The sequence below is a fragment of the Oryctolagus cuniculus genome, chromosome 4, assembly GCF_051225735.1.
Source record: "Oryctolagus cuniculus isolate XC-2025 breed Fujian yellow rabbit chromosome 4, ASM5122573v1, whole genome shotgun sequence".
NCBI lineage: Eukaryota > Metazoa > Chordata > Mammalia > Lagomorpha > Leporidae > Oryctolagus > Oryctolagus cuniculus.
Genome location: NC_142870.1, coordinates 174,771,226 through 174,886,442, shown reverse-complemented (window position 1 = coordinate 174,886,442; position 115,217 = coordinate 174,771,226). Strand labels below are relative to the sequence as shown.

General features: G+C 53.8%; 1 protein-coding gene across 1 annotated transcript; it reads left to right on the top strand.

Moving 5' to 3' along the window:
* The first annotated feature begins 8,771 nt into the window (after positions 1 to 8,771).
* SCN10A (sodium voltage-gated channel alpha subunit 10) lies at positions 8,772 to 98,993 on the top strand. The gene is made up of 27 exons (XM_089331375.1): positions 8,772 to 9,067; positions 10,310 to 10,428; positions 13,429 to 13,506; positions 27,727 to 27,855; positions 28,783 to 28,874; positions 35,300 to 35,491; positions 36,521 to 36,584; positions 40,731 to 40,872; positions 41,003 to 41,200; positions 43,618 to 43,788; positions 47,120 to 47,392; positions 49,715 to 49,826; positions 56,110 to 56,348; positions 59,865 to 60,038; positions 74,869 to 75,228; positions 76,526 to 76,972; positions 78,183 to 78,305; positions 79,731 to 79,854; positions 80,674 to 80,828; positions 82,825 to 82,998; positions 83,728 to 83,850; positions 84,996 to 85,280; positions 86,488 to 86,541; positions 87,235 to 87,372; positions 89,088 to 89,192; positions 92,422 to 92,692; positions 96,586 to 98,993. Exons 1-27 carry the CDS (start codon positions 8,798 to 8,800, stop codon positions 97,773 to 97,775), a joined length of 5,802 nt encoding a protein of 1,933 aa, XP_089187501.1. The 5' UTR covers positions 8,772 to 8,797; the 3' UTR covers positions 97,776 to 98,993.
* The last annotated feature ends 16,224 nt before the right edge of the window (positions 98,994 to 115,217 follow it).

The window sequence follows — 115,217 nt, the reverse complement described above, 5'->3', positions numbered from 1 at the left end:
CGCTTCCCTCTCTTATTCCCACTCATATTTAACAGTGATCACTTTTCAGTTAAATTTAAATGACTAAGAATAACTGTGTGTTAATTAAAGAGTTCAACCAATAGTGTTAAGTAGAAAAAAAATACTAAAATGGATAAAGTATTACATTGTACATCAACAGTCAGGACAAGAGCTGATCAAGTCATTGTTTCTCATAGTGTCCATTTCACTTCAACAGGTTTCCTTTTTGGTGCTCAATTAGTTGTCACTGATCAGGGAGAACATATGATAGTTGTCCCTTTGGGGCTGGCTTATTTCACTCAGCGTGATGTTTTCCAGATTCCTCCATTTTGTTGCAAATGACCAGATTTCATTGTTGTTTACCACTGTATAGTATTTATAGAGTACATGTCCCATAATTTCTTTATCCAGTCTTCTGTTGATGGGCATTTAGGTTGACTCCAGGTCTTAGCTATTGTGAATTGAGCTGCAATAAACACTGAGGTGCAGACAGCTCTTTTATTTGCCAATTTAATTTCCTTTGGGTAAATTCCGAGGAGTGGGATGGCTGGGTCAGTTTTTTTCTCTTAGTACCTGGGCTATATCTCGCCATTCCCTTCTAGCCTGTAGGGTTTCTGATGAGAAGTCTGCTGTGAGTCTAATTGGAGATCCTCTGAGAGTAATCTGACGTTTCTCTCTTGCACATTTCAGGATCTTTTCTTTATGTTTCACTGTGGAGAGTTTAATTACAACTTGTCGTGGTGAGGATCTCTTTTGGTCATGTTTAGTAGGGGTTCTATGAGCTTCCTGCACTAGGATGTCTCTGTCCTTCTCCAAACCCGATAAGTTCTCTGCTAGTATCTCACTAAAAAGGCCTTCTAATCCTTTCTCTCTCTCCATGCCTTCAGGAACTCCTGGAACCTGAATGTTGGGTTTTTTTTTAATAGTATCCTGTAGATTCTCAACAATATTTTTTAGATTTCTAATTTCCTCTTCTTTGCTTTGACTGTATACTTTCCTGTGCTCTAAGTCTGATATTCTCTCTTCTGTTTCACTGACTCTGTTTTTAAGGCTCTCTAATGTGTTTGTCATTTGATCTATTGAGTTCTTCATTTCATTTTGATTTCTCTTCACTATCACACTTTCCTGTTCTACTAGTTTCTGCGTTTCATTTTGATTCCTCCTTAAGATTTCATTTTCATGAGAGAGATTTTCTATCCTGTCCAGTAAGGATTTCTGTAGTTCAAGAATTTGTTTTTGAAAACTTCTAAATGTTCTTATCATAAATTTTTTTGAAATCCGTATCTTGCATTTCTTCTATCTCATCATCTTCATAATCTTGGCTAGGGGTGTCTTGTTCATTTGGGGGCATCATAATTGCTTCCTTGTTCTTGTTTCCTTGGTTTCTGTGTTTGTTGCTTGGCGTTGTGGAGATATTCTTTGGATTCTTCTCTCGCTGTGGTGTTTTTTCTTGTTATACTATGACTGTATTAAGTGGACTGTCTGCTTTTGATGGAGCATTAGAGGCTTGAGATTGGTGTGGCCAGAGAGCTCTGTTTTGTTCTTCAGGGTTAAGGGTGTGCCAAAGGTGACACTCCCAGGTTAGGCGTGGTAAATCTCTCTCTCTCTCTCTCTCTCTCTCTCCCTCCCTCCCTCCCTCCCTCCCTCCCTCCCTCTCTCTCTCTCTGATTCAGAAGGGAAGTAATTCTGCACAGCTGAGCAGAATTGAAGGTAGTCAGCTTCCAATCTCTGGCTCCTCCTGTTCCAGCACTGGTGTGTAGATTCCGCAGCTGGTGTCCCGAGCCATGGGCACCTGCGCCCTCCATGCAGGACCACCGTGAATCACTAGTTCTGGAAGAGTTTCCTCTGCTGTTTCAGTGTGCTCCCTTCCTATTCCGCCAGCTTGCCAGACTCAGAATATAGGTTGACTTTGAAGAGTTTCCTAAGAGTTCCAAGAGCCAACCATGGAAGGCATTACAGGAGAGGAATGGAAGCAGAGAAGGGAGGACTCCTCCCCAGACTACAGTCCAGTCGGGTGTCAGCCAGGAAGGTGTCACTCACATGGGCACTGGGTGTAATAGCTACCGAACAGGTGGCAGTTAACAGGGCCTCCTTTACAGGGGGATTACACTCGAGTGCTGCCTCTGGCACCACATGCTTGACTCTGTGATGTGCTGGCTTTAGAAAGTCACTGGGCTCGATATTCCCTTTGGTTTCCTTTGTTTCTTTGATTGGATTTGACTTTTTGCTGCACTTCTCTGAACAAAATGTCTTTAGATTTTTAGTTTCTGAGCAGTGCAGTTCCACCACTCATTCTATAAATGTAAATATCCATCGGATATCTACCCAATGCCTGGCACTATTACAAGCTATGGGGAATCAATGCTGAAAGCAATGTACATGTTTCTGGCCTTCACTGAACTGATGATTTAGTAGAAGAACTAGGAAATTAAACAAATTACAAATCAGAGGTTTATAAACCACAGCAAGTTATGGAAATATCAAATGGGAATCCTAACATACACTTCATACAGGTTTGGAAAGGAAGAAATCTGGTTCAAAGTCAATAGTTAAAGAATCAAAGAGGATTAACCTGCAAGGCAAACTGGGAGGATAATTTCAGGCACAAGAAACAAAACATGGAAAGGTCTTGAGATGGAAAGGAACAGCTCAAACTGAAGTATTAAAGTAGTATGGCTGGTGACTCACTGGAGAAGCAAGTGTACGGTTTGGGTTAGAAGGGTTTCAATAGGACATAACATAACCAGACTTGCATTTTAGAATGATAATCTGGGGGCCAGTGTCGTGGCTTGGTTAATCCTCCCCCTGTGGCTCTGGCATCCCATAGGGTGCCGGGTTCTAGTCCTGGTTGCTCCTCTTCCAGTCCAGCTCTCTGCTGTGGCCTGGGAGGGCAGTGGAGGATGGCCCAGGTGCTTGGTTCCTGCACCTGCATGGGAGACCAAGAGGAAGCACCTGGCTCCTGGCTCATTAGGGGAGTGAACCAATGGGAGGAAGACTTTTCTCTCTGTCTCTCTCTTTCTCTGTCTATAACTCTGTCAAATAAAAAAATTAAAATTAAAAAAAATTTTTTAACTTTTATTTAATGAATATAAATTTCCAAAGTACAGAATATGGATTACAATGGCTTCCCCCCCATAACGTCCCTCCAACCCGCAACCCTCCCCTTATCCACTCCCTCTCCCCTTCCATTCACATCAAGATTCATTTTCGATTCTCTTTATATACAGAAGATCAGTTTAGCATACATTAAGTAAAGATTTCAACAGTTTGCTCCCACACAGAAACATAAAGTTAAAAATACTGTTTGAGTACTAGTTATAGCATTAAATCTCAATGTACAGCACACTAAGGACAAAGATCCTACATGAGGAGTAAGTGCACAGTGACTCCTGTTGTTGACTTAACAAATTGACACTCTTGTTTATGGCATCAATAATCACCCTAGGCTCTTGTCATGAGCTGCCAAGGCTATGGAAGCCCCCTGAGTTCACTGACTCTGATCATATTTAGACAAGGCCATGGTCAAAGTGGAAGTTCTCTCCTCCCTTCAGAGAAAAGTACCTCCTTCTTTGATGACCCATTCTTCCCACTGGGATCTCACTCACAGAGATCTTTCATTTTTTTCCCCCAGAGTGTCTTGGCTTTCCATGCCTGAAATACTCTCATGGGCATTTCAGTCGGATCCGCATGCCTTAAGGGCTGATTCTGAGGCCAGAGTGCTGTTTAGGACATCTGCCATTCTATGGGTCTGCTGTGTATCTCACTTCCCATGTTGGATCATTCTCTCCCTTTTTTATTCTATCAGCTAGTATTTGCAGACACTATTCTTGTTTATGTGATCCCTTTGGTTCTTAGTCCTATCATTATGATCAATTGTGAACAGAAATTGATCACTGGGACTAGTGAGATGGCATTGGTACATGCAACCTCGATGGGATTGAATTGGAATTCCCTGGTATGTTTCTAACTGTACCGTTTGAGGTAAGTCAGCTTGAGCATGTCCCGAATTGCACATCTCTTCCCTCTCTTATTCCCACTCTTATATTTAACAGTGATCACTTTTCAGTTAAGTTTCAGCACTTAAGAAGAATTGTGCATTGATTACAGTATTCAACCAAAAGTATTAAGTAGAACAAACAAAAAAAAATACTAAGAGGGATAACATATCAAGTTGCTCATCAACAGTCAGGGTGAGGGCTGATCAAGTCACCGTTTCTCATAATGTTCATTTCACTTTAACAGGTTTCCTTTTTGGTGCTCAGTTAGTTGTCACCGATCAGGGAGAACAAGTGGTATTTGTCCCTTTGGGATTGGCTTATTTCACTCAACATAATGTTTTCCAAATTCCTAACAGGGATCACTTTTCAGTTAAAATTTAAACACCTAAGAATAATTGTGTGTTAATTACAGAGTTCAACCAATGGTACTAGAACAAAAAAAAATACTAAAATGGATAAAGTATTACATTGTACATCAACTGTGAGGACAAGAGCTGATCAGGTCACTGTTTCTCATGGTGTCCATTTCACTTCAACAAGTTTCCCCTTTGGTGCTCAGTTAGTTGTCGCCGATCAGGGAGAACATATGACATTTGTCCCTTTGGGACTGGCTTAATTCACTCAGCATGATGTTTTCCAAATTCCTCCATCTTGTTGCAAATGACCGGGTTTCGTTGTTTTTGACTGCTGTATAGTATTTATAGAGTACATGTCCCATAATTTCTTTATTCAGTCTACTGTTGATGGGCATTTGGGTTGGTTCCAGGTCTTAGCTATTGTGAATCGAGCTGCAATAAACATTAATGTGCAGACAGCTTTTTTGTTTGCCAATTTAATTTCCTTTGGGTAAATTCCGAGGAGTGGGATGGCTGGGTTGAATGGTAGGGTTATCTTCAGGTTTCTGAGGAATCTCCAGACTGACTTCCATAGTGGCTTAACCAGTTTGCATTCCCACCCACAGTGGGTTAGTGTCCCTTTTCCCCCACATCCTCTCCAGCATCTATTGTTGGTAGATTTCTGAATGTGAGCCATTCTAACTGGGGTTAGGTGGAACCTCATTGTGGTTTTGATTTGCATTTCCCTGATTGCTAGTGATCTTGAACATTTTTTCATGTGTCTGTTGGCCATTTGGATTTCCTCTTTTGTAAAATGTCTATTGAGGTCCTTGGCCCATCTCTTAAGTGGGTTGTTTGTTTTGATCCTGTGGAGTTTCTTGATTTCTTTGTAGATTCTGGTTATCAACCCTTTATCAGTTGCATAGTTTGCAAATATATTTTCCCATTCTGTCAGTTGTCTCTTCACTTTCCTGACTGTTTCTTTTGCAGTACAGAAACTTCTCAATTTGATGCAATCCCAAATGTTAATTTTGGCTTTGACTGCCTGTGCTTCTGGGGTGTTTTCCAAGAAGTCATTGCCGGTACCTATATCTTGCAGGGTTTTTCCAATGCTCTCTAATAATTTGATGGTGTCAGGTTTCAGATTTAAGTCTTTAATCCATGTTGAGTGGATTTTTGTGTAAGGTCAAAAGTAGGGGTCTTGCTTCATGATTCTGCACGTGGAAATCCAATTTTCCCAGCACCATTTATTGAATAGACTGTCCTTACTCCAGGGATTGGTTTTGGATCCTTGATCAAATATGAGTTGGCTGTAGATGTTTGGATTGATTTCTGATGTTTCAATTCTGTTCCATTGGTCTATCCATCTGTTTCTGTACCAGTACCATGATGTTTTGATTACAAATGTCCTGTAGTATGTCCTGAAATTTTAAAAAAGAATGATAATCTGGTTGCAGTTGGAGAATGGGTTAGAAAGGACAACAAGGCCGGTGCCGCAGCTCACTAGGCTAATCCTCCACCTAGCGGCGCCGGCACACCGGGTTCTAGTCCCGGTCGGGGCGCCGGATTCTGTCCCGGTTGCCCCTCTTCCAGGCCAGCTCTCTGCTGTGGCCAGGGAGTGCAGTGGAGGATGGCCCAGGTGCTTGGGCCCTGCACCCCATGGGAGACCAGGAAAAGCACCTGGCTCCTGGCTCCTGCCACCGGATCAGCGCGGTGTGCTGGCCGCGGCGGCCATTGGAGGGTGAACCAACAGCAAAGGAAGACCTTTCTCTCTGTCTCTCTCTCTCACTGTCCACTCTGCCTGTCAAAAAAGAAAAGAAAAGAAAAAGAAAGGACAACAAGGGAAGCAACAAGATACACAGGACACCATGGGGATGAGTTGGCTGGACCAGTGTTACGGTGGACAGGTTAGAGACACGAGAGCATCAGATGTCTGCTTGTATTTAGGAGTGAAACTGAGAGGACACAAAGATGATGCCCTGCTTTGGGGAAGGCATGGAAACAGGCCGTTCAGAGAGGCAGGAAGTCGGAGAGGAGAGGCGGGAACTAGAAGGAAATGCAGAGAGGATAATGAGTGCAGTCTACACGTGGAGATGGAGATGCTCAGGAGACAGGGCAGGGGCCAGAGGACACACAAGACTCAGGAGTCGTCAGCACAGAAATGACAACTGCAGACAAGGAGGTGACGAGACGCTCCCAGGAGACTGTCAGACGGACTTGGGCCCAAGTACCTGCTCCACCTCTCATTAGGGTGGGACTTCAGAAAGCTTCACTCTGCTGCTCTGTGCTCATTTACATAGTGGAGATACGACCTCATAAGGTACAGGATAGCCGATGTGATAGTGCTTGCAAATTGCTTAACCCAGAGACTGGAACGTAATGGAGTCTCAGTGAATGCCAGCCATGACCAATGCTGTTGAACTTCCTACTATCATTACTATTGAAAAACGACAGGCTGGCGCCGCAGCTCAATAGGCTAATCCTCCGCCTGCAGCACCGGCACCCTGGGTTCTAGTCCCGGTTGGGGTGACGGATTCTGTCCCAGTCGCTCCTCTTCCAGTCCAGCTCTCTGCTGTGGCCCGGGAGGGCAGTGGAGGATGGCCCGAGTGCTTGGGCCCTGCACCCGCATGGGAGACCAGGAGAAACACCTGGCTCCTGGCTTCAGATCGGCGTGGTGCACCAGCCACAGTGCGCCACTGGAGCGGCCATTGAGGGGTGAAGCAGCAGAAAAAGAAATACCTTCCTCTCTGTCTCTCTCTCTCACTGTCCACTCTGCCTGTCAAAAAAAAAAAAAAAAAAAAAAAAAAAGAAGAAGAAGAAGAAGAAAGAAAAAGAAAAAGAAAAAGAAAAATGATGGAGCCCCATGATTCACAATCATGAGTGAGAGAGGAGATTGAGAGGAACAGGCATAACGGCAGGAAAACAAGAGAATATCACCATAGTCCGGGAGAAAGAGGGAGTATTTCCAGGAGACAGTGATCAGAAACAGCCACCAAGACCCTAAGATAAGAATTGAGGGGGGCCAGCACTGTGGCACAGTAGGTTAATCCTCTGCCTATGGTCCCAGCATCCCATATGAGTGCCAGTTCTAGTCCTGGCTGCTCCACTTCTGATCCATCTCTCTGCTGATGGCCTGGAAAAACAGTAGAAGATGGCCTGAGTGCTTGGGCCCCTGCACCCACAGTGGGAGACCCAGAAGAGGCTCCTGGCTTCGGATCGGCGCAGCTCTGGCCATTGTGGCCATTTGGGGAGTGAACCAGCAGATGGAAGACCTCTCTCTCTGTCTCTCCTTCTCACTATATGTAACGCTACCTGTCAAATAAATAAAATCTTTAAAAAAATTGAGGGGTCCCTGAAAGTAGCCGTAAGATTGCTGGGGTCCAGGCAGGGCCTTATATTACTGGGCCTGGGGGTTGAAGCTGCACTCCAAGGGCTGGAGACTGTGAGTAAGAACGAGTTCTTTGTGACTGGGAGGACGAAAGAGGAAAGGCCTGGATGGGCTATGAGTCCAGTGAAAGGTCCCTAAAGTCGCAGGATGGTTCAGAATCTCCACTGCTGATAGGGAGAGCTGGGGGATCAGGACAGGGAGAAAAATGAAGTAGCCAGGAAATAGTGTCCAAGCAGAGGGAGAGGGTTAGTGCAAGCCGGAATCCCCCACTGGGAGGGGAGGGGAGGGGAGGGAAGGGAAGGGGCAGGAGGGGTTTGAAGGCAGGTTATAGTTGGAGGCTTGCTGGGCTGAAGCTGAGGGAGTTCCATCTCCCTCCATGAACGGGGAAGCATGGTAACGGGCTCGCTGCCAGAGGAGACAGGGAGTTTGACATCTCAGACTAGAAGAAGCTGATGCTATGGAAACCGTGTGGCTCCCAGGCGGCACTGGTGCCAGTGGTCCAGGTACAGAGGAACCTGCATCAGGCCGCTCCAGGCTACCTAGACTTGAGGTTCATGGCTGGGATAAGGGAGTGACTGAGCGGACCATGGGTGTGATCTGCTTAGCGAGAGAAGTGCTCAGCCACTGGGCAACAGAAAGTGACCAGGAGGCCCAGGAGAAGTTCAAACAGAGGGGGAAACATTGGACATGCCGGTCAGAAAGTAGGCTGACCCCAGATGAAGTGGACAGTGAGCCGAGGTCTCTGAGGAGAGTGGGAGAGTGCCGGAGCGGTTCCAGAGTGAGGAGAGAGGTCGGGCGGGCAGCACCTGGCTGTGGAGGTGGCCTTCACCAAGCAGGGCAGGTCCTATGACTTGGAAGGGCAGCAGGAGCAGAGTCAAGACCCTGAGCTCCCCAGCATAGCAAGGGGTGAACAGCGCCCCCTGCCAGCACCGCCAGGGGTGGAATCCTGGGAAGGACTGGAGATGAGGGTGGTGGATTCCAGTGCTGAGGGTGGGCTGGACAGGGCAAGCTGTCACCTCCTTGTGGTCTGTTCACTCACACAAGAGTAGACACTCTCCCTGGAGAAGAATGAGAAGATGGAGTTCTCCTTTGGGTCCCCGGGAACTACCTACTTCCGTCGGTTCACTCCAGAGTCGCTGGCACAGATTGAGAAGCGGATTGCCGCCGAGAAGGCAGCCAAGAAAGTCCAGGAGAAGCACAGAGGCAAGAAGGACCAGGAAGGGAAGAGTCGGCCTCAGCTCAACCTGAAAGCCTGCAACCAGCTGCCCAGGTTCTACGGCGAGCTCCCTGCCGAGCTGATCGGGGAGCCCCTGGAGGATCTTGACCCCTTCTACAGCACACACCGGGTAAGAGGGAGGAGCAGGCGCCCCAGTCCTACCCAATCCCACCGGCCCCAGGCCAGGAGCCCTGGCGGATGTAGCCGTCTGCCAAAGACTCAGTTCACCAGAAGCAAGTCTCATCACCCTCACCCTTTGCTGTTCTTTTGGAATCCTGATATTTATGAGAGAGCTAATCAAATCCAAACTCTCAAAAGCAGACGCCTGCTGCAGAGCTGCAGGGAACACTGACTGTGCCCTCACACGAGCTCTAGCTGGGGTCCCCAGAGTGCTAGCTGCCTTGGCAGGTAGAGACCACCGATCTGGGGCTGGGGGCGTGTGGGGAAGAGGGACCAGGGCAGAATCACTGAAGCTGGTGATCTTGGAGCTCCCGGAGTTCCCAAAACTCTTGTAGGGGGTCATGAGGTCAAAACGATCTCACATGACATGCTGATGCCATCTGTGTTTCATTCCCACTCTCCTGAGAACATCCAAAAAGGGTACACAGAACCCCTCTAATAGGGTGGTGACCTGAAGATTCCTGCCTTCTCCAGTGTCCCCAGTCTTAATTTCCAATATCACACACACACACACACACTGAGCCAAAACAGACACAAATAAAAGCCCTGTGAGGTTCCCAATAATTTTTGAGAGGAATACTTTTTTTTTTTTTGAAACCCAAAGTTTGAGAACCACTTGTCTAAATAAGAGCTGTCTGTGACAATTACCCAGACTGCCTTAGACAGCCTACTGAGCTGCAAAAGCGGTAGATTCGACTCTGGGAGTTGGGGGAGGGGGGCAGCCATCGGCCATCTTAAATAGCCTTGTAGAGAAAATACAAAGACAGTATTTTCTCTGTCTCCCCCCTGTTGAGAGCCTGTACCCCCTTCAGTGCTCAGAGGAAACCACAGGAGGGTGAGAGGCAGAGACCCAGGAGGCGGAGAAGGGGCGGACACAGCAGCAGGAGAGCCTCCACTCAGAAGGGAGACTTGGGGTCACCAGGACCCCTCCCTGAGCAGGACGCATCTTTTCAGGCGGGAGTCAGCCTCCTGCCTGTGCAGCACTGCCCGGGGGACCTGCCGCGGTACACAGTTCGTCACAGACTTGGACACAGCTGGGGCAGTGTGGGCGTGGCCCAGAGTCCCCTCACAACTCTCCCAAAGCCGTTCTCACTCTTGAGCCCAAGATGACATCGCTCACGCTGAAAACCGGTGGAGGACGCATTCCTGTTCCTCACTGGAGGTTCACTTTCTGTCTCTGGTTTCATTTCAGACATTCATGGTGCTGAACAAAGGAAGGACCATCTCCCGATTCAGCGCCACTCGTGCCCTGTGGCTGTTCAGCCCCTTCAACCTCATCAGAAGGATGGCCATCAAAATGTCTGTCCACATGTATCCTTTGCACGGTTGCTTTTCCCACATGGTGGAGTCAGCAGTGCCCACTGCAGCCAGCCACAGAGCCTTTCTCCAACCGAGTCCCAGCCCACGCAATCAAGGAAATGCAAAGGCTGTCTATGAGCTGGACGTGTCCAACACCCCAAGCAGTCCCAGACGCAGAGAAAGGGTTGGAGTAGCTCACCGGTGACTGGCTTTACCTTAGACTAACCTGGCCACTCAACTTGCAAAAGGTCCTTTATTTAAGCAGAGTTCTGCTGATGCCTCCAGGCTCTTTCTCCAGTGAGAGAGGCCCAGGACTGTCTCGGGCAGATGAGACAAGCAGGAGTTACCTACTCTCTGCCGGAGACGGTGGACAGTGGCTGCTCACTGGGCCAAAGACCAGGGCTCGCACAGAGAAACAAGAGCAGGCTGTGACAGGCAGAGCAGAGACCACTCCAGTGGATCTCACAGGCCAGCATCTCAACTTACTGCAAAGCTACCTGCAGGTTACAAGTGCCGGGAGGGTGCCTGCTAAGGGGCATGGAATGACTGCAGACACCTAAGTCTGCGTTGGATTCATTGCTTTTTTTTTTTTCCAATGCAAGCTGAAGTCTTAGGGAAAGAAAAAGACTTTGGCTTGGCCTTGGAAGTTCCTAATGACAGATTCAGCCCTAGCTTCCAGGAGGTCGATGTGCAAGATCAATCTTGTCCTGTTGTCAGCCTCTCCTTACAAGACTCCAGCCAACAGGAGCCTTCCCCACCCCTGCCGTCCTGGGCTGCCTGCTGGGGCGCTGCACAGTTCCGACTGAGCCAGCCACCCTGACGGTCACCTCACACCCAGCAGAAATTGTACTGTTTCCTAAAGGTACACTACGGTTTCTCTGCATGGGTTCTGTCTTCATGGCTAACCAGTGGGAGTGACATCTCCAGACTCGATCCTTGGATTTCCAGACTCTATGGAAGGATATCTAATGACAATTCCAGCAGCCCCCCCCCCAATTTGTGAAATATTTCCCGAGTGTGCTGTTACAGGTGCACACGCCTCTGATGTAGGGATAGCATCCCATTTCACAGACAACAAAACCAACACTCAGCGCTTCAGGAAATGCTCCAAGGCCACACAGCTAGTGAAGAGGTCCAGGCTGCATCCTGTTGAAAGCAGTGTCAGTGCAGAGGAAAGAGGCAATTAATGGAAATGAATTAGGGTAATTATTCTCTCAGTGTGCCACCTCTCCTGGAGTAGTTACTGCTTTAAATACACACACACACACACACAATTACCCAGAAATTAACAATAGAGAAATGGCAAACCTACAGACTGTTCCCCATGGATCCTCCTTGAATTGCACTTAGAGAAGTAAGAAACAGCCAACCAGGAGTAAAACCCCTCTAAAGGAACCAAGTGACCAGCGCAACTCTTTATTTATTTATTTATTTATTTTTTGACAGGCAGAGTGGACAGTGAGAGAGAGAGACAGAGAGAAAGGTCTTCCTTTGCCATTGGTTCACCCTCCAATGGCTGCCGCGGCCGGCACACCGCGCTGATCCGATGGCAGGAGCCAGGAGCCAGGTGCTTTTCCTGGTCTCCCATGGGATGCAGGGCCCAAGCACCTGGGCCATCCTCCACTGCACTCCCTGGCCACAGCAGAGAGCTGGCCTGGAAGAGGGGCAACCGGGACAGAATCCGGCGCCCCGACCGGGACTAGAACCCGGTGTGCCGGTGCCGCAAGGCGGAGGATTAGCCTAGTAAGCCGCGACGCCGGCCTTGGAACTCTTCATCTTGAGAGTCGATGGGTTAGTGATTGCTTGGTGGCACTGAGCTGGGCAACAGGTCTGTTGAGGGGTCTCACCCTCACAGAACTCTACAGCTGTGTGTTCAAATCTCACGGACTGGAGAATTCCAAAAGATACCTCTTTGAAGTGTGGAATTCCCAGAGGCCTAGTATTAATATTTCCCCAAAGCTATACTTGCAATCCCCTCTGCTGTGTTTCCGTAAGTAACATTCCACATAGGATGTCATAAGAATCTTAAGGTTTGTCGACGCGGAGGTACGCTTTTAATTGACTCCTTGGGTAGACACTTCCTGCTGTGTGAGCCTCTCTCTTAATTCAACTGTAGTCGGCAGGGAAATGTGGCTTCATTAATGGCCTGTCCCTTTTCAAAACGGCTGTGTTCCCAAGCGACCGTGTACTGCGGGCATTTACAGGGAACTAAAAGAAAGATGCGAATCCTGCCGCTCAAATTGAGCTCACGGAGGGTAAGCGGTGCACCCTCTGGGTCAGGCACATCTCAAGCCGTGCCTCTCCTTAGGAAGCACTGCTGGGAGCCTGACTCCTCTTGAGGAAAGCGTCCACCCATGCTTCTTCCAATCCCTGTGACTCCCTCCTACTTGCCTTCCCCTCTGGTCATCCCTTTGCCTGTCCTCTGCTCCTCCCACCTCTCTGGCTCTTCGGAATTCCCCATGACAGCCTAATCTCAGGTGGAATTTTCTTCCCCAGCCCCGTTTCAGGCACTGCCCTGTGCCTGACTCCACCACCGGTCCTGCCCACAAGCCCGTCCGCTCGGCATCACTGACCTCAAGCTGTTAGGAAGACAATGTGACTAGACGTTGTCGGCCCCCCATGCGTCTCTAACCCCCTGGCTTCCCATTGTCTGTTAGAATGAGAGATGTTTGCCAGACAAGCCACAGGCCACCTTCCACTCCTCCCTCCTCCTCCGGGGTCTGGTAGCAAAATGACCTGACTTCTCCCCCCAGCACTGGGGCTGACCGGCTACAGGATCTTGGGAAAACCCCCCAGCTTTAGCAGGCTGTTTCCCCAGCTCCCCCGTGTAGACCCCTCACATCCACGTCAAAGCAGCGTACGCAAAGGACTCGGCCCAGGTGGGCGCTCAGAGTGCTGGTGACCATGAGACAGGGCCGCAAGCTGAGATGAGGGCATCACTCAGCACCGAGATGATCCTGGTGACGCCAGGAGGATGTGGGGCTCTGAGCGCTTCCTTAACCAGCCTCGCAGGTGCTTCACTTTATGCATCACAATCACCATTATCACCAACTGTGTGTACATGACCCAGACCGAATCTTCAGAGATCGAGTGAGTAGATCTGCTGCCACTGCACCTCTCTCTTCCCTCTGCTGCTGGCCTTTGTCTTTTATCCCGCCCGATCTCATCTGAACAATGCTGACTCCTCTAACCATTAGGGTGTGGTTCATAAACACACAGAAGGTTTTTAACTGCAAGGAGGTACACCTTAGTGTTCTCAACTTTGGCCAAACATTGGAATTCCATGCGAAGATTTTTAAACGCTGGTGTCTGGGTTCAGCCCTAGAGAGTTTGATTTCACTGGTCTGGGGTGTGCAGGACTAAGTATTCTCCTCACCCCCACAACTCACTCACTCTCTATCTCCCACTCACACATTCATCAGGTGTACGCATGAATGAAGTTTGAGGAAGGCCTACTCTGAAAGAACAACTGGAGCAAAACAGAGGCTGTATAATCAGCACATAGCCCAGGAACAGAGCTCACGTTATCGCGGCTCGCACACTGCAGGGCTCCTGAAGTTGCCCGCGTCCCTGGGCTGGAGGAGAGAGCTCTCTAGTTGTCCTGAGGTTGCCCGCGTCCCTGGGCTGGAGGAGAGAGCTCTCTAGTTGTCTTGAGGTTGCCCGCGTCCCTGGGCTGGAGGAGAGAGCGCTCTAGTTGTCCTGAGGTTGCCCACATCCCTGGGCTGGAGGAGAGAGAGCTCTAGTTGTCCTGAGGTTACCCACATCCCTGGGCTGGAGGAGAGGAGTAGAGATCTCTGTAGTTGCAGAATGTGGAGATTTTTCAGAACGCTCATATAGCCCTTCCAGTGCGATAACGAAAACTCTGTCTTTTCCCAATTTTTTTTTTTTTTTTTTTTGGCTACCTATAACAAATTGCATGCCACAATAGAAAAGGTGTTCTCTTTCTATTAGTGGGTTAAGAAGGGGGAAATCATGTGGTCACCTTAGATCAGTGCTGAAAATTATTTGATAAAGTTCAATTTCCATTTTTTGATTTAAAACTCCTTAAAAACTAGACTAGAAGAGAAACGCCTTCTGACACAGGTATTCACTCTTCAAGAAGCAGCAAAATCACGCTCAGCTGTGAGCATGGACACCCTGCCCTTTGAGAACAAAGGGGAACAGGCAGGGATAGCTGCTCTCAGGCCTTCAACTTCGTAAAGGGTCCCAGAAGCACCACAGGTGTTCCAATTTAGAGCTGGTAATATTAAGTACACAAAACATCCTACGGACTCTAGAGATAAATTATTAGAATCAATAAGATAAGACAGCACGATAGGTAGGTATAGGTTAATAGATATAAATCAATTATATATCTAGCAGCAGCAAACAAGAAATATGTTTTCTTTCCAAAAAATACCACTGCCAGCAATTAAAATATTTTGCTGGCACGTAAAGATATCAAGTATCCAGGAATAAGATTATCAAAGTATGATTAAGATTTCTGTAAGCATAATTATAAAAGGCATAGAGTAAAATTTAAAAAAACTAATAAACAGGGAGAAATTTTTATGTTTTAAATCAAAGTCTCAATATTGTAAAAACTCTACCAGGTGACTGGTAAATTTAAGGTAATTTCCAATCCATATCCCAACAGGCTTTCATTGTATTACTTGACAAACTGGTTCTAAAATGTAAATGAAAATGTGAAGAGCAGATTAGAGCCCAGACATCCGTAGGGAGCAAGAAGGACAGAGCCGCACTCTGGCTGCTGTGACCTGCGGGGAAGCCCTCGGAACGGAAAGCGTGCGCCGTTGCAGCAGCAGACGAGCAGCTCACAGACAGACCAATGCAGACCAGGCTTCGCGGGCCGCAGCGGCCCCAGAGAGCCTGCAGCACGTGGTGCTGAACAAGCGGGAACCCCAGAGGGAAGACTGCAGCCGCGTCCCATTGCCACCACTCTCAGGAATCCATTCCACGTAGACAAACGGCTGGCTCTCTTCCGAAGGATGTAAGCAAAGGAAAGCATTTCGGTAACTTCGGGTTAGGAAAAGCTTTGTTACACGTGACACAAGCACTAGCCCCGGGGGAACGACTGACGCAGAATTAGGAACTTGTGCTCACCCAAGGACTTGGACAAAGTGAAGAGAAGCCTGCTGCGAAGACGCCTGTACCACACGGGCATCCAGGGTGCTACGGCCAAGCCCCCAGCTGCAGAGCGGGAGAGGGAATTCAATCAGCACTTCCAAGGGGCTGATGAGCGTCAAAGCTTCCTTAACTTTCTTTCATCAAGAAGATGCAAATTAAAATCACACCGAGAGAGTATCGCAGGCTCTCCACACGAGGAACCAGGGAGGCAGGTGTGGCAGTGGACGGACAGGAAAGACCCAGAGCAGGGGAACCCCACGTGGCTGGTGAGGGGGTGTCGCCGAGACTTGTTTGGAAAGCAGTGGGTCCTATCCAGCAAGGGTGCCAACACACACTGTGTCCCTCTAGTTCCACGCTCGACAGCAATATGTACTGGTGGCCCCAGACGACGCACGCAAGGGAGTTTATGAGCGTGTGCTGAGAGCCAGATCCTGGAATCAACCCGAATAGCACTCAGTCTCGGAGCACGTGAACTGGTCCTGTTATATTCTACACTGGAATAGCGTATGGCAATGAGAATAATAGACTGTGGCTCCGCACCAGACAAAGCCTGAGTCTTACCAACGTGATACAGAATTGGAAAAGTTTCGTAAATATGACTCTATACAAAATGCAGAAGCAAGAAGACCATTTTGGTTCAGATTTGTCTTAATCCACTCACTGTTGCCATGACAAAATCCCTGTGGCTGGGCAATTTATAAAGGAAGGGGTGTATTTGGCTTGTGGCTCTGAAGGCTAGGAAGCCCAGGAGCATGGGTGCAGCGCAGCCCGGCCTCTGGGGAGCTCTCCTCACTGCGTCACACGTGAGACACAGCAGGTGTCTGCTCGGGTCTCCCACCTTCTTCTGGTGAAGCCACCAGTGCCATCACGGGGCCCCAACCTCGTCACCTCGTGGAATTCCAATCGCCCCCCGCCCAGGCCCATCCTCCACGCCCATTAACACAGGGATCCAGATTGTTTCCAACACATGGATTTTTGAGGACACATTCAGACCACCCCAGAGAAGCAAGTGGGAGATAAAACGATACATGAAGACAAGAAAATGGAAGAAACTTAAGAAAACTGTAACCTCCAGGGTGCAGGAGGGAGGATGTAGTTGCAAGGGCTCGTACGTGCTCACGGCGCCCATTTCGTGGTCAGCAGGTTGCCACACATGCTGCTGTGGACCGAACTGCGTCTCCAGAAAATGCATGCACTGAGACTCTAGCCGTCCACAGGAAACTGAGGGCAGCGGCTGAGGCGGAATGAGGTCACAAGAGAGGAGCCGTGGCGCCCTGTGGAGGGGACAGCCACGAGGAGACGCGGCCTTTGCAGACTGACTCGGTGTGCATGACTGTGAGATCAGTGTCTGTCCTTCGAGTCTCCAGGCCAGGTCTCTCGTGATGACAGTCGGATGACCAACCCTCAGCACCGTTTACAGCACCAATCTATGTTTTCATTCTGCATTTAGGTGCGTTTTTATTCTGCATGGTAGATTCATAAGAAAAGGATTTCAAAAAACCAAAATCACTTTTAAAATAAATGACTATCGCATAAAATGCAAAATACTGAAAAATATAAATCAGAATGTAGCTACTAGGTAGAGAAAGCCCGAGATCACGCAGGCCGAGATCACGCAGCACCTAAGAGTTCCGCCCCTCTGGGCTCATTTAATGCAAACTGTTTTTCCTCAACGTGAGTTATCTGGGGATTCTGGTTAAATATGAGGATGGCAAGCGTATGTCCTGCCTCACCCTTTCGAAATGCCAGTAAAACGACCGCGTGGGAATAAGAACAGAATTATTCTAACAATGTATACGGGCAAGGAAAAGGGAAAAGGAAAACTCGGAGGACCAATGCTGCCATGACAATCTTGGAAGACCGGAAGTGGGAGGAAGAGAGGTAAATCACTGCGCAAGCAGGCCTCATTAAACCAAGGGCTTGCAGGGGACGGCGAAAGTGAGGACCCAGCTTTGCACCTCCCACAAACCCCACAGGCCCCGGCAGCCGACAGGACTCAAGAGCATGAACGGGGAGCTGAGGGCGGGAAGAACACCGGGCAGCCGACACGACTCAAGAGCGTGAACGGGGAGCTGAGGGCGGGAAGAACACCGGGCAGCTCTGCCCCCGGATCCCAGCTCCAGTAACGGCAGGAGTTAGAGAGTGTTCTTTAAAGTTCCTAAATCAACGCATGGCACAGTCATTGCGTCCAGCAGTCCAGAGGGGAGCACAAAGAACACTGACAACAGGGAGATGATGGCTAAAACAGAGCGGAAAAGAAAGAGAATTACCAAACAGGAATACCAAGAACAACATACTAAAGTGTTAGTTATATAGATTTATAATAACCTTATACTTATTAAGAGCATCTCTAAAACAAAAATACAAACTATTTTAAATAACAGAATTGGACACCAAAAATCAAGCAAAGAAAACAGCAGATAATGAAATGTATTTAAAGCTATTAAATGTAAAGCATAAGGTAATATATGCAAACTACGACTAAGCAAAATCGTCATGTTAATAAATGTAAATGGATTTAACTCACACATATTTTTAAAAATTCATATTGTATTCAAAGTGATATCCAACGTTATGTTGAATAAAAAATATACTCCACAAAGTGATACTGAAAAGCTGAAATTAAAGAATGTGCAACAAGACAAGACAAGACAAACAGAAAAGAAGCAGGAGTCACAGTCCTAATCTCAGGAAAAAGGGAAATTAGGCCAGGAAGTATTAAGCAGTACAAAAATGACACTCTGCAATGCTAAATAACCCATAATAATGATGTTTGCAACAAATATTGTGGCAAGAACAGTTATAAATCAGAAACTAAGTTTAAGGGTAAACAGACAAAAAACACTGTAGGGACAGGAGAGTTAAATGTCTTTCAGGCAACAGCTGATCAAGTGCACCAGAAAGTACAGGAAGTTACAGACGCCCTCACTAATAATTATGAATAGCATGCAGCAAATTCTAGTCCATGAGAATGGAGAATACACTTCCTTTTCAATCACCATGCAAATGACCTGCTATGAAGCTATGACAAAAACAACAAGATCCAAAAGGTGGACAAGAAAATTATCCCAGATCACACTGCAATAAAATAAGAAAATAATAACAAAAGCAGACAAAAGCAATAAGTGGATTTTCTACTTGGTAAGTTTGGAAACTTCCCTCGAAGAATTCTTGAATGAGGACAAACTGCAGACTAAAAGCAGTTTCATCAGCGCCCGTTGGGTGCAGGTACAAATGAGCCCCCAGAACAATTCATAGCACTGAAGTACAGGGTATTAATATCAGTAAAAAGTGAAAATCATTTAAGTACTTAACATAAAACTAGAAAAAGAACAATAAAACAAATGAAAGGAAAACAAAAAGAAGAAAGTATAAAAGAAAAAATTAGTTAGAACATAGAGAAACAGATCTAATAAATCCAAAAGCCACTATAAAAATATGTACAAGACCTTATACTGAAAATGACTAAATATTTTTAAGAAAAAGCTTAAAGGGCCTAAATAAATTCAAGGACATCTCATGTGAATGGATTAGAAGACTCAGTAATGTTAAAACATCAGTGCTGCCCCAAAAATCAACGGGCTCCCAATAAAAACCCCACACGTAGCTGTTTTGTAGAAATTGGCTGAATGGACATTACTTGCTTGGAGTAAGCAAAACTTAACTGTGAATCGCCTGACAGACATCGCGTTGTTGCTAGTCAGCACATCCTCTTATTTGCTGGCCCAGCTAATTTTTTGGTGAGCTCACTTATGTCCATCTCTGTACACACCATGTGGGTAAATCTGAGGGGTGAATTTCCAGAAGTGGAACTGCCCGGACAAAAGGACATGTGAATTTCATTTTTGAGATATTCCCAAGTTATCTTTCAAAGCTATATCAATCTTCATTTCCATTAACATTAAATCCATTCCCTGTGAAGGATTTGTATTAACTGAATTATTGACACAATTTCCTTTGTAAGCACACCAAAAATATATAAAATATCAAAACCTACCTATCTGGTCCTAGACATGGAGACTTGTGGGACAGGTGCCTGAGAGCGCTGTGCCTATGGAAATTATTGGCCTAGATTCTGTTTTTGCAGTGCAGGCTGGTAACAGCCACCAGCTGTTTCTGGGGCCCAGAAGACAGTAAACACCCTTGGGGGTAAACTGAGGTTCCAAATATCACATCGTGATGCTTGAGGGAGAATTAAGTCGCACGCAGTGAGGACTCAGGAGCCCATCTGTTGCCATGTTCTCATACCAAGTGGCCCCACTCCTTATCTTCCCTCCCTGTCGTTATCCTGCTCAGAAAGATTAGCTTCACACCACATCAGCTGATAAGTGTAGCTCCCTCTCTCTCTGCTTGTGGGGAGATGGAGATACATAGTCCATGTTTCAATAGCTTCTTTTTTTAAGATTTATCTATTTATTTGAAAGTCAGAATTACAGAGAGAGACAGAGAGGGAGAGAGAGAGAGAGAGAAAATCTCCTATCCACTGGTTCACTCCCAAATGGCTGCAATGGCCAGGGCTGGGCCAGGCTGAAGCCAGGAACCAGGAGGGTGCAGGGGCCCAAGCACTTGGGCCATTTTCCACTGCTTTCCTAAGAACATTAGCAGGGAGCTGAATTGGAAGTGGAGCAGCCAGGACTTGAACCGGTGCTCAAACGAGATGCCAGCCCTGCAGACGGCAGCTTAACTTGCTATGCCGCAGTGCCAGCCCCTCAATGCTTTCTTGTGCTCAGAAAGAAGCTAGAGATCCAGAGAGGCCACAGAGGGGAAGGACATTCTAGATTGGGCACTAGGATGAGATGAAGGAGGCAGGGGAGGCAGAAGTGGTGAGTAAGTGTGACCAGAGCAGAACGCCCCTCCCTCCATGCCCTGGGCCCCCAGAGCAGCACAGAAGGGCTCCTGGTCAGCCCTGCACGCCCATCTCCAGCCACGCTCAGACTCTGGGCAGATACGGGACTGATGGCAGCCACGTGGGTGCAGGGAACACCACAGTGGAAAGGAAAGAATCTGTGCAATGGAGCTGGAGCTGTGGCAGCCGGGAGCACAGGCCTGGCACAGCGAGCAAAAAGCAGTAACTTCCTGTCTTTTCAAACGTGCAAAATGCTATCAGACAGTATGTGTGCTTTATCCGGCTCTTTTTAAAAGATCGATGTTCTTATCTGATGCTTTTTTCAAAAAATCAATTTTGTTTCTGAGATTTGTCTAAATGGATACATATAGATATGTCTTTTTTTTTACTTCTATATTGTATCCCATGAATGTATTGTGTATTTCTGGCTAAAAGTCATAGTTTTCCTCTCTGTATTTAGGTGTTTCATCCTCCTAGAATTTATGTTTGTGTGTGCATAGCATGAGGTAGTATTTCCTCTCTGTATTTTCCCAGCCTCATCTTCTTAAAAAAGGATTTATTTTGTTTGAAAGGCACAGTTACAGAGAAAGATAGAAAAAGAGATATTCTATTTGCTGGAGCACTTCCCAGGTAGCCACAACAGCCGGGGCTGGACCAGGCTAAAGCCAGGAGCCTCAAACTCCATCGGGGTCTCTCATGTGGGTGGCAGGGGCCCAAGCATCTGCGCCATCTTCTGCTGCATTCCTAGGCACATTAGCAGGGAGCTGGATCAGAAGGGGAGCGGCTGGGACTCAGAACCGGTGCCCACATGGGATACTGGCACTGCAAACAATGGTTTAACCCACTGCGCCACAACACCAGCCCCAAGGGTCATATTTTTACGCTCTTTCTTACAACACTGTTGCAGCTTTGATTGGAAATGCACTTTATTACCACGGGAAGGGTCACATACAGAATGTGAAACCTCACACATCAACATGGACTATCTGTTAATACATAGAGACATCCTTTAATTTTCCTTAACAGTGTTCTATAAAGACTTGTCACTGGGTACACTGCACTTGTGATTGATCTTTAAACATTTATTTTTATTTCTAAAATGTCAGTGTGCTTAATTTCTGTATATTGACTTTTCACCCAGCCACCTCGCTGAGCTCCATAGTAAGTGATATTTCTCCGTCAGTCCTCTTGGGTTTTTCTATTTAGATAATTCTATCATCCAAACGTGCTGCTTCTTTCCGATTCTCATGTCACTCATTTTTCCTGTCTTATTGGGTAGTACAGGACCGTTAGCATCATGCTTCACCAAAGCCTTAGCAGTGCGTTTTTCTCGACTTCAAAGGTCGTGCGTTTAATGTTTCACTGTCATCATGGCGTCTGTGGTATTCTCACCACTGCTCTTTCTCAAGCTGTGGAAATTCGATTGTTAGTCTAAGATTTTCATTATGAGTGGATGTTGGCTTTTTATCAATACTTCTGTATTTATTAAGGTTGTCCTATAGTGTTTCATCTATTAATACAGTAGGGTACAGTAATGGATTTGCTAATCTATTTTTAATGGTTCCAGCTTGCCCATTGTGCTGGATTCAGTTTGCCAGGATGAATTTCATTTGATGTATCTGGGAATGGAACTGGCTTATAATCTTCTATAAACTGTCCCGTGTGGGGCTCCAACTGTGCCTCGCTGCTTCTTTCTTACTGTCCTCGGGAGCTCCACATTCTTCTCGCTTACTTTCAGAGCCACTCAGCTCTCTCCATCCCATACAACATGTCTCAAAGAGTGATCGAAGAATCTCTGTGGTCACCAGAAGTCTCTTAGTAGCCATTTAATCGTTTGAAAGACTCAGAAGAAAAATAATGCAATTATTTTATGCACAGATAATTTAAAAATCCGAAATGCAGGATTAGTCGTGATTTTCATAGAATTTCTCACTTTTTTGTTCATAAAAGCAGTTGTGTTCATCAAAGACTACAGTGCGTGGTGGTTAATATGAAGTGAATGGCAGGCACAGTGACGATTTGCTCCCCAAATGGTCGCAACAGCCAGGCCTGGGCCAAGCCAAGGCTGGGAGCCGGAGTTCCATCATCTGCACAGCAGAGGCCCCAGCACTGGAGCCACGAGCCACTGCTTTCCCAGGAGCATCAACAGGAAGCTAGACTGGAAGCAGAGCATCCGGATCCAAACCCACAGCCCAGTATAGATGCTGGCGCACAAGCGGTGGCCTGACCCACGACACCACAGCACCAGCTCCAGGAAGCGTTTCCTAACAATGTATTCCTTGTCATTTGCAGTTGTTTACATTTGTGAAACTTGCATTTGCCAGCATTACTTTTGCATTGCATAATATCCCAATTCACAAAAATGAATCAGCACTTCAAAAGTGGTCTGCTAAAATGTAATAATGAGAAAAATTTAAATATATATCCTACAACATGAAATAAGGTCACAAATATAAGTAATAAATAGACTCCATCACAAAAATAAAAATGTAAACCTGGCTTGAGACAGGTAGGAAATAATCTCACAAAAGCAGATAAAAATATAGAAGAAAACAGAAGCCACGGCAGTGAATAAGTTACTGAATTTTGTGAGACCAGTGATCCCTTTGCCTTCATACCTACTTTATGATCTAACATTTGGGTCAGAACTTCCAATAAAGCTCATCAACCTCACTCTTCAACCAACTGGCCGTGTCTTGTAGAAGCACAAAATGAGTCTTCTCGGGACAAAATTATCAAAATCTGATGAAAAGGTGAGAAGACACCGACACTACAGAGCTAGCATTCATCCTCCTATCAAAATCAGGCGCAGTCGCACTCTTGCTGCTAAGACAGGAACTCAGCTCCAAAATTACCCACAAAGCTGCGGTTGGAGGGGAGCAAGAGCGACTGGTGGAGTCCCTTCCTTCGAATCACCGCACTCCTTGCAACGTCACTGGCTGTGACTCACGGGAGCAGACAGACACCTGAGTGGACAAGCTATGAAGGGCACAGCAGTCAGCAAAGGCTCACACAAACGTGAGGGGCGGGCTCAGTGACTGTCCTATTGTCAGGAAGCTGATTTTCAGAGCTGAGACCTCTCGTCTGGTTAAAGGTTCGTTTTAAACTATGCAACCGTCTTTAAAAATGTGTTGGCTTTGCACATTATTCACGGCTGTCAAAAGGTGCAACTATCCCAAACTTCCATCAACAGGTGGGGGATAAGCAAGTTGTAGTCAATCGATAAACAGAGGCTGCTGTTCGTCCCTAAACACGAATGAGATTCGGACACAGCACGCAACTTGCGAAGCAAGCCTGAAACAAAGGACAAATCCTGTGTGCCTGCACCAACAAGAGGCGTCCGGACTCCCGGGGACAGCAGGCGGAACAGCGCTGTCCGAGTGGAGGATGGGAGGGACTGTTCACGGCTCCCCTGCCGTTCGAGGTGACAGGAAAGATCCGGAGAGGTGCATGCTTACTGCATTAACTTCACACTTAAAACGATTCCAGTGATCAATCTGTCCTGCATACTCTACCAAAGCTGTATGGAAAAGCGGACACAAGGCCAGTGCTGCGGCAGTGTAGGTTAAGCCTCTGCCTGTGGCACTGGTATATGGGCACCAGTTTGAGTCCTGCTGCTCTGCTTCCAATCCAACTCCCTGCTGGGCCTGGGAAAGCAGTGGATCACGGCCCAAGTCCCCGGGCCCCTGCACCCTCCTGGGAGACCCGGAAGAAGCTCCTGGCTCCTGGCGTCAGCCTGGCCCAGCCCTGGCTGTTGTGGTCACCTGGGGAGTGAACCAGCAGATGCAAGACTCTCTCTCTTTCTGATTCTCAAATAAACAAATATACAAATAAGTCTTTTTAAAATATTTATTTACTTGAAAGATAGAGTTACTGAGAGAGAGAAGGAGACGCAAAGAGAGAGAGAGAGAGGTCTTCCATCCGCTGGTTCACTCCCCAAGTGGCCACAACGGCCGGAGCTGGGCCGATCCGGAGCCAGGAGCCAGGAGCCTCCTCCGGGTGCAGGGGCCCAAGGACCTGGGCCATCCTCCACTGCTTTCTCAGGCCACAGCAGAGAGCCGGATCGGAAGTGGAGCAGCCGGGTCTCGAACCGGATTCCATCTGGGATGTCGACATTGCAGGCCGCGGCTTTCTTTACCCACTATGCCACAGCGCCACAATGCCACTATGCCACAAATAAATCTCTAAAAAAACCAAAAACCAGGCATGTGGAACTGACACTGAAGCAGGACGTGCCACAGGACGCTGCTTCCCGCCACTCCGCCGGGCCGGCACAGCCCGGAAACCAGCGGGCCATACACGCCTCAGGACCGCTGTGTGCGTGGGAGGAGGGCTCACGGCCACGTGGGGGGAGGGCTCACGGCCACGTGGGGGGAGGGCTCACGGCCACGTGTGGGGAGGGCTCACGGCCATGTGGAGGGCTCACGGCCACGTGGGGGGAGGGCTCACGGCCACGTGGGGGGAGGGCTCACGGCCACGTGGGGGGAGGGCACACGGCCACGTGGGGGGGGGCTCACGGCCACGTGGGGGGAGGGCTCACGGCCACGTGGGGGGAGGGCTCACGGCCACGTGGAGGAGGGCTCACGGCCACGTGGGGGGAGGGCTCACGGCCACGTGGGGGGAGGGCTCACGGCCACGTGGGGGGAGGGCTCACGGCCACGTGGGGGAGGGCTCACGGCCACGCGACCGCGTCCGCTCTGCCTGCAGGGCCGGGGGCGCGCCGAGCGACCCGGAAGCCCGGACACGCCTCCGCGGTGTCCGGGTTTACACAAGCACTGCCCCGGGACCTGCCAGCATCGGGGAGACGCCCAGTGCACAGCGCATCTGCAATGGCTGAACGTCGGGATTTCTCCAAACTGGAGCGCGGGGAGGGTGAGGCGGTTCCCCGCGGGCGCCCGGGACTTTCCCACTCACCAGGGAGCACGCCGCCGCCTGCGCTGAGCCGGCCCTTCAATTCCAGCTCGCCGCAGTCGAGAACGGTCTCCGGACGGCCCTGCACGGAACCTCTAGTCTGTGTTGGCTCTGAGAAGCCGGAAACACCTGCCACAGGCCCCCGCAGCCTCCAGCTCGGAGTCGGGGACTTCTAAGTTAGGAAAGCTGCAGAGCGGGGGCGGCAGACAGCAAGCTGTGGAAGCTGACAGGCCCCGGGGCACACAGCCCAGCTGACGTGGGCCGGCTCAGAGAGACGGCTCCAACTCCACGGCTGGACTCCTTCTTCGCTCTGTGGCGCCATGTTCATCCACCTGTCAATCAGGCGACCCCTGACCAGGAAGTACCGCCTCTCACCGCGACGTGGGGCGGAGCCACGTAAACACGTCCGGTTTTCCCGCCTATAAAAGGCTAGGGAGACCGGAAGTGCACGGTCTCGCCTCTACTGGACTGAGGGCGGACACGGCAGGGTGTGGTCATTCCCTTCCTCTGGCCCCGTTCTCCCTGAATGGAGCCCTAATGAGCCTGTGTGTTTACCTCACTTTGTAAATGAAGTTGGTCACACTGCACGCCGCGTCTGGGCCTGGATTTGGAAATCTCTAAGACAAGGGCCTGGAAGAGTGATTTAGGCCCAGACCCGGCCCAGACACAGCCAGAGGCCGCTCCACGGCTGGCCTCAAACCCGAGCTCTCCTCTCACGGGTCCGGAGGCGACCCGGTTAGTAACGTCGAGGTTCCGCTTGCTTTCCGGGGAAGTGCCTATGCAGGCTTGAAGGTCGCGTGGTCCCAGCCTCCCGGCGGCTACCACTCGGCTGCCGCGGGGTTCCGCTCACCCTTCCCCGTCTCCGGCCATCCCAGGCCAGGTGGCTTGCGACGGGCTCCCAACTCTGGGACCTGCTTGGTTTCGCCTCTCCTGGGGTGGCAGGGGAAGCGCCGCTTGCTGTTCGTTGTTCAGTCGCCGCGTCTGTATCAGCCTGGATTGTGCAGACGTGGCGTGCAGAGTGGCGTGTGCATGGAATGACCAGACACGTTTTCCGCTCCCTGAGCTGCAGCGAGCAGCGCTTAGCACTCGGCCAGCGAAGGTCGGGGCTGTGTCTGGGCGGAGCGCAATCCTGCCTGCGCGCAGCGCGTGGCGCCAGCTGGTCCTGCCCGCCCCTTGCCAGTCGCTCTGGCCCCGCAGCTCCGGCCTGTCCGCGCCCTGGGCACCGCCGGGGCTCCCCGCTTCCCCTTAGCTTGGCTCTGCCAGCCACCGCCCGCGTCAGTGACTGGTCGGTGAGCCTGCGCGCACGCTTCGTAGCCGGTCGTCCACACTCTGGTCTCCGAACGCTGTGTTGCCTGCGTCCTCCCTGCCCTGCGCCTGTTTCTGAAAGCTGCTCTACCAGTCGTTTCAGACGGCTGGCAGGGCGGGGGGAGGCAAGGGCTGTGTCTGGCCCCAAGTCTCCCTGCGTACGTCTGCAGTCACGGAGCTGAGTTTCTGTGATGCGCCCGCAGTTCATGGGTGCAGCTGAGTCCCTGGGGTGCGTGGGTCTCGAGGGAGGCTCCCCGCGGCCAGCTTGCTAGGAATTCAAATTCTTTTGGAGAATACTTGTTTAGCTCTTTTGCCCATCTCTTCACTGGACTGCTTGGCACTGGTTCTTGTTTCGGTTCCACATAGATTCTGGATGTCGATTCTTTGTCAGATGAATACTTTGCAAATATTTCTCCCGTTCAGTTGGTTATCTTCACTCTGTGCACGGTTTCCTTTGCTATGCAAAAGGTTCTTTAAAAAGAAAAAAAGACCTTTAGTGGTGCCTGCTATAAAAACAAAACAGAAGTAGAGACATGTAAAAAGGCGGCAGCTGGAAAAGCCACGGCCTGCAGTGCCAGCCTCCCACATAGGAGCCAGTTCAAGTCCCGGCTGCTCCACTTCTGATCCAGCTCCCTGCTAGTGCGCCTGGGAAAGCAGCAGAGGATGGTCCAGGTGCCTGGGCCCCTGCACCTGCGAGGGAGACCCAGAGGAGCCTCCTGGCTCCTGGCTTCAGGTCAGCTCAGCTCCGGCCGTTACGGCCATTTGGGGACTGAATTGGTGGATGGAAGATCTCTCTCTGTTTCTACCTCTCTCTGCAACTCTGTGTTTCAAATAAATAGAATGAATCTTTAAGGGGGGGGAGGGGTTGCACGGAGCTGGTCCCCTGCCCCGTGCGCCGCCGTCAGTCACACGAAGCCCTCCCAACCCGTGTCTTTCTGTGCCTCCCTGGCCCTCCTCGTCTGCGTCTCGTGTCCTTGCCTTGCCCTGTTTCTCTTCGCCACCTCAGTGATGCTCCTTGCGCATTTTCCCGGGAACAGTCCCAGCAGCCATGTCTCCCCCCTGAAGGCGGAGGAGACCCCGAGCTCTGTCCCTCGTTAACTCCTCTCCGCCCTCCTCCCCAGGTATGTCTTCACCGTCATTTACACCTTCGAAGCGCTGCTGAAGATACTGGCCAGGGGGTTCTGTCTGAATGAGTTCACTTACCTACGAGACCCTTGGAACTGGCTGGACTTCAGTGTCATCACCCTGGCGTGAGTATGTGTGTGTGTGTGTGTGTGTCCGAGTGTCCGTGTGTGTGTCTGTGTCCGTGTGTGTGTGTGTGTGTGTCTGTGTCCATGTGTGTGTCTATGTCCGTGTGTGTGTCTGTGTCCGTGTGTATGTCTGTGTCCGTGTGTCCATGTGTGTGTGTCTGTGTCCGTGTGTCTATGTCCACATGTGTGTGTCCGTGTGTGTGTGTCGGTGTGTCTGTGTGTCCAAGTGTCCATGTGTGTGTGTTCGAGTGTCACTGTGTGTGTCCGTGTGTCTGTGTGTCCGAGTGTCTGTGTGTGTGTCTGTCCGTGTGTGTGTCTGTGTCCATTTGTGTGTCTGTGTCCGTGTGTTTGTGTGTGTCTGTGTCCGTGTGTGTGTGTGTCCATGTGTCTGTGTCCATATGTGTGTCTGTATCTGTGTGTGTGTCCGTGTGTGTATGTGTCCGTGTGTGTCCGTGTGGCGTTGGCAGCTGTGTTCAGGCCCCTACACTACGGACATTTCCTCATCTCAGCCGAGCTCCCTCCTTTGGCCCCACAGGGCCTGGGATTTTCTCCCAGGAGTGCTACTTTGGGGTCACGTTGCAGGGTTAGTCCCGTGGGCACAGGAAGTCAAGGATGTCAGATCTGGACCGTCGGAGGGCTTGGTGTTGCACCTGCCGACAAGGCCTCCTGCTGAGGTGTCAGTGACTGGCTGGCTGAGCCTGTGTGCACGCTTGCGTAGCGTCCGTCCACACAGCATCACAGCCTCCTTGTCACTGCGCGTCTTTTCAGATGGTCCATTCCGAAAGACGCTGTGATGGCTAACTTGGCGTTGGCATCAGACTGTAGATGGCGGTGCCTGTAGATTCCCAGCATCCTCTCCGGGTGCTTCCTAGGCTCGTGTGACCCAAAGGTGTCCTCACGTGGTGCTGCTGCCTTCTGGTCCTGCAGATACGTGGCCATCGCCAAAGACCTCCGAGGGATCTCCGGCCTGCGGACATTCAGGGTTCTCCGAGCACTGAAAACCTTTTCGGTGATTCCAGGTGAGCCGGTGCACCCGCAGAGCGTGGGCTCGTCGGCACAGGATCCCCGTGAGGTCCCAGGGAAGGGATGTCGTCTCCGCTGGACAGGCAGGGTCAGCTGGAGGCCAGAGCTGTGCCCACACTCCAGTGGCCGCACCGGCAGTAGACGACAAGGCGTGTCCTCACCTTCGGTCCTCCCTGTCGGGTTCCATTGTCATCTATGCCTTACACCAAGGATTTAAACTTGGCGATGGTATCTTCACTGTTTCTGTAGCTCTAAGAGGTTGAGCCCCAGCCTTGTCTTTGGACCTGCAGAGGAGAAAAGACTCAGATAGTTCTTGGTTACAGAGAACTCAGACTCAAAAGTAGCACCCCACGACTCATGGCCTGGGCCTCCTACATCTGAGTTGCTGCCAGCAGCTGGGCCACTGCTTCTCGCCTCCCACCAGGTAGATGGTGGGGACGGTGAGGCCAGAGGCCAGGCACAGGACCCCACACTCATCCATGGCCTGATGCTCCCTGCCCTGCCCCTCCCAGAACCCTCCTCCGCCCCTGTGAAATGGAAACCCTGCTCCTGGAGTGGGCATCCCTCTGCCTTCTGCGTCTGGCTCTGCAGGGATCCACTGGAAAGCCTTTTCCAGTCTCTGTGGACAAACTCCACAAGGACCCACAGGTCTGCCCTTGCTCTCTCCATCACCTACGTTCAACCAGGAAGACCTGAGTGTTATTCAGACCCCTGGCCTGGCCCTCTCCACATTGGCCCACCTTGCTTCATGTTCCAGAACGCACCTGTGGGTCCACAAATACTCCTACTCACTCAACCTGCTCACCCCCCGCCCACCTGGGGCTGCGCTGCTTCGTGCAGAAGTGTGTCCCCGTCTGTGTACCCAGTGCTGCTTTGTGCAGAAGTGTGTCCCCGTCTGTGTACCCAGTGCTGCTTCATGCAGAAGTGTGTCCCCGTCTGTGTACCCAGTGCTGCTTCGTGCAGAAGTGTGTCCCCGTCTGTGTACCCAGTGCTGCTTCGTGCAGAAGTGTGTCCCCGTCTGTGTACCCAGTGCTGCTTCGTGCAGAAGTGTGTCCCCGTCTGTGTACCCAGCGCTGCTTTGTGCAGAAGTGTGTCCTCATCTGTGTACCCAGTGCTGCTTCGTGCAGAAGTGTGTCCCCACTGTGTACCCAGTGCTGCTTCGTGCAGAAGTGTGTCCCCACTGTGTACCCAGTGTTGCTTTGTGCAGAAGTGTGTCCCCGTCTGTGTACCCAGTGCTGCTTCGTGCAGAAGCGCGTCCCTGTCTGTGTACCCAGTGCTGCTTTGTGCAGAAGTGTGTCCCCACTGTGTACCCAGTGCTGCTTTGTGCAGAAGTGTGTCCCCATCTGTGTATCCAGTGCTGCTTTGTGCAGAAGTGTGTCCCCACTGTGTACCCAGTGCTGCTTTGTGCAGAAGTGTGTCCCCATCTGTGTACCCAGCGCTGCTTCATGCAGAAGTGTGTCCCCGTCTGTGTACCCAGTGCTGCTTCGTGCAGAAGTGTGTCCCCGTCTGTGTACCCAGTGCTGCTTCGTGCAGAAGTGTGTCCCCGTCTGTGTACCCAGTGCTGCTTCGTGCAGAAGTGTGTCCCCGTCTGTGTACCCAGCGCTGCTTTGTGCAGAAGTGTGTCCCCATCTGTGTACCCAGTGCTGCTTCGTGCAGAAGTGTGTCCCCACTGTGTACCCAGTGCTGCTTCGTGCAGAAGTGTGTCCCCACTGTGTACCCAGTGTTGCTTCGTGCAGAAGTGTGTCCCCGTCTGTGTACCCAGTGCTGCTTTGTGCAGAAGTGTGTCCCCGTCTGTGTACCCAGTGCTGCTTCATGCAGAAGTGTGTCCCCGTCTGTGTACCCAGTGCTGCTTTGTGCAGAAGTGCGTCCCCGTCTGTGTACCCAGTGCTGCTTCGTGCAGAAGCGCGTCCCTGTCTGTGTACCCAGTGCTGCTTCGTGCAGACGGGCGTCCCCATCTGTGTACCCAGTGCTGCTTTGTGCAGAAGTGTGTCCCCACTGTGTACCCAGCACTGCTTCGTGCAGAAGTGTGTCCCCGTCTGTGTACCCAGTGCTGCTTTGTGCAGAAGTGTGTCCCCACTGTGTACCCAGCACTGCTTCGTGCAGAAGTGTGTCCCCGTCTGTGTACCCAGTGCTGCTTCGTGCAGAAGTGTGTCCCCGTCTGTGTACCCAGTGCTGCTTCGTGCAGAAGTGTGTCCCCACTGTGTACCCAGTGCTGCTTCGTGCAGAAGTGTGTCCCCGTCTGTGTACCCAGTGCTGCTTCGTGCAGAAGTGTGTCCCCGTCTGTGTACCCAGTGCTGCTTTGTGCAGAAGTGTGTCCCCACTGTGTACCCAGTGCTGCTTTGTGCAGAAGTGTGTCCCCGTCTGTGTACCCAGTGCTGCTTCGTGCAGAAGTGTGTCCCCGTCTGTGTACCCAGTGCTGCTTCGTGCAGAAGTGTGTCCCCGTCTGTGTACCCAGTGCTGCTTCGTGCAGAAGTGTGTCCCCGTCTGTGTACCCAGTGCTGCTTCGTGCAGAAGTGTGTCCCCGTCTGTGTACCCAGTGCTGCTTCGTGCAGAAGTGTGTCCCCGTCTGTGTACCCAGTGCTGCTTCGTGCAGAAGTGTGTCCCCACTGTGTACCCAGTGCTGCTTCGTGCAGAAGTGTGTCCCCACTGTGTACCCAGTGCTGCTTCGTGCAGAAGTGTGTCCCCACTGTGTACCCAGTGCTTCTTTGTGCAGAAGTGTGTCCCCGTCTGTGTACCCAGCGCTGCTTCGTGCAGAAGTGTGTCCCCGTCTGTGTACCCAGTGCTGCTTCGTGCAGAAGTGCGTCCCCATCTGTGTACCCAGCGCTGCTTTGTGCAGAAGTGTGTCCCCACTGTGTACCCAGTGCTGCTTCGTGCAGAAGTGTGTCCCCGTTGTGTACCCAGCGCTGCTTCGTGCAGAAGTGTGTCCCCGTCTGTGTACCCAGTGCTGCTTCGTGCAGAAGTGTGTCCCCGTCTGTGTACCCAGTGCTGCTTTGTGCAGAAGTGTGTCCCCGTTGTGTATCCAGCGCTGCTTCGTGCAGAAGTGTGTCCCCACTGTGTACCCAGCGCTGCTTCGTGCAGAAGTGTGTCCCCGTCTGTGTACCCAGCGCTGCTTCGTGCAGAAGTGTGTCCCCGTCTGTGTACCCAGTGCTGCTTCATGCAGAAGTGTGTCCCCGTCTGTGTACCCAGTGCTGCTTTGTGCAGAAGTGTGTCCCCGTCTGTGTACCCAGCGCTGCTTCGTGCAGAAGTGTGTCCCCACTGTGTACCCAGTGCTGCTTTGTGCAGAAGTGTGTCCCCACTGTGTACCCAGTGCTGCTTTGTGCAGAAGTGTGTCCCCATCTGTGTACCCAGCGCTGCTTCATGCAGAAGTGTGTCCCCGTCTGTGTACCCAGTGCTGCTTCGTGCAGAAGTGTGTCCCCGTCTGTGTACCCAGTGCTGCTTCGTGCAGAAGTGTGTCCCCGTCTGTGTACCCAGTGCTGCTTCGTGCAGAAGTGTGTCCCCGTCTGTGTACCCAGCGCTGCTTTGTGCAGAAGTGTGTCCCCATCTGTGTACCCAGTGCTGCTTCGTGCAGAAGTGTGTCCCCACTGTGTACCCAGTGCTGCTTCGTGCAGAAGTGTGTCCCCACTGTGTACCCAGTGTTGCTTCGTGCAGAAGTGTGTCCCCGTCTGTGTACCCAGTGCTGCTTTGTGCAGAAGTGTGTCCCCGTCTGTGTACCCAGTGCTGCTTCATGCAGAAGTGTGTCCCCGTCTGTGTACCCAGTGCTGCTTTGTGCAGAAGTGCGTCCCCGTCTGTGTACCCAGTGCTGCTTCGTGCAGAAGCGCGTCCCTGTCTGTGTACCCAGTGCTGCTTCGTGCAGACGGGCGTCCCCATCTGTGTACCCAGTGCTGCTTTGTGCAGAAGTGTGTCCCCACTGTGTACCCAGCACTGCTTCGTGCAGAAGTGTGTCCCCGTCTGTGTACCCAGTGCTGCTTTGTGCAGAAGTGTGTCCCCACTGTGTACCCAGCACTGCTTCGTGCAGAAGTGTGTCCCCGTCTGTGTACCCAGTGCTGCTTCGTGCAGAAGTGTGTCCCCGTCTGTGTACCCAGTGCTGCTTCGTGCAGAAGTGTGTCCCCACTGTGTACCCAGTGCTGCTTCGTGCAGAAGTGTGTCCCCGTCTGTGTACCCAGTGCTGCTTCGTGCAGAAGTGTGTCCCCGTCTGTGTACCCAGTGCTGCTTTGTGCAGAAGTGTGTCCCCACTGTGTACCCAGTGCTGCTTCGTGCAGAAGTGTGTCCCCGTCTGTGTACCCAGTGCTGCTTCGTGCAGAAGTGTGTCCCCGTCTGTGTACCCAGTGCTGCTTCGTGCAGAAGTGTGTCCCCGTCTGTGTACCCAGTGCTGCTTCGTGCAGAAGTGTGTCCCCGTCTGTGTACCCAGTGCTGCTTCGTGCAGAAGTGTGTCCCCGTCTGTGTACCCAGTGCTGCTTCGTGCAGAAGTGTGTCCCCGTCTGTGTACCCAGTGCTGCTTCGTGCAGAAGTGTGTCCCCACTGTGTACCCAGTGCTGCTTCGTGCAGAAGTGTGTCCCCACTGTGTACCCAGTGCTGCTTCGTGCAGAAGTGTGTCCCCACTGTGTACCCAGTGCTTCTTTGTGCAGAAGTGTGTCCCCGTCTGTGTACCCAGCGCTGCTTCGTGCAGAAGTGTGTCCCCGTCTGTGTACCCAGTGCTGCTTCGTGCAGAAGTGCGTCCCCATCTGTGTACCCAGCGCTGCTTTGTGCAGAAGTGTGTCCCCACTGTGTACCCAGTGCTGCTTCGTGCAGAAGTGTGTCCCCGTTGTGTACCCAGCGCTGCTTCGTGCAGAAGTGTGTCCCCGTCTGTGTACCCAGTGCTGCTTCGTGCAGAAGTGTGTCCCCGTCTGTGTACCCAGTGCTGCTTTGTGCAGAAGTGTGTCCCCGTTGTGTATCCAGCGCTGCTTCGTGCAGAAGTGTGTCCCCACTGTGTACCCAGCGCTGCTTCGTGCAGAAGTGTGTCCCCGTCTGTGTACCCAGCGCTGCTTCGTGCAGAAGTGTGTCCCCGTCTGTGTACCCAGTGCTGCTTCATGCAGAAGTGTGTCCCCGTCTGTGTACCCAGTGCTGCTTTGTGCAGAAGTGTGTCCCCGTCTGTGTACCCAGCGCTGCTTCGTGCAGAAGTGTGTCCCCACTGTGTACCCAGTGCTGCTTTGTGCAGAAGTGTGTCCCCACTGTGTACCCAGTGCTGCTTTGTGCAGAAGTGTGTCCCCGTCTGTGTACCCAGTGCTGCTTCGTGCAGAAGTGCGTCCCCGTCTGTGTACCCAGCGCTGCTTCGTGCAGAAGTGTGTCCCCGTCTGTGTACCCAGTGCTGCTTCGTGCAGAAGTGTGTCCCCGTCTGTGTACCCAGTGCTGCTTCGTGCAGAAGTGTGTCCCCGTCTGTGTACCCAGTGCTGCTTCATGCAGAAGTGTGTCCCCGTCTGTGTACCCAGTGCTGCTTTGTGCAGAAGTGTGTCCCCGTCTGTTTTCCTGACTCACACTCACTCCTCAGGGCTGTCCCGAGGATCCACCTCCTCCACGACACTCCCTGTGCTTTTCTGCCTCCCCACACCCCGCCCCACTCCCTCGCTGGGCTTCAGGTAAGGGCTGCTCCGTTGTGTGTCCTGGGGCTTCCCTTCAGTGGCTGGACAACCCCACTGTATGCTGCGGCTGTAGCCATCGCTCAGGGGCTGACACGCATGGCAGCCGGTGGATTCTTTGTCTGCCAAAACGACGGGCCAAGGAAGGATCTGAGAGGCTGCCTTAGGCACAGCTCTCCCTGCTGCCCGTGAAGCTGCTCTCCCAGAGAAGTTACTCTCCTTGCCCACAGCCGTGACCAAACAGGGCCCCATCTGTGCTGCCAGCCGTGGTCAGCCTCAGCTCTTCTCTGTGTCCCTCTGTTTCTCCCTGTGTTTCTCAGGGTCTCACTCCTTTGCCAGGGTCATCTGTCTATGTCTTTGTCTCCATCATTGCCTCGCTCCATCCCCCGGTGTCTATGTCTCCCTTGCCTGCCCCTTCTGCCACACAAGCACACACAGGAAGGCTCCTGCGCTCCCAAGCCTCAGGGAGCCTCCCAGGGCTTAGGTAGGTACGGGAAAACAGATGCCAAAGAGCTGGAGGAAAATCCGTAGCCTGGCACGGCCCTCAGCCGCTGGTCTTTACGTGAACTGCTGGTATCAGGAATGCCTCAGCCTCAGGACCACGAGTGCCTTGCAGGGGTCTCCGTTGCCTTATCTTCCAGTGAGGACCGCAGTCCCTGGTGGCTGGCCTGCCTCTCAGCAGTCACCAGGTGCAGGGGAGACGCTGGGGCTGGCCCTCCCCTGCACTTGGCAAATACCTCCCGCTCATGTGGGGAGAGGGGCAGAGGCGTGCGTGGCCCTCGTCCAGTGTCAGCGACACCTGCCCGCAGGACTGAAGGTCATCGTGGGGGCGCTGGTGCACTCGGTGCGGAAGCTGGTGGACGTGACCATCCTCACCATCTTCTGCCTGAGTGTCTTTGCCCTGGTGGGCCTGCAGCTCTTCAAAGGCAACCTCAAGAACAAGTGCATCAGGAATGACTCTGCTCTCTACGACGGGGCCAACTACTCACTCGACATTGAAAGTGAGTGGAGTCCACTGAGGACCTGGGGACCCTACAGACCCCGGGGTGGGGTAAGGGCCCCCTGCACACCTGCACAGACAAGGGGGACCCTACAGACACCGGGGCGGGGGTGAGGGCCCCACACACCTGCACAGACAAGGGGCACCCTACAGACCCCGGGGTGGGGTGAGGGCCCCCTGCACACCTGCACAGACAAGGGGCACCCTGCAGACCCCAGGATGGGGGTGAGGGCCCCACACACCTGCACAGACAAGGGGGACCCTACAGACACCGGGGCGGGGGTGAGGGCCCCACACACCTGCACAGACAAGGGGGACCTTGCAGACCCCAGGGCGAAGGTGAGGGCCCCCACAAACCTGCACAGACAAGGGGACCCTGCAGGCTCCGGGATAGGGGCGAGGGCCCCTGCACACCTACACAGACAAGGGGCACCCTACAGGCCCTGGTGTCGGGGTGAGGGTCCCACACACTTGCACAAAGGGGACCCTACAGACACCGGGACAGGGGTGTGTGGGGGATGAGGGCCCCTGCACACCTGCACAGACAAGGGGGACCCGGCAGACCCCGGGATGGGGGTGAGGGCCCTGCACAGACAAGGGGCACCCTGCAGACCCCGGGATGGGGGTGAGGGCCCTGCACAGACAACGGGCACCCTACAGATCCTGGGATAGGGGTGAGGGCCCCACACACCTGCACAGACAAGGGGCACCCTGCAGACCCCGGATGGGGGAAAGCACCCTGCACAGACAAGGACAGTGTTTGGACTCCTCCTGCCTGCTGACATGCCTCCTCTGAGGTGTGTGTCACTTGGAGCTCCCCAGGATCCCTGTGCTGGGGAAATGAGCTGCAGGTGCAGGCACCGAGGCCCTGCCGGCTCAGCCCCTCCTCTGCAGTGGGACTGAGCACGCACAGCCGGGGAGCCCACCTGCCTCAGGAAGAGGACCGGGGAGGCGTGGCCTTGGCTGCACCCAGCTGGTGTGGGGGCCAGGGCCCTCGGGTGGGGGCCTCACCTCTCCCTTTCTTCGGCAGGCTCCTACGTCAACAAGCCAGGCACGTCTGAGCCTCTGCTGTGCGGCAACGGATCTGACGCAGGGTGAGTAGTTGACCGCAACAGCACCGACGCCGGCAGCCCCTTCTCCAGCTTCTCCCAGCATCTCTGGGCAGAGACTGGCGGTCCGGTGGCACGGGAGGTGTGGCAGTGAACACGTGCTGGCCCGTGCCCTGACTCGCAGCCACGGGGAGGGGTGTGTGAAGAAGCACTTGCCGTGTAGCAAACAACTCCAAGAATCGTGACTGCCTACTGGGCTCCGGGTCCTGTGTGTCAGTCCAGAGCGAGGGCGGGATCATCAGGGCATGGCTGGCATGGACTGGACTCAGGCGTGGGTGTCCAGAGGGTGGACAGGGCAGCTGAGAGCTGGCTGGTTTAGGGTGCGCTGTCTCTGCTCGATGTGGTCCCTCATCCCCCGGCACACTAGCCTGGGCCTGTTCTCACAAGACTGGAAGTGGGCAAGGCCTCCCGAGGCCCAAGCTTACCACTGGCCCGACGGCACACTTTCTGCTTCTGCTGACCAAAGTCCGAGGGCTGGGAAAATACACTTCACCCCTCCAAGGAAGGCATTGCAAGGGCATAGTGCCCAGGGGGTGAGTGAGGAGGGGCAGACTGCAGTCATTTTTGCAAAAGATGGACTCCAGGAGGAAGGCACTGTGCATGCAATGCCTTCGTGTCGTGAGTCATCACGGCTCACTCTGCCGTATGGGTTCCATTAGCCCCACACAGCAGAGGAGGAGACACATGCCTCAGACTGCATTTCAAGTTCTGAGAGGCCAGACTCACGGCGAATGAGTGGGAGGGCCAGGTGGGAACCATGGCAACCGAGAGTTCACGTCCCATCTGAAGGGTCAGCCATTGCTCTGCCGGGCTCTGGGTTGCCGTGGAAATGTGGGTGCACTACTTACAGCTCTTCCAACACTTGAGAGAGAGACAAAAAAAAATCTAAATTTTTGTGTGAAATCTCCCAGCTATGAATTTGACTACAAATGCCTATTTTGGGGCCAAAGTATTTCTGTAGGCCAAATCCAGCCTACAGGCTTCCAGTTGGAGATCTCTCACATACATGTACAGGTGCTGCCTTGTGGGCTCCATGGGCTCGGTGATGATGCAGGGCAATAGCAAGGTCAAGGAGGACCTCCTGGAGGCCGGGTCGAGGTGAGCGTTCAAGGACAGAGGGGTGAGGACCCCTCAGCTCGGCCTGTTCTGTCCATCACTGGAGCGGGGCAGGAGCAGAACATGTTCAGGCAACATTCCAGAAAAGCCCGTCCTCCCCCACTGCAGGACTGGGGGCAGATCAGAGCTGCATCCCCGCCCCTGAGAGGCCTCCAGCCCCACCCTGCCCAGGTGGAGCCGCGTGGAGCCTCTGGAGGCTGCACCTTCATCAGCGCCCCTGGAGAACGCCCTGGGATCGAGCTGCGAGGTGGGAGTGGACGGGGTGTTTGGCCCCAGCAGGCTCCGTGGTGTCTGTCCTTCAGCTGACGTCAGAGTTCTCAGTTTATGGAGTGCAGCTTGAGAATCCAGTGCACGGATCCAGTGTCACTAGCGTTTCCATCTCTGCCGGAGCTTTCGTCACTCAGGCGCTTGGCATTGGCTTTTGGCTTGGGGAGGGTTTTCCGACAACAGCATTCCTTTGCTTTAACGTGAATTGAAACTGAGCGCCTCCCGCACGTCCTTTTGCCGCCTACACAATGGCATTTCTCAAGGCAGTGACTCCAGGGCAGCTCAAGCACCCCCAGGGGACCCTTGTGAGGTTCATCTGTCAGACCCCCTCAACCCAGCCAGGGAGGTCCCAGCAGGCAGTGGGGAGTGGCCCCCGCTGGGATGGCAGGGGGAGGCCAGCCCAGGACCAGGGCAGAGGGAGCCCTGAAACCCAGCTGGGCACAGAAGAGCTGGGCCAGAGCGCAGGCCCATTCTGACCAGCTGCACTGTGGGAGAACAGGCGGGGAACAGCTGCTAAAGGAGCATCTGATGATCTTCAGCATTCTCACACAGATTATTCCAGGCCGTCCTCTGATCACGCCTGAGATGACAACAGCCAGACTTAACTTGCATTTTATGTAGAATGAGTACTACGCTAAGGACGCCACACGGGAGATTTGCACGGTGGTCTCACTTAACTCTCAGAGCAGTGAGCTGCTGATACGCACTGGCCACAGTGGGGTTCTGCAGAGGCCATAAAAGTCAGGCTGCACTCTCAGGGCTGCCTTTAGGAAGCCCACAGGAAAGGGGCAGGCTTGCTCCTTGGAACAGCCAGCAGGAGATTGCCCGTGAGCGTGGGTCTGCAGGGTCAGGAAGCTCAAAGCCCTCCAGTCACAGTGCAGGTAGGAGTGGAACTGATTACCCTTGTCTGGAGGGAGTGCTGACCCACGGTATGGGTCCTGGAGCTGTGTGTTCCCATGGGTGTCTGCAGTCGGAGAGCCCCAGCTCAATGCTGGTGAAGGAACCTGGGGGTAAAAGAATCCCGAACATTAAACAAGGCATTACCCTTTCCTCGCCAGGCCCTCCCCATTGCCCTGAGCTGAGATTTCTATTTAAAAAAAAAAAAACAGATTCATTTATTCTGTTGGAGAGGCAGACTTACAAAGAGAGGGAGAGAGAGGGAGAGGTCTTCCATCTGCTGCTTCACTCCCCAGATGGCCACAATGGCTGCAGCTGGGCCAATCCGAAGCCAGGAGCCAGGAGCTTCTTGCAGGTCTCCCAGGTGGGTGCAGGGGCCCAGGGACTTGAGCCATCTTCCACTGCTTTCCCAGTGGCAGAGAGAGAGAGAGAGGGAGAGAGAAAGTCTTCCATCTGCTGGTTCACTCCCCAACTGGCTGCAATGGCTGGAGCTGCACCAGTCTGAAGCCAGGAGCCAGGAGCCAGGAGCCAGGAGCTTCCTCCAGGTCTCCCAGGTGGGTGCAGGGGCCCAGGGACTTGGGCCATCTTCTACTGCTTTCCCAGGTGCATTAGCAGGGAGCCAGATGGGAAGTGGAGCAGCTGGGAACTCAAACTGGCACGCGGAGGGGACGCCAGTGCTGCAGGCAGAGGCTTAACCGACTACACCACAGCACCAGCCCTGAGAGAGTTTTTGACATCAACTCACCTACTAAGAGATAGGAATCCAACACTCCCCCCCCCCCCAGCACTCACTGAGCAGTCATCTCTGGTGTGGCCTTACTCATGGACCAGTCTTCAGGAGCAGGCTGGACTGACTCAAGTCCTGGGGTACTTTGCTGTTGTACTTCTCTCTTAAAGCGCCTGTGTAGTTGTAAGCAACTGGCTTCTCTTTATAGAAAGGCTTACAATTTGGTGCTGGTGCTGTGGCATAGTGGGTAAAGCTGCCACCTGCGTGCCAGCATCCCATACAGGTGCTGGTTCAAGTCCCAGCTGCTCCACTTCTGAGCCAGCTCTCTGCTGTGGCCTGGTAAAGCAGTAGAAGATGGCCCAAGTCCTTGGGCCCCTGCACCCGCATGGGAGACCTGGAGGAAGCTCCTGGCTCCTGGCTTCAGACTGGCGCAGCTCCAGCCATTGCAGCCAATTGGGGAGTGAACCAGCAGATGAAAGACTTCTCTCTCTCTCTCTCTCTCTCTCTCTCTCTGCCTCTCCTCTCTGCATGTAACTCTGACTTTCAAATAAAATAAATAAATCTGAAAAAAAAAAAAGAAAGGCTTACAGTTTCCTGTTTGTCAAGTAGAATTGTTGAGATGACTCAGGCATATTGTTTGTAGAGCACCTAGAGCAAAGAGAGGCACAGGGGACGTGCTCAGTGAGCGGGAAGGGTCCTCCCCACGTTAGATACAGTCCGTCGGGGAGCTTGGCTAACGCGAGTGCTCCTTCAACAGGCAGCTCGCAATGGTACCCGCAGGCTGGGTTTCAGCTCTGTATTACTGCTACTAATTCTGTTTCCTGGTGTGGACTGCCAAAGAGTTTGATGTCTTGTGGAATCACATCTGAGCCATCAGCTGGCCTCCCCCGGCCACTGCCTGACCAAGACACTCTAAGGAGAAAGGAACTGGTGTCCCCCACTTCATGAATGAGTGAAACTGAGCTAGAGAGACTAAGTGGCCAAAGTCATCTGGGTAATTAGAGAAAGGCCAGGCCTTGGACTCTGATCTCTGCCTTCAAACTCTTGTCCTGCACCTCCAAGCTGCCCGGCCCCCATCAAGCAAGGGCCCACACGATTGGTGACCTTCTCTGTTCTTGTCACAGCCACTGCCCTGCTGGTTCTGTCTGCCGTAAAACTTCTCAGAACCCGGATTTTAACTACACCAGCTTTGACTCCTTTGCTTGGGCTTTGCTGTCTCTGTTCCGCCTCATGACACAGGACTCCTGGGAGCGCCTCTACCAGCAGGTACGGATCTGCGTGCCCCCACATGGGCTTGGTGGGAGGCTGGGTAGGTCAGCCATGTGGAAGATCTTGCCTTGATCTCAGGGGCCCACGTGCTATGGGTACATGTCTCTTTTCTCTCCCTTGACTGCAGACGCTGAGGGCTTCTGGCAAGATGTACATGGTCTTCTTCGTGCTTGTCATCTTCCTGGGGTCTTTCTACCTGGTCAATTTGATCTTGGCTGTGGTCACCATGGCGTATGAGGAGCAGAACCAGGCGACCATGGCTGAGATTGAAGCAAAGGAGAAGCAGTTCGAGGAGACCCTCGAGCTGCTCAGGAAGGAGCAGGAGGTCTGTGAGGGTCAGAAGACCGTGGATCCAGTTGCAGGCTGCGTTCTCGGACTGAGGCGGGACCAGCACTGGGAACCTGTAGGAGGACTCTTCTTACCCCAGAGCCCTCGTAGGTCAGGCTTTCCCGAAGGAGAGCCCAAGTGAGGATACCCGGTGATTTACTGGAGAGAAGGGAAGTGGAGGCAGCAGGATGGGTGGAGGCTGTGTACTAGTCAGCCCTTTGTAGCCAACACACGACACCCGAGGCAGGCTACCTGTGAAGAAAGGAGCTTATTAGCTCACAGCTCTGGAGAGGGAAGGCATGGTGCCTGCCTTGGCTTGGCTCTGGGGAGGCCTCTTAGCTGCACACATCCCTGTGAGTGGCAGTTGTGGGACCACAGACGGGAGTCGGCAATCACACCTTGAAACAGGAAACCCAAGAATTGGCTGCAGACAGGTCAAGGCTCTTATAGCAAACCTCTCTTTAGAACTAACAAGCGAGGCTGGCGCCGCGGCTCACTAGGCTAATCCTCTGCCTGCGGTGCCGGCACACCGGGTTCTAGTCCCGGACGGGGTGCCGGATTCTGTCCCGGTTGCCCATCTTCCAGGCCAGCTCTCTGCTGTGGCCAGGGAGTGCAGTGGAGGATGGCCCAGGTGCTTGGGCCCTGCACCCCATGGGAGACCAGGATAAGTACCTGGCTCCTGGCTTCGGATCAGCACGGTGCGCCAGCCGCAGTGCACCGGCCGCGACGGCCATTGGAGGGTGAACCAACGGCAAAGGAAGACCTTTCTCTCTGTCTCTCTCACTGTCCACTCTGCCTGTCAAAAAAAAAAAAAAAAAAAAACAAACAAACAAACAAAAAAAAACTAACAAGCGAGTCCATGAGAATTACCTCAGTCCCTTTTGAGTGTATTCCTCCGATGACCCAAGGCTCTCCCAATAGGTCCCACCACTTAAAGGTTCCATCAACTCCCGTGTCACTGCGCTGGAGGGATTGGGATCCCAACACATGGGCCCTTGAGGGACAAACCACAGCCAAACCATGGCAGGCGGACACTAGGTGGAGTGCTCTCAGCTGGAGCTCCGGAGCAGGACGAGTCGATTCCTGCTCACACCCAGCCCAGGGCAAGAGGCATGTGCAGAGGGCTGCAGGTGTGAGCCGTCCCCTGCCGTCCCTGGAGACCCCAGCAGTCCACTGTGAGATCTGGTGAGGGAGGTGACCAGGGACGGCTGCCTCGCCATGGCTGCATCCACCACCCAAGTCCTAAGTCTTGGCCGCCTCTGGCTCAAATCCCTCACGTCTGGGGTACGCATGTATGCCCCTGATGTCTGGGGTGTGTGTGTATGCCCCTCACGTCTGTGGTAAGTGTGTATGCCCCTGATGTCTGGGGTGTGTGTGTATGCCCCTCACGTCTGGGGTACGCATGTATGCCCCTGATGTCTGGGGTACGTGTGTATGCCCCTCACGTCTGGGGTACGCATGTATGCCCCTAATGTCTGGGGTATGTGTGTATGCCCCTCACGTCTGTGGTAAGTGGGTATGCCCCTGATGTCTGGGGCACGCGTGTATGTCCATCACGTCTGGGGCACACGTGTATGCCCCTGACGTCTGGGGCACACGTGTATGCCCCTCACGTCTGGGGCACGTGTGTATGCCCCTCACATCTGGGGCACGCGTGTATACCCCTCATGTCTGGGGTACATGTGTATGCCCCTCACGTCTGTGGTAAGTGTGTATGCCCCTGATGTCTGGGGCATGCGTGTACGCCCCTCACGTCTGGGGCAATCGTGTATGTCCCTCACGTCTGGGGTGTGTGTGTATGCCCCTCACGTCTGGGGTACACGTGTGTGCCCCTCGTATCTGGGGCACACGTGTATGCCCCTCACGTCTGGGGCACCTATGTATGCCCATCATGTCTGGGGTACGCGTGTATGCCCCTCACATCTGGGGCATGCGTGTACTCCCCTCGTGTCTGGGGCACACATGTACGCCCCTGACGTTTGGGGTATACGTGTTTGCCCCTCACATCTGGGGCACGCGTGTATGCCCCTCACGTCTGGGGCACACATGTATGTCCGTCACGTCTGGGGCACACGTGTATGCCCCTGACGTCTGTGGTAAGTGGGTATGCCCCTGATGTCTGGGGCACGTGTGTATGCCCGTCACGTCTGGGACACACATGTATGCCCGTCATGTCTGGGGCACACGTGTATGCCCCTCACGTCTGGGGCACGCGTGTATGCCCATCACATCTGGGTCACGCGTGTACGCCCCTGACGTCTGGGGTATGTGTGTTTGCTCCTCATGTCTGGGGCACGCGTGTATGCCCCTCACGTCTGGGACACGCGTGTATGCCCGTCACGTCTGGGGCATGCGTGTGTGCTGGGCTCCACCAGATACGGCCGAGCTGCTGCAGCTGCTCTTCTCTCTCCACAGGTTCTGACAGCGCTGGGGGTTGACACAGCCTCCCTGCACTCCCACAGTGGGTCACCCTTAGCCTCCAAAAATGCCAGTGACAGAAGGCACAGAACGAAGCCGAGGGTGTCAGAGGGCTCCACAGACGACAACAAGTCACCACAGTCCGAGCATTACAACCAGCGCAGGATGGTAAGGGGCCCTGGTTTGTCTGCAGAGACCGCCCGCCTCTCCAGCTGCCCTGGACGGTGGGAGAAGCTGGGGGCATGCGATCAGGAGTACGTTTCAGCAACCCAGGCACCACTTCCAAATGCAGCCTCAACTAAAACGGACGTTATGGCTAAGGAAAGGGATGAGTTATAAGAACTTTGTGGAGGAAGGGTGATGAGCAGGACTGGACGCTGGGATGTAGAAAGAGGAGAGAGGAGTCCAAAATGACTCCCGAATTTCAGAACTGGGCAGTGGAATCGCTGACTGGCAGGCCGGGGGTGGGGAAGGGTTTCCTGTCCATGGTGCTGAAATCATCCACAAGCTAGTCTGACACCAGGCTTCAGGCCCAATGGCTCAAGCTGTCATGTTTTGTTGGAATCCATCGCTGTGACACACTCCAGCCCAGATACGGCTTCAGAACCTCACCTCAGACCCTGCATCAACTCTCCCCCGTAATGTCCCCCATAATGTTCTGCCTCCCATTTCAAGGCTTGCACTAAAAATCCCTCTCCACGTTTCTTCCACCTGCCCCCTGCCTCCTGAAAGTCATGTGTGCCCTAAACATGCCCTCTCCATGGGCTTGAGCGTCAATCCCCTCCCCATGGGAGGGCAACTCCAGCACTGCTAGCACAGAAAGGGGGCCCACGTGCTGTTGTCCAGGCCTCTTGCCCCTCTCTTCCCTCCCAGTCCCCTTTCCTGTGCTCGCCTGCAGGATGCTTGCTTGCTTGCTTTATCTGGCAGCCTCACCTCTCCAAGCCTAGATTTGTGCGTGTGCTTCATGCACAGATAAACTCATGCACTCGAGCCTCAGTGCCACCCCACACAAGGCACTGGGCTGCGCCCTGTGCCCTTCTCTTCCCTGCTCTGCCTCTTTTGAGAAGCACCTGGCGTGCACACCCTGGAGTCTTTGTGGTTTTCCAAAGGAGGCTTGGCTGGGACTGCAGCACTCACAGGCCAGGATGAGTCACAGCTCCCAGGGAGGTGTCAGTCCTGAATCAGACATTCCTGTTCCCCAGGGAGTCAGCCCCTCAGAGATTAGCACCTGGATGTCCAACAATTGTGTGGCTTGTGTGCTTACCTCTCCAGTTAGGCTACCTTCAGGGGCAGGAAAAGAGAAATTTTCGCTCAACAATACTAGGTGCTTGATATATAGGACTAAAAATGGTCTCTTTCCTGAAGATTTCCATTCGGGGTGAGGAGGCAAATACAAAAACAGCTATGTGTCAAATGCTGTATTAAAGACATATACATGGGGTCAAAAAGTTTGAGGAAGTGAAGTTGAATTCAAAGATAAGTTTGTTCTGTGGCAAAAAAAAATTTTGAAGTCCATGCATTGTTGTTTTTATAATATGCATTTCCATGAACTTTTTGAAAACCCCATACAGGAGGGAGCATCCACTCCTACAGGGAGAGGAAGAGGAACAATGGAGATGAGTAGTAACTGAAGACTTGGGAGGGTTTGAGGAGCAGATTGGGAAAAAGAACTTGTGCATACAAAGACTGAGATGCCAACTGGGTACCCCTTGTTTATTAACTTTCTTATTTGAAAGGCAGAGAGAGAGATCATCTATCCACTGGGTTACTTCCCAAATACCTGAACCACTGGGACTGAGCCAAAGCCAGGAGCCAGGAACTCAACCCAGGTCTCCCATGTAGGTGGTAAGGACCCGGTCACTCCAGCCATCACTGCTGCCTCCCAGGGTGTGACATTAGCAGGAAGCTGGGGTCAGGAACAGAGCCAGGAATCAATCGCAGGCACTCTGTTTGGGATGCAGGTCTCAATTGTTGCACCAAATGCCTACCCCTGGGTATTTCTTTAAGGTAATAGATTAATTGGAGCTCATTCAAGAAGGCATCCACTTCCTCTTTTTCTCCGTAAGTTCTGGTAAATAGGCTGAGGCAGTTTTTATTGAAAACCATGTTTTGACCAAGAGCAATGACATGGTGGCTGGAGGTAAGACATTCAAGAGACACAATGCACTTGAGACCAGCTGGCCTTCTTGTATGATGCAACTTTAAGGCCATTGTAGTTCGTAGGCTTGGGGATCATTGCCTGTCACTTGTCAAAAAGGTTAATTCTGAAACAACTGATGGCCAGATAGGCACTGGGTGTCAAAGGCAGGACCCAGGCTTTCTTCTCCACCTCTTCGTTGGTTTGCTTGGTGCTGAAGCACTCCATCTTTTGATCTTCTACATGGATTTGTCAGTTCTGCTCCTTTGCTTCCAAAGGATTTGTATGCGTGATGTAGTGCTTAGGCGTGTATTCTAGGCAGAGAGTGCTTCGTTTTATACTGGACTTCCAGTGATGGCTCCTGAACAGGACCAAGCTCCAGATAGTCAGGCACAGACACTCAGTCCCCTGGGATATGGGGAGAAAGAAGGAAAACCCTACTTGTCAAGATTCCTGCCTTAGTAATTTTGTAAACAAAAGAAATTCAGGAAGGGGGAATCAAGCAGTGTGGTAAAAATTTAGTAACAAGTTGATGTTTGTAGTTTAGAAATAGTTAATATGACTTGAGGCCAGAATTCGGTGACTTCTTTGGTCAGGCTCCCTCTGTGGTCATGGGAACTGGCCAACCCTGCACACTAACCCTCTGGGGGCCCTGAGTCTGTGAATCAGCTCTCTTCCCCTGGCAGTGGTGAGCCACACAGGTCTCTCAGTGGGAGGTTTTGATGGGAATTGTTTATTGATTTGGAGGGAGGGAATTGTTCTTCCAGGAAACTAGTCTGCAACTCTCCTTTCTATCTCTCCATTGCTGATGGTTCAAAGCCGCCTCAAGGGATCCTAGAAGCTCATTATGTAATAAAACTCTAGTCTCCTCCTTTGCAACATTCTTACAGCCTGGATCTAATGAATTGTACAAACTAATTTTCAGACAATAGAGTGCACACATTCATTCAACAATCACTTACCAAGCATATTCCAGGACCAGTGTGCATATTAAAATCTCCTCAGGTCACAACTTTGAATGAGGAAAAGGGAGCTTAAAACAGACTTTTCTATCCCTGTGGCGAAGGGCCAGCAAACAGCTGACCCATCCAGTGGATGAAGCTGTCATGATGACCTATAAGCAAACGTCTTGCGATCTTTTCTCTCTCCTGGCCATCCCCTGTTCTGTCCAGAATCTCCTTATCCCCTGTTCCCTCCTGTGTCTACCCAAAGCAACCATTGGATTTTGGCTTTATTGAACAAAGGAAGCCGTGAGACTGAGGCTGGAGAAAATGGAGTGGGTGGAGAAAATTGTGCACTGGGTTTGTTGGAGAACCAGCTTCCCTCCAGCCTTCTTTTCTACTCCTTTGGGGCAATGCCCAGTCTTTCCTAGGCCTGAACTCTGGGAGGCGCCGGGCTAGCCACGGCAGTGTCTTTCACTTCCGAGCCTCTGACCGAGATGCCTCATTCCATGATGGGGTCACAGATGATGGAGTCTTTCATGGAGATCAGGAAAGCCATCAGGGCCCTGGACAACAAGGCCCTCTCCCTAGGAGCCCACTCACTCAACGCCCCAACCCTGGCTCAGGGCATGGAGAAGATGGACACCTCACGTTGCCCACCAGTGAGCCTGCCCCTGGAGCGGCTGAAGTCTTGGTGAGTTTGTGAGTGCTCTCGACTCTAAAGGTGCCTTCCATCTGGAGATCTGGGGCCAGGAAGCCACGTGTATCACCAACGGCAGTGTTTAGCTGTCATTCCAGCAACTCCCCTGTTACAGCCAGGGCAAGTGAAACCGAGAGAGAGTGGGTTTACCTGAGCTCAGACAGGCTTCTGGTCCACCCTGCAGTGCAGTGAGGCAGCTTATGTTCCATGCAGCCCCATATTTCATCTTGCTTTTCCCTCCATCCCTGTTCACTTCCACTGCTTTAGAGATGGACTTTCTTGCTCCCAAGGTGAGTGTCTCTTCCTACTTGTGGTTCTGTGCCGAGAATCCAGGGTTGGGAAGAGGGAAGCAGAGAAATTTGTGGAGATGCTCGGAGCAGATCTTAGCAGCAGCAAAGTAATCCCTGCTTACTCACAGGAAAAATGGCCCAAATGCACACATCGGGCAGCAGGGAGCACCCGACCACACTCAGAACAATCACAGAGCATAGTGGCAAACCCGGGACTCCTCACTAGGCTGGGGCTGGAAGCTAACTGGTGCTCCCCCTCTGTTCCAGTAATGATGCTCCTAGTGTTTTTCAGCTGTCCTCTCTGGCTAACCAGGGAGACAGAGCAATTTGTAAACAGACTTGCAAAGAGGCCCTGTATGATTCTGCTAACTCAGATGCATTGCACAGAGTTGCCCTGGCTCAGCCTGATGAAGTGTCACGTGATTCAGGGTCCCAGCAAGAAACAGAGACCACTCCAAGTGGAGAGAGCTTCAGGAAACCCTTACAGAGGTGTGAGCTGGGATGAGGAGGCACCTGGATGCTCGCAACAGTGGGGACCTATTGCACACCTAGAGCGGAAGTCAGAACCGACGGGGCCGCCTGAGACAACCTGTGATCTTAGATAGATGATCACAGCTGCTCCTCAGCCTCTGCTCCCGGAGGAGCCAGGAGACACGTCACTGACTTGCCTCTCCTTCCCCATCATCCTCTGATGCCTGTCTGCGCCTCCCGTTGACCAGACCTGACCAGAACCAGAAAGTGAGTGTGGTGCCTTCTGCCAGGTCACCCTCCCCAGGCAGTGGCGGGGTGAGAAGGTGGAGAGCAGGTCTGCTGGGCAGACCGAACGAGCAGAGAGCCCCGAAGGCGAAGGCAGCTGGCGGGCCTCTGGGAAGGAGTCCATCCGCAGTCAGGCGTCTCGTGCTGTCTCCTGAGGGCCCTCACCTTCCTCTGTCTGCTCCCGAGAGTCTGACCATCCAGCAGGCTCTGACTTTGATTCGTTCTCGTTCAGTTGTTCGGCTAGCCCGAGACTAACGCTTCGAGCCCTTCCTCGTTGCATTGATAGGGATGTCAGACCTCACTCACAAGTCACATCTCACTTAAACTTCCCGAGCCTCCTGTCTCTCCTCGTAAAATGCTCTCTAATTAGCTGGAGGGTTCATCAGAACAACAAAGTGTCCATCGAAGAACAGAGGAGCTCCTAGGAGTCCTAGCAACATTTTGTGCAGTTCAGGATCCTGTAGCAGAACATCATAGACTGGGTGACTGTAAACAATGCAAGTCCCTTTCTGGAGGCGGGGCTGTCAAGGTCAGGTGCCTGCAGATTTGCTGTCTGGGGAGGGTCCACCGCCTGGTGTGCAGAGGCTGCCTATTGCTGTGTCCTCACAGGATGGACAGTGCAAGGGAGTTCCCTGGGGTCTCCTATCCAAGCTACGAGGGCTCCACCTGCATGACCAAATCACCTCCCAAATCCACCTTCAAATACCGTTACCTCCAAACCCACAGCATTAGGATTTCAACATACACATTGGAGTAGGTCCCAGACCTTCAGTCTACTGTAGACAACCTGTGTCTGAACAGTCAAGTCGCACAGACAGTCTATGCAGAGAGACCATGTATGTTGGGAAGGAGGTGGTCTGTGAGAAGGGAGGTCAGGACAGTCCGCCACAGAGCAGGAATCCTCTGTAAGCTTCCCACGCACTGCCTGGTCCCAGCTCCTGCCCCGTAGTAGAAACCCTGAAGGAGCTTGAGGCAGCCCCGTCCGCACCCTGCTGCCCAGGTCCTGTTCTAGCGTAGACAGTCACAGAGCTGCCGGTACCCCCGCCACCCTGTCAGCTTCCACCCGGGGCTCTGGCTCCGTCTCAGCCCTACGTCCTTGTGCTGATGGCTGAGCGCTTAGCCCAGGTTCAAGTACCAGCCAGGGTTCTCCAAGTCTGACTGTGGAGGGCAGCTTCACTGGCAGCTCCGTCCTAGGAGGCTGGCCAACATCTGTGGTTACCAGGGAAGGCTGAGGGTGGCCTGAGCACCCTCCTCTGTCGTGTCACTGCAGGCCTCTGATGCAGGAAAGGCAAAGGCGTTCTTGTCAGCAGAGTACTTGGATGAGCCCCTCAGGACCCAAAGGGCGATGAGCGTCGTCAGCATCATGACCTCCGTGATCGAGGGTAAGTGCCGCTCGTGGAACGTCTGTTCACTGCACTGTGCTGAGTAGCCGTGTGAGCAGCAGGAGAAGGCCCCGACTCGGCCCGGTGGACGCTCCTCTGTGTCCTGAGATCCGAAACACCCCTCCTGCACGTGCCGAGGCAGAGCCCTCACCCTTTCTCAGTGCGGTTTTCACATCTGTAGTTTTTCAAAATCACAAGACTCCAGTGAATGGAGCGCTGTGGGCCACCTGTTGCTCAAATGCACATCTGCTACGAAGCAGGTGCCCTCTGCACTCACGGAAGTGGGTTCTTAAGAAGTAACTGTCAGAGACCAGAGGAATCCAGGCCGGCTCTCCAGCTCCTAGAAATGTAACAGTCTTACATTTTCTAAGGTGACAAAATTATCCCGTGTTTCGTGGCTGTAACTTTCACAGCTGTGAATTAATTTCTGCCACAAACCCCATGCTTCTAATGCTAGACATTGAAAGGTAAACAAATCAATCCATCAGCTTCACTAAATTTTTGTGGATTTTGGGTTCTGACATTCGAGTGGGAATCCACCCGGGCTCCCCAGGGCTGTGTCTAAGTACCAACCAAAGGGTGGAGGAAGGGAGTGGCACCAGGCTCCGGCCACCTGCCAACCAAGAGCCCATAGTGGGTGATTTCATCCCTCACCTGAGCACACGGTTCTGCTGACGGAGCCTTTATTCTGCCTTGGGCTGTGTGGTGTGCGGGGTTGGCCGTACCCAGTTACGAACCTCCCCCGGGCAAATCGGAGTGTCCTGGGAGTCTGAGTGTTGAGGAGCGTGGGCGCTCTCCTCCCAGCCCTGGATAAAGCCTGACGTGGGCAGAGGGTGTGATGCAGTGGGAACTCCCAGAACGGTTGAGGGACTTGAAAGCAGGGCCTGTAGGTGCCTTGTCCTAGGCGAATCCAGAGCTGGAAAACATTAGAGAGATCCACAAGCTAAGCATGGCACAGGCCAGCAACGTGCCTGGGTAGGGACCGCCCCAGGCACCTTCAGAGAGTGCTCTGTGGATGCAGAGTGGCAGGAGAGTCCCTGGGTAAGGACCCCCCACTTGTCACTTTCCCAGTGATAAGGACTGGGAGAGCAAAAGAGGAGGGAAGGGAGGCGCAGATAGGGCGGCTTTGGATCGCGTGTTTCCGGAAGGCCCTTCTCCATGCGCAGAGCAGGAATCGAGTGAAGGCGGGGAGTCAGTCATAGGAGAATCCAGGGAGGAGCGCTCCGTCCACGTGACCAGTGAGCAAAACCTGCAAGACGGGGACAGCAGTGAACCCAACATCCCAGTGTAAGAAAGATGCAAGGAGGCCTTGGGGTGGAGGGGAGGCGACGGAGGACACTCGTCAGTAAGGACACAGCCTGGAGCCCAAGCGCCTGGTGGCGGCCTGTGTCTGCCGTGGTGGGAGGCCTTGCACCCTTGGGCTCCATGAACTTCGCGGTGCCTCAGTTTTCTCACCAGTAAAAACTGAACATGTACCTACCTGGCAGGGTTTTGTGAGGCTTCCGATCCAAGAAGATCCTCTGAACCAGACCTGGCGCATGGTAGATGCTCTCCAGATGGTGACTGTCCTGTTCACCAGGTTGCAAACTCCGTGCGAGCAGAGATGCTCCTGCTTTGCTCACAGCTAGGAGAGCAGTGCGCGGCGCAGAGCGCTCGCCGGCAGATGGTAGATGAATCAGTGGTGAATGACTGGGCCTCACGGGGCGGCACTGGGGCGAGTGGTGCTACTTTGCAATGATCTGAACTGACTAAACGAAGAAGAAAATAAGGAGCAGTCAGATACTTGGGAAAGGACACGGTGCTTCCCATAAAGATGCTGTGAGAGGAGACAGAGAACGGCAAGGGAAATGACACTTTCCACAAAGCCTCGTAAGGGAAACCTTGGTGAGGTCTGAAGTGTCAGTTTTCTGAGCCCAGTGCGTGCAGCCTTCCCTGGCCACGTGTTAGGGCCTCGGTGCCCACAGGCTACACGAAGCGTACTCATGCTGTCAGAGTCGTGATAAAGGGCTTCAGAGGCCTACGAGGACTTGGCAGTTCACTGAGTTCAAGGCACATGAGCCATCTACGCTTGCCGCGCACGCTGAGATCTGACAGTTGTCCAAAGCAGACGAACAGATGAGGACCAGAGCAGTGAGGACAGCTGCCTCACGCTTAGCAGGAAAGAACGTGGAGCAAGTCACTAGTCTGGTGCTGAGTGTCTGGAGGAAGTGCAGGGTGCTAGGGAAATTGGTACGTTTAGTCTGGGGTCACAGAAGCATTCGAGGCTGCAAGGATCCTGAGGAAGAGTGAAAACCCCTGATGTAGCTGGGACAGAGAGAGCAACAAGGAGGGGCTGGGAGCAGATCCGAGAACTCCCCCGACGACATTGGGGAAGTGGACTTCACCCTGAGAGCAGTGAGCGGCCACTGAAGCAGTGCAGGCCGGGAGCTGTTTTGTAAAGGTCGCTTGAATACTCAGAGAGGAGTCAGGAGGGGAAGTGTGTCGGCAGGGAACCTGGGTAAGAGACGGCAGTGCCTAGGCTCTGGGGTAGGGCGGGCGGGGGGGTGGGTGTGAAGGGAAGAGGAAGGGTCTGAGAGCTCCCCCCAGGACACAGGATCCAGGACTTGATGCACCTTTTTCTGGTGTGGGCAAGCAAAGGGCTACTCTGGACGTGACCACTTCAGGGAGAGCAGGGGGCTTCGCTGGACAACGATGAGAGGAGGACTCAAGTCTGGGACTCGGGTTCCGGGTTCCCTGGGAAACATCCAGCTAGGGATGTCCAGTCTCAAGCTGATGCTACAGCAGGAGTCAGCAGGCAGCCTGGGCATGCGTATTGGAAAGCGTGTGTGAACATAGATGGGGACTCCGACAAGAGGCAAGTGGGTAAGGTGGCGTCGTGGAGATCAAGCCCAAAGACAAGATGGTCTGGGGCAGAGGTGGAGCAAACTGCAATGATCAGCCGTGGGGGAGAGGGGACAGAGGCAGCGGGCGTGCCTGCAGACAGGACAAGGCCCGGAGGCGCGCAGTGCAGAGCCAGGAGGGAACCCTTCAGCAGACCAGAGAGCAGCAGAGGCTGTGCTGCGGAAGGGTCGGGCCGGACGCCGCCTTCGGAGTGTCCGTGGCTATCTGTGGTGACCCGAGTGGAAGGGGACAAACAGCATACAGGAGTTGGCAGACACAACGTCGGTGGCTTGAAGAGGAGGCATCGCACAGACAGGAGGTTTGCCGTGAGGGTGGAAAGGAGGCCCTGGGTAGGAGGATTTTAGTTTTTTGTGTTTTGGAGGCATTGGTGTGTGTGTTTGGAGTGTATATGCTATGAGGAGGACCTGTGAGAACGGGGCAGACTGAAGATCAAGGAGAGAGGAGGCACACCTAGACACTGATCGTGACGGCGGCAGAGCCCCTCTGCACCAGAGCAGGAGGGGAGGGAAAAGCCTCACTCGTCTAGAGAATTCTCTGGGGAGGGGCGACAGTCATGCTGCAAACTGGCACGTGTGTGGCTCTCAGCCCCCAGTCGCCCAGCAGTGCTGACGCTGCTTACAAAGCACAGCCCCTCTTCCCAGCACGCCTCACAGACAGGCGGCTCCATGGCTGCCGGGCTGCTCCTCGGCACCGGGGAAGCTCCTGCGTTCTGCCCCTGGGGTGGTTGGTTTTGCTCCCGGATGTGCCGACTTCTTTACGGAAATGTGCTTTGACTTCTGGTGTCTGAAAAATCCACAGCCAGTAGTTAAAGCAAGCCAGTGGTGAAGGTAGGCAGCTTATCTATGAAAGAGAAATGGACACAAATATATGAAATATATAGACAAGTATAGAGATAACTAATGACAAAATCCTCGGGGAAGTGAAAGATTGTAAATAGTATTGGTATTAATAAGAAGAGATTGGAAAAAGTGAGCCAGATCAATATCTTATTCCTTACCCAAAATAAGCCCAAGTGTACCAAAGTTCTCCACGCAAAAAGTCAAACAAAAGGAAGGAGAAGGCACGGACAGAAAAGCCTCACAGGTACGGCGTGAATGCAAGAAAACAGGGAAGCAATGACAATCTGAGTATGAATGTTTTTAATTCTCTCCTTTCTATAAGGTGAACAGATGTCGTGTATTCCAGATATACAGGTTTGAGAGCGCAGTGATACTTCAGGCCCTGCCCCCCTCCCCCCTTGCTCCCCCCTCCCCCCTTCCTTTCTACTTTTGTTTCAGTTTTTACAATGACACCTTCAGCTTGTTTCATAAGCACAGCTCCACTAAGTAAAGACTCCAGCAAGTAGTGAAGTAGAAAAACCACTGTTCCTCCGAGGATAGACAGGGCTGTAAGGAGTCACATCTCGGCCGGTCAGTCTCTCTCTCTTAGGTTACATTTCTTTTGTTTTCTCTCTGTCAGTTACCACAAATATGGGAAAGCACGTGACATGAATGTTTAGGGAAGCAGTGGGGGATGAGCTGGTAGCAGACGGGGTATGTGGTGCCTGGTACTTCCGGTACCTTCATTTGCTTTCAGAAAATGCCCGGAGTAGTAGCATTCAAGCCTTGCAGTGTGCCTGCAGTGCAAGTTAGACCCTCCCGCCAAGGACCCTCCCCATAGCCCACAGCCCACACCCCCACCCCGTGACCTGGTCTCCCAGCAAATGTGCCTGCAGTGCAAGTTACACCCTCCTGCCGAGGACCCCCACCCACCCCACCCCACCCCACCCCACCCCACCCCACACCCCGTTGCCTGGTCTCCCAGCACACCCCTTCCCAGTCGCTGTTGTATCCTGTAAGCCACTTCCTATCCAGATACGAGCACACACACCCCTCACCCATAGAAAGGTTTTCTCCATCACCCTCTCCCTTCTCATAATGTTCTTCACTGTGTTGTTATTGTAAAGAGCGGGCACCGTCTGTCTTGGCCTATGTGGGCTGGTGTCTATACAGGACGCGTGTCTGGTAGTGGAACTGCTGTACTTACAGCCATGAAATTCCTGGTTACACACCCAAGTGGAGATTCAATGGAGGCAGCGAGAGACAGGAGCCCAGTGCTGAAGGAAGAGACCAGACACTGGACACACTGCTGCTCAGTCTTTTGGCTAGGATCAAGTGCAGAAACCGTGCCTACGCAGACATTTCAAAAAGTTAGTGGAAAACAGGATGAAGAGGCAGTTTATTTTGATGCAAAAAAAGAAAAAGAAGGAAATCCCTGCATATGTACGGTCTTCAAAAGTCTGTGGGAAATGCACATCGTGAAACAACTATGTATGGATTTCAAGATATTTTGCACCAAGACAAACTTTTAATTCCATTTTTCCATGAACTTTAAAAATACTCTCGTATAAACGGCAAACAGATGGTTCAGTGAGATTTTCTAGACAGAGGAAAAAGGGAGACTAGGAGAGAATGCTTCGGTTCTCCAGCACTTGGCTGGCGTGGCTAAGACTCAGCTTGGAACGTGCTGTCCCACAGTGACGTGCGTGAATCGGAATCCTCCTTCCGCTGCCTTCCCAGGTGCGCTAGCAGGGAGCTGGTTCAGCAGCAGAGCAGCCAGGACTCGAACTGGTTCCCACATCGCACGGGGCAGCTTAACCTGCACACGACACTGCCAGTGTACATGCTGGTGCGGGTGGCTCAAAGGGGGCAAGGGGGATGGCAGGGGCTTGAGAGGGTGGGAGAGGAAAGGCCCCTCGTGAGTAGGAGGGAAGAGTGACTCACACACTGCGGGGCGTGGGGGGAGGAGAGGCAGTCCTTGGAGGGCAGTTGTGCATCCTGAGTGAAACAGAAGAGAGTGAGGAGTGGAGGGGAAGAGGCCGGGCTGGTGGCCGGAGGAGGCTGGACAGGTGAAGGGGCAGCCTGTGGTGCAGAAGCAGGACTCCTGCGAGGCACACGCTGGGGCTCCCGCATCGCTGCTGGGCCCAGGTAGCGCGGCTGTGTGTTCTTCCCCGGCCAGGTTCAGCTCCTGGGTGCAAGTGCACAGGAGTCTGCAAACCGGGTGCATTCAAGTTGGGTTTCCCAGGGACATGCGATGGAGGAGGAAGGTAAAGGAACTGAGGGTCTGTTAAAGGGACAGGCGTGACAGCTGAGCCGGGGAGGTGGAGAACATGACAGAAGTAACAGGCAGTAAACTGTGCGTGCCCGAAGGTTTGAGGACGGGATGGGGACAGGGATTGGGTGAAGCTGCGAGACTAAAGGAGCCAGGGAGCAGGGAGGATTCCTGGGGAGAAGGGGGGCTGAGGTCGTGACCAGCTCTAGCAAGGCCTGTGAGATGGCCATAGGACGGGCGTCCCAGGAGACGCGGGCGCTGACAGCTGTTCCTGACCACCCCTGTGATGCAGAACTGGAGGAGTCGGAACAGAGGTGCCCGCCGTGCCTGACCGGCCTGGCTCAGAAGTACCTCATCTGGGAGTGCTGCCCCACGTGGGTGCGGCTCAAGAGCAGGCTCTTCGAGCTGGTGACCGACCCCTTCACCGAGCTCACCGTCACCCTGTGCATCGTGGTGAACACCATCTTCATGGCCATGGAGCACCACGGCATGAGCAGCACGTTCGACACCATGCTGCAGACAGGCAACATCGTAAGTGGCGGGCGGGGGCGGGGTGGCAGCCCTGGCGGGGGGGACACGGGGCACAGGGGGGAGACTCTGGAGGACCCGGCTTGAGCTGGCGGAAATCACTTTGGGATGAACAAGCGCAGGCCAGTGGTTGGAGAGAGCCCTGAGTGGGAGGCGGTATTCTGGAACCCCTTAACAGAGCCTGGGACGGCCACTCGACTCGGGCTCTTGGCTGCTTCTCCTGGAATGAAGTCGGAGAACGCTTCCCCGGCTAGTGGCAATCCAAGCACACAGAAGGTTCCTTCCAGCTCCGTTACGGCCCAGCCTGCAACCACAGCAGCCCTGGTTTTCAGTGCTGCCGTTGACACACAGGAAGAGTAGAGGAGGCAGGGAGGGGGGACGTGGGGACCCCTGTGCTGGGTGAGTGGAGGAGGCAGGAGGAGGCAGGGAGGGGGGACGTGGGGACCCCTGTGCTGGGTGAGTGGAGGAGGCAGGAGGAGGCAGGGAGGGAGGACGTGGGGACCCCTGTGCTGGGTGAGTGGAGGAGGCAGTGAGGGGGGATGTGGGGACCCCTGTGCTGGGTGAGTGGAGGAGGCAGGAGGAGGCAGGGAGGGGGGACGTGGGGACCCCTGTGCTGGGTGAGTGGAGGAGGCAGTGAGGGGGGATGTGGGGACCCCTGTGCTGGGTGAGTGGAGGAGGCAGGAGGAGGCAGGGAGGGGGGACGTGGGGACCCCTGTGCTGGGTGAGTGGAGGAGGCAGTGAGGGGGGACGTGGGGACCCCTGTGCTGGGTGAGTGGAGGAGGCAGGGAGGGGGGACGTGGGGACCCCTGTGCTGGGTGTCTGTTTTTCCTGTCACATCCAGTTTAGGCACGATGCTACTTTAAACCTTCCTCCAGCATTTTTTAGTATTATTTGCTTTTAACAAGTTAAAAAAAAAAAAACAATCCACGCTGAGTTTCAGTGGAGGCTGAATTAAAGTGACTCAGAGGGACAGCAGCAGCCCAGCCTGGTCTTTGCTGCAATAATTGTTACAGCATCCACTCAAGCCCAGACGTACTCTCCCAAGCTCCTTGTGGATTAGCTGTGGTGTTTTTTTAAAAGAAAGGTTTTATTTATTTATTTGTTTGTTTGTTTGTTTATTTATTTGAGAGGTAGAGCCACAGACAGAGAGAAGGAGAGGCAGAGTGAAAGGTCTTCCATCTGCTGGTTCACTCCCAAATGGCTGCAATGGCCAGACCTGGGCCAATCAGGAGCCAGGAGCTTCTTCCTGGTCTCCCATCTGGGTGCAGGGGCCCAAGGACTTGGGCCGTCTCCTGCTGCTTTCCCAGGTCATAGCAGAGAGCTGGATCAGAAGAGCAGCCGGGACTAGAACCAGTGCCCAGTGGGATGCCAACATCACCAATGGAGGCTTTAGCCCACTGTGCCACAGTGCCGGCCCTGGATTACCTCGTTTTATCTGCACCACGACCCTATATGGCAGGTGCTATTATTGCTCCCTTTCACAGATAGAAAACTGAGACGCACAAGGTTAAGAAACTTACCCTGGGATCTGAACCCAAGCCGACTGGCTCAGAGCCCATTCTTCTTAACCCTGGGGCTGCACCGCCTCAGGGACCTGCTGTGTGTGTGTGTGTGTGTGTGTGCATGCACGTGTATACACACACACTTAGTAAGCAGAAATTGGCAGGGCTCCGGGTCCCCCAGAGGTGGTCGCCCAGGTGCACTGGGACTCCCAGCTCTTCCAGCTCCCCAGAGACTGCAGCCGTGGGTGCAGGGGTCCCAGAGAAAACTCTTCCCCAGAAGTCTCCTCCCCCTCCCCCTCATCCCACAGCAGGCTCCAGAACAGTGTACAGTCAGCGTGCACCTAAGCTGGGCTGTCGTGTTCTGCCCAAAGCTGTGTGAGACGAGATACTGTGCCCCATCAGTATGTGCAGTTACATCGCAAAGGCAGGTAAGGAGAGCTGTGCTGTATTTCAGAGAATCACAGGGCTGGACACTTGGCCTGGCGGCTAGGGTGCTAGATGCCCACGTCCCATATCGGAGTATCCAGGTTTGAGTGTCGGATCTGAATCCTGACTTCAACTTCCTGCTGGTGCTGCAGGCAGCAGGGATGGCTCACGTGGTCGGGTCTCTGCCACCCACATGGGAGACCTGGACTGAGTTCCCTGCTCCCAGCCCCAGCCTGGCCCAGCCCCATCGACTGTGGGCACTTGAGGAGTCTGCCTGTGATGCTGGCATCCCATATGAGCACCAGTTCAAGCCCTGGCTGTTCCAGTTCCCGTCCAGCTCCCTGCTAATACCCCTGGGAAGGCAGCAGAAGACGGTGCCAGAGCTCGGGAGACTCAGATGGAGCTCCTGACTCCTGCCTTCAGTCTGGTCCAGCCCTGGCTGTCGTGGCTATTTGGGGGGTGAGCCAGTGGATGGAAGATATTCTCTCTCTCCCCCCTCCCCTCAACTCTGCCTTTCAGATAAATAAATAAATCTTTTAAAACTCGAATGCAAAAAACAGACTGTTGAGCCCCACCCACTGTCATTCTGTAGCTGGAGACGCTGAGGAGTCACAGCGCAGAGCCAGTTGAGGAAGGAAGGACGGGCGTGTGCTTGGTGCTCGGGGAATGTGACCTCAGCAGCGTACCCGTGCTGCGTGGTCGTCGCCAGCATCGCATCCCAGGAGAGCACTAACACTCAGAAGTTGCAACCTGCCCAGGGTTGCAAGGCTGATAGGATGGAGCCAGAGCTGACTCCGTCTCTCTAAGATGCAGGACCTCACACACGCACACACATCTGTGTACACACGCGTGCATATGCACACACACACACAGGCACACACACATGCACCATCCTAGCTGCCTGCAGAGGCTACACAGCAGATGCTGTGTGTCCCACAGCTGTGGTCTATGGCACTGGCTGCGTGGTCAGCTCACCTGTTCCCTTGCCAGCACAGGGATGCCACTGCCTGCCTCCCAGCCTGCCAGCGGGCTCTGATGGAATGGATGGGAATGAGGGGAGCCCCCGGCCCTGGCCTCTGCTGTCCTCCTTGCCTCTTCCAATGCCAGAATTCTGTCCTGTTTAAGACAACTAGAGACACTCAGAGCGGAAAGGAATCTCACAATGTCCTTTGTTCCCACTAATCACGAATGTTTATTAATGCTTTATACCTGCCAGCCCGTTGCTTGAGAGCTGCGCATGCATTAATTGCACCCATGAGGAGATTAAGGTTAAGAAGGGCTGTGTCACCAGTGAAGCTCACACAAGCCGGCGGACGGCTGAGTTGGGATTCTTCTTGGGTGGTTGCACTCAACCCATGCTGTTAACCACCGGAGCAGACTGGCCCCTCAGCTACCTCAGTGGCATCAACAGCCTTCCTGGAGACGATCCACTTACCTCACCCCACTACCGTCCACGTGGCTCTAACGCACACCCCCTGAGCACTGGAGATTAAAAATGGGACAGAAGCCAGACCGGAGGCCGGGCTCTCCTTGTAGCCATCGTCCCCCAACCCCACAGACCCCACTGTGATGAACCTGCTTCCACCCACAGGTGTTTACCATATTTTTTACTGCGGAAATGGTCTTCAAAATCATCGCCTTCGACCCCTACTATTACTTCCAGAAAAGGTGGAACATCTTCGACTGCATCATCGTGACCGTGAGCCTGCTGGAGCTGGGCATGTCCAAGAAGGGCAGCTTGTCCGTGCTGCGCACCTTCCGCTTGGTAACGCTGCCCCCGGAAATCCCACCCACCTCCAGGCGCTCGGCCTGGGGGACGCACTCTGTCCCCGAGCGCTCGAGCACTCCACAGCTGGCTCCCCTTCCTGCCTGTCCCCAGGGAGGCGGGCACGGCTCCAGGGAGCCTGCAGATGTGGTTTTCCCGGGCTGACTTCACTGACCCTGGGCGGGTCGCCGCCTCTGCACCAGCAGCAGGCTTTTGTTCTCTTCCCAAATAATAATAGCAACGACACTCATGCCAGCTTATGACGTGTCGGGCACCGGGCCGGCCTCTTGACATGACATCTCATTTTAGAGAAGAGCCTATTTCTCTAAGTAGCCAGAACACGAAAGCAAGGGGCGGGCCCTAAGGCAGGGCCAGTGGAAGACATCCAGACGTGGTCCCCAAAGAAGCCACTGTGAGTCCTCTGATAAAACGTTTTTGGTACCCTCGGGGAAACAGCTTGCTGATTTAAGGTGCATGGTGCGACCCACAACGTCCAAAGCCCCCAACAACCAAACAGGTTGACTCCACAACGGAAGTGGGGTCTGCGGCACTTCCCTCCTGCCCTGGCTCAGATTCATGGCCCACAGTATCACCATGGCCTTGCAGTATCACCAAGGCCTTGCCTTCTGCCCTTGCAGCTCTGTGTGCATGGCAAACCCATAGCCTGGAGTCAAAGCCAACAATTTCCCTTGACGTCTGCATCCAAGGCGTGGGCATTGCTGGCGAAAAACAATATGGCTCAGTGGGCCAGTCTCATAGCTTTAATTTACAGACTTTATTTTTCAGAACAATTTTAGATTCTCAGAAAAGTGGACAGGTATTACAGAAGGCTCCCATATACTGCATACGAACACACGCACACTGGGTTTCCCCTACTGTCAACAGCACATGCGTTACACATAACTCCCCAGTGGCTTCCCACTGCTGCGAGAACAGAGTGCAGGGTCTGGCTGGCAGTGTGCAAAGCTCCCCTGACCGCCTACTCACTCGCCAAGCACTGTCCTCTTGGCCTCTTGCTGCAGCCTGAGGCCTCTCCCTTCCCGACACATAGCAGGACTTCTCCCAGCACGTGTGTTCCCCTGCCTGGAAGGCTTTCCCTGTGGCCTCCGCTGGGTTCAGCTACTCTCCACCTTGGGCACCTGGCCCACAAGTCACCTCCTCCAAGAGGACCTTCCCCCTGCATGAAGCCAGAGTCCGGTGATGGTTCAATATATGTGGACACTGTGTGATGCTCAGATCAGATCAGGGTGCACAAAACCGTCTTCTCAAGCACCCACCCTTTAATTGTGCTAAAAGCATCCCCAGCCTTTTCTTGTAGCTCTTCTGAAATATACAGTCAGTCATCGCTGTCTGTGGTCACCCTGCAGTGGAGCAGAACCCCAGAACCCAGCACTGACTCAGTGCCTGTGGTCCAGCCTTCCAGCCCTCTCCTCTACTCTCCTCGGCTGCTGGGACCCCTACTCTACTCTCAACTTCTGGGAGATCAACTTTTCAGGTTCAGAGAGAGAGCCCTGCCATTGCCGGTTCACTCCCCAGACAGCCACAACATACCCTTTTCTAACTATTTTGGCTAACATTGTAATATTTAATTTATCATCCAGGAATATCTCAGTAATTCCAATGAGTTGTCTAGTATAATCCTTTGGATTTCTAACACAATGAGGTCATGTAGGAACAGCAAGTTCTCTCCTTCTTTTCTACTCTGGTTCCTCCCTCTCTGTTAGGGCTGTGAAGAGCAGCAGTAAGAACAGGCATCCTCGCCCTTTTCCTGACCCCAGAGAGAACGCTTCCAGTATTTTACCAAGTCTGACATCTGTGGCAAGACTTCTTAAAAACAAAGAACTTTATCAATTTAGGAAGCTCTTTTTTGTTCAAAATATTTATCACAGATGGATGTTTAATTTTATCAAGTAATTGTTCTGTGTGTATCATGATAATCACATGAATCTTTTTTTTTTTTTTTGATAGGCACAGTTAGACAGTGAGAGAGAGAGGAGAAAGGTCTTCCTTCTGTTGGTTCACCCCCAAAATGGCCACCATGGCCAGTGCGCTGCACTGATCCAAAGCCAGGAGCCAGGTGCTTCCTCCTGGTCTCCCATGCGGGTGCAGGGCCCAAGTACTTGAGCCATCCTCCACTGCACTCCCGGGCCACAGCAGAGAGCTGGACTGGAAGAGGAGCAACCAGGACAGAATCCAGGGTGCTGGCACCGCAGGCAGAGGATTAGCCTAGTGAGCCACGGCGCCGGCCATGAAACTTTCTTTTAATTTGTTAAAGTGATAAATTATATGAATTTATTTTCTAAGACTGAATCAACTTCACATTCCTGGAATAAACCCAGCTGGATCATGATGTATTTTTTAAAAGATTTATTTATTTATTTGAGAGGTAGAGTTATAGGCAGAGAGAGGGAGAGGCAGAAAGAAAGGTCCTCCATCCGCTGGTTCACTCCCCAAATGGCTGAAACAGCCAGAGCTAGGCCGATCTGAATTGGGAGCCTCTTCCAGGTCTCCCATGTGGGCGCAGGGGCCCAAGCACTCTGGACCATTTTCTACTGCTGTCCCAGGCCATGGCAGAGAGCTGACTAGGAAAAGGAGCAGCTGGGACATGAACCTGCTAGCGACACAAGCAGAGGCTTAGCCCACTACGCCACAGTGCTGCCCCCATAATGTATTTTGAATACATTAGAACATTCATTTTGCTGATAATTTGCTGTAGATTGTTGCGTCCATATTAACGAGTAGTATTTGACCCATAACTTTCCTCACCTGCGTCATCCTTGCCAAGTGTGGTGGTAAGGTATCGAGGTTATGCCAGTCTCCTTTAAAAGAGCTGAGCGTTCTCCCTCTCTTCTATACTCAGTCTTTGAGTAGGAGTGGAATTGCCTGCTCCTTGTCGATTTGGTAGGACTCAGAGTGAAGTCATCTGGAGGTCAAGATTTGTCGTTGCTGATTGAATTAGGTTTTCTGTTTCTCTGACCGGTCGTTCCATTTTTCCCTCTTATCTAAATCTCAAGTTTGTTGGCGTGGAGCTGTGCATGCTATGCTATCATTTGTGTGTAGCCTGTGTGGCTCTGTCTGAGGCGAGGTCCCAGAGAGGCAAGGCTGAGAGGCGGTGGGGCTCTAAGGACTGGGACCCAGTGAGAGCTCGCTAGGTCGTGGCCGGTGCGCCCTCAGAGGGACGGATGCAGCCCTCATGGGGCCCCAGCTGCTCTCACCCCAAGTTCTGTTGTGCGACCCTGTGCTCCTGTCACGGTTGAGGCCGTGTGTCTGAGGTCTTCCCCCGGGGCTGAGCGAGTGCCAGGGCCATGCCCTTGCACCTGCAGAACGGTGGCTTAAATTGCTCTCTTCCTGATAAATACCCAGCCTCGGGTATTTTGTTATAGGAACGATGAACCAGTGCACTATGCCTCTTTCTCTTAAAGTCGGTATCACCTACGCTTGTGTCACTGTTTTCTTAATAATAGTGATTTGTGCTTTCTCTCATCATTTTTCATTAATCTTGCCAAAGATCATCAATGTAATTAATTTTTTCAAAGAACCAACTTCTGGCTTTTAATCCTGTGTGCGTCACTGGTGTTTTTCTATTTCATATAATCCTGTGTCTTATCTTAATTACATCCTCCATTTACATATTTTGTTCTTTTCTAACTTCTTAAGATGCAATTTTCAGTCTAGTTTCTTTTCCAATAGAGTCACTTAAGACTTCAATTTCCTTCTAAGAACTGATTTAATATGTAAAATTTTCCTTATTGCTTAGTTCTAACTATTCCCTAATTTCAACTTTGATTCATCTTTGGACTCAAAGGTTAATTAGAAGTTCAGTTCTTAATTTCAAAACATATGTGGCATTCCTAGTCATCTTTATGCCATTGAATTCTAACTTAATTGTATTGTAGTCAGAAAACATATGCTGTATGATTTCAATGCTTTGAAGTTTATAGATAATTTGGTTTTGGCTCAATATATTGAAAATGTTCTTTATGTACTTGTAAAGAATTTATCTTCTGCCATTGTGGGGTGCAATAGTCTACATATACCCTTTCGGTAGAGAAAGTTCATCGTGTGATATCAGTATTCCATATCCCTGTTTATTGTCGCCTGCTGTTTGTTCTAGCGGTTACTGGGGGATGATGTATAAAAATATCTCCCAGCTCTGATTATGGGTCTGTCTGGAGGCCGCATTACCAAGTGCATACATATTTTTAAGTTGCTGTGTCTTCCTAATAAAGTGAAACTTCTGTAAGATTGACCTTCTTTATCTCTAGAAATGTTTTTTGCCTTAAAAAAAAATCTCTTTTGCCTGACGTTGATTAAATACCTTTGCATCCTTTTGGCTTAGAATTTGCCAGCTATGTTTTTATCTGCTGTTGTACTGACAGTCTTTGTGATCCTTAGGGCTTTTATGTGTCTCTGGCAAATAGCACACGCTCAAGTTTTGGGCTGGTATTTGGTTCTGACAATCCAGGCTTTGTCTTCTAGCCAGAACATTAAGTGCACTTATTTTACTGTGAAGCCTGATGTATTTGGACAGGTGTGAAGCCGGGTCTCTCTCGCTCCTTGATTTTAACGTGGTGATTTCTCTTTGTTCTGTTTCCCGACTTTGCTGCTTTGAAAACTGAAAACTCTGCTTTGGGTCTTCTAGTAGTTGCCTTGGAAGTGACAGCATAAGTGCAACTTAATCAAAGTCAACAGCTGGATAAAATCTTCACCCCCCCCAACACCTTTTCATTCCAGTTACCCCTCCCCTTGACTTATTATCATGCTAAGTATTTTAACTTTATCTTGATTTTAACCTTTTTTTTTTTTCACTAACTAGTGGTAAATATTGCTGTTATATCAACAGTCCCAAAAACTCAGTAGTTTAACCCAATAAAGTTTTATCCCTCACTCACCTGATGGAAGCCAGGCAGCTCTCATGGGACATCTTCAAGGAGTGACTGACCCATACCTGAAGAAAGCCTTCAGCCCTCAGAGTTTCTTCTTGTTTGTGCAAAATCATGAGTCCAGGGGTTTTTGGTTTTTTTTTTTTCTATCTTAAAGTGTGGAAATGTTCTTAATCAGGGCTCCTGGTTTATTTCGCGGTACAGATCCTTGCAGTGGCTCCAGACTGCTCCTGTGCTACACATTCAACGTATTTTTGTTGACAGAGTCCTCAGTTCCACGTTATTTCTCTGCTTGCTCTCTGTCCCTGTGCCTTTCTCTCTCAAGACAAATGGTGGCTCTCCCATTAACACATGATCTTTGCCGGAGTTGCTCATCCATTGGAAAAGCGAATCAGTCTTCAGCAGTTAGAGGTCTGACCCCATTGCTTGCTCCCTGGGATCAGGAGGCACTAGACTTCCCCAAATTTTTAAGGCACTTTATCTGTGTTCTAGGTTCTTTTATTTCTAACAAACCAGCAAAATCTTTCCTGGAGTTGTGTCTTTTTGTAGTATTGAGACAAATAGTCTGAATTACAACTGACACACAATACCAAGGTTTTACAAACCCTTCCACCTGGGCAGTTGGCTCAGAGGATTATGATCTGCCTCCAGAATTTTTGCAAGCTAGACTTTTGCCATGAAAATTAACACAGAGCAAGCCTTGTCCAGCCTGCCTTCTCGGCTTTCTTGTCCAACACATGACCACTAAGCCAGTGCCGCACATTGGACGTTTTCCAAATGACGGTGCCTTTTCGTTGTATTCGTTTCCACATTAATCAGGAGACGTACAGCTAACTGCAGCAATCTCTCAATCCCCAACCCAAATCTGTGACTTAAAGTAGTAGAGGTTCAACAGGCAGCTGTCCTGGGAGCGTCTGCTCTGTGATGACGCCGAGAGGCAGGATGACCTCATCTTGTGAGGACACGAGCCTCAGTGGATGCCTCTGTGGTGTCCGCGGAAGGAAAGGAGAAACGCCAGGGGCTTGTGGCTGCACCTGAAGATAATGTACACCCCTAATGCCTCTATCTCCATCCCAGGGCCAAAATCCGATACTGCGTTCCCACCACTTGCAAGCTGTAACGCAGTCTGCCTGCGCATCTGGGAGTCTCCACCACACCCCGTGAGACATCACTGTGGTGTTCATTTCATGTCCGTTGGGTTTCATTCTCACACTTAGCACTTGCTTGCTCTTCATACCTTGTGTATCACACCTTCCTTCTGGGATGGTTCTCCATCTGGCTAATGTGCCTTCTTTAGAATCTCTGAGTAAGTGCAGTAAGCTCTCTGTTTTGTTTATCTGAGATCTGCCTTGGCTTTCCTCTTGTCTTTGAGAGATATTCCTATGGGTATGAGCTCTTGAGTGATGGTTTCATCTCCACTGTTGCTGATGAGCCATCAGCTTTTCATTTTGCTGTTGTTGCCTTTCTCTGGGTTCTTTTAAACCTTGTCTTTGTCTCCAGTGTTCTGCAATTGCACTATAAAGTGTCTCGGTATAAATTTATTTTTATTTCTAATGTGTAGAATACATTGGTTTTCTGAATCTATAGATTTTCTTGAGTTCTAGAAAGTTCCCAGACATTATCTGTAGCCTCCACTCCATTCTTTCTTTCCTTCTGGACTCTGACTCTGTCACTCATCCCTCCACATCTCTTAGGTCATTTTTGTTGTTGTTGTTGTTTATTTTTTCCTTCAAGCTCTTTTAATCTTTTTTTCCTTATACCCCACACACCATTTCCCTTATTATTTTTTCCCAAAGAAATCTTTTATTTATTGAGTTCAAGTTTCATAAGTACAACTTTAAGAATATAGTGATTCTTCCCACCATACCCACCCCCTTCCCCTACTCCCACCCCACCTCCTCCTCCCTCTCTCATTCCCAGTCCCATTTCTCCATTAAGATTCATTTTCAGTTAACTTTATACACAGAAGACCAACTGTATACTAAGTAAAGATCTCAACATTTTGTGCGCACACACACAAAAAAAACTTTTTGAGAACAAGCTTTATAGTTAACTCTCATAATAACAAATTGAGGACAGAGGTCCTGCATGGGAAGTTAGTGCGCAGTGACTCCTGTTATTAATTTGACAATTAACACTCCTATGTGTGATGTCAGTGATCACCTGAGGCTCTTGACATGAGCTGCCTAGGCTGTGGAAGCCTTTTGAGTCAACAAACTCTGTCAGGGTTTAGACAAGGCCAGAAGCAAAGTGGAAGTTCTCTCCTCCCTTTAGAGAAAAGTGCATCCTTCTTTGATGGCCACGTCTTTCCGCTGGGGTCTCACTCACAGAGATCCTTCATGTAGAACATTTTTTTGCCACAGTGTCTTGGCTTTCCATGCCTGAAATGCTATCACGGGCTTTTCAGCCAGACCAGGAAGTTTTAAGGGCTGATTCTGAGGTCAGAGTGTTATTTAAAGCGATTATCATTCTGTGAGTCTGATGTGTCGGCTGCTTCCCATGTTGGAACATTTTCTTTTTGATTCTATCTATATTATTACCAGGCACTTGATCTTATTTATATGATCATGTTAACACTTAATCCTATCTATATGTTCAGTTTAACACTTAATATGATCACTTTAACAATTAAGATGGCATTTCTACCACCCAGCTTAATGGGATTTGGGGTCCCATGACAAGTTTTTAAACTATACCCTCTGAAGTAAGTCCATAGGACTGTATGCAGAACTATACAGCTTTACAGTTACAAACTTCCTCCTCCCTCTTATTCCCACTCTTATTTTTTACTGAGATCTGACTTTATATTCATGATTAACTCTATGTTAAGTGAAGAGTTCAACAAATAGTATGAAGAAAAAAAAGACGAAACTATCCCTCCGCAGTTAAGACAAGGGCTGTTCAAGTCATTGCTTCTCAAAGTGTCAATTTCACTTCAATAAATTTCATTTCAGGTGCACACAGATAAGGGAGAGCACATGGTATTTCTCCCTTTGGGACTGGCTTATTTCACTAATTGTGATGTTTTCCAGATTCATTCATTTTGTTGCAAGTGACCAGATTTTTTTTTTAACCACTATGGAGCATTCCATAGTGTACATATCCCATGATATCTTTATCCAGTCTTCAGTTGATGGGCATTTAGGTTGATTCCATGTCTTAGCTATTGTAAATTGAGCTGAAATAAACATGGAGGTGCAGATAACTCTTGCTTACTGATACTGATTTCATTTCTCTTGAGTAAATTCCCAGGAGTGGGATGGCTGGGTCATTTGGTAGGTCTATATCCAGATTTCTAGGGTATCTCCGTACTGTCTTCCATGTTGGTTTTACCAGTTTGCATTCCCACCAGCAGTGGACTAGGGTACCTTTTTCCCCTAGTCTATAAGGTTTCTGATGAGAAGTCCACTGTGAGTCTAATTGGAGATCCTCTGAGAGTAATCTGGTGTTTCTCTCTTGCACATTTTAGAATCTGTTCTTTGTTTCACTGTGGTGAGTTTGATTACAATGCATTGTGGTGAAGATCTTTTCTGGTAATGTTTATTATGAGTTCTGTGTGCTTCCTGTACTTGGATGTCCCTTTCTTTCTCCAGATTAGGAAAGTTTTCTGTTATTATTTCACTAAAAAGGCCTTCTAATCCTTCCCCTCTTTCCACGCCTTCAGGAACTCCTGTAACCCATATGCTGGGGCATTTAATAGTATCCTGTAGATTCCCAACAGTGTTTTTTAGTTTTCTAATTTCTTCTTGTGTTTAATCTGACTGTGTATTTTCCTGTGCTTTGTCTTCTAAGTTGGATATTCTTTGTTCTGCTTCACTGATTCTGTTAAGGCTTTCCACTGCATTTTTATTTGTTCTATTGAAATCTTCACTTCAAAGATTTAATTTTATTTCTCTTTAAGATCTCAATTTCATGGGAGAAATTTTCTTTCGTGTCATGTATAGATTTCATTAGTTCATGCATTCACTTCTGAATACTTCTCAGTAATTCTATGATCAATTCTTAAAATCTGATTTCTGACATTTCTTCAATATCATCATCTTCACAATCTAGTATTGAAGTGTTGTGTTCTTTGGGGGCTCATATTGTCTTCCTTATTCTTGTTTCTTGAATTGGTGTGTTTGTTATTCCGCATTTATGGAGATACTCGTTGGTATCTTCTTTGTTTTTTTCACTGGGGCAGCTTTTGTTTTTGGACTGTGTCTGTGTGGATTAGTAGTGTCTGCTTTCAGGGAATGCCTAAGAGGCATGTGGCGTGTGAGGCCAAGGAGCTGTGTTCAGTGCTCCAGGGTGAAGGGCCTGTCTGAGGTGACACTCCCAGGTTTGGCGTGGTAAATCAATCTCTCTCTCTCTTATCAGATGGAGGCTTGTTCTTGTCTGTTGGGGTAGACTCAGCTGAGTCCCCTTGAAGGAGACCAGTCCTGGATGCTAGCCCTTGTGAGTGTATTATTTGTCTGCTGTGCCACAAGGACCACACAAAGGATCTGTGCAGTCCTTGGTCTAAGCTCAGATTCCCCAGCAGTGTCCCTCACCAGGTAAGCAGGGAGCCCTGATTGTGTGGAGCCTCCCACAGTGACTCCTAAGGTCCCAGCCACACGAGGACTCCTCCCAGGCAGCATCAGTGTTTCACAGCCCTGCCGCACAAGCCTCCCACAGTCACGGGCACCCAGCCTCTGTCTGTTCTCCCCACCAGACTCAGGAGTCTCCACTTGGCTGGTTGCTGGGTGCAGACACAGCTGGCCCTCTTACATCATTTTGAACTTTTCCATCTCACATTTACGTGGGCTGCATTATAGATCATTTCTTTCGATTTATCTTCAGTTCATCAAACTTCCCTGTGTCAAATGTGCTATAAAACTCCTCCAAGAGGCCGGCGCCGCGACTCACTAGGCTAATCCTCCACCTTGCAGCGCTGGCACACCAGGTCCTAGTCCCGGTCGGGGCACCGGATTCTGTACCGGTTGCCCCTCTTCCAGGCCAGCTCTCTGCTGTGGCCAGGAAGGCAGTGGAGGATGGCCCAAGTGCTTGGGCCCCGCACCCCATGGGAGACCAGGAGAAGCACCTGGCTCCTGCCATCGGATCAGCGTGGTTCGCCGGCTGCAGCGCGCTGGCCGTGGCGGCCATTGGAGAGTGAACCAACGGCAAAGGAAGACCTTTCTCTCTGTCTCTCTCTCACTGTCCACTCTGCCTGTCAAAAAATAAAAATAAAAAAAAAATCTTGAAAAAAAAAAAACTCCTACAAGAGATTTTTTTCTTTTTTTTTTATTTAATGAATATAAATTTCCAAAGTACGGCTTATGGATTACAATGGCCATTTCCAAAGTACGGCTTATGGATTACAATGGCTTATTTCACTCAGCATGATGTGTTCCAGATTCCTCCATTTTGTTGCAAATGACTGGATTTCATTGTTTCTTACTGTGGTATAGTGTTCTAAAGAGTACATATCCCATAATTTCTTTATCCAGTCTACCGTTGATGGGCATTTAGGTTGGTTCCAGGTCTTGGCTATTGTGAATTGAGCTACAATAAACATTAGGGTGCAGACCGCTTTTTTGTTTGCCAATTTAAATTCCTTTGGGTAAATTCCAAGGAGTGGGATGGCTGGGTCGAACGGTAGGGTTATATTCAGGTTTCTGAGGAATCTCCAGACTGACTTCCATAGTGGCTTGACCAGTTTGCATTCCCACCAACAGTGGGTTAGTGTCCCTTTTTCCCCACATCCTCTCCAGCATCTGTTGTTGGTAGATTTCTGTATGTGAGCCATTCTAACCGGGGTGAGGTGAAACCTCATTGTGGTTTTGATTTGCATTTCCCTGATTGCTAATGACCTTGAACATTTTTTCATGTGTCTGTTGGCCATTTGGATTTCCTCTTTTGAAAAATGTCTATTGATGGCCGGCGCCGCGGCTCACTGAGCTAATCCTCCGCCTAGCGGCGCCGGCACACCGGGTTCTAGTCCCGGTCGGGGCGCCGGATTCTGTCCCGGTTGCCCCTCTTCCAGGCCAGCTCTCTGCTGTGGCCAGGGAGTGCAGTGGAGGATGGCCCAAGTGCTTGGGCCCTGCACCCCATGGGAGACCAGGAAAAGCACCTGGCTCCTGGCTCCTGCCATCGGATCAGCGCGGTGCGCGGCGGCCATTGGAGGGTGAACCAACGGCAAAGGAAGACCTTTCTCTCTGTCTCTCTCTCTCACTGTCCACTCTGCCTGTCAAAAAATAATAAAAAAATAAAAAAAAGAAAAAAAAAAAGAAAAATGTCTATTGAGGTCCTTGGCCCATCTCTTAAGTGGGTTGCTTGTTTTGTTTTTGTGGAGTTTCTTGATCTCTTTGTAGATTCTGGTTATTAACCCTTTATCTGTTGCATAGTTTGCAAATATTTTTTCCCATTCTGTCGGTTGTCAAGAGATTTTTAATCTTAAGTATTATGTTTTTCATTTGTCAAGGCTCTTTTATTTATTTTTCAAATTTTCTTATGGTTTCTTGTTCTCTGCACATAGCCTCAGGTTTAATTTTATTTCTTAAAACCTATTATCCCTAATTATATTGCAGTCTTGGGGTAACCACCTTGCTGTGTGAATGACTGCTGCCAGGTTTCTCCTGGATCCCTCTCACCCCTGGTGCCTGTGTGTGTGTGTGTGTGTGTGTGCACGCATGCTCATTTGGTTGGCAGGGTAGTTTTTACAAAAACTCTCAGACACCTTTAGAGGGAATCCTTTAAAACCTGGAATGAAGACAGGTTCTTCCAGAGAGTATTTCGTTTATATCCGCAGGGCACTTTGTAAGATTCCTCTAAGTTAAATGCTCACTTGAAATACCTTAGCAGTGTGAAGCCCAGCTAAAAGCCTGTGTGAGAAGCGCTTTGCAGTTCCAAACTCTCAGTGTCTGTTCGCCCCTTCTGCCTGGTGGCCAGCACTGGAGTGCAGCTCCCCTGCTCCCCTGCGTCCTGCTGGGCAGTGTCTGGCTCGTCCTGGGAGGCACCAGCTCTTTGGAACCAGTCTGTGAGGGGCTCCAGTGTTGGTGAGACCAGTACCTTTCACACACATGCATTGTGTTCCTGCTCCCGTGCTTCAGAGACCCCTGCTGCCTCCATGTAGGCCCACGCCATCGCGTAAAGGTCTCCAGAGAGAAGCTGATTTTAGCAAACAGCTCGGCTCTCTGGGTTTCTCTGGGTTCCTGTAATTTCATTTCTGCCTGCAGAATTCCTTACTTTATTGACAGGTCATCGAAACACTGAAGATTTTGTTTTCCAGCCTTTTAGGTGTTATTTGGCAAAAATGAGACTGAAGGGATCCAGCCTAGTCTTCCATATTACCTGCAGATAACCATCCCTGGTACCAGGGACAAATCCCACTTGGTTCAGGTGAATGATCTTCCTGATGTTGGATTTGATTAGCTAATATTTTGTTGAGGGTTTTGCATCTATGTTCATCAGGGATATTGGTCCACAGTTCTCTTTCTCTGTTGTTCCTTTTTCTGGTTTAGGAATTAGGAGTTTGGGAGGATTCCCGCCTTTTCAATTGTTTTGAATAACTTGAGAAGAATTAGAATTAGCTCTTCCTTATTTGTCTGGTGGAATTTAGCAATTAAGCCATCCAATCCTGGGCTTTTCTGTTTTGGGAGGGTCTTTATTACCAATTCAGTCTCCGTCTTGGTTGTTGGGCTGCTTAGGTGTTCTGTGTCTTCATGATTCAACTTTCAATTTTGGAAGGTTGTGTGTGTCCAGGAATCTATCCACTTGATCTTCTTTTTCCATTTCTTCTAGATTTTCTGATTTGTTGATATATAGCTCTTTGTTGTAATTTCTGATGATTCTTCTTATTTCTGTGGTATCTGTTGTTAAATTCCTTTTTCTTCTCTGATTCTATTGATTTGGGTCTTCTCCCTCCTTTTTTGATTTGTTGGGCCAATGGTGTATCAATTTTGTTTATTTTGTCAAAAATAGCTTTTCATTCCATGGATCTTTTGTGTTTTTGGGGGGGTTTCAATTTTATTTATTTCTTCTCTGTTTTTTTAAATATTTATTTGTTTATTTTAAAGTCAGAGTTACACAGAGAGAGAAGGGGAGAGAGAGAGGTCTTCCATCTGCTGGTACACTCCCCAATTGGCTGCAACAGCCAGAGCTGCACCAATCCAAAGCCAGGATCCAGGAGCTTCTTGCAGGTCTCCCTCGCAGGTGCAGGGGCCCAAGGACAACTTCCACTGCTTTCCCAGGCCATAGCAGAGAGCTGGTTGGAACTGTAGCAGCCAGGTCTTGAACTGGGGCCCATATGTGATGCCGGCACGGCAGGCAGCAGCTTTACTTGCCACACCACAGCACTAGCCCCTTTTGTTTATCTTTTAACAGTTTTTTATGTTAAAGTCTATTTTGTCTGATATTAGGATGGCTACACCTGCTCGTTTCTACTTCTGTCAGCATGGAATATCTTTTTCTATCCTCTCTTTCAGCCTGCAGGTATCTTTGTAGAATTCTGTAGAATTTCCACTGTGACTTTCTCTCTAGCTCTCCCCTGAGAATGTACATCCTACACTTTTTTTTTTTTTTTTAATTTTTTACCCCTAGCCTAGAGCGGTACAGCCTTCCCTATTCCGCCATCTTGGAATTCCTTACAGTTTACTAACAGTTTAGCATGAGCTTAATTCTGCACAACAAAATGCCATCTAAGGGGATTCTAATGCTAATTGCTAACACTCTCCCACAACTAACTAAGGCACTGGTAGAAACCTTAGCCAGCGGTGATTAAGGCAGGGGCCACTGCCTGGTGTTTTTGCTCAGGTGCTAAAGAGCACGTCCTTGTATCCCTCCCTGTCCCCATCGTGCCTGCAAGTCTTTATGGTGTGGTGGGCAGCTGTTATCAGTGTCAGAGACTGTTCTGGCCTCTGCTTTTGCACTTGTCCAGAATATGCAGTGAGAATGGCGACTTTCATCACTGTATTATTAACTACATTCCCCCAATACCCTCCAAGAAAGTGGCCAATGCCCAGTTTCCACTGGTCTCCATCAGCTACCTCTGCATCCAGTCTAAGAGCACCTTCCAGATCACCTCTAAGGTGAACACAGACCCCTCCCCATCACACAGAGGAGTGGATGTGGTACTTCCTGCGTCAGAGGGCTCCACCTGCCTATTGGACAACACACTGGTTGCTGCTCACTTCTGTTCAGCTCCACACCCTAGCGCCCAAGCCGGAGTCTGGCTCATAGTGGACGCTCCACAAGTATACCTTGACTGGTGACAGACGAGAGCTCAGATACTCTCTCTAATAACGGACCATACATGTTCTTTTTAAACATTCATTTATCTTTATTCACAGTGCTTTCTCTCTTATGGGACTCAGCATATTTGACTCCCTGAGTCTTCCTCTTGTCTCAGTAACTAGGACAGGAACCCACAGCCACATACATCACAGGCCAGCACACGTGTTTCTGGTGTTTGTTAAAGTGGGGAGGTTCACTGCGTTGGTCGGCTAGAACTCCTGAATCTTGTATCCATGAAACTATGTACACTTGCAGTTTCAGAGCTGGGAGGGGCAGCAGACGGTGTTCACTGCCCCAAAGTGAGCAGTGCCCAGTTGGTTGCAGTGGGCCATGCCTTGGTGGAATTGGCCAGCCTCTCTTCCAGTCAAAAGCAAGCCTGCTCTCACTTGTGAGCCCACTCTAACCCCACCATACCCCTACAGGGAGGGACCACCCACTTCAGGACGGATCAGGCTTGTGGCTATTTAACAGTAAATGTGGAAGACCACTACCCCGGCCTGAGACCCCAGCCAGTGAGGCACACTGAGGCTGGTCCGATTGTTGAGTAACTTGTGACCTGGGAAGAAAGGTTGCTGGAAGCAGCGTCCAGGGAGCCCTCTGTCTCCATGGAATGAGTTGTCCTATGCTTTTCCCAGCCCTCTGGTTTCCGATGACCACAGCTGCCACGGCCTAACCCCGCCTCTGGTTCCCTGCAGCTGCGGGTCTTCAAGCTGGCCAAGTCCTGGCCCACCCTGAACACGCTCATCAAGATCATCGGGAACTCAGTGGGGGCCCTGGGGAACCTCACCATCATCCTGGCCATCATCGTCTTCATCTTCGCCCTGGTTGGCAAGCAGCTCCTGGGCGAAAGCTACTTCCAAAACAGGGAGAAAATCTCTGAATCCAACGGGCAGCTGCCCCGCTGGCACATGCACGACTTCTTCCACTCCTTCCTCATCGTCTTCCGGATCCTCTGCGGAGAGTGGATCGAGAACATGTGGAGCTGCATGCAGGTCGGCCAGGCAGCCATGTGCCTCGTCCTCTTCTTGACGGTGATGGTGCTGGGGAACCTGGTGGTGAGTTGGGGCCGGCGGAGGGGGCGTCCGGGTTGACTTGCGCGCCGTTACCCCATACCGCACCCGCCGCCTGCAGAGTCTTCAGACTCAGACTGCCCGCCCCGCCCATTATGAGAACTGTGTCTTGGAAGGCAGCTGGACTCACAGGACACGGGCACAGCTGGCAGAGACAGACTGGTGTGGAGTCCCCCATCCCACTGCTTGCCAGCTGGGTGACCCATGGCAAGAGACTTAACCTCCTCGTGCTCTAACTTCCTTTAAAAACTGAGCAAACAGCGTTCACTCCCGGGCTTGCTGCAAATCGCCTGCCGCGGCGTCTGGGCCGCAGCAGGAACTGGCAGCTGTTGGAGGAGAGCTTCCCTTGCTCGCTCTGGGGCCGTGGAGGGAGGGACCCAACAGAGGAGTAAGAGCTGCTGCTCAGCACCCAGGAGGGCATGGGGATAGGCCCGTGGACAAGACGAAGGCCAGGGGCGGGGCCATGGACACTGGTAGCAGTATCCACTCCCGGGTCTGGGGCGGTCCCCTCTGGAGACCATCCTGCCAATCTGTTGTAACATCTCTTCCCCAGCCCCCACTTGCCCCCACCTGCTCTAGGGCCCCAGTCCTGCCTGGCCCTGCATGCCTGTGTGAGAGGAGCCCTGGGAGGTGGCCAACTTGGGTTCTTCTAGAAGGATCTGACAGGAGAATGCTAAGCCAAGACAGGATGTGAAACAAATTCAGACACTTTGAAGTCTTTCCCTCCTGGTCCCTGATCCAGAGATGCCTCCAGCCTGCATCCCCAAGCGTGGGGCTGAGCTCGCCTGTGGAGCCACAGGGGCCCCGACCCTCAGCCAGGAAGCGCGCCTCCCTCCACGCGTTCACATCCCTGCATCACTCAGTCTTCACAGGCACTCTGGGGGGTGGAAAGTCCCCAGCCCTGCTCACGTGTGAGGAGGGGGAGCATGTGAAGCCGGAAGCAGCAGGAGACGTGCCCAGGACCCCAGAGGCAGGAGTAGACGCGAGTGCATTAGCAGATGGGGTGACCCCAGTGCTGGCCCACACGGGCTCTTCCCTGCTGTCCCAGGGTGCCACCCTTGGCTCAGCAGGGAGATCTTCCTCCACGGGGGACAGCGTGCCCCCAGCCTTGTCCACAGGGCACAGGTCACCTGGGACATCCCCAGGGCTCTCCGGGAAGAGCATCGCGGGTGGGCAGGGAGAGGCCAGGACTGTGACCGTCCCGCCGTCCAGCCGCAGACATGGCTGCGGTGGGGCCCCGCTGGCTGATGGCTCCGTCTCCCCTCCCACCCCTTCCCCTCAGGTGCTCAACCTGTTCATCGCCCTGCTGCTCAACTCCTTCAGTGCCGACAACCTCACCGCCCCGGAGGAAGATGGGGAGGTGAACAACCTGCAGGTGGCCCTGGCGCGGATCCAGGTGTTCGGCCGGCGCGCCTGGCAGTCCCTCCGCAGCTTCTTCAGCAGGCACTGCCGGCTCCCCCCACCCAAGGCACAGCCCCCGCTGCCGGTGAAGCTGCCGCTGTCCAGCTCCAAAGCCGAGAACTGCATTGCTGCCGATGCGGCCGCGGGCAGCCCTGGAGGGCTCCCAGCTCCCCAGGGCCCCAAGGGTGGACCCGGCGATTTAATCAGCAGCTCCACCGTGTGGGTGTCTGTGCCCATTGCTGAGGGTGAATCCGACCTGGACGACTTGGAAGAGGACGGTGAACAGGAGCCCCAGAGCGCCGGGCAGGATGGGGTCCCCAGAGGACAGGTGAGGGCTCTGCCCTGGGACAGCCCCGGCCAAGGGGGAGGGACGGGGCAGAAGGGAGTCACAACTGAGGCCTTCCCACAGCCGGGCCGGCGTGGCCAGGCCGCAGGACACCTGGATATACGGGGGCGTAAACCGGCCCAAGGGCTCCAGAGCAGGTGGCCTTTGAACAGAACCTGAAAGAAAGGGGGCAGGCGGCTGGCGAGCCCCAGGCCACCTGGTGTGACACGTGGGGCTCATTCTCACCCAGCCGCCCCATTGGCTGGGCCCAGCCCAAGCCCTGTGCATGACATGCTGATGAGATTGCTCCGAGAACACGATGTTGTTCGGGAGCAGGGTTCCTGATGACTGCGTGACTCACGCAGCCAGCTTTGCCCAACAGGTGTCGCCGTGGGAAATGGCACACATTGCTTCCGGAGCCAAAGAATTCAAGGCACACATAAGCCCTTGGGGCCATCCACATTTTTCAATGCTTTTCACTATTCCTTACTATCTTAAGTTGGTATACGAGCCCTCACCACCCTCTTCTAAGTGACACACAGCGTGCACTTCTGCACGCTGCCGGAGGCCAGGGATCCCTGGGTGGCCCCTCGGGACATAGGGGCTGCCGGCCAGGCCGAGTGGCCTCAGGCCGCTGCTCTTCTGTGACCTCTCCCTACGCAGCTGTCGCTTCCCTGTGTGCCAGCAACCACCTCTCACAGGCCTTTGTCTGGGTGACAGCCGAGGGCAGGGCACTCCCACCCCACCCCAGAGGGAAGGACAGGAACTCTGTGGGCATTTTCAGTCACTTTGGGAGTTGGGGTGCTCCGGGTGACCAGGTCCACACCCAGTCTCACTCCTGGACAAGGAATACCCGGCACAGGCAGCACCAGCTGAGCCTAGTGCCGTGGCAGAGTGGTGTTTCATAAACGTGGGCGCGTTTCGTCAGAACCGCGGAGCGCTGGATCCTGCCATCTCAGGGTTGCAGGTGGGAGATGAGCAGGGAGGACGCATGGTTCTCCCGAGCTCGCACGGCTTCTGACGGAGCCAGGAGCCAGACACAGAGCCAGACACAGCACGCAGCACGCAGCACGCAGCACGCAGCACGCAGGCTGTGCCTGTCTGTGTGGTGGCTGCACACATGAAGCCCACGGGTGCCGGGAGCGAGCTCGTCCACTGGGGAAGTGGTCACCAAGGGTGGCCCAAGCACCCAGCTGGAACCCCCTCTCCCCAGCAGAAACAGCTGCAGCAAGTCGGGGCACCCGGGAGCCCTGGCTCTGGGACATCTTCCGAGGACCTGGCCCCGTACCTGCGGGAGAAGCGGGCCGACGAGGACGCGCTTCAGGTGCCCGCAGAGGTAGGTATGTGAGCGCCCCGAGGAGGTGGGCGCAGGCCGGGCCCCGAGCAGGGCCCCAAAGCGGGGGCGGCGCGGAGCGCTGCAGACTGCACCCAACCCTGTGCCTCACTTCTGGTCCTGGGGACCTTCTAAGTCCCCCCAGCCTCTGGCTCGGCAGCAGGGCCTCAGCATCCCCGCCCTGCCCAGGCCGGCGTGGGGACAGGAAGGCAGAGGGGGCCGTGCGGCAGCTGGGGGGCGCTCTGAACCTCGGTCTCTTCATCTGAGAAGCAGGCCGGCAGTGCCTGCTGCGTAGGTGACTTGGAAGCTCAGATGAGAGGGCGCGTGTCAGAGGTGTAGCTCAGAGCAGGTGCCCAGAGAGTGACAGCCAAGGAAGCAGAAACAAAAGACGACTCCCAAGGAAAGGCAGCCATCTCTCGGAGCCAGCCGATAAAAGCCGGAGGCGCCCACGGAGAAGCCTCCCCGACACCTCCCACCTCCCGGCAGTCTTTTGTCCCCATCCCGTCAGGGCTGAGGGATGCCTTACAAGAGGTAAAAATAAGCCGTGCCACTTGCGAGTCTCTGAAGACAGCCAGCTGTCAGGCACCCCGCGTCCATGAAGGGCTGGCAGCTCTAATACCCCAGGTATTAGAATCAAGAATCTGGTCAGCTGGCCACCGAGAACTGCCTGCAGGACAGGCCCAGGCTAGGCCAAGGTGAGGAAGCCATCATCCACCCCAGAGCCCCCCGAGCCCATCAGCCACGGGCTGTGTGCCTCAGGTGAGGCTGACCACAGCAGGACAGGGCCAAAGAGTGGCTGCGGTGGGAGCTGGAGGCGGTTTGGTCCCCACTGGGCGGGGCCGGCCCATCCCGCACACGCGTGGCCTGGGCCCTTCCACGTAATCCAAGCACTCCGCTATCAGCACACGCCTCGGTGCTGGCTTTGTTCCTGTGTTCCTGTCCATGACCCTGGCCAGGCAGGGAGGGGCCTGGCTGCGACAGACGGGGACCGACCCCAGCATTTGGATCCATTAGCCAGGCTATCGGGTGTACTAATGGGAGAACAGCTCCGACTCCTAATTGAATTGGTCAGCAGACATTACAGGCTGGCGCTGCCAGGAGGGCAGCAGAGGCCCTGCAGCATTGCTCCCTGATTAAATATTCAAGTCCAGCGAGAGCCAGGAGTCTTCATGGGCGTAATTACGGTGTCTCGGGCCGTCGCCAGCTCCATCAGGGCCCAGAGGTCTCCGCTGTGCACAGCTGAGCCTGAGCTCCACACCAGGGTCAGTGCCCGGGGCCTCCACTGTGGGGCACCCAACACACAAGGGGTGCCCGGCAGGTGCAGCTGCGGGAACCCACGCCCTCGGTGCTCCTGCCAGCCCCTGGCTGAGCCTGCAGTGACCGGCCCCCCCCAGAGCTGAGTTCACTGCCTTGGGCCTCTGCCCACAGGGCGTGGAGGACACCAGCTCCTCGGAGGGCAGCACGGTGGACTGCCTGGATCCTGAGGAGATCCTGCGCAAGATCCCGGAGCTGGCGGATGACCTGGAAGAGCCAGAGGACTGCTTCACAGACGGTAAAGCGGCAGCCTGGGCCAGCACCCGGCGCTGTCGGCTCCACGGGAGGCAAACAGGCTCAGGGCACCAGCACCAGACACGAGTGCCACGAGGCGCGGCAGCTGGCAGAGCTGCCTGCCTCTCACGCCACATCGGACACAGCACACGTCTTCCCCGGTGCACTTAGAAAGCCCTCCCCGAGTGACAAACCAGCCACCCTGGGCACCGGGGAGAGGGAGCCGCCGCCATAAATGCTTATGCGGGCGTGAGGGACCCGCGCGAGGCTCCCTCCATGCTTCTGTCACTCAAGGCAGAGCCTGTCTCCGACGCACCCTTTCTCAGCATGTGTTCGTACCATGAACACCTAAGCAGACAGTTCACGCAACAGTCATTGCAGCCTCGATTTTACAAAATACAAATGGGAAGAAAAACGAACGCACTTCTAGTTCCAGTTGACGCAGGCCTCATCCCGGCCACATGGTGACCCCTCGGTTAGGCATGGGTTCAAGGCACAGCCCCTCAGACGGCTCCAGCCCACAGCCGCTGGCTTGCCAGGTTCCCAGGGACCTGGGGTGGGGGCTAAGGACACAGACCACTGGTGTGTCCGTGAGGAGGAGGCTGGGCAGGACGACAGAGTGGCCAAGACCAGAGGAACGCCTGAGGCGCTGGGCTGTAGGACGGCCTGGGAGGAAACGCTTTGCTCCCATATTCCGAGAGAGGCTTCTCACCCAAAGGGCTGTGAGTGAGTTTCCCAGGACAGGGGTCTTTCTGTGGGGCTACAGCAGAAGTGGTCGTCTTTGCCTAATGGGACACCCACCATCGGCCACCTGTCCCCACAGGCTGCCTTCGCCGCTGTCCTTGTTGCAAAGTGAACACTGCCAAGTTCCCGTGGGCCGTGGGCTGGCAGGTGCGCAAGACCTGCTACCGCATCGTGGAGCACAGCTGGTTCGAGAGCTTCATCATCTTCATGATCCTGCTCAGCAGTGGGGCGCTGGTAAGGGAGGGGGCGTCTGCCCCAGAGCCCTCCAGGTGGGGTCTTCCAACCCAGAGGCCCTGGAGCTGCATCCAAGGGCTCCCCCGGCCTGTGCCTGCGAGGAGAGCCACAGGCCAGCATGAGGGCCCAGAGCATGGCAGGTGCCCGTGTTAGGGCCTGCTAACCCTGGCTACAAGCATGCCAGGCCCTGAATGTGTGCTTTCCACGTTAGAGCTGGAGAAACCAAGACAAAAGGGTCAAGGGGCTTGCTCAAGGTCACCCAGCTTATCAGCCGCAAAATCTAACTTTGCCTTTATTTGATCCCAAAGTCCCTGGCCTCCCAGCCTCTGACCTCCCAAAGCTGCTGGCCTCTGACAAACAGGACCGTCCTTCCTTGCCTTGTCCATCCACCTGCAACTGCTCTTTGGCCTTGCAAGCTCACGGAACATCGCTGCAGTGGCACCTCCCCAGGTGTGACCCCTTCTGGGGTGCCGAGGAGACAGACGTTTGGCCACTTCACAGAGCCTGGGTTCAGGTCCCAGCCTCACGCCCAATCCCAGCCTCCTGGCAGTGCACACCATGGGAGGCAGCAGTGTCGGCCCAGGTAGCTGGGTCCCTGCCACCCAAGTGGGGGTCCCTGGTTGAGTTCCTGGTTCCTGGCCTCAGCCTGGCTCAGCCTCAGCCGCTGTAGTCCTTTGGAGAGCGAGCCGTCAGATGGTAGGGCTTACCTGCGCTCCCTCTCCCTCTCCTTCCCTCACCTGGGGAGCTGATGAAGAGGCAGATTCTGAGTAGGACGAGCTGTAGCATGGCCTAGACTGCACATCCCCAGCAAGTTACCAGTGGTGCCTGCACTGCCAGCCATGAGCCACACGGGGCAGCAGGGGGCAGGGCAGGGCCAGGGCCCTGTCTCCAGGGCGACGGAGCAGGCTGCAGGGCCGGGAGCTGCACGTTGGCCTGCACAGGGCAGGGGTGGGATGGCCCTCCTGGCCTGGAGCACAGTGCTCTCCTGCGCTCCCCCCCTCCTCTCAGCCAGCCACCGCCTCCTGCCCCTCCCTTCCCAAGAGGGCCTCAGATCTCGCAGCAGCCACCCCAGCACCCCCATCTCCATCCCCAAGGGACCACACAGCCCCACACCAAACTTCGTCTTCCTTATGCATTCACCTTTTAAAAGTGGCAGGAGTCTTCGTCTGACGACGTGAAGCGCAAAGGAAAAGAACTTGGAAATGACAGCAAAGGGCAGTGGGAAAACTCGCCCATTTCCTGTCACTCACAGACTTGCACTCAGGAAGCTCTTGGCACGGCTCCTCCCCACGCTTCCCTGCACAGAATCCGGCGCCCTTTGAACAGAAGACCCCCTGTGCATTTGGTCCTGTCTCAGCAGGGTCTCGCAGCAAGAGCTTCCAGACCCCTGCGTGCGAGGGCTGCAACCAGCTCCTTCCTGGCTGTGCTCCCCAGGGTGTGCAACCAGCCCCCACCCCAGCGCAGGCCAGAGCGGGTTCCTTGTGCCCCCATCTTGGTGAAGCCCCCCAGAGGAGCAGAGGAGCGGGGAAGAGCCCGCCTGCGGGTGATGCCCAGCCCCCGCGGGCTGACTGCCGTCAGCCTGCACAGCGTCCAGGTGGGCCCGGCCCTTGTGCCATGCCCTCAGCTCTGTGGGATACCTGCACTGGGGCTTTAACCCACCGTCCACGGCGCGGCCCCAAGGCATCCCCCCCCCGGCGGGTTCGGTGCCAGCTTTCACTCATTTCTGAGAGCTGTCCGGGACTATCCCCAGACGCCTTTCCTTCTAATCCAACCCCAGGCTCCCTTTAGTTCACTTCCAAAACGCCAGCGAACAGCTTTCCCTCCCCACCTGCTTTCGCAGCCCTGCAAGGCATCGACAGGGCTGCCTGCATCCCCGCTGGCTCGCAGCGCCGCAGCTGGTCTCTGCCCGAGCCTCCAGCACCGCCCCACGGCACACAGGGCCACGCCGGCCCCCACGTGGGGCCCAGCCGGCAGCCTGTCCTGCCCCTCCCCCCAGGCCTTTGAAGACTGCTACCTGGACAAGAAGCCCACGGTGCAGGCCCTGCTGGAGTACACGGACCGGGTGTTCACCTTCGTCTTCGTGCTGGAGATGGTGCTCAAGTGGGTGGCCTACGGCTTCAAGAAGTACTTCACCAACGCCTGGTGCTGGCTGGACTTCCTCATCGTGGCCGTGAGTGCCGGGGGGGGGGGGGGGGGCGCGGCTGGGGCTGGGGCCTGCCCTCTGACTCCTGGCTGTGGCGAGTGCCAAGGCGACTCCAAATAGCCAGGAGCACTGAGCAAGGAGTCTGAGAGGAACCTTGCATACCCGTGCAGGTAAGGGCCAGGCAGCACGGAGTCCTGACACCATGGCGCCCTCAGTGCCCGGGCACCGTGAAGTCCTGACACCATGGTGCCCCCAGTGCCCGGGCACCGTGAAGTCCTGACACCATGGCGCCCTCAGTGCCCAGGCAGCACGGAGTCCTGACACCATGGCGCCCTCAGTGCCCGGGCACCGTGAAGTCCTGACACCATGGCGCCCTCAGTGCCCGGGCAGCTCAATTCTTGGGCCTCCATCCAGAAAGCCCACTGCTCCTCTGCACTTTTATAGCCAAGTCAAGCTGACACGTGAGGCCCTCAAGGGTCTTGACCTTGTACCTGTTGACAAGGCCAGACGCAGGGAAGCCCGGAGCTGCTGACAGTCAAGGTCCTGGAAGGGAAAGACAGACTTGACTCAGCAGCTAGGAGCTGGGGCACAGACCTGGCCAGGGTGGCCGTGTGGTGGCTGAGCGTCCCTTGCCCGGGGCTCAGATCTGTGATAAAGGAGGACCATGGCACAGAGGGAGCCAAGGGCGGGGGGACGCGGGATGAGACACCCGCCTCCTCCCCCGAGGCCGATGCTCCCTCTCTCTGCCCCTCGCAGATCTCCCTGACAAGCCTCATCGCCAAGATCCTGAAGTACTCGGATGTGGAGTCCATCAAAGCCCTGCGGACCCTCCGCGCCCTGCGCCCGCTGCGCGCCCTGTCTCGATTTGAAGGCATGCGGGTAAGACCACCGCGGAGCAGCTGGGAGCCCAGGCCCCCCGACACCCCCACAGCACCCACCCTAAGCTCCGGGCCCGACCACGAAGGCCGAAGGTCGGAGGTCGGCACTGCGGCTCCGCTTCCTGCCCTGGCGGGCGTGGTGCTGCACAGCCTGCCTCCCTCGTTCTCCCTTCTCACCCAGACACATCCCATCTGCCGGGACTCAGGCCCCACCCCCTCCTGCTCTTAGGCGGTGATGCCCACGCGTGGCCCCACAGGCATCCCAGCTCCGCTCTTGTTCTCGCTGTCATTGTCCTCAGAACCCGCCAGGTTCTCTGTGTTTCCATCACACGGTCGCTGCTCTCCCACTCATCAGCTCAGCACCAGCCATCGGCACCCACCTGGCCCTGTGGCCTTCCCCCCCTCCTCCATCCCCTTCCTGACCCACATCCTCAGCCCCCACCTTGCTCTCCCCCCCCACCCAGGCTGGCCCTCAGAGGGGGCAGAGAGTGAGGTTTCACGCTGTGTCTACACCCTTGGCTCAGACAGCAGGGGCTTTTGAAACTGACTTGTGCCTTTACAAGCGCGTGAAGCTAGAGATTGAAGTGGCTTGAAATGCATTTCGTTTTGCATCCAGGTTCTTGTTTGCTGACTCACAAATGAGCAGGCTTATGAACACGGATTCAGATGTGCACTGACTCTTGACCACAGCGTGCTTGACACTGCATTGTGTGTGTGGTATTGAAAGGGAACAACGCGAGGTCCCAGAAGACTGTGCAAGTGCAGTGAAACACACACACACGCACACACACATGCACGCACACGTGCGCACACACACCTGTGCACACACAAACACGCACATGCGCACACACACACACATGCACACAGGTGCACATGCGCACACACACATGCACACACATCCCCAAACGAGTGAGTGTGTGCTTGCCAGCCCCTCTTTCTCCTCGGTGCTGAGGGAGACACGGAGACCTGCCCAGATCAGGTTTAGGGAAGGAAGTCCGAGCCTGAGCTTGCTGGTGCGCTAGTTAGCGCATTTCTCTGGCTGCCTTCAGAGCCTGCCGGCTCGGGCAGCACAGGAGTCAATGGGGCCCCGCAGGAGGGAGTTCCGGCTGCATTTGAGTGTTCTAGGCCCTGTCCTGTTTTTACCAGGTGGTGGTGGATGCCCTGGTGGGCGCCATCCCGTCCATCATGAACGTCCTCCTCGTCTGCCTCATCTTCTGGCTCATCTTCAGCATCATGGGCGTGAACCTGTTCGCTGGCAAGTTTTGGAAGTGCATCAACACCACCGAGGAAGTGTTTTCCACGGTGCCGTTCTCCATTGTGGACAACAAGTCTGACTGTATGGCTCACAATGACTCTCGCAAGCTCTTCTGGGTCAACGTCAAAGTCAACTTTGATAACGTTGCCATGGGCTACCTCGCGCTGCTCCAGGTGGTGAGTCAGCTGGCAGCCAGCTGCACCTCTCCCTTCAGCTGCTCGGGGCCTGGCAGGAGATGCCCGTGGGGTTTTGCCAGGGTGGGGAGGGAGAGCCAAGGGCCTTCTCTGTCCTGCAAGCTGCAGCATGGCCTCACAGTGGTGCAGTGGGGGAGGAGCGTGAAGGGCTGGGGCTGCCAGGAATCGCACGTGTGACCGCTCAGACAACACCACCTGTGCAGAGCGGACAGGTGCAGCCAGGTCTCTGTCTTCCGACCCACATGGTCCCTGAGCAGTCGTGACTTCCGAGTCGGCGTATTGTACGACGCCTCACGCTGACGCCAGCCTCCGATGCAGCCGTGCCACCTCCCACTCGTTCATCCAGTTACCCAGGAGCCCTGCCTGCTGCCGTTTGTTCCCACGTCCACTGAGCAGCTCTGCTGTGCCGCGTGCTGTGCTTTCCCCTCGGGGACACAGTGCAGCCCGGGCTCCAGGGGCCGATGTTTTATGAGAAAAACCCAAGTAAATGAACAGAAACAGCCCAGCAAGTGCTCCAGGAGGCTCAGGGTGCAAGAGGGCACGCCCACGTGCAGGAACTCACAAACACTAAACTGGAGACGGTAGTGTGGGTGGCTTCCGTTCCAGGCGGGGAGACAGCCCGTGCTGATGGCCTGTGCAGCAAGTGCGAACGTGGCTGAGCAAATCTGAGTCCCAAGACAGGGAGACTCGACCAGGGTCACGAAGCAGCCTGGGAGCAGCTGACTGGAGAGCCAGACATGTAGTCCATGCCCCATTGTGCATGTCTCCATGTCTGCTTTTTATAAGAATTACTTATCTGAAAGGCGAGAGAGAGCGAGCGAGCGAGCTGCAGGTTCACTCCCCAAATGCCTGCAGGTAGCCAGAGCCAGGAGCTCCACCCAGGCCTCCGGTGTGGTAGCCAGGACTCAAGCACTCGGGCCTAGGCTAGGCACATTAGCAGGAATCTGGATGAGAAGGGGAGCAGTGGGATGCACGTCGGCACTCTGATAGGGAATACCGGCATCGCAAGGGCAGAAGCCCACCGTGCCACCGCTGGCCCCAGCGTCAGTTTATTGTCCCGAAAGCCACATGAGCTGCCGAGCCCCTTGCTCCTCAAGACTCCTTAGCTGGGTGCCTTCCCCCACTCACCAGGGAGGGTCTGGGCAGGCAGAGGGACAGACACTGACAGGCCTCTGCTCCGCATTTCCAGGCAACCTTCAAGGGCTGGATGGAAATCATGTACGCGGCTGTTGATTCCCGAGACGTGAGTCCAAGCCCGCTGTGCCCCCAGCCTTCCTCTGCCCGTGTCCCACCCATGCCGGTCTGTCCTTGACAAGAGCGGAAGGTGGCCTTGGTGCCGGAGCAGCCTCACGCCATCCCTGTGTGCGCAGTGTGCAGTGGTCCCTCTGTCGGTGTCCAAGCCCACCCCGTCCCCTCCCATACACACGCCTCTGCTCCTCCCAGAGGGAAGCAAGCACCAGGTAACGGAACAGGCAGTGTGTGTGCAGGAGTTCCCTGGGCGGGAGCCAGGTGGGGAGGTACTGCCGGGGGCGGAGCCTCTCAGGCCGTGGCAGCCGCCGGACGTGCCTGCCCCCACGGCCTGGCCCACCTGGGCTCCTGGCAGGCTGCTCTTCCGGTGCCTGCGGAGTGTTCTGGGCTGGCTCAGCACCCCCAGAAAGAGGGAGATTCGAGGTCCGCGTGGGCGGCCCTCATGCACAAGTCTGGTGAGACTACAGAAAATTCCCGAATGCTCTGGGGTGCGTGGCTGAGCCGCGTCCTCCACAGCTGCCCGCCGTGGCCGCCCGTGCAGCCACACCCCTCCCGCTAGCCTTTCTGGGCTCCTGCTGCTTCCCCCCGCGCCCATTCCTGCCTCCCCAGCTCCGCTCCCAGGTGAATGGCCTGTCTCAGGTGGGCGTTCGGGCCAGCCCCTCCCCTTACCCACCTCGTCTGCTCACAGGTCAACAGCCAGCCCAAGTGGGAGGAAAACCTGTACATGTACCTGTACTTTGTCATCTTCATCATTTTCGGAGGCTTCTTCACCCTGAATCTCTTTGTTGGGGTCATAATTGACAACTTCAATCAACAGAAGAAAAAGATAAGTGGGGCCTGGGTGCTTCTGCCCACAGGGACTCAGCCTTGGCCTGGAGACCACTCGCAGCCCTTGGCGCCTGACCCGGCTCTGGCCTTCAGCACCAACACCACCTGCCCTGGCCAAGCCCTCGCCCCTGTCCACTGCTGGGACATTTGCGTTCCTCCCGTGGCCACGCCACCCCTCCCCTCCCCCGCCCTGGGTCCCCAGTCCTCCCACTGGCACAGGTGGGACCCCGTGGGCAGCATCGGGAGAGAAGGGGCTGCGGCCCCAGCTTTGTTTGAGGCTCTGGCCCCTCCAAGGGCTGGGTTGGGATGGCACAGGCAGAGCCGGGGCCCCGGGCCCAGCAGAGTCCCTGTCTTACCTCCATTCACTGTCTGACTCGCCCGGGGAGGGCCTGATCCCACTGGCTGGTCAGCACCCAATCCCAGCCAACCTCTCGTATTTGATATTCCAGCCGTGAGACCAGTGCAGGCGAGCCCAGGCCCCCGTGCCACCCTCCCTGCCCCTCAGGCTGGTGGGGCGCCACTTTAGATCGGAGCGTGAGGGGTGACACCTCCGGCTCCGCGGGCGCCCGGGCTGGCCTTCCTGACTCAGTCCCCTGCCGGCCACATCGCACATCTCCCCAAGTCTCAGGTAAACAGAGCCCAGTTCAGGAGTGGACACTCAGAGCCAGGGGTCACTAGGACACATCCAGCAAGGCAGGCGTCCTGCCGACCAGGTCCGGGGCATCCGAAGTGGGCAGGACAGGTCTGTGGCTGCCCTACGGGGGCTCAGCACGACAGTGCCCGCTCATCAGAACCTAGGCTTTGAACTCACGGCAGCGGCCCCTCTCCCCTTCAAGGTGAGGGGACAGAAGCAGGGACACAGCTGGCCTCGTTAGTGGCAGAGCCAGGGGTCCACGGTGTCCCCCCGAGTCCTCTCCAGGAGGCCTTTGCTGCAGAAGCGGTCTCAGGAGTAGAGTTTTCCAGCACAGATCTCAGTGCTGCCCCGCGCTTGTGTCCAGAAGTTGCCCAACATCCCTTCCCGGCCCCACGGAACTCGGCACTCCTCCAGCACGTGCAGTGACCCATCTGTGCCAACATCCTTCTGAAATGGGTGGTTTCAAATCCTGTTGGAAGGTGCAAGGAGAGGGGTGGGGTGCAGCACGCCCGCGGGATCCGTAAAGAAAACTCGCACGATGAGATTTCTACCACTGCAGCAGCCCAGGGAGTGCAGTCGGCAGGGCCTCGGGAGAACGGGCCACGGTGCCTCTGAGGCCGAGACCCGGGGAGAAGGCCACGGATGTCCCCAGCTCCTCGCCAGAGGGGCTGAGCCCCACAGGGCTTGCTCCAGAGGCCCTGCGGGAAGCTCTGGCCCCTTGGCAAGAAGCCCAGTGAGTTTCACTGCAAGAGGGTTGGGCCCAAGGCTCAGATGGGAACAAGCAAGTCCCTCCCCTGGAGTCCAGCTCCCAGGCCCTCCCTCTCGTGTATCCAGGCAGCCCCTCTGGGTCCCCGGAGAACAGAAACCAGCTCTGCTTCAGAGACCCGCACGGGAAAGCCCGGTTGGCCCCAGCCCCACAGCTCTGCCATTGCTTGAGGCACCCAAGCAAGACGCCCCCGGTCCTGGGCTCGGCGTGTCTCTCCGCAGAGGAGGGGAGACGCCGGCATGGACCTCCCCCTCCAGCATGCTCCCCGGGGGTTCCTGTTGTGTTAGTAACAGAGTGTGGCCCTCTCGTGCACCTAGGGGGCCAGGACATCTTCATGACGGAGGAGCAGAAGAAGTACTACAACGCCATGAAGAAGCTGGGCTCCAAGAAGCCCCAGAAGCCCATCCCGCGGCCCCTGGTGAGGCCCAGCGTCGTGTCTGTGGCCCCAGCCCGACCGCCTCTCCCGGCCAGCGCAGTCTGCACAGGAGAACAGGGTGGAGTTTGGAGATGGGGCGATGAGGACTCCCAGGCCCCAGGCCTGAGGAGTTTGTAAACAGCTCTGGTCTGGGATGGATGTGGCCCCTACAGGGGCTCCAGACAGACCTGCGGAAGGCAGAGCCCCCTCAACAGATGGGGGACGACCCCCTCCAGCCCCGGGAGAGCTGTGAGGCGGCAGCTGTGCATGGGCCCACGTCCTTTTGAGTCTGACAGCTCGCTATAAGCCAGCAGGGGCAGCCCTCCCACCACGACGCAGAGGCCAAGTGAGCCTCGCCGCAGGCTCCCTGCTCTGACAGCCCCTGACGGCTCCCTGGTCTCCCTCACAGACACCCGCGCACAGCCCTGCACCTAGCATGTATGCAACAGGTACCCGTGTGCAGCGGGAAGGGTAATCCAACCTGGTAGGGCGGCTGGTGCATCGTACTGAGGTGTAGACCACTCAGAGCGGCCCACTCTGTCTTCCGCGCATTCGCCAGGCACTGTGGGGACCCAGGGTTAGCGCAGTGAACAAGGGGAACCAAGTGCCTGCACTCAGAGAATACACCCCGGGGCCGGCACCACGGCTCACTAGGCTAATCCTCCGCCTTGCAGCACCGGCACACCGGGTTCTAGTCCCGGTCGGGGCGCCAGATTCTGTCCCAGTTGCCCCTCTTCCAGGCCAGCTCTCTGCTGTGGCCCCGGAGGGCAGTGGAGGATGGTCCAAGTGCTTGGGCCCTGCACCCCGTGAGAGACCAGGAGAAGCACCTGGCTCCTGCCATCAGATCAGCGCGGTGCACCGGCCGCAGCATGCCAGCTGCGGTGGCCATTGGAGGGTGAACCAACGGCAAAGGAAGACCTTTCTCTCTGTCTCTCTCTCACTGTCCACTCTGCCTGTCAAAAAAAAAAAAATAGAATACACCCCGGGGACAGGGACAAATCTAGCAGAAACCACACATGTGCTAATTCCCGGGCCGGAGGAGTGCCGGGCTGGAGGGAGAAAGAACAGAGGGAAGGGCAAAGATGCCCGCAGTGGAGCCTCGGGGACTGCAGTGTCCGAAAGTGGGGCGGAGGAGACTTGAAAAGGCAGCCTGGGGGCCAGCGTTGTGCTGGAGTGGGTCACGCCACTGCCTACACCGCAGGCATCCCATGTGGGCACCAGTCTGTGTCCAGGCTGCTCCACTTTCAATCCAGCTCCCTGCTAATGGCCTGGGACAGCAGTAGAAGATGGCCCAAGTGCTTGGGGCCCTACATCCACCTGGAGACCACTGCTGGCTCCTGGCTTTGGATCAGCCCAGCTCCAGCTGTTGCGGCCATTCGGGGAGTGAACCAGTGGATGGAAGACCTCTCTCTGGCTCTCATTCTCTCTTTCTCTCTCTCTCTCTCTCTCTCGCTGTGCCCTATAAATAAATCCTTTTTAAAAAGCAGCCTGAAGGGCAAGCAAAAATCAGAGTCAGATGTGAAGGAAAACATGGCAGGGAGCTTCAAGGTCAAAGAGATGTGAAGCAGCGTCCAGCAAGGCCCCCTTGGATTGCACAGGAGTCGTCAGAGGTCTTAGCGAGAACCGCGTCAGTGGCAGGATGGGGGCCAGAACAGTGTTGGGCAACGAATAGGAGGCAAGGGGTTTGCACAGCTCTTTCAGCAAACCTAGCTGTGAACGTGGGGAGAGACCACAGCTGTAGTTGGAGCCTCAGGAAGAGTTTAATTAACGTGAAGAGTGGCTAAGTCACTGCAGGTTTACCTAAGGAGCCAAGGACTGAGCGACATCCACATAAATGTCAGAAGAGTGGCGACAGCCAAGAGAAGACAAGTGTGACCAAAAGCCTGACCCATCAGCAGCAAAGCAAAGGGACCAGGAGGCCGGTAGGGGGTGGTGGTGAGCAGGTGACCAGCTCCAGGGGAGGAAGGGTTTTATGTGACACGGGACAAACACAGGGCTTGGGGACAGTGGGGAACAAGGAGGAAGCCGGGCCTGACCCTTACCCTGTGGTGTTGGGGCAGAGACAGTGGTGGCCTTTGAGTAGGAAGACGTGTTTTCAGCCCAGGGCAGCACCACACGGAGGAGGTCTAGAAAATGACGTAGGGACTAAGGGCTCGCACAGCAGTAGGATGTTAACAGTACAGGAAAGCATAGAGGGCCACATTAAAAATAACCAGATGCAAATGACCCCGGTTACCCAGGCCCCTGTGCCTCTCCCGAGAGAGGGCAGAGAATCAGGACCTGACCGGATGCCCTGCTTGCATCGGCTCGGACGTCTGTGCACCCCAGGAATAGAGAGATTTCTCAGGGGTAAGTCGCGTCATTGCACACCTTACCCTCAGCAGGTGCCCTCCCCTCAGCAATTCTGCAAGCGCTTCCTGAGCCCTCGCTCCACGGGGGGCCCTGAACTCAAAGGGCTCGTTGTCTAGTAGAGGTGAGAAGCGTCCACGGGGGTCAGAACTCGGGGTCAGCGTGGAGGCTGAGGGAGCCAAAGAAGGGCCAGCGCAGTGTGCCCGGCGCGACGAAATGGAAGAGTGGCCCCTCAGGACTACTGGAACGTAATCCCCAAGAGAGCAGACTGGACTGGCACTGCAAGGGGAGGGAAGACCACAGAGCAGGTCGCAGGGAGCGCCCGAAGGCCTCCGAGGGCTGGGAGAGGTGGCGAGGGCTGGAACTGGGGTAATGAAGTAGAATCTACTTGAAGAAGGATTTTGGAATGGACAAGATGTGGCTTCTGTCTGGATGTAGAGTGAGAGAAGAGAGACAGACACTTGAAAAGATGCACTTATTCATTTGAAAGGCAGAATGACAGGAAGAGGGGAGAGACACAGGGAGGGAAAGAATCCTGCGTCTACTGTGTCACTCCCCAAAGGCCACAGCAGCTGGCGCTGGCCGGGTCACAGCCAGCAGCCGGGGGAGTCTCCCACGTGGGTGCATGAACCCGGTCCCTGGCTCACCTTCTGCTGCCCCGGGTGCATTAGCAGGAAGATGGGCTGGAGGTGTGGGCCAGCAGGGACCAGCGCTGGTGCTTGATATGGGATGTGGGCATTCCAGACTGCAGCTTACCCACCGTACCACAGTGCCCACCCCAGGCAGGCTTTTAACACGCATCTGTGGGGGACCCAGCCCCTCCGGAGGCCTGTTCCTTGTGCCAGCACAAAGGCCCTGATGCCGCCACCCCTTGTCTTCCCAGAACAAGTGCCAGGGCTTCGTCTTTGACATCGTGACCACACAAGCTTTTGACATCGCCATCATGGCCCTCATCTGCCTCAACATGATCACCATGATGGTGGAGACTGATGACCAGAGCGAGGAGAAGGCCCAGGTCCTCAGCAGGATCAACCAGTTCTTCGTGGCTGTCTTCACGGCCGAGTGTGTGCTGAAGATATTCGCCTTAAGGCATTACTACTTCACCAGCGGCTGGAATGTGTTTGACTTCATCGTCATGGTCCTCTCCATTGGGAGTAAGTGGGCAGCTTGGGGGGGTGCGGGGAGATCTGGCCTCTGGGGTCGTCTGGGCTGCTTTCTGAAAACCAAGATGATTCTTCAAAATGCATGGTAGACGTTGAGAACCATAGATTGGAAGTGTCCCCGGGCTGCTCTCTCCACGCCGTCGAGTCTGTTGGGGCACCTGCCGGGTGCACAGCCCAGCTCCAGAGACCCAGCGGCTGTCGGGGGAACACCGGCTCCTGAGCCTCAGGCTGGAAGGTGAGGGCGTCTCCAGGGGCCGCCTTCAGCATCTCCGGAGTAGGTGGTGGGTGCTGTGATGTGTGGTGAGTTCTAAAGTCCAGCCTGGCAGGGAAGAGGTGGGCTCCCAGCAGAACAAGGAAGGGCCAGGAGGGCTCTGCTAAGTGCACCACTAAGCCGAGGCCCTGGAGTCCAGTGGCTGTCCACGGAGGGCCCTGAGCAGTAGGAAAGTCGAGAGCTCCCGGCTCTCAGGGTAGCACTGGGTGTTGAACCCGGGGCTGCGGGGGCACCGCTGCTCAGGGAAAGTGGTAGAGTCTGAAGCTGGCTTGGGGGATGGAACCACGACTGAGCCCTCGCGGAGTTCCCGGCACTGGGCAGGGCAGCCCTTGGAGGGTGGTGCCCTCACTGAGTATACGTCAAATCAGACCCCAGAGACTCAGCAGTCACACGAGGGCACAGCGTTCACGGAGGGCAGAGCTGGATTCAGACCAGGCTGCTCTCAGGAACTAAGGGCCTCCTTCCACAGCCGGCAGGCTGCCCCTGCACTGCTCGGGGCTCAGCTGAACGGTGACCCTGAGAAGCCAAATCCCAGCTCACGAGCTTCACTGTGCATCGGAAGTAAACCCGTAAACCCTTGTGGGGAAATCCTTCTCCTTGTCCTGCCAGGGCGGAGCTGTACATTAAATTCCCATCGATTTCCTATCAGGAGCTGGTAGCGTCTCAGCAGGACTTGGCAGCATTTGCGCGGTCTCACCTAGCCTTGGTGAGGAGTTGTTTTTCTTTCTGTCTGTCTCGTTGTTGCTGCTGTAGTTTTTTAACCACTTTATCGGGGTAAGACTGACATACAGCAGTCTGCGTCTATCCAGTGTATGTAATTTGTGCTTGGAGATGAGGAGGTACCATGAAACCATCACGCCATCACCTCCAAAATGTCCTCCTGCCTGATTTACTCATTAATTTCCTTGTATTATGTGCTAAGAACACTTAAAATATAGTTGCTGTCTTAGAAATTTTTAAGTATACGATACAGTATTGTTAACGTTAAGCACTATGGAACCAATGGCTGGAAGTGCACGCACCCCAACGCTGCCTTTCAAATAAATAAGCAAACAAACATTAAAAACCGGCACTGTGCTGCGGAGCACAGCTGTGGAGCCTTCCCACCTGCGTGCTGCGTGCTGAAGCTTCGCGCCCTCTGCCTCCGCCTTCCACTTCCCCTTCTCCCCCCACGGAAACCACCTACTCTGGCTCCCTCAAGACTGGCTAGTGCCAATTTCTCGTGTGGATGGGCCCTTCTCACGTTTGCCATCTGCACCTGCCTAATTCACATAGCATACTGGGGCGGGGGGGGAGCAACAGGTTGGTTTTTATCAGTTTTTGTTTTGCTTTGCTTTGCTTCACTTTCCAAAGGAGAGCTGTAAACCCTTCTTAGTTTATATTAAAGGAATGAGCTTCCTTATGTAACTTCACATATCATCAGGCTAGAGATAAAATGCACCCCAAGTAGTCAGGTCTGTGATGAGGACACATAGCTACCAGTGAGCAGGAACCGCTCGCGGAGGCAGCTGGAGTGCACACGGAGGCACCCGCCTGTCTGTCTGCCCTCTCCCTCCCTTCCTTCTCTGCTCGGAGACAGTCACCGAGTGTCTGATGTTAAAGTGTGAGGATTCATCTACCCTGAGTAAGGGCCTGACGTAACTGAAAGCAGAGACCAGGCCCAGGCAGCAGGCCTGGAGTTAGGACAACGATGTCGACGCCCATGCCCCACAGCAGGGCGCCTGGATTCAGTATTTGTCCAGCGAGGGTCCTCGCTAGCCACAGTGATGGTTCAAGCACTTGGGTTTCTGCCCTCCACACGCGAGACCCAACTTCGGGCAGACCATTCTCAGCTACTGGAAGCATTTGGGAGTGAACCAGCAGATGGCAGCTCGCTCGCTTGCTCTGTGTGTGTATCAAATACAGAAGTAATATTTTTAAAAGCTGAAGGCCAGCGGTTTAGCAGAAAACTGTAGACTGTATGGACACACGATGTTCCCGTACTATAGGAAGATGTCCCTGTCAAACTGGACTTTAAGAGAAAGATATTCCCAAAGATTGCAGAATCCAGGATCACAATGATTTCCCAAGGCCTTTCCCACTCCCTCTCTCCTCCCAGCGCAGCACTGAGACCAGCCCTGCGGCATGACAAAGGGCAGGCCAGGAATCAGCGCCCCTGAGAAGGCTCCTTCACCACCTGTCCTGAGGAGTGCGGCCCCCCAGCCCCAGCCCTGGCCTCATCACTGGGACGACTTTGGTTCCAATGGAGCCTCCGTGGGTCCCAGTAGGCTCCTACAGGTCCCCAAGACCAAGCTTCAAAAACCCCCAACTAGACATCAAATAAGGGAACATATACCTTCTTCATCCTTCAGCCTTATTCATAACTGAGTCTGTTAGGGTCTAAAAAAAAGCCCACCGCCCGAGGAACGACTCCAAGAGACTTTTTCTCTCATGCAACCAGCAAAGGGTTAAATTTATTGATCCAACATGTTGGGGCCCTCTGACAAGGACAGAGGAGCAGTGAGGAACTACAGCATAGGGTTTATAAAGGCAAAAACCGCAAAATCGGGAGGGGGGAGAGAATACACGGTTGCTAAGCTGTTGCTAAAATCTTACAATCAGCAATTATGATTTTAAGACATAGACAAATCACATCTTCATTATTAGCCCAGGTAACCCAGGTGCAACCTTTCTACTTTTAAGCTTGAGCAATCATGCTAGGGGGGGTTTTGTGTGTTGCCAAGGGTGGTGTAGTGCACTGCTATTGTCCGACTATTTGAGATCATAGTTTCAGACCAGAGTCTCATGGTGGGGGGGGTGCTTTCCCAGAATGCAGTCTCAAGGGCTCCAAAATGGAGTCCCTACTGTCAAGGTGCTACTTTACTCTGTCTTATTTTCACAGCTGCACCAGGAAGGTTTAAACCTGTAAGCTTAAGCTTAACTTTTGACACCCGTACATATACAATTTTAACTCTTCAAGTCTGGGGGCAGTAACTGACCCTAAAAAAGCCCATCTCCGGGCCCAAACTGAGTTCAAGCACAGTGGGAAACGAAAGGAGCAAATTAGCACCATCATACAGACATCTGGCCATCCAAAACCAGTCCGCTTCAGCTGTCGGCAAGCTGCTGACTCCTTGGGATCCTTATAATTAACCTGGGCTCTGTGCAATCATCCACGGGACCCTGCGCCAGGGACTGATTCTGCACAGTAGGAGACAGGGAGACAAGTCCGCGGGGGCCTGGGCGTCCCAGGGCCAGGGCCTGCGTTGAGAACAAGGTGCAGCGTCGGGCAAGAGCAGACAGCGTGAGAGCCGTGGACACGTGGGTGCGGTGCAGTCACTTCCAGCCGCAACGGGCTGCAGGAGACAGGGCTCTGACCACAGAGGTCGACTTAAGAAGACAGCTGTGGGTGGAGGGAAAGGCAAGGACATAGTGGGAAAAGCAAGGCTTCCGGGAGGGGTAGCAGATTCGCGCAATGAGCATTTCCTGAGCCCGCTCCCTGCCGACCTCTGTGCTAGGCGTGGAGGACCCGGAGTCCTTGAGGACGAGTGTTCAGATGTGGCCAGCTGGGCTGGTGGTCGGTGGTGCTAAGTAAATCAGCCCCACTCTTTTTTTCTTTTCTTTCTTTTTTAAGGCCTGCTGTTTTCCGCCCTTCTTAAGTCGGTTGAAAGTCTCATCTCCCCGACGCTCCTCCGCGTCGTCCGCCTGGCCCGAATCGGCCGCATCCTCCGGCTCATCCGGGCGGCCAAGGGCATTCGCACGCTGCTGTTCGCCCTCTTGATGTCCCTGCCCGCCCTCTTCAACATCGGGCTGCTGCTCTTCCTGGTCATGTTCATCTACTCCATCTTCGGCATGGCCAGCTTTCCCCATGTGAACCACGAGGCCGGCATCGACGACATGTTCAACTTCCAGACCTTCGCCAACAGCATGCTGTGCCTCTTCCAGATCACCACGTCGGCCGGCTGGGACGGCCTGCTCAGCCCCATCCTCAACACGGGGCCGCCCTACTGCGACCCCAGCCTGCCCACCGGCAGCGGCTCCCGGGGCAACTGCGGCAGCCCCGCCGTGGGCATCCTCTTCTTCACCACCTACATCATCATCTCCTTCCTCATCGTGGTCAACATGTACATCGCCATCATCCTGGAGAACTTCAGCGTGGCCACGGAGGAGAGCACGGAGCCGCTGAGCGAGGACGACTTCGACATGTTCTACGAGATCTGGAAGAAGTTTGACCCCGAGGCCACGCAGTTCATTGCCTTTTCTGCCCTCTCAAATTTTGCAGACAATCTCTCCGGCCCCCTGCGAATCCCAAAACCCAACCAGCACATCTTAATGCAGATGGACCTGCCCTTGGTCCCTGGGGATAAGATCCACTGCTTGGACATCCTGTTTGCCTTCACCAAGCATGTGCTGGGAGACTCCGGCGACTTGGATTCTCTGAAGGCAAATATGGAAGAGAAGTTTATGGCTACTAATCTTTCCAAAGCGTCCTACGAGCCAATAGCAACCACCCTCCGGTGGAAGCAGGAAGACATTTCAGCCACTGTCATTCAAAAGGCCTATCGGAGCTACGTGCTGCACCGCTCCTCGGCCCTCGCCAACCCCCTGGGGGTGCCCAGGGCAGAGGGGGAGGCCGGGCCACCCCCAGGAGATGAAGATTGTGCGCTTCCGGACAGATCTGAGAGTGCGTCTGCCACGTCTTTCCCGCCATCCTATGACAGCGTGACCAGGGGCCTCAACAATGCCGTGCGCGCGAGCGCCTCCAGTTCACTGCAAGATGCAGACGAAGCCACCAGTAACGAGGTGACGGCCCCCGGGCCCTAGCGAGGCTACCCCGCTGGGACATGTCCGGTTCGGATGGGTTTCTCTGCTCTGTGCTCGCTCTTGCCCGCTCTGGAGGTCACCCAGCCCTATCCTCACCACTGCACGCCCCTGGTCACCAAGTCAGAACTGGGCAAGGCTGCAGCTGGGCGAGCCTTCCTCCCGACGGGTGTCAGAAGCCACGAGGGTCTCCATGGTGACGTCCCTTCCGAATTTCACCATCAGAGCATGGGGTCTCTTCCTTTCCGGAACACGTCCTGGTCCTTTAACTTCGACTATGACCAGAGGCCATGTTTACCAAGACAGACTTCTCTGGACAGAACCCGCAGGCATGTGGCCGCGTGGAAGCTGCCGTGTTACTTAGGGCCCTGCATGACTGCATGCTGAGAGCTGGCGGACAGCTGCCCTGGCCTGGTAACACCTGTGCTCTGCACAAAAGGCCTGGGGGGTTTCATTCAGAGTTCCTATTTCTAAAGGGACAGCAAGGCCAGCGCCGCACCTCAAGACGTCATCTTGTTTCTTCTTGCGTGTGTGGTGCTGACCGTTGGGAGTCACCTCCCGTTCAGGACTCCTGATGCCCTGCAGCTTGATCGGGAGGCTGGGTGGGGCAGGGGGATCCCTCCCTGGGAGCTGCAGAGGCCGGCCACCCCTCCCACAGATTGCTGGCAGACCAGGGCCAAGGTCTCCGCCCTCTGCACCTTGGTCTCTCCCAGAGTGAATGCGTTCGGCACCCCTCCATCTCAGGGTGGAACTCAGTGGTCACTGTCCCCACTGGTGATGGGAAAGCACTCTGCTGAGGCTGCGTGGGGAGACCTCTCTGCCAAGTTGCCACGGAGGCTATGGACGCATCCCAGAGCCCAGCTCAAAGTCAGACTTTCAGGAGCAGAGTCTGCACGTCCCCTAGGGCCAGAACTCCATGGTTAGTCCAATCAAAGAAAGACCGGGGGCGGCGCTGTGGCCGCGTAGGTTAACCTCCACCTGTGGCGCCGGCATTCCTTGCGGGCGCCGGTTCAAGTCTTGGCTGCTCCACTTCCAGTCCAGCTCCTTGCTCATGCACCTGGGAAGGCAGTGGAAGGCGGCCCAGTGCTTGGGCCCTGCCCCCCGTGTGGGCGGCCCAGAGGAAGCCCAGGCTCCCGTCTTCAGATCGGTCCAGCTCCAGCCATTGCAGCCTTTTGGGGAGTGAACCAGCAGATGGAAGACCTCTTTCTCTCTGTCTCTCCCTCTCTCTGTAACTCTGCCTCTCAAATAAATAAGTAAATCTTTAAAAAGTACTTTTGGAAAGATTTGGTAGACAAAAGATACCGCCAGTAGTTTCCTTCATTCACCCTACAGATGTGATTAAGCACCACTGTATCATGGGCATTGCTCCAGGAGGAGATAAGAGAGGAGTCGGGTCCCAGAAGGTGAATTTGTTTAGCAGTGAATGTAAGGGCTGCTGGAGGAGTGCGTTCAGGCCAAAGGCACATGGAGGTGTGGGAGACCGGTCTGCCATGTGGCCACGAAGAGGTGGAGGACCCTCTGTGGAGTGGAGTCCAGTGAGCGGTCTGCAGGGGGCACTGTCCTGGAAGGGATTAACAAAGTTCCCATGGGACCCCCGAGTGGGTTCTCAAGGGAGCCTGAGCCAGACCCCCGAATCACTGTCTGGTTTCCGTCTGGAGACCTGATCTCTTCCTGCCACGTGCGCTTTTACACGCACCACCCACCGTGAGGGCCTAACCAGAGCCGAGCTCATGAACCCTTGACCCTGAGTTCTACCTGCAGCTACCCGGCCGTTGCGGCAATGGCTTCCACTGGTAAGGGTCTTCCATTGTGGTGCTGAGAGCGGCCTCACCACGGGGCCTGTGAGTGTGCTGTACTTGGAAACCAGGTCTTAACAGGCATAATCAAATTAGGATTAGGTCACGCTGGGGTCCAGTGGTTCCTAAGCCAACGACTGGTGCTGTTTTGGGAGAAATGGAGATAAACCTACGGCAGGATATCTTGTGAACTCACACACACGACAGCGGTGTGAAGACAGGTGTAAGTTGAAGTGACACAGCTGCAAGTCGGGGAGAGCCAGGACTGCTGGCAGGGGTGGGTGTGGTGCAGTGGGCTAAGCTGCCGCTTGAATGCTCGTGTGCAGCCCTACAGAGAGCCGGGGTCAAGTCTCGCCTCTGCTTCCCAGCGGCCTCCTGGGAGGAAGCAGACGCAAGCCCAAGTACTTGGCGCCCTGCTGTGGGAGACCCAGATGGACTTCCTGGCTCCTGGTTCCGCCTGACCCAACCTCAGCTGCTGTAGGCATTTGGGCAGTGAAGCAGCAAAGACGAGCTCTCCTCCTCCCCCTCCCCTCCCCCACCCCCTCCCCCACCCCACCCCCGTCCCTGTCACTCTGACTTTAAAACAACTAACTAAATACATGTTTATAAAAAGACTCCTGGTAATCACCAGGCGTGAGGAGGCGGCAAAGGAGGTGAGGCTCTTCCCCCGAGGCTTGAGAGAGCCCGGCCCAGCCAGGACCTTGGTTCCAGACTTCCGGCCTCAGACAGTGGGAGAGTAAGTTTCTGCGAGCGCAAGCCCCCAGGTTGGGGTGACTTGTCACAGAGGCCTAGGAAGCTGATGCACCCGGGTCTTTGCACACGATGTCCTCTCTCAGATCACAGCGGGAGCCATCGAAACCCCGTGCACACGCTCGCAGGCGTCTCGCGCTGCAGGCCTCAGAAATACGCCGACGCGGATGCAGAAGTATCTCTGGAAACCAGGGATTCAGTGCCAAGTTCAGCTGGGACAATTACAGGCCGGAACTGCTTGTCTAGGGGACAAACCGGAGGGGTGCAGGGCAGAGGGACAGCCAGCCTTCTCCTCACCCTCTCCCACAGGAGACAGGAAGTGAGGGTACCCCGCGCTGGCGGGGAATAAGGCAGAGCAGTGGTGCGGCCCCGTGAGGAACTGCAAACACTCGGCTGGTGGCGAAGGACACGCGGGAGCTTCCGTCAGCCCAGAGGGTCAGGTGTGGGCGGAGCCCTGGGCGTCAGCATTGGCCTTAAAGCAAAAGACAAATCATTTTCCTGAATTCTGGCAAAAATAGGACTGCAGCTCACTGATGCTCGGTCTGCAGCTGATTAATGTTAAAAAAAAAATTAAAAGCTGAGGCCGGCAGGACGGCACAGCAGGCTAAGCGGCCGCCTGCAGTGCCGGCCTCCCATGTGGGCTGGGTGCATGTCTCAGCTCTCCACAGCTGGCCTCAAATGACTTTTTTTTTAAATCTTGAAGATGGGCCGGCGCCGCGGCTCAATAGGCTAATCATCCGCCTGCGGCGCCGGCACCCTGGGTTCTAGTCCCGGTTGGGGCACCGGATTCTGCCCCAGTTGCCCCTCTTCCAGGCCAGCTCTCTGCTGCGGTCTGGGAGGGCAGTGGAGGATGGCCCAAGTGCTTGGGCCCTGCACCCCATGGGAGACCAGGAGAAGCACCTGGCTCCTGGCTTCGGATCAGCACAGCGCCGGCCGTGGCGGCCATTTGGGGGGTGAACCAATGGAAGGAAGACTTTTCTCTCTGTCTCTCTCATTATCTAACTCTGCCTGTCAAAAACAAATTCTTGAAGATGGAGCACAAGTCCAAACATGAAATTCACTTGTGTTTCAGATACACTTGTACACACAGCCCGATTATAATTTCATACAGGATTTTCAATGCGTCTACATTTTGACTACAACGCACCACCCAAGGTCACGTGGAATTTTCCACTTGTATTACGTCAGTTCTCAAAAAGTTTCAGATTTTAGAGCATTTAGGGTTTGGGGTTTTCAGGTTAGGGATGATCACTTGTATGTTTTCAATCATAATACAAGTTAGCTGAGAATCAGTAACAAAGGGAAATAATTCCAAGCATATTTGGGCACTTAATACATGGCAAAGGTGGCAGTAGCAGGGAGGAAAAGGTGGGCTTCCTGTGAACAGTGCTGGGCTTATTGTGCTTCCAATAAAAATAAATAAATAAAAGTAGACCCCTACCTACAACCATACTGAAAATCAATTCCAGGTGTGCCTAAATGGGAAGGAAAATCTAAAAATCTTTTATAAGATAAAAGAGGAAAACATCTGCATAACCATAAAATGAAGGAAATTTGAATAAATTTGAATTTATTAAAATATACCATTTAGAATACAAAGCAAGTGATAGGGTAGCAGAATTAAAACCCTTCTAGCCAACAAAAGTCTAGTACTCAGAGCATATGTTTACTAACTTCCACAATAGGAAATAGAGACCCCAGTAGGAATAAGTGGCAAGAGACTTCACACAAGAGGAAATATGAATAACCAGTGTACAAAAGTGTGCGCAAACTAGCAGTCAGGGAAATGCAAATTAAAGCCACAGCAAAATCCACCACCCACCCATCCGTGGACACAGATGTGAGAGCCCAGCAGTACCGAGTGCTGACACAGAGCAGGAGCCACCGGGGCTGCGAGGGGCTTCTGGAGCATGGAAATTGGCCCAGCTGTTCAGGAAAACCGTGTAAGTTTGCCTGCAGGAGTCAGGTTCTCTGTTCCCAGGTCTGGACCCTAAAGGCATCCAGTCGCACCTGTTCTAGGAGACACACAGATGGCGCCCACCGGCCCTGGTGTCGCTCACATCAGACCCGATGGCCATCCGCAGGAGAACGACCTAACAAATCGTGGCATATTTTCAACACAACTTTATGCAGGAATGAAAACAAATGAGATGCAGCCTCATACAAGTCTAGAAATGAATCTCGCAGGTGCAATATTCAACAAAAGAAGCCAGACACAGAACTTAACTGATGACATGAGGCTGGAACTCAGGCAAGGTTAGACCGCACTGCCAGGGACTCACGAGGACGGGTCGCCACCAGGGGCAGGGGGAGGGTTACTGCCGGGGAAAGGGGCATTCGTGGCTGGGGGTCCAGGACGCTCTAAGAACGCACCGGGGGTTCCCTGGGAGAGCCCCGTCTGTATATCAGGGGAACATGCTTGTCTAATGCACTTTCTGAATCTGCTGTGGCTCAGTTTCAAAAAGGAGGGACTTCAGGCAGCGGAGCCCACCTCCCTCCCCCTCACGGAAGCCGTTCCCAGGCTGCTCGGTTGGGGCATTTCTGTCTCGGGTCACCTGAGCTCCGGGGTACCAGGAGGAGCAGGAGAAGGGGAAGTCTGGGAGAAGGCAGGCATCTCAAGACACAGGGGCCCTGCGAGTGTGTGAGGGGTGGGGGCGCGTCGGGGCAGGGGCGGGCGTGCTCACAACGGGGCAGAGCTCCCCATCCCTCCCCATGACTCTGGGTGGTATCATGAGTGAGGCAAAATGCTTCAGGATCCGCCTGGCCCAGGGCACCAGCCAGTGTGCAAGGACTGACCACATTACCCAAGCAGGATCGATCGGGAGAGCCCTAGCTGTGCCGGGCAGGAAGCCTTGCTTGTTGGACTTTGGGGGAGCCCAGAGGGACACCCCAAAGGGGAGCCAGGACACGTGGGGCAGAGAGACAGGAGCTGCTGAAAGGCCTGAGGGGGCTCCTGCTTTGCAGACCAGTACAGAAAGAACCACATTCGACCCGAGCCGGGGCAGACATTAGCTCTGTTTGCAAGCGACAGAGATCCAACCCCCCCCCCAAAAAAAAAAAGAGCTCACCCACTAGGAGGGAACTCAGGCAGCAGCCCGGGGAGCCCGGGGGCCCCTGGGGAGAGCGTCTCCCCCTCTGGACTCTGCTCCCTTCTCTGTCGGCTCCAGCCTCAGGCAGACTGTGTCCGCGTGGTGGCAATAACGACCCTGTAAGTTGTCACACCCGCCTGTGACCTCAGAAAGGGACCTCCCTCTTCCCCAGTAATTCCAGCAAGAGCGCAGGGAGTCACGCCATTGGCCCCTGTTCCCACGCACACACTGTGTCCGGAGCACGCCGCACACGGCCATCGCTGCATCGCGGGTCTCCTACGCGGGTGGCCGGGAGCTGAGCTGACAGCTCTTCCCAGACAGGTGATTCTAGGAGGGGGGACGGTGGTGGACAGCTTTGCTCGCTGCACTGCACCCCTCACTTTCCCAGTGTCAACACAGTGTCAATACCTGCCCGCGCCGATGCTGTGGCTCAGAGCGGTAAAGCCGCCGTCTACAGCACCGGCATCCCATGTGGGTGCCAGTTCCAGCCCCGGCTGCTCCACGTCCCACCCAGCTCCCTGCTCCCTGCTGATGTGTCTGGGAAAGCAGTGGGAGATGGCCCACGTGCTTGGGCCCCTGCACCCGTGTGGGAGACCAGGAAGAAGCCCCTGGCTCCTGGCTTCAGCCTGGCCCAGTGCTGGCCATTGCGGCCATTTGGGGAGTGAACCAGCAATGAAAGACCTCTCTCTGTGTCTCTCCGTCTCTGTAACTCTGCCCTTCAAATAAATGAATAAATCTTAAAAAAAAAAAAACTTTCCTCACCTAGTGTGGTCATCTCATATAAAACCAGTCTTCCTCTCTTCCCGAAAGAAGGCAATCCAAGGTCTCGTCTGATTACTGCTCCCGGCTTCTGGTCAGGAAGGTTCCAGAACCCAGCCAGGGCCTCACAACTTCTTATCACTTCAACTACTGCCAACCTCACCCGTGTACTCCTTGTCTCTCACAAGTGCTATCCCAGCAGCCTTCCTATCCATACCCTACGTCTTTTTTAAATTAATTTATTTATTTGAAAGGCAGAGTTACAGAGAGGCAGAGAGATCCTCCATCTGCTGGTTCACTCCCCAAATGGCCGCAACAGCCGGAGCTGGGCCAGTCTGAAACCAGGAGCCAGGAGCTTCTCCCAGGTCTCCCATGCAGGTGCAGGGGCCCAAGCATTTGGGCCATCTTCTACTGCTTTCCCAGGCCACTAGCAGGGAGCTGGACCACAGCATGCTCCTACCTCAAGGGCCAATGCCTTTGGAAGCTGCTTCTCCCTCAGCCTCTAGCCACACAGCTCATTCCGGAACTTTCCTCAACTCCTCCCTGACCAGCGGATCGAATGACGGCCACACGCGCAGTCCCTTGCCACCCTCCCGCGTGTCACACCTGCACTTGCTTTCTGTCCCTCGATGAGGGCGGGACTCACCTGTGCTCTCCTTGGCTGACCCCACAACAAGAGGCGGGGTCAGCGCAAGCCCCAGGCGTGTGCTGAGTGAGTGCAGCGCCCGCTTCCCAGTCAGCCCAGAGCAGCACCCGCGGGCCAACTGCACCCTCTGGTGTGGACGAACGCAGGCTTACCCAGGAAAGGGAGAGCCGCGTGCGGACCGCCAGTCCACAGTGACCGTAAGGCGTGCCCTCTGTGCGCCCGCGGCGGGGCGATCTTGGCCCGCACAGCTCCTGCCCTGCTCCCTCGCGAGACAGGAGCGCTGGGAGCAGACTCCTCCTCGGGAGTGGAGGGCTCATCAGCCTTCCTGCTGGGCCCTGGACGCTGCCTTCACGTTGGCGCAGCCACCAGGCAGCAGCCAAGGGCTGGGCAGGCTTCCGGGCAGCCTTGCCCCGCGAGTTCCCGGTCAGGAGTCAGACCACAAGGAGAGCACCCACTGGCCCGGCCCCAGTCAGGGAGGGAGCACACGCAGACCAAGAGCACCCGCAGGAGCACGGGCAGCTCCCAGGGCACTGTCACAGCCAGAGGATGGAGGCTGGGAGGCAGGAATTCCCAGGGTGCTCCAAGGGACAGGCTGCGTGCACGCTGCTTCAGATGTCCCCCGGCCAGAGACAGGTTGCAGGTTGATACTGTGCGTGTGTGCGTGTGTGTGTGTATTTATTACACTGAGCTTGGGGCCTGGCACTGCGGTGTGTGTGTGTGTATTACACTGAGCTTGGGGCCTGGCACTGCGGTGTGTGTGTGTGTGTGTATTTATTACACTGAGCTTGGGGCCTGGCACTGCGGTGTGTGCGTGTGTATTACACTGAGCTTGGGGCCTGGCACTGCGGTGTGTGTGTGTGTATTACACTGAGCTTGGGGCCTGGCACTGCGGTGTGTGTGTGTGTATTTATTACACTGAGCTTGGGGCCTGGCACTGCGGTGTGTGTGTGTGTATTTATTACACTGAGCTTGGGGCCCGGCACTGCGGTGTGCGTGTGTGTGTGTATTTATTACACTGAGCTTGGGGCCTGGCACTGCGGGGTGTGTGTGTGTGTGTGTATTTATTACACTGAGCTTGGGGCCTGGCACTGCGGTGTGTGTGTGTGTATTTATTACACTGAGCTTGGGGCCTGGCACTGCGGTGTGTGTGTGTGTGTGTGTATTACACTGAGCTTGGGGCCTGGCACTGCGGGGTGTGTGTGTGTATTTATTACACTGAGCTTGGGGCCTGGCACTGCGGTGTGTGTGTGTGTATTTATTACACTGAGCTTGGGGCCTGGCACTGCGGTGTGTGTGTGTGTATTTATTACACTGAGCTTGGGGCCTGGCACTGCGGTGTGTGTGTGTGTATTTATTACACTGAGCTTGGGGCCTGGCACTGCGGTGTGTGTGTGTGTATTTATTACACTGAGCTTGGGGCCTGGCACTGCGGTGTGTGTGTGTGTGTGTATTTATTACACTGAGCTTGGGGCCTGGCACTGCGGTGTGTGTGTGTGTATTTATTACACTGAGCTTGGGGCCTGGCACTGCGGTGTGTGTGTGTGTATTACACTGAGCTTGGGGCCTGGCACTGCGGGGTGTGTGTGTGTATTTATTACACTGAGCTTGGGGCCCGGCACTGCGGTGTGTGTGTGTGTGTGTGTATTTATTACACTGAGCTTGGGGCCTGGCACTGCGGTGTGTGCGTGTGTATTTATTACACTGAGCTTGGGGCCTGGCACTGCGGTGTGTGTGTGTGTATTACACTGAGCTTGGGGCCTGGCACTGCGGTGTGTGTGTGTGTGTGTATTACACTGAGCTTGGGGCCTGGCACTGCGGTGTGTGTGTGTGTGTGTGTATTACACTGAGCTTGGGGCCTGGCACTGCGGTGTGTGTGTGTGTATTTATTACACTGAGCTTGGGGCCCGGCACTGCGGTGTGTGTGTGTGTATTTATTACACTGAGCTTGGGGCCTGGCACTGCGGTGTGTGTGTGTGTATTACACTGAGCTTGGGGCCTGGCACTGCGGTGTGTTTGTGTGTGTGTATTTATTACACTGAGCTTGGGGCCTGGCACTGCGGTGTGTGTGTGTGTGTGTATTACACTGAGCTTGGGGCCCGGCACTGCGGTGTGTGTGTGTGTATTTATTACACTGAGCTTGCGGCCTGGCACTGCGGTGTGTGTGTGTGTATTACACTGAGCTTGGGGCCTGGCACTGCGGTGTGTTTGTGTGTGTGTATTTATTACACTGAGCTTGGGGCCTGGCACTGCGGTGTGTGTGTGTGTGTGTATTACACTGAGCTTGGGGCCCGGCACTGCGGTGTGTGCGTGTGTATTTATTACACTGAGCTTGGGGCCTGGCACTGCGGTGTGTGTGTGTGTATTTATTACACTGAGCTTGGGGCCCGGCACTGCGGTGTGTGTGTGTGTGTGTATTACACTGAGCTTGGGGCCCGGCACTGCGGTGTGTGTGTGTGTATTACACTGAGCTTGGGGCCTGGCACTGCGGTGTGTGTGTGTGTATTTATTACACTGAGCTTGGGGCCCGGCACTGCGGTGTGTGTGTGTGTGTGTATTTATTACACTGAGCTTGGGGCCTGGCACTGCGGTGTGTGTGTGTGTATTACACTGAGCTTGGGGCCTGGCCCTGCGGTGTGTGCGTGTGTATTTATTACACTGAGCTTGGGGCCTGGCACTGCGGTGTGTGTGTGTGTATTTATTACACTGAGCTTGGGGCCCGGCACTGCGGTGTGTGTGTGTGTGTGTATTACACTGAGCTTGGGGCCCGGCACTGCGGTGTGTGTGTGTGTATTACACTGAGCTTGGGGCCTGGCACTGCGGTGTGTGTGTGTGTATTTATTACACTGAGCTTGGGGCCCGGCACTGCGGTGTGTGTGTGTGTGTGTATTTATTACACTGAGCTTGGGGCCTGGCACTGCGGTGTGTGTGTGTGTATTACACTGAGCTTGGGGCCTGGCACTGCGGTGTGTGTGTGTGTGTGTATTTATTACACTGAGCTTGGGGCCTGGCACTGCGGTGTGTGTGTGTGTATTACACTGAGCTTGGGGCCCGGCACTAGGTGTGTGTGTGTGTATTACACTGAGCTTGGGGCCTGGCACTGCGGTGTGTGTGTGTGTATTACACTGAGCTTGGGGCCTGGCACTGCGGTGTGTGTGTGTGTATTACACTGAGCTTGGGGCCTGGCACTGCGGTGTGTGTGTGTGTGTGTGTATTTATTACACTGAGCTTGGGGCCTGGCACTGCGGTGTGTGCGTGTGTATTTATTACACTGAGCTTGGGGCCTGGCACTGCGGTGTGTGTGTGTGTATTACACTGAGCTTGGGGCCCGGCACTGCGGTGTGTGTGTGTGTGTGTATTTATTACACTGAGCTTGGGGCCTGGCACTGCGGTGTGTGTGTGTGTGTGTATTTATTACACTGAGCTTGGGGCCTGGCACTGCGGGGTGTGTGTGTGTATTACACTGAGCTTGGGGCCTGGCACTGCGGTGTGTGTGTGTGTATTACACTGAGCTTGGGGCCTGGCACTGCGGTGTGTGTGTGTGTATTTATTACACTGAGCTTGGGGCCTGGCACTGCGGTGTGTGTGTGTGTGTGTGTATTACACTGAGCTTGGGGCCTGGCACTGCGGGGTGTGTGTGTGTATTTATTACACTGAGCTTGGGGCCCGGCACTGCGGTGTGTGTGTGTGTATTTATTACACTGAGCTTGGGGCCTGGCACTGCGGTGTGTGTGTGTGTATTACACTGAGCTTGGGGCCCGGCACTGCGGTGTGTGTGTGTGTGTGTATTTATTACACTGAGCTTGGGGCCTGGCACTGCGGTGTGTGTGTGTGTATTACACTGAGCTTGGGGCCCGGCACTGCGGTGTGTGTGTGTGTATTACACTGAGCTTGGGGCCTGGCACTGCGGTGTGTGTGTGTGTATTACACTGAGCTTGGGGCCTGGCACTGCGGTGTGTGTGTGTGTATTACACTGAGCTTGGGGCCTGGCACTGCGGTGTGTGTGTGTGTGTGTGTATTTATTACACTGAGCTTGGGGCCTGGCACTGCGGTGTGTGCGTGTGTATTTATTACACTGAGCTTGGGGCCTGGCACTGCGGTGTGTGTGTGTGTATTACACTGAGCTTGGGGCCCGGCACTGCGGTGTGTGTGTGTGTGTGTATTTATTACACTGAGCTTGGGGCCTGGCACTGCGGTGTGTGTGTGTGTGTGTGTATTACACTGAGCTTGGGGCCTGGCACTGCGGGGTGTGTGTGTGTATTTATTACACTGAGCTTGGGGCCTGGCACTGCGGTGTGTGTGTGTGTATTTATTACACTGAGCTTGGGGCCTGGCACTGCAGTGTGTGTGTGTGTGTATTTATTACACTGAGCTTGGGGCCCGGCACTGCGGTGTGTGTGTGTGTATTTATTACACTGAGCTTGGGGCCCGGCACTGCGGTGTGTGTGTGTGTGTGTATTTATTACACTGAGCTTGGGGCCTGGCACTGCGGTGTGTGTGTGTGTATTTATTACACTGAGCTTGGGGCCTGGCACTGCGGTGTGTGTGTGTGTGTGTATTACACTGAGCTTGGGGCCTGGCACTGCGGTGTGTGTGTGTGTGTGTGTATTACACTGAGCTTGGGGCCTGGCACTGCGGTGTGTGTGTGTGTATTTATTACACTGAGCTTGGGGCCCGGCACTGCGGTGTGTGTGTGTATTTATTACACTGAGCTTGGGGCCTGGCACTGCGGTGTGTGTGTGTGTATTTATTACACTGAGCTTGGGGCCTGGCACTGCGGTGTGTGTGTGTGTATTACACTGAGCTTGGGGCCCGGCACTGCGGTGTGTGTGTGTGTATTTATTACACTGAGCTTGGGGCCTGGCACTGCGGTGTGTGTGTGTGTGTGTGTATTACACTGAGCTTGGGGCCTGGCACTGCGGTGTGTGTGTGTGTATTTATTACACTGAGCTTGGGGCCTGGCACTGCGGTGTGTGTGTGTGTGTGTGTATTACACTGAGCTTGGGGCCTGGCACTGCGGTGTGTGTGTGTGTATTTATTACACTGAGCTTGGGGCCCGGCACTGCGGTGTGTGTGTGTGTATTTATTACACTGAGCTTGGGGCCTGGCACTGCGGTGTGTGTGTGTGTATTACACTGAGCTTGGGGCCTGGCACTGCGGTGTGTGTGTGTGTGTGTATTTATTACACTGAGCTTGGGGCCTGGCACTGCGGTGTGTGTGTGTGTATTACACTGAGCTTGGGGCCTGGCACTGCGGTGTGTGTGTGTGTATTACACTGAGCTTGGGGCCTGGCACTGCGGTGTGTGTGTGTGTATTACACTGAGCTTGGGGCCTGGCACTGCGGTGTGTGTGTGTGTGTGTATTACACTGAGCTTGGGGCCTGGCACTGCGGTGTGTGTGTGTGTATTTATTACACTGAGCTTGGGGCCTGGCACTGCGGTGTGTGTGTGTGTGTGTATTACACTGAGCTTGGGGCCTGGCACTGCGGTGTGTGCGTGTGTATTTATTACACTGAGCTTGGGGCCTGGCACTGCGGTGTGTGTGTGTGTATTACACTGAGCTTGGGGCCCGGCACTGCGGTGTGTGTGTGTGTGTGTATTTATTACACTGAGCTTGGGGCCTGGCACTGCGGTGTGTGTGTGTGTGTGTGTGTATTACACTGAGCTTGGGGCCTGGCACTGCGGTGTGTGTGTGTGTATTACACTGAGCTTGGGGCCTGGCACTGCGGGGTGTGTGTGTGTATTTATTACACTGAGCTTGGGGCCTGGCACTGCGGTGTGTGTGTGTGTATTTATTACACTGAGCTTGGGGCCCGGCACTGCGGTGTGTGTGTGTGTATTTATTACACTGAGCTTGGGGCCCGGCACTGCGGTGTGTGTGTGTGTGTGTATTTATTACACTGAGCTTGGGGCCTGGCACTGCGGTGTGTGTGTGTGTATTTATTACACTGAGCTTGGGGCCTGGCACTGCGGTGTGTGTGTGTGTGTGTATTACACTGAGCTTGGGGCCTGGCACTGCGGTGTGTGTGTGTGTGTGTGTGTATTACACTGAGCTTGGGGCCTGGCACTGCGGTGTGTGTGTGTGTATTTATTACACTGAGCTTGGGGCCCGGCACTGCGGTGTGTGTGTGTGTATTTATTACACTGAGCTTGGGGCCTGGCACTGCGGTGTGTGTGTGTGTATTACACTGAGCTTGGGGCCTGGCACTGCGGTGTGTGTGTGTGTGTGTATTTATTACACTGAGCTTGGGGCCTGGCACTGCGGTGTGTGTGTGTGTATTACACTGAGCTTGGGGCCTGGCACTGCGGTGTGTGTGTGTGTATTACACTGAGCTTGGGGCCTGGCACTGCGGTGTGTGTGTGTGTATTACACTGAGCTTGGGGCCTGGCACTGCGGTGTGTGTGTGTGTGTGTATTACACTGAGCTTGGGGCCTGGCACTGCGGTGTGTGTGTGTGTATTTATTACACTGAGCTTGGGGCCTGGCACTGCGGTGTGTGTGTGTGTGTGTATTACACTGAGCTTGGGGCCTGGCACTGCGGTGTGTGTGTGTGTATTTATTACACTGAGCTTGGGGCCTGGCACTGCGGTGTGTGTGTGTGTATTTATTACACTGAGCTTGGGGCCTGGCACTGCGGTGTGTGTGTGTGTATTTATTACACTGAGCTTGGGGCCCGGCACTGCGGTGTGTGCGTGTGTATTTATTACACTGAGCTTGGGGCCTGGCACTGCGGTGTGTGTGTGTGTATTACACTGAGCTTGGGGCCCGGCACTGCGGTGTGTGTGTGTGTGTGTATTTATTACACTGAGCTTGGGGCCTGGCACTGTGGTGTGTGTGTGTGTGTGTGTGTATTACAATGAGCTTGGGGCCTGGCACTGCGGTGTGTGTGTGTGTATTACACTGAGCTTGGGGCCTGGCACTGCGGGGTGTGTGTGTGTATTTATTACACTGAGCTTGGGGCCTGGCACTGCGGTGTGTGTGTGTGTATTTATTACACTGAGCTTGGGGCCCGGCACTGCGGTGTGTGTGTGTGTATTTATTACACTGAGCTTGGGGCCCGGCACTGCGGTGTGTGTGTGTGTGTGTATTTATTACACTGAGCTTGGGGCCTGGCACTGCGGTGTGTGTGTGTGTATTTATTACACTGAGCTTGGGGCCTGGCACTGCGGTGTGTGTGTGTGTGTGTATTACACTGAGCTTGGGGCCTGGCACTGCGGTGTGTGTGTGTGTGTGTGTGTATTACACTGAGCTTGGGGCCTGGCACTGCGGTGTGTGTGTGTGTATTTATTACACTGAGCTTGGGGCCCGGCACTGCGGTGTGTGTGTGTGTATTTATTACACTGAGCTTGGGGCCTGGCACTGCGGTGTGTGTGTGTGTATTACACTGAGCTTGGGGCCTGGCACTGCGGTGTGTGTGTGTGTGTGTACTTATTACACTGAGCTTGGGGCCTGGCACTGCGGTGTGTGTGTGTGTATTACACTGAGCTTGGGGCCCGGCACTGCGGTGTGTGTGTGTGTATTACACTGAGCTTGGGGCCTGGCACTGCGGTGTGTGTGTGTGTATTACACTGAGCTTGGGGCCTGGCACTGCAGTGTGTGTGTGTGTATTACACTGAGCTTGGGGCCTGGCACTGCGGTGTGTGTGTGTGTGTGTATTACACTGAGCTTGGGGCCTGGCACTGCGGTGTGTGTGTATTTATTACACTGAGCTTGGGGCCTGGCACTGCGGTGTGTGTGTGTGTATTACACTGAGCTTGGGGCCCGGCACTGCGGTGTGTGTGTGTGTGTGTATTTATTACACTGAGCTTGGGGCCTGGCACTGCGGTGTGTGTGTGTGTGTGTATTTATTACACTGAGCTTGGGGCCTGGCACTGCGGTGTGTGTGTGTGTGTGTATTTATTACACTGAGCTTGGGGCCTGGCACTGCGGTGTGTGTGTGTGTATTTATTACACTGAGCTTGGGGCCTGGCACTGCGGTGTGTGTGTGTGTGTGTATTACACTGAGCTTGGGGCCTGGCACTGCGGTGTGTGTGTGTGTGTGTATTACACTGAGCTTGGGGCCTGGCACTGCGGTGTGTGTGTGTGTATTTATTACACTGAGCTTGGGGCCCGGCACTGCGGTGTGTGTGTGTGTGTGTATTTATTACACTGAGCTTGGGGCCTGGCACTGCGGTGTGTGTGTGTGTGTGTATTTATTACACTGAGCTTGGGGCCTGGCACTGCGGTGTGTGTGTGTGTGTATTACACTGAGCTTGGGGCCTGGCACTGCGGTGTGTGTGTGTGTGTATTACACTGAGCTTGGGGCCTGGCACTGCGGTGTGTGTGTGTGTGTGTATTACACTGAGCTTGGGGCCTGGCACTGCGGTGTGTGTGTGTGTGTGTATTACACTGAGCTTGGGGCCTGGCACTGCGGTGTGTGTGTGTGTATTTATTACACTGAGCTTGGGGCCCGGCACTGCGGTGTGTGTGTGTGTGTGTATTTATTACACTGAGCTTGGGGCCTGGCACTGCGGTGTGTGTGTGTGTGTATTACACTGAGCTTGGGGCCTGGCACTGCGGTGTGTGTGTGTGTATTTATTACACTGAGCTTGGGGCCTGGCACTGCGGTGTGTGTGTGTGTATTTATTACACTGAGCTTGGGGCCTGGCACTGCGGTGTGTGTGTGTGTATTTATTACACTGAGCTTGGGGCCCGGCACTGCGGTGTGTGTGTGTGTATTTATTACACTGAGCTTGGGGCCTGGCACTGCGGTGTGTGTGTGTGTGTGTATTTATTACACTGAGCTTGGGGCCTGGCACTGCGGTGTGTGTGTGTGTGTATTTATTACACTGAGCTTGGGGCCCGGCACTGCGGTGTGTGTGTGTGTATTTATTACACTGAGCTTGGGGCCTGGCACTGCGGTGTGTGTGTGTGTGTGTATTTATTACACTGAGCTTGGGGCCTGGCACTGCGGTGTGTGTGTGTGTATTTATTACACTGAGCTTGGGGCCTGGCACTGCGGGGTGTGTGTGTGTGTGTATTACACTGAGCTTGGGGCCTGGCACTGCGGTGTGTGTGTGTGTGTATTACACTGAGCTTGGGGCCTGGCACTGCGGTGTGTGTGTGTGTGTGTATTACACTGAGCTTGGGGCCTGGCACTGCGGTGTGTGTGTGTATTTATTACACTGAGCTTGGGGCCTGGCACTGCGGTGTGTGTGTGTGTATTTATTACACTGAGCTTGGGGCCTGGCACTGCGGTGTGTGTGTGTGTGTGTATTACACTGAGCTTGGGGCCCGGCACTGCGGTGTGTGTGTGTGTGTGTGTATTACACTGAGCTTGGGGCCTGGCACTGCGGTGTGTGTGTGTGTATTTATTACACTGAGCTTGGGGCCTGGCACTGCGGTGTGTGTGTGTGTATTTATTACACTGAGCTTGGGGCCTGGCACTGCGGTGTGTGTGTGTGTGTGTATTACACTGAGCTTGGGGCCTGGCACTGCGGGGTGTGTGTGTGTATTTATTACACTGAGCTTGGGGCCTGGCACTGCGGTGTGTGTGTGTGTGTGTATTTATTACACTGAGCTTGGGGCCTGGCACTGCGGTGTGTGTGTGTGTGTGTGTATTACACTGAGCTTGGGGCCTGGCACTGCGGTGTGTGTGTGTGTATTTATTACACTGAGCTTGGGGCCTGGCACTGCGGTGTGTGTGTGTGTGTGTATTACACTGAGCTTGGGGCCTGGCACTGCGGTGTGTGTGTGTGTGTGTATTTATTACACTGAGCTTGGGGCCTGGCACTGCGGTGTGTGTGTATTTATTACACTGAGCTTGGGGCCTGGCACTGCGGTGTGTGTGTGTGTATTTATTACACTGAGCTTGGGGCCTGGCACTGCGGTGTGTGTGTGTGTGTGTATTACACTGAGCTTGGGGCCTGGCACTGCGGTGTGTGTGTGTGTATTTATTACACTGAGCTTGGGGCCTGGCACTGCGGTGTGTGTGTGTGTATTACACTGAGCTTGGGGCCTGGCACTGCGGGGTGTGTGTGTGTATTACACTGAGCTTGGGGCCTGGCACTGCGGTGTGTGTGTGTATTTATTACACTGAGCTTGGGGCCTGGCACTGCGGTGTGTGTGTGTGTATTTATTACACTGAGCTTGGGGCCTGGCACTGCGGTGTGTGTGTGTGTGTGTATTTATTACACTGAGCTTGGGGCCTGGCACTGCGGTGTGTGTGTGTGTGTGTATTTATTACACTGAGCTTGGGGCCTGGCACTGCGGTGTGTGTGTGTGTGTATTACACTGAGCTTGGGGCCTGGCACTGCGGTGTGTGTGTGTGTGTATTACACTGAGCTTGGGGCCTGGCACTGCGGTGTGTGTGTGTGTGTGTATTACACTGAGCTTGGGGCCTGGCACTGCGGTGTGTGTGTGTATTTATT

Bases quoted from the DNA above. Each gene is read 5' to 3' on its own strand.
- SCN10A (XM_089331375.1), top strand. From the start codon at position 8,798: ATGGAGTTCTCCTTTGGGTCCCCGGGAACTACCTACTTCCGTCGGTTC. The intron at 9,068-10,309 runs GTAAGAGGGAGG...GTTTCATTTCAG, and splicing joins CCTTCTACAGCACACACCGG to ACATTCATGGTGCTGAACAA. The intron at 79,855-80,673 runs GTAAAGCGGCAG...CTGTCCCCACAG, and splicing joins AGAGGACTGCTTCACAGACG to GCTGCCTTCGCCGCTGTCCT.